Below are 144,179 nucleotides of genomic sequence, written 5' to 3'. Positions count from 1 at the left end.
TGCTCAAATGTAAATACAGGCCCAGTGTTGTCATATATATATATATATATAAATGTTAATATGTAAATATGTTAATATGTGCTAAGGGAGCGTGTAAGAAGCGCTCTACATAACCATTATGTACATGTGGGAAAATGTTTATAATAAATGTAATGTAATGAGCTTGGTTTTATTCTCCATGTTGGCCAGAGGCAGACGCACCACTGTGTTGGGGTTAACCTGGGCGGTCGGTTCTCTCTTTGACACGCCGCAGGTCTGCGTTCGATCCCCGATGGTCCTAGTGGCTGGGCACCGCTTCTTCACTCCCGTCGCAGCTGCTGTCCTAGCCCCTCACATCTCTTACAAGTGCTATATAGTCATTTTGGCTTGGTACTCTCTCTTTAAGGATGTAAACTGAGATATACTGTTTTATCTCAGTTGCAAGATATATACTGATATACTGGTGCAAGGTATACTGGTGCAAGATATACTGTTGCATGATGCAACCATTTGTCAGGTCTCGGTATATTGTGTGACACAATGACTTGTACAGACAACATAATATTAATGTATTTTAGTTGAAAATGAAGAACCAATGGATTTTAGCTGAAATGAAACTTCACACTCAGTTATAGAACAGAATAGACGAAATCATTATATTTTGATCTTTGTTGACTAAACTGTGTCACTACAGAACCTCACAGTTGTACCTCACATCACTCATGAAAATAATGAAGTACTCCTCACTCACTAAATAGTGAGGGGGCCCGAGTTTCATAAAATATGTGAATTTCTGTTTTGTTATAGTATATTTGCTACCACACATGTGACCATTAGTTTATACAATGCTGACCGGGATATGTAACTCCTACTCCGCCCTACACATACAAAGTTAAGGAGAGCTGCTGCAGTACATAGACTTCACATATGAGCCACAACCACACGAGGTGATTAAAGTGCTTGTAGTGGTAAGCAGCATACATATATTTTCGTCTGTCCTATAGAGAGAGAGGAGTTTCAGGTGTGTTCTCGTACATAGTGCGCGTACATAGTGCGCAGTGGTTTACTGCGCACTCGACAATAGACGCATCAAGTGGAAGACAACGAGCCCAACTGTTTCTGTCCAGCGCGGGAAGGTCACCTTGTATCCCTGTTAACGGTGAAACTCTCGCCAAGGTTCATCATGGCTGGACTCTTCCGTCCTCACCAACATCAACAAAGTTGTAAAGTTCAGAACGATTCCATGAACCACAGTTCAGCCCAAACGCGCATTTCCTGGTTTAATTAAAAGTTTTGGTATTATTTTTGTTTTACCTGCTTTAACTAGTCCTTCTTTGCATTTGATTTTAGTCGACCAGTCCGCTAGTCCAGGCCTGGGGCCAGATTCACGAAGCAGTTACGCAAGCACTTACGAACCTGTACATCTTTTCTCAGTCTTTGGCGGCTTTGTTTACAATTATTAAACAGTTAATGAGCGCCGAAGCACCAGGAGGCTGTTTATAACAATAACAATAGTTGATTGGGAAGTTTTCATGCTTGTAAACTGTTTAATAAATGTAACCAAAGCCGTGAGAGATTGAGGAAAGATGAACACGTTCGTAAGTACTTGTGTAACTGCTTCGTGAATCTGGCTCCAGCTCGCCTATACACCCCAACCCGTCCTCGACTCAAGTCCATTACATTCAGCGGTCGACCCCACAGACGCATTCATGAATTTTAATATGCATTCCATTCAAAACAGGAATTTTCTTAAATATAAATTAACATTATATTATATTAGCATATTAAGCATATAGGCATAGGTTAGGTTAGGTGTTTAGGTTCTGTTGGCGATTATTTGTATTTGTAGTACGTGGGTGAAGCATTTACAGCGTTGTGGTTCGAACAAAATTCGTCAGTGAAGCACTTGTTCCGGATATGTTCGAACGTCAGCAGTTGTGAGTCGTGTGTTAACCGCTTTATATTCATAAACAGCTGGGGGGTTTGGTGGGTGGATGGAATCACTTTTGGATCTTTGGAGGACGGGCTGCAGCAGCACCACCACCACACCACCTCCACCACCATCAGTATTGAGCACCACCACCAGTATGGAGCACCATAACGTCTTGAAGCAGCAGCCAATGAGAGAAGGGAGAGAGGACCCAACTACACTACGGTACAAAGGTGTATTCCCATAACGAGGATGATAGTGGGAATCTGGTAATGAGGTGCCACGCTGAGCCACCGACCACTGTGTTACTGTCTCCCAGTACTCCCCGGGGTTGTCACACACACACACACACACACACACACACACACACACACACACACACACACACACACACACACACACACACACACACACACACAGCGTAGCACTGTACATCTGTGAATGTACTCTGTGAATGTTGTGTCCAGGTTGTGTGGAGGTTGTGTGAATATTGTGTAGAGGTTGTGTCGAGGGTGTGTCCAGGTTGTGTGAATGTTGTGTGGAGGTAGTGTCCAGGTTGTGTGAATGTTGTGTGGAGGTAGTGTCCAGGTTGTGTGGAGGTAGTGTCCAGGTTGTGTGAATGTTGTGTGGAGGTTGTGTGAATGTTGTGTCCAGGTTGCGTGAAGGTTATGTGAATGTTGCGTCCAGGTTGTGTGAATGTTGTGTGGAGGTTGTGTGGAGGGTCCCGCCAGCTAACTTTACCACACCTCGGCCGACACTCCGTCCCTTCAACACCTAAGTCTTGTGGTGTTACATTTTGACGTTCATTCTTCTCTTGAACAAACGAGAAGTATTTGCAATGAAAGGCTTCGCCTCCTTCTATATATATATCTTCAACTTTTCTATATATTTTAACTGCTGCGTATTTTTGTTGGTAAATGAAATGGAAACGGAATCCAATTTGCAATTTTCCCCTTTGATAGTTTGTTGCAATGGTCGCATCAAAGCAATCTCGTTTTCATCAGTGACTGCCCACATCCCTTTTTCTTTCGTTATTACTAAGTCGTACATAAACTGCGTTCATTCTCCCTTCTTTCATTTTCATCATTGTTTGCTCCTGTTTGTTTCCATTATTGTTTGATTTGAGTAATTCATTTTATAATTCAGTATATTCTGTCGGTTAGGCAATAACCTCACTTAATCGATTCAAGTTATATTTGTTATCTAGCCTCAATGAATCATCCGGAATTTCAATACGTTATCAGTTTCAAGAGATAAGAGTCATAGTGGGCCTGGCGGAGGCTTCAAGGTACTTCCCAACAGTTGCATAAACATCAACAGTCGTCAAGAGCGGCAACGGTAAAACTATCTGTATGGGCCAACAACGGTCAAAACAGTATAACGCCAGCCAAGGCAACAACGGCAATCCCAAGTATTAAGTATGGACTGGGGTCAGATTCACGAAGCAGTTACGCAAGTACTTACGAACGTGTACATCTTTCCTCAATCTTTGACGGCTTTGGTTACATTTATTAAACAGTTTACAAGCATGAAAACTTCCCAATCAACTGTTTGTTATTGTTATAAACAGCCTCCTGGTGCTTCGGAGTTCATTAACTGTTTAATAATTGTAAACAAAGCCGCCAAAGACTGAGAAAAGATGTACAGGTTCGTAAGTATTCGCGTAACTGCTTCGTGAATCTGGCCCCAGGCATATTACAGCCACCAAATGCTTCCGGCCATAGACCACATCACCGTAATAATACAGATGAGAATACTCCTGTAAAACAGCATCAATTTTTAATCCAGTGAATCTTCACCGAGTGGAAAATATCTACCAATGACAGGTGTTAGATTTGACTTGCGTCGTCCACTCGTAGAGCAGTAAACTACGACTCGAACCAGTCGTTATCTGGCTGTCGGAGTGAGAGGACGCCTGGGACCAGATCTATCATATCCCGTGTTTTCGATCAATAGACCTTGGGGGGGGGGGGGAGGTAGTCTAAGTTCGCACCTGGAGGAAAGAGTGTGGATAGAGGTTAGTGTGTCAGTGCCGTCGAGGCAGTGTCGTCGAGTCAGTGTCGTCGAGTCAGTGCCGTCGAGGCAGTGTCGTCGAGGAGGTGGCTGATCAAAGCAGGAAATTGACACTTTTGGACATGGAAAAGACCAAAATAACAATCGATCATTACGACAAGCGATTCAATGATAGGACGTCCATTTAAACGTTTAACAACGATGGTCAACTAGTGCCCAGTTTAAACCCCCGGATTTACGACGTGTGAACATGGAAATAGTTTCTGACAACATGAAGTATTATTCTCGTGAAAAAATCATCAAATATATTCTTTTAAATTTTAAAGTAATAGTTTATTTTAAAAATTGCTTTGATTATGCTTCTGCGCCACTTTCTCGACCACAAATGTTTATATCTGGGGAAGTGATTTACTGTAGTCATCAAACAGAGATTGATGACTACAGAAGATGTCATTGATGACTACAGAAGATGTCATTGATGACTACAGAAGATGTCATTGATGACTACAGAAGATGTCATTGATGACATCAGAAGATGTCATTGATGACATCAGAAGATGTCAGCCTGAAGCCTGAGACTCTACATAACTTGCCCGAGTGAAGCTTCTAACTACCAGAGTCTCTCGTGCATGTGGAGAGCATCACCACCATGTAAGTATTTGTTAACTAGAGAAGCTTCCAACAGTTTAATTGTTCACCAGCTAACCAACAACATCTTTCCAGGCAACATATCAAAACAAACCCAAACTAATTTTCATAAATAGTTGTATATTTATCATTGATTTAGTTTGCACAAAATTTCAGTGCATTATTTACTGTGTAATACAAGAAGATGATACAGAAGATAGCACCTCACATGTTATCTATTCGGTCAACGAGGCCTCGTGTTCAGTCTTGTGACGTTATCCACGGCGGTCAGTCGAGATAGCAAAAAGAACACTTTGTGAACTTTCAGAAAGTTTAACATCAAGATATCCGCCGCTTGTAGTAACATTTCCCACTGTGTGTGAAGGAAGTTCCGCGCCTTATCAAACTGTTCCAAGCCATTGACGATTCATCCTCTACGATGTCACCCACAACAGTTGACTTACTCCTATGGACGTACCTACCGCTAGATAAAAAGGCATCAGCAGTAGAGAAATGTACATAAACGTCTCACCCTGCTCGGGAACCGAACCTGGGACCAATCAGGCTTTAGCCGGCTAGGTAAACTACTGCGCCACAGGATAATAACAACATTTAATAGTATCTCCTATCTAAGAAACATGTCCTCTCGACTAATACCTCGCATTTTGACGTCAAATCACCCCAACGGGAAAAATATGATGTACTATAAATCATAGCGTTCCTGAGGTGGAGGATACTGATGTACCCTGCACCTCAGGAACACACCAGTAACCCTCCACCTCAGGAACACACACCAGTAACCCCCCACCTCAGGAACACACACCAGTAACCCCCCACCTCAGGAACACACACCAGTAACCCCCCACCTCAGGAACACACACCAGTAACCCCCCACCCCAGGAACACACCAGTAACCCTCCACCTCAGGAACAGTGGAGGCGGGACCCCCACATACCCTCCTACCCTTCACAATAACAATTTAGCCGCTGCTGACGTCTGATTAGTACTGGGGTCGGTGGACGCGCTCAAAGAAAACAGAATGCCGTGTTTAAGTATTTATAGAAACTCACAAACTCGCATTACAGCGCTGAATGGTTATTGTATTGTGGTTTGCTTAAGCTCATCCGTTGATTTGATATTGCATCTATTATACGAGATGGTATGAAAGGCAGTGGTTTGTAAACAACCACGTTTTCTATGTTGATCGGTTGGGTTAACTCAAGAAGAGTGGGTGGTGTTGCTCTTTGATGCCGCCAGCTGTAGACTCTAGAGGGAACCTTGAATTAGTTTAATGTTAACCCATTGAAGTGTATTTTTTTTTGGCATTGAATATAAATGTAAGTATCCTTGATCGGTGACCTGAAACTGGGTTTTGTTGATTTAAAAATTATTGTAGACATCTATTGTTTGCGTCACATTTGTTTACGGAGAGGTCAATGGAGAGAGCGTTCCGGAGTGCCTCCAGGGGTGCTCTTGGGTCCGCCTCTGTCTCGACACCCTGGCGCCCGGCCGACGCCCCTTCCCCCTGACACTACATCACATCCCAACCCTCGTCCCCATCCCGTCCCACAGGCCGGAGAACTTGAATTGGTTCTCATGCATTCACCCGTAACATTCTCCGGTTCTCATTCCGCTAAGCCTCCACTTTGGATTTCATGAGCTGAGATAAGCAGCTGACGCTGACCGTGGTGAAGGCTCTCCCGCTGTGTCCTGCGTCACTAACCGCCTCCAGAATGGTTGGTAACATTATTAACCATGGACAACAATGGCACGCTGTGCTGATATTTAACCGCCAGACAATACTTGGAAACTGAGATACCAGGAGAGCGGAAAGATAATGTCAGGTCGCTTACGGAGTCGGTTTGTGTTCGTGGAAGCGGGGAAACTTGGCCTCGAGTGTGGACGACCTCTCCCCTAGAGTGGACGACCTACCCCTAGAGTGGACGACCTACCCCCTAGTGTGGATGACTCCCCCCTAGTGTGGACGACCTCCATCCCCCTAGTGTGGACGACCTCCATCCCCCTAGTGTGGACGAACCCTCCCCCCCCCAGTGTGGATGACTCCCCCTAGTGTGAACGACCTCCATCCCCCTAGTGCGGACGAACCCTCCCCCACTAATGTGGATGACTCCCCCCATAGTGTGGACGATCTACATCCCCTAGCGTGGACGAACCCTACCCCCTTGTGTGGATGACTCCCCCCTAGTGTGGGCGACGTCCCCCTAGCGTGGGCGACCTCCTCTTAGTGTGGACAACCTCCCTCCCCCCTAGCGTGGACGACCTCCCCCTAGCGTGGACGACCTCCTCTTAGTGTGGACAACCTCCCTCCCCCCTAGCGTGGACGACCTCCCCCCACTAGCGTGGACGACCTCCCCCCACTAGCGTGGACGACCTCCCCCCACTAGCGTGGACGATTTCCCCCCACTAGCGTGGACGACCTCCCCCCACTAGCGTGACCCACCACCTCCAGTACGTGGGCTGCGTCCCTCCCTAGCGTGGACGACCTCCCCCCACTAGCGTGGACGACCTCCCCCCACTAGCGTGGACGACCTCCCCCCACTAGCGTGACCCACCACCTCCAGTACGTGGGCTGCGTCCCCCCCTAGCGTGGACGACCTCCCCCCACTAGCGTGGACGACCTCCCCCCACTAGCGTGACCCACCACCTCCAGTACGTGGGCTGCGTCCCCCCTAGCGTGGGCGGCGTGGCCCTGGGCGTTATAGTTTTAATAAATATGCTAAACAGCTTGTCTGCCGTTAAGGTAGGGTAAGTATCGAACAATCTATCAGGCCGCGCGTGAAGCATTACCACCACGTCCAGGTGAAATCAGTTAGGGAGTCCTGGCGCTCAGGCTGTGGTTCACGCATATGTCTTCATCGTTCTTTTCCTGTGGTGCTGCTTCCTTCACGTCCACAATGATAAAACCTTTTCATTCAGATCTTGCCTGCTTCTGTAACCCTTTCCACCATCATCCATAGGATGGGTATGGGGGTGCCTCTGTAATCCTTCCACTACCATCCATAGGATGGGTATGGGGGGTGCCTCTGTAATCCTTCCACTACCATCCATAGGATGGGTATGGGGGTGCCTCTGTAATCCTTCCACTACCATCCATAGGATGGGTATGGGGTACCTCTGTAATCCTTCCACTACCATCGATAGGATGGGTATGGGGGTGCCTCTGTGACCCTTCCTGTTGTTGGTTCTGGTAATAAGTCTCTGGGCCAGGCCTACTGTATGATGGTGTGGTCAACCAGGCTGTTAGAAGTCACCTGCTCGCAGCCTGATGTATAAATTACAGCCCGTTTGATCAGGTTAAACTTTTAAAACTTCAGGCTTTTTAAGATGTTTATCAGGTTTTCTTTTGAACCTCGTAAGAGGTCGGCCAGTTATGCCCCTTGTGTATAGAGGGAGAGTGTTGAAAAACTTTGGTTCTTTAGTGTTGATAGAGTTCTCTCTCAGCGTACCTGTTGCACCTCCTTGAGGTTACCTTGAGGTGCTTCCGGGGCTCAACGACCCCGCGGCCCGATCCTGACCAGGCCTCCTGGTTGCTGGATTGGTCAACCAGGCTGTTGGACGCGGCTGCTCGCAGCCTGATGTATGAATCACAGCCTGGTTGATCAGGTATCCTTCGGAGGTGCTTATCAAGTTCTCTCTTGAACACTATGAGGGGTCGGCCAGTTATACCCCTTATGTGTAGTGGAAGCGTGTTGAACAGTCTCGGGCCTCTGATGTTGATAGTGTTCTCTCTCGGAGTACCTGTTGCACCTCTGCTCTTCAACAGGGGTATTCTGCACATCCTGCCATGTCTTCTGGTCTCATGTGCTGTTATTTCTGTGTGCAGGTTTGGGACCAGCCCCTCTACTATTTTCCACGTGTAGATTATTATGTATCTCTCCCGCCTGCGCTCAAGAAAATACAGATTTAAGCTCTTTAGTCGGTCCCAGTAGTTTAGATGTTTTACTGAGTGGATTCTAGCAGTAAAGGATCTCTGCACGCTCAATGCAATGCCCTCTGCAATTCAATGGGGCTATTTTGCACTTCCTGCCGTGCCTCCTGAAGTGTTACTTCCATGTGCAGGTTTGTAATGCTCAGTTTATCCTGGATGTCTCGCTGGTTTGAATTTTGCCGAGAATTCCTGTGATCTATGTTACACCATCTGTCACTGTGGCCTCAATGACTGCTTTTCCTCTGATCGTTTCGTTACTTCAAGAAATGTTTTGTCTGGTCTTGACTCATATTTATCAGTCACATTCTTTGCGATTTGTGTCGTCTCTTCCCCGTTGCCGTTCTTGCCTCTTCTGCCTTTGCTTCATCTTCCGCTAATTTAATTATGTCGTGAAGCTAATGTACATTTCTTTCTCTTTTGAGGTTTATTTTCCTCACTTTCCCTACCTCCTTCAAGTAGGAAAACTCCTGTCAGCGCTGTCTGAGGCTTCTGTCCTCACTCCTGTCCACCTGTCCTCTTAGGTCCTCAATGACCTTCTCCAGTCCCTCTATGTTCTTTCTCTCTCTCTCTCTCCCTTTCATGATTCCTATAACTGTGTGTCTAGTGCAGCGCGCGGCTTTGTCCGCAGTATCTCCCCTATTCCTATTCTTCCTCGCCCCTGCGCTATCTCCTTCCTTCCCTCGGCTGTTGCTGACATTAACAATACACTCTAACATATGACTCCACGTGCAGCATGACCCCACGTGCAGCACGCCAGCCACCGTGCACGGCTCCTCAGGCGCTCCGCTCTCACTCTTAATTGCTGGTGGTAAGAGAGGAGTCGCTGGCAGGATGATGGTGGACTGTGCTCCCGTCATGAGCTCCTGTGTCCTGTGTCCTGTGTCCTGTGTCCTGTGCCCTGTGTCCTGTGTTGTGTCCTGTGTCGTCCAATGGTCACTACTGTGTCGCCCAGTAGTTTTTAACCCGCAACTCTTCTTCTCATTTGCCATTGTTAATATAGTGCAATTATTTCAGTCATTTTTTTGGTAAAAATGCACAGATTAGTGTGTTGACAGGGGGGGGGAGGGGCAGGAGGGGGGAGGGGCAGGAGGGGGGAGGGGCAGGGGGGGTGCCTGACAGGGGTGCTGCAATGTAGGTGTGGAAGGGGGTGAGGGGAAGGAGGGAGGGGGGGGGAGGAGGCCGGATAGGTCTCTCATTGCCAAAAAAAATGCTGCAATGTAACTGGCAATTATCTCTTTCTCATTTGTATCTATTGTCGCTTTCTTAGTCACTAACCGCTTAGGTGGTTGGGCAGTCATTACACTACACCTCATCCTGGAGGTGATGAGTGTGTTGACTCGTCATTAGTTACCCCGGTGTGAGGTAAACAACCTCCCCCCCCCCCACCTCATCACACAGCACTTGTTGCCAAAGCTGCTCTACATTTCCGAGTTCCGTTCCCGTGTTATTCTTCTCTTCGATAACCACTCCACTAGATATCCACCGACACCAGCTATCCCAAATTCGTTATCACCGTCTAACGCGACGAAGAATTACGATCAGGTGGGCCTTATCTTCTTGACATCTTCTTGAGATGATTTCGGGGGTTAGTGTCCCCGCGGCCCGGTCCTCGACCAGGCCTCCACACCCAGGAAGCAGCCTGTAACAACTGTCTAACTCCCCCCGGTACCTATTTACTGCTAATTACCAGTTGCATCAGGGTGAAAGAAACATTTTGCCCATTTGTCTCCACCTCCACCGGGGATCGAACCCCAGAACCACAGGCCTACGAATCCGAGGCGCTGTCCACCCAGCTGTCAGGCGCCAAGGTCCAAGCAAACAATGGCCTCCTGTCACCGGAAATTATATAATATGACAATTACAAGTTTAGAGAGTAACCCGACGCGGGCTATTGAGCTGCCTGCCTCTGGGCTCATTAACCGGGATAATTGGCGGCGATTTGGTCGTTAAACTGAAATTTGGGAGTTTTTACGTTCAAAAGTATGAATGATCTGTTCCATTGCTGGTTTCCCGGTGATGGATGTTGACTCCCACAGGTGTACACGTGTGCTGCAGGTGTGCACGTGTGTGTTGCAGGTGTGCACGTGTGTTGCAGGTGTGCACGTGTGTGTTGCAGGTGTGCACGTGTGTGTTGCAGGTGTACACGTGTGTGTTGCAGGTGTACAGGTGTGGCAGTAATAAATGATTTAAATGTGTAGCTGAGGTAGTGGGCAAAAGGAACCACAAGGTAAGGAATCGCCCACAGACACTGGGCAGAGGAGCCGCCGGGGCTCTAAGTGATGACAGAGCACCACGGGGCTCTACTGTTCAACAGAGCACCACGGGGCTCTGCTATTCAACAGAGCACCACGGGGCTCTACTGTTCAACAGAGCACCACGGAGCTCTACTGTTCAACAGAGCACCACGGAGCTCTGCTGTTCAACAGAGCACCACGGGGTTCTACTGTTCAGCAGAGCACCACGGGGTTCTACTGTTCAACAGAGCACCGCGGGGCTCTACTGTTCAACAGAGCACCACGGGGCTCTACTGTTCAACAGAGCACCACGGGGCTCTACTGTTCAACAGAGCACCGCGGGGCTCTACTGTTCAACAGAGCACCGCGGGGCTCTACTGTTCAACAGAGCACCGCGGGGCTCTACGCTCGCCACTCCGTCATGTTGACATGTAATAAAAACTAAATTGACGTTAAATGAAGAACACTAAATTAGTGTAATTATTGCGTTGACGGACCATTATTTATGAAGCCGATTTTGTCCATTAGTTACCCCTAGCAACATTGACCCGACCCATTAGACCCATTACAGGGTCGGGTGGAAGAGATGGGGGGAAGGGGGAGGGGTTAGGCTATTGTTTTGTTTACACTCTGTATCTTACGATTAGTCGCAGGCTGACTCCTCCCTTATGGGGCGAGGGTCCTGGTGGTGGGATCCCACGCCCCTCCTGGCACTCTTGGCACTCCTGGTACTCCTGCAGGTGGCACCTTTGCAGGTGGCACTCCTGGTACTCCTGCAGGTGGCACCTTTGCAGGTGGCACTCCTGGTACTCCTACAGGCGGCACTCCTGCAGGTGGCACTCCTGGCACTGTTACAGAGGTGACTGTTGACGCTGTTTCCTGATTTGAGGCACTAAATTATGTTTGGAAAACACCTGACTACACTCCAAACATTGGACGTAGGGAAACACCTGACTACACCCCCCAACAATGGAGGAAACTCCTGACTACATCCCGAACAACGGAGGAAACACCTGACTACACTCCCCCACAATGGAGGAAACACCTGACTACACCCCCCAACATCGGACGTAGGGAAAACTTCCCCCTTGTTAGGAATTAACTCACTAATATTTTGTATTTATAAATACTCTTATTTATTAACTGAATTTACCTGCAGGCGACCGTCTCTAGTGGCCTCGACGGGGCCACGAAGCCGGCGGCTGGTCAAAGGGGGATCATATTATTCCTTTGAAGTTTCTCCAGCTGAATTTTCAGTTTTAATACTGATTTGTTTATTCGACTTCAACAGACAGGTGATTCCTGGAATTTCTGATTCCCATTGTCTGGGACAGGAAGCCTGCAGTTAGGTCAATGGAGGTTAAAGGCCAACCATTGACCTTCCCCAGGATGCAGCCCACAACAGCTGCCTACCTCCTGAGTACCTAAAACTGCTAGGTACCTAAAATTAAACTGCTAGGTGATCAGGGGTATGAATTGAAAGGAAAAATGCCCAACCATTTCTGTACTGGCCGAGGACTGAACCCGGGGACTTCAATTTTGGGATATTGAACTACTTGAAGCTTATACCCGTTGTGTGAGTTATATCGGACTTAGTAATTTAGTGGTGTCTATTAATTATGTTTGTTTACATAGATGAGTCTAGGAGCAGATAACTTCTCATTCCTGTTAACAGGTTGAGAGGTTTCCCTTCCCATACAACAGGACCCACTAGACGGCTAACAACCAGGTCCCCAATTACTGTTGGGTAAATAGGAGTTAAGTATTGGCACCCAGTCAATCCTCCCTAACCAGGACTAATTTATTCCAAATATTAAAGACGGTGAGATCAGCCGTGTCATGGAAATAGATGTTATTGGGGAATGAGGAGGAGAATAAATCACTCTTCCCTTGCATGGATTGTAACCGCCATGGTGTTTAGTGCAGAGAGAGAGGTCAAGGCTGCGTGCAGTGCCTTGTTTATCACAGCCCTGTGAGTGTTGGCTGGGCTGGCAGCCCTTACCAGCCACGACTCTCTCCATCCTGCCCTCCCTCTCACACCCTACCCATTCCCTGGCCCTTCCCTACTGTCACCCTATTGCCATCTCTTCCAACAACCTCTCATTCTCTCGTGATATGGGTGTTTCATTAGCAGGGACAAAGAGAATACTTAAACAAATATCTAATGAAGATCTCCCCCGACCTAACAAAATCACAAAGACCTGAAAGTTGTAGCATTAAATAGTATGATAAATATCGTGAGGAGACATTCACATATGGGACTAATAGAACAAGAACCCGGCAAAGTGATGTTATAGTGGCCAGAATGCGCCTGGGATATAGACGTATCTGGCAGCTTTCTCAAAAGTCAATTGTCGAGTACACAATGTGTCAACTTTGTGAAAGAGAAAACATGCACTCTCTTGAACATAATATTGTAGGATGTCCCATACTGACTGACTTTCGCCCTCCTGGGCTAAGGTATGCTGAACTCTGTAATTACTATATGAGTACTGGAACACATGATGATATATTGGACTTGTACCCAAGATTGACCATGTAATATATCATTTATTCAATATATATATATATATATGATGTAACTATATAACCTGAGCTTGTAAAAGCACCTTCATCACCTTCAGTGATTAAGTGCTTAATTGCACACTAGTTTCTCTATCAGTTATCTCACCCTGTCAGAGTAAAAGAGACAAATGTATGTGAATACATGCGTGTGTATATGTGTATGTATATATGTACATGTATATGTATGTATATGTTTATGTATATGTATGTGTATTAAGTATATATGGAAGCTGATCAGAATTACATTTCACCTTTGTAAATGTACATTAATGACACTATGTAAAAGACACATCGAACACTTTATGTAGGACATACGTAAATCTGTGTATCTATGTATTTACGTATGTAGGTTAGCTTAGCATTTTAAAAGCACCGAATCACCTTCTGTGGTTGATTATTCAATAAACCTCTGAGCTATATATTTAACACATCTCTTACCCTGTCCATGGAGGACAGAAGAAAATGTATATATGCTGGTTAGCATTATAAATGTCCGGCCACGTCTGTGGTAGAAAATAATAATAATAATAATAATAAAAATCTCTGGTCACGCCCTCACCCCCATCCTACCCACACTCTCTTCCCTCCCTACCCACACACTCGCTCCCTACCCAAGTCCAATTTTCTCTTTTGTTTTCATTCCTAACCTCTTCTCTTACCTCAGTCCCCCCTCCCTTTGGCTACGACAATAGGTAGCCCCATCCCATACAAGTATCCACAATCTTTAATATTGCCATCATCCAAAATGCAAAGGAAAGTTAGAAGTGCAAAAACGTAATCTAGATTTAAAATACAAATTTGCACTAAAGTCAGTATATGTCCTATGTAGGGGTGAGGTGAGGTGTTACCTATTCGAGAGGAATGGGTAATCTTGCCCTGCATTGTAATTGGTCGACTAGAGCAGTGGGTGTGGTGTGTAACTGGCTGTTGATGGATGTGTTTGATATATATTACTTCGGCTATGTTAAATCCCATGGTCGCCAATATGTCGATTATTTCAGCGTTGTTTTGTTCAGAATATATTTGGTGATGGGTCTGGTTGTCACCCACCCATCCTCCTCACCTATCCTGCGCACCCATCATCCTCACCTATCCTGCGAGGAGGATGGGTGCCATCCTCCTCAGCGACCCATTATTGCCGTCAGGGACGCGCGCGGTCGAGGCGGTGGACAGACGCTACTTAAAAGAGTGCCATTACGGGTGATCCCGGGTCATTTATCTTGGTGAGCGGGGTAATCCCGCCTCCGTGGACACAGGTGACGCTGGGGACTAGTGCAGCTGGAACCAATTAGGAGACACAGAGAAGCCACAGACAGGCAGGCAACAGGGGGCACGGAGAATGCAAAGATATTGGGAGGTGAGAGAGTGGGAAGAGTTGCTGTTTTAGATTCAGCTACTCGGAACAAAAGTTCCAAGTAGCACGGTCTATGGTGAGGGAGTGGGGGCAGAGATAACGGAGGGTGAGAGTGGGAAAATTTCCTTCCATGGTTGTACTCCAGTTAGTCTCCTCGATGCATGGGGTAGTCTTCCACTATAGTCCACCTGATCACCACTCTATCACTAAACTGCAACTTTACTATAATAATCTGATTCTCTAGTTTTCAACTGTGTTCTACTGCAGCTCCACAGTTGAACTGCTGAACCTGGCCTTCTCTCCCAGTACCTTGAAGACTGTTTAATAGTCTTGGTGATATATCAGACTATCTCTTTTTCTAGTAATGTGAGGTCAAGCTTCCTCGGACTTTCCTTATATCCCAGTCTTCTCAACTCCGAGACCAGCATGCAGGAGTTGAAAAGACTATCTACCTGACTTGTCTACCTGCATCCTGGGTTATATTTAGTGAGTAACATAGCTTGGATAAGGCCGGGATTAGTGTGAGAGTTGGAACTCAACTGACGACGCTGACTGGTTGATTGACGAAGATTAAGCTGCCCAAGAGGTGGCATGGGTATGTGGTAGATGTTTAGAGTGAATGTGATCTTTGGTAGTGAAAGGATAGTTGCGAAATAAAGGATAGTTGTGCCTGACTGTTGTGCCACTGACGACTGACCGCAAGTGAATCAGGCGGTTTGCCACTTGGTTATTAGGCATCCCGGGGGCCTTTGGTCCTGTTGTGCTGTATAAGAATATAAGAATGAAGGTAACTGCAGAAGGCCTATTGGCCCATACGAAGCAGCTCCTACACTGGGTTGAGCGCACATTTCAACTGTCAGTCTTAACTTTGTGGCTGTTATCGTGGGGGGAGGATACTGGTTGACAGTATTCATGAAGGTGTCCAGCTGCTGGACACCATTTTTAGACCGTAAGAGTGGCAGTGAGGACGACTTTAGGGTAGTTACTGCTAGCTTCATGGACTCTTAAAGCTCTTCAAGGTCGTGGGTTGTTTCACATTCCAGGAGTGAAGTTGTGGTTTTTTCTGCGATTGTTTGGCAGAATACGCATTGGTACTGTCTCGGTTCACTGATTTCCCAGTTGCATCTGTAACCATGACGTAGTCTGTACAACCGAACTGCTACTTCCATGTGGATTCCTTTCGGGATATTTTACCTAGCTTGGTGGCCTGAAGATTCCATGTTGCAGAGGGAGAACCTTCTGCAACGTGGGCTTTGTTCTGTTTCGAACTTTGTTCTAGATGGCTTTGTTGAGGTGCGTGTGAGGTATTTCATGATGATGTTTGTTATGTAGTCAAGGCTGGGTTAGCTTGTTTCGTGGATCACTGGATGATAAGTTGCCAACTTAACAGTTTCATCGGCTTTCTCATTTAATGGAATGCCAACGTGGGATGGGATCCAGTTTAGGGAAATGTCGAGTCCTGTGCCCTTTAGCTACTGCTCCTAGATACAAAATTATGGTGATTATTTCCACATATGACGCAATCACAAACAGCCCATGACGATGCTGCGATTGATTGATTGATGAAGATTAAACCAGCCCAAAGATGGCACGGGCATGAATAGCACATAAACGATGCTGTCTTCAAGCTTGTTATACCTGCGACCACCTGGCCTAGTGTAGGCCCTTGTTAGGCAGGCTCATCATCGTTCACTCTGACAATACGCCAGCTGCTTGTGGCTGTCATAAGTGATTTGTGGAAATCTTTGGGATTTATTACAGATGTCATTAGTGGCTAGTGAATATGACTGAAGGTGTCATTAGTGGCTAGTGAATATGACTGAAGGTGTCCTTAGTGGCTAGTGAATATGACTGAAGGTGTCATTAGTGGCTAGTGGATATGACTGAAGGTGTCATTACGGATTATGGGGATAATTGGGGACTTTTAAATGCTCGGTAAAGCAATTTCTTGGAATGTGGAATAGCTTGGGGATAATTTAAGTGGATACTACATTATCTCTAATGTGCTTGTTTCAGGTGGTATCTGACCGTGGGGACTATACATTGACCATGGAGATTTGAACTCATTATCTTACATTTGCTTGGTTTAAAGTCTAGCAGCCCTGGGGGTGGTGGGTCCACTAGCCGGCCCTGGGGGTGGTGGGTCCACTAGCCGGCCCTGGGGGTGGTGGGTCCACTAGCCGGCCCTGGGGGTGGTGGGTCCACTAGCCAGCCCTGGGGATGGTGGGTCCACTAGCCGGCCCTGAGGGTGGTGGGTCCACTAGCCACCCCTGGGGGTGGTGGGTCCACTAGCCACCCCTGGGGGTGGAGGGTCCACTAGCCACCCCTGGGGGTGGAGGGTCCACTAGCCCATCCTGGGGGTGGTGGGTCCACTAGCCGGCCCTGGGGGTGGTGGGTCCACTAGCCACCCCTGGGGGTGGTGGGTCCACTAGCCCACCCTGGGGGTGGTGGGTCCACTAGCCGGCCCTGGGGGTGGTGGGTCCACTAGCCGGCCCTGGGGGTGGTGGGTCCACTAGCCACCCCTGGGGGTGGTGGGTCCACTAGCCCACCCTGGGGGTGGTGGGTCCACTAGCCGGCCCTGGGGGTGGTGGGTCCACTAGCCAGCCCTGGGGGTGGTGGGTCCACTAGCCGGCCCTGGGGGTGGTGGGTCCACTAGCCGGCCCTGGGGGTGGTGGGTCCACTAGCCGGCCCTGGGGGTGGTGGGTCCACTAGCCACCCCTGGGGGTGGTGGGTCCACTTGCCGGCCCTGGGGGTGGTGGGTCCACTAGCCAGCCTGGGGGTGGTGGGTCCACTAGCCCGCCCTGGGGGTGGTGGGTCCACTAGCCAGCCTGAGGGTGGTGGGTCCACTAGCCAGCCCTGGGGGTGGTGGGTCCACTAGCCAGCCCAGGGTGTGGTGGGTCCACTAGCCGGCCCTGGGGGTGGTGGGTCCACTAGCCGGCCCTGGGGGTGGTGGGTCCACTAGCCGGCCCTGGGGGTGGTGGGTCCACTAGCCGGCCCTGGGGGTGGTGGGTCCACTAGCCGGCCCTGGGGGTGGTGGGTCCACTAGCCGGCCCTGGGGGTGGTGGGTCCACTAGCCGGCCCTGGGGGTGGTGGGTCCACTAGCCACCCCTGGGGGTGGTGGGTCCACTAGCCACCCCTGGGGGTGGTGGGTCCACTAGCCGGCCCTGGGGGTGGTGGGTCCACTAGACGGCCCTGGGGGTGGTGGGTCCACTAGCCACCCCTGGGGGTGGTGGGTCCACTAGCCCACCCTGGGGGTGGTGGGTCCACTAGCCGGCCCTGGGGGTGGTGGGTCCACTAGCCACCCCTGGGGGTGGTGGGTCCACTAGCCGGCCCTGGGGGTGGTGGGTCCACTAGCCCACCCTGGGGGTGGTGGGTCCTAGTGAAGATCCACGACCAATACTGCATCGTCAGGTAATTGACTGCAGGCTCTTAAGAGGATCGGCCGCCTCAGTCGTAGCCTGGATAACTTGGTGAGTGGGCAGGAGGAGGAGGAAGAAGATGGTAATATGGAGAGAGGAAACGAGAATGAGGAGGAATAAATAGGGTGGAGAAGAGAGGAGGAGGAACAAGCTAGGAGGAGGAGGCAAAACAGAAACTGCAAAGTGTCGATTTTTCTTCTCGGAGCAAGAAATACTTATACAATATTTTTACGGAAATGCGAAATTCAGTAAAATGCTCACGTTTTTGCAATAGTATGCAGGGAGGGGGGGTGCTAGTGTGGGGGTGGGAGGAGGAGGGGGGTGCTAGTGTGGGGGTGGGAGGGGGGGTGCTAGTGTGGGGGTGGAAGGAGGGGGAGGGGTGCTTGTGTGGGGGTGGAAGGAGAGGGAGGGGTGCTTGTGTGGGGGTGGAAGGAGGGGGGGTGCTAGTGTCGGGGTGGAAGGAGGGGGGGTGCTAGTGTCGGGGTGGAAGGAGGGGGGGTGCTAGTGTCGGGGTGGAAGGAGGGGGGTGCTAGTGTGGGGGTGGAAAGAGAGCATGTTTAACACGCTGGTTGTTCAGTGTGAGAGGGTAGTTAAGCTTGGGACCACTAACGACTGAGCGCCAGAGACTGTATCAGTCTTCATCAGGGTCGTTAGACCGGCCCCCGGTGACGACGCCTCTTTCATCCTTATGTAAAACTTTCCTCAATGAATGTCTTTAAAATATAATGTCTGTCTGTCCAACACTGGAGCTAGTCTCGCCAAATATTGCACAGTAATTGATATGGGGTATGTGCCAAACATGTGTGTGTCAAGCTCGGCATTACTAAAACGAGTACCACTTGGCACGGTGTCATAGCGACCCCATCATGACTACTGCTCATGCATTCTTGTCTCGACTCCGATTTTTTAATACTATATCGTAAAATATAATGCCCTAATCATACCCAAATTTAAGAAAAATTCCGTCATCATACTTATGACCTGAAGAAATCCTGAAGCCTGAAGAAATTTCGATGACATCACAAGTTTCTTTTCGCCGGAGAATTTCCTCCGTTATTTGTGAGGGAAGTATTTCCCACTTGCTAAATAACTTACTGTACAATTAATTTATATAATAAAGTACTGCTACGAGGATTCGTCCTCTGTTAAGCTTAAAACTATGATTTATTAACCTTTAAAGTGAATAATTATGAGGATTCACCTCAGATTTACCTCATTATGAGGATTTGAGCAGGTCGGCCGAGCGGACAGCACGCTGGACTTGTGATCCTGTGGTCCCGGGTTCGATCCCGGGCGCCGGCGAGAAACAATGGGCAGAATTTCTTTCACCCTATGCCCGTGTTACCTAGCAGTAAAATAGGTACCTGGGTGTTAGTCAGCTGTCACGGGCTGCTTCCTGGGGGTGGAGGCCTGGTCGACGACCGGGCCGCAGGGACACTAAAGCCCCGAAATCATCTCAAGATAACCTCAAGATATCCACCAACTCTAGATAGGCTGCGCCTGTGAGCGCGGTTATGCTGCCAGATTATCAATAATCACAGGGAAGACACGAGGAATTAATATCAAATCTCAATTGTAAAGAAGTGAATTAGTGATATCAAAATTCTGTTGTGTCGAACTAACGACCCAGGGGCCAGATTCACGAAGCAGTTACGCAAGCACTTACGAACGTGTACATCTTTCCTCAATCTTTGACGGCTTTGGTCACATTTATTAAACAGTTTACAAGCATGAAAAAACTTCCCAATCAACTGTTGTCGTTGTTATAAACAGCCTCCTGGTGCTTCGGAACTCATTAACTGTTTAATAATTGTAAACAAAGCCGCCAAAGATTGACAAAAGACGTACAGGTTCTTAAGTGCATAACTGTGCGTAAGTGCATAACTGCTTCGTGAATCTGCCCCCAAAATTGCAGTAAGGAGCTGAGAGTCCGCCATTTTACCCTCGTGGCTCATGATTCTGATCCACCGATAACGCCACTAGACAGGCGCTGGGATACCGATCTATTAAATATCTAATCTGTTATCAATTATTTACTAAAAAAAATTAAATAGATAGATCAGGAAATTACAAAAGTTAATGCAACGAGTACACATCAATATTTAATTAGAAATTACTAATCCCGCTCTATCCCAATTAATACTAACACTATAACCCCCTTCCCCTCTCCCCCTCACTGGGGAATTGTATGACATACATATTATGGTAATACAGTCCGCTGTAAAATACTTTAATATAGTCTATTTATGAAAGAAACTAAACCACCTTAACCACATCATCCCACAGGTTGCTATACGACGACCACCCCCCCCCTCCCCAGGACAGAGACAGTATACAGGACATACAAAGGGAGACAGAGAGAAGATATACAGAGAGACGGGGGTGGTGGGTACTTAGGAGGGAGCGAAAGAGGGACAGAGAGATAGGGACATACAGAGAGAGACAGAGAAGGGTCGTGTTGACATGTTAGGATGTCGTATATAATTCACATTCATTTTCATCATTTCTCATAATTTTATTTGTAATGATGCCGGGTCGACCCGGACACCGCCGGGTATCCCATATATCTTCTTATAAATTGTATATATCTGAAATTGTGTAAATACACACACACACACACACACACACACACTGTTGATTGTGTGTGTGATTGACAGTTGAGAGGCGGGACCAAAGAGCCAGAGCTCAACCCTCGCAAGCACAAATAGGTGAGTACACACACACACACACAAATTCTCGCGGGGCCTCGTTGATGGTGGACAGCGCTCGGGAGTCGTAGTCCAAAGGGCCCCTGGTTCGATTCCCGGCCGAGGCGGAAACAAATGGGTAGAGTTTCTTTCACCCTGATGCATCTGTTCACTTAGCAGTAAATAGTTGGGAGTTAGACAGCTGCTACGGGCTGCTTCCTGGGGATGTGTGTGTGTGTACTCACCTAATTGTACTCACCTAATTGGGCTTGCGGGGGCTGAGCTTTGGCTCTTTGGTCCCACCTCTCGTGTGTGTGTGTGTGTGTGTGTGTGTGTGTGTGTGTGTGTGTGTGTGTGTGTGTGTGTGTGTGTGTGTGTGTGTGTGTGTATGAGAAATATATGTAGTAGACATATTAGAAGAAAAATAAATTGGTTTGAAAGGCGGGGTCCAAGAGCTAATAACTCGACTCTACAGATACAAATAATAAATACACACAAATTAAGCACAGTCCACTCTAGTCAAATTAAGCCCAGTCCACTCCAGTTAAATCAGTCCAGTTAAATAATTAAATAAAACACAGTCCACTCCAGTCCTAATAAAAAGTGTCCACGCCATTCATATTAAATAGTGACCATTCCGCAGCGTGCAGTGAATAACATTTAATTCGTCCCTAAACTCCACACAAGTGCGTCATCGCTGGAAAAGGTCGGTTAAAGTCAAAATAGAAAAACATTCCCGTGTCAGGCATTTATCCCTGGACGAGCCAGTTCGAAACAAAACCAAATCCAGGAGTGACCGGGGTCAAAGGGTCAGAGGTCAAGCTGAAACCCAGAATTTCGGCTAAATTAATCAGGAAATTTTAATTGTTTTTAAACGGCATTTTTTGGTTTAAATCATGTCTAAGATATTTTCCTGCGAGTGACACGAGAGAAGACATGGTAACGAGGCCAGCAGACACGAGAGAAGACATGGTAACGAGGCCAGCAGACACGAGACCAATCAGTCTGCTTTTATCTTACTGCTGAGGAAATATACTGTTGTTTTTCCCTGCTCTTGTTTACAGGTGTTTAGTATATTAACCATCGTGTTGGTGTTTACACGTGTCTAACCACCTCGCAGGTGTTGACAGGATATATCTATACCATAAGGGAGAAGGTCAGGCTGTCCTAAGCTGGAGACCAGACGTCAATGGATAGTCTCACTCGATTGATAAAGATTAAGCCACCCAAGAGGTGGCACGGGCATGAATAGCCCGTAATAGTCTCACTCGCCGGTAACTCTCTAGGGTACTAATGGCTTCGTTATTATGGGTAACACCTCTCCTCCCTCCAGTTGTCCCCTTTCTTACTCTTACTCTTATGTTCTTTATACACACACACATTCTCTTGAATACAAATTATTATTGGTTGGTTGCCCGAAACGCATTGCGTAATAGTGGCTTTAGGCATTGTATGTACTAGCTCTATCTATATATCAATCCATTAATGTAACATCACTTGTATGTATGTACCTTACCTGAATAAACATATTTATTTATTTTATTATTATTTTATTGTTATTTTTATTTTTCTTACTGAAATCTGTAGGGGAAAGTCCGTAGAGTGTTATGTTGACACTCAAAATTTCTTAGTACAGTAATATATTTTCTGAAAGAAGGGGGAGTTGGGAGGTACGGGGAGGGGGGAAAATGGATGGAGTGCGGAAATGGGGATAAGGGACGGGGGTCGAGGGTAATAGAGGGGGGGGGGCAAGGGGGGATGAGACCCATGCAATTGTTTCAGTCCATATAATAATAATTATTATTATTTTTATTCACAAGAAGGGACAATGGGTTGGTGAGTGATATTTTTACATTCTTGCAAAGCTACTAACCCGCGTAGTGTTTCAGGCAGGACCTTAATCTAACATATCAGGTAAGATGAAAAATGTCATTGTCGCAAGGTTTTATAGCAACAATCGACTTGAGAATGGTCCAGGACGGACCGAAACGTCGTCGTCCCTTCACCTTCTAGTGTGTGGTCTGGTCAACTTACTTTACCCACGTTATTGTGACTCATCGCCTGCATATAGCAATGATATAAATTGACAGAGATGATTTCACTGATAAAGATGAAGTACTTAATTAGTCTTAAGTACTAATGATGGGGAAGTACAAGATACAGTGAGAGTTTGAAACACAAGGTAGGAAACTATGAGGATAAAATTAGGTACTTTCTGGTTTTACTTTTGAACAAGGCATAAGTTCGAACATTTTTTAATTCATCAGGGAGTGAGTTCCAAAGACTGGGCTCTTTTATTTGCATGGAGTGTTTGCTCAGATTTAACCTGACTCTGGGAATATCAAAGATATATTTATTTCTGGTGTGGTGCACATGGGTTCTATTACACCTATCAAGGAAAAGTTTCAAATCAAGATTAGCATTTAGGAACAAGGTTTTGTACATGTAGATAGCACATGAGAATGTGTGTAGTGTATATTTAGCATGTTAAGGGACTTAGAGAGGGGGCTGTGCGTTGTCTGAAACCAGAGTTTGTTATAATTCTAATAGCAGATTTTTGCTGAGTGAAGATGGGCTTGAGGTAATTTGCAGTGGGTGAACCCCCCATGTACAGATACCGTATGTAAGATAGGGATAGATTAGCGCGTAGTATAATGAGAAGAGAGCAGAGTGGGGAACATAATATCTGATTTAAGAAAGTATTCCGACTGTTTTTGAGACTTTTTTTTCCGATGTGTTGTATATGGGTGTTGAAGTTCAGTCTCTTGTCTATGTATAGGGCAAGGAACTTTCCCTCATTTATATTGATAATGTTAACATTGTCTATCTGAAGTTGTTTTACTACTAAGTAAAGTGTAGTAGGTCTTTTCTATGTTTAGTCTAAGTTTGCTGGTTGACATTCTTGAGTGGACTTTTTTAATTCATTATTGGCAATAATATTTAGTGTGGGGGGTTGGGGTCAGAATAGACGATGGTAGTATTGTCAGCATAGTATAGTTTTAAGAATGTTAGAAACATTTGGTAAGTCTTTGATGTATATAAGAAGTAGGAGAGGTCCCAAGATGCTGCCCTGTGGCACCCCTTACTATCAGTGGTAGAGTGGGGGAGGCTATGCTATTGATGGTCACATATTGGTGTCTGTCACTGAGATAGGAGCGAATATAGTCCAGAGCAGATTGATTGATTGATAAAGATTAAGCCACCCAAGAGGTGGCACGGGCATGAATAGCCCGTAAGTGGTACAATTTTTAGTTCAGTTAATCTTTTCAGTGTTCTGGGGTCGCATTTAATCGTCAAGCTGTCCAAAGCAGTCCAGAGCCCTTTTTAATTTTCTGAAAAATGGGTGAGGTCGTGGGAGGGGAAAGCGGGGGGGGGGATGGGAGGCGGGGAGGATGGGAGGCGGGGGGGGATGGGAGGCGGGGGGGATGGGAGGCGGGGGGGGGGGAAGAACGGGGAAGGAGGGGGGTGGAGGAGGGGAATAGGGGGGGTGGGGGAAGAGAGACAGAATTTATATAATATCTGGAGGTTCCCCCAAGGTCCATCTACTGATCTTCTCCAGGATGTAACTTTAAAACTTTTGCCAAATTCCTGGGTACCTACCTATTGCTAGGTGAACAGAAACATTAGGTGATAAGAAACATGTCTAACTACTTCTGTCCCGCCCGAGATTCGAACCCGGGATCCCCGACTGTGAGTCGAGAACGAAGGCCACTGTACTATCTTATCATCACAATTGTCATTATTCGTGACCTTGCCAGATGCTCCTGGACTCACCATTATGACTGTCGGGTGGTCGGGGATTACCACATTACGGATTGACCATAAAATACAACTATCTTAACACACAGAAATCACAATAACAGGTTCGAATCCTCGTCACGGCCCTTGTGGATTTGTTTAACAATCTAAATTTTGTTTAGTGTACATAACGAGAATGGAAAACAGACTAATTTTTGTATTTCTGTTCGATCCCTTAAAGATGGCGTGCAGGACGCCTGTGGCACGTTACGTCTGGCATAATGAGAACACATTATCAATTAGGTTTCACTAGTCAAGGACCAATAAGCTGGAGCAATTCAATTACCTGGCCGGCTGTGGGGGGGGGGCGGCCGGGCCTGCTGGCCGCTCGCACGGCGCACTCTCATACTGGTCAACCCAGGTTGGGTCCTCAGCTGATGAGTTCTATGAGATAACAGTTGGAACAAATCCACAAGGGCCGTGACGACGATTCGAACCCTTGTGGACTTGTTCATTTGATGCATCACGATAGTGTGATCTCTGTGTGTAACAGTTGGACTGTGAAAAATGTAAAATATAATGTGTGTGCACTATGGATGTGTGAGCCCCTTGAGGGACCTGAAGAGGAGGACGATAGAAATAACCAAAGCTACTCTATGTTTTTTAAATGTATCTTGACTCAATAAACTTAAACTTGGGTGAAAAATATCCCAACCACTTTAGCTGGAAGGTAGAGCAACGGTCTCGCTTTATGCAGGTCGGCGTTCAATCCCCGATCGTCCAAGTGGTTGGGCACCATTCTCTCCCCCCCCCCCCCCCACCCCTGTCCTATCCTAAATCCTTATCCTGATCCCTTCCAAGTGCTCTATAGTCGTATTGACTTGGTGCTTTATCCTGATAGTTCCCTTGAGTAAAAAATAAAGGTATACCTCCTTACTTGATCTGGATATATGTAAACCACTTCAATGGCAGCTCCACAGGAGCCTTGCTTGCTTGCTTGCTTTAGATTCAGCTACTCAGAACAAAAGTTCCAAGTAGCACGGGCTATGGTGAGCCCGTAGTGGACTTACCTGGCACAGGAGCGGGGCAAGTAGCACGGGCTATGGTGAGCCCGTAGTGGACTTACCTGGCACAGGAGCGGGGGCTGTGGACCACAGGAGCCGCCTTCGTGTTAATTAGTACCTAACACTGCCTCTTCAGCAAGAACCGAACCCGGGACTGTGGAATGCAAGGCGAGTCCAGTGACTGCTCGTACTCGTGTGCTCGTGACCACACGAGACTTGTAATGAAACTCTGTGTAGTAATGTTTATGTTTGTGAAGATATTTCATCTCCGTGTTGTATAAAAGGGTTGGAAACGTGTGATTAAATGCAATTGCAGGAAAAGCTGTTTAATCTGTTTAATAAGCTTATGCATCAGCACAATTAGTGCTCCTTTACAACTATATATATTTCATCTGCATTGATCAAGTGATAAGAAATATCAGTAAATGGAAACAGCATTAAATGGTCAGCATTTTATGGAAGGCAATAATGACATGACGGGCGAGGCGACCAAGGCGACCAGGACGTGAAATATGATAGTTGTTTAGTGCACTGGAAAGATCAGGGTTCCTTGTGAGACTTGCGCACCCTGAAGGATGGGGGTAGTGACCTTCCTCCTCCTGAAGGGTGGGCGTAGGTGTATGTTCAAGAGCCTATTGAACTTTGTCACACGTTAATTTAAAGCTAAATTTAATCTACACTGCTTCAATTCTTAGCGGTTGTTCCAGGGCGCTCTGCTTGTCTGTGGAGGACCACAGTTTGCCTCGACGTATCTCAGGGCGTTATGTTTACTTCAGTTTGCCTTTACACTCTCAGGCACCAATTACATAAAAAGAGACACATAATTCACACCGCAATGACTGCATTTGTAAGCTTCAGTATTAGTTTCGATAATGTGGTTCAGGTGGTGGGTATCGAACCGAGTTATACAACCCAGAAGGTTGTTCAGCTGGGTCTTCCCAGGGACAGCGCGGCTTCAGTAGATTAACCCCTGGAGTGGGGGCCCCCTAGAGTGGGGGCCCCCTAGAGTGGGCTCCCTTGAACGCATCGGGCCAACTGGCTTAGAGTTGGGCGTGGTCAGGGACTGTGGTCGCAACCTGTCCTCTTAAAAAGAACGTCGCTTTTGGCCGTTTGCCCGTATGGCCGAATTTGGACGCAATTTGGAAATAAAAAAATGAAAATAAATTTGGGATTTTTTTTTTCAACAACAGTAAGTTAAGGGTCCTCTGATAGGTTAGGTGGGCAGGAAATTCTCATAAAGTTTCAAAACGGTATGAAAAACGTTAATGGAAAGAATCCTCTTCTAAGCTTGCTGAGTAGGCCGGACGACTCAAACAGAAAACGGAACAGTACGTCACTTTTGTGAGTCGATTTCATTTCAAATAAAGTCCAAATTTGGCCATAGCGCGCATACGAGCGAAAAGTGACGTTGTTTTTAAGAGGACGGGTTGCGCTGTGAGGGGGGGTAGCCTGCCCCGACAACCTGTCCTCTTAAAAAGAACGTCGCTTTTGGTCCGTTTTAGAGGACGGGTTGTTGCGGGGAGGCTTATCGGTGGACGTATCCAATGGCAGAGTTCCCTGAGAAATATTCTGGCTCCTGGTGCTCCTGATTTGTGTGTATTGAGGTGTTTGTTAGGTTAGGTTAGGTTAGGTTAGGTTTGTTTGTTTGTTCCTGTGTGTGTGATTGTGGGGTCAGGGTCGCATGTGTGTGTATGGTTGGGGCGTTTTTTCATGTATAATTCACTCTTTGTATCGTGTATACTTCACTCTTTGTATCGTGTATACTTCACTCTTTGTATCGTGTATACTTCACTCTTTGTATCGTGTATACTTCACTCTTTGTATCGTGTATACTTCACTCTTTGTATCGTGTATACTTCACTCTTTGTATCGTGTATACTTCACTCTTTGTATCGTGTATACTTCACTCTTTGTATCGTGTATACTTCACTCTTTGTATCGTGTATATTTCACTCTTTGTATCGTGTATACTTCACTCTTTGTATCGTGTATACTTCACTCTTTGTATCGTGTATACTTCACTCTTTGTATCGTGTATACTTCACTCTTTGTATCGTGTATACTTCACTCTTTGTATCGTGTATACTTCACTCTTTGTATCGTGTATACTTCACTCTTTGTATCGTGTATACTTCACTCTTTGTATCAAGTATACTTCAATATTTGTATCATGTATACTTCACTCTTTGTATCATGTATACTTCACTCTTTGTATCATGTATACTTCACTCTTTGTATCATGTATACTTCACTCTTTGTATCATGTATACTTCACTCTTTGTATCATGTATACTTCACTCTTTGTATCATGTATACTTCACTCTTTGTATCATGTATACTTCACTCTTTGTATCATGTATACTTCACTCTTGGTTCTTATTAAGTTGTTATCTTGAGGTTATCTTGAAATGATTTCGAGGCTTTAGTGTCCCCGCGGCCCGGTCGTCGACCAGGCCTCCACCCCCAGGAAGCAGCCCGTGACAGCTGACTAACACCCAGGTACCTATTTTACTGCTAGGTAACAGGGGCATAGGGTGAAAGAAACTCTGAAATTACTTTATGTTTCTCTTCTATGTATTCATTTATTGTTTCTTCTGAAGTTGCCTGTTTTTTGTACATTGTGTTTTTCTTTTATAAATAACAAAAAAAGTTTCAATTCTCCCGACGGAATGGAAGCGTTTGGGCCACTTTTCCTTTCACCTGATGCAGCTGTACATCTGGGAGCAAATAGGAACCCGGGAAGTAGGCGTCCCGTGTGTTATAAATAGCATGGGATCACTGAGCCTAGCACCACCTGCCCAAATGTTCAACGTTCAAATGTGATGAACGTGTTCAACACGTTCATCACCTGGTCAATTGGTAATTAAGAAATTGGCCACTTGTCTTCGCCATTTCTCCAGAGAGCAGGAGCGTTGATAATGGGTTTATCTGGTAACTAAATTCAGTTAAGTGCGGAAGATCTAGTCAAGAACAGCAGTCGATACTGAGACAGAATACATGCATATCAGGAGTCGATTAACGGAAATATATCCGCACTCAGCAGGAAGTATGTGTGTGTGTGTGTAACATTTAGCAGCAATCATGATGGACGGATTGTGGGCTCACCATAGCCCGTGCTACAGGGACATTACGGGCTCACCATAGCCCGTGCTACAGGGACATTACGGGCTCACCATAGCCCGTGCTACAGGGACATTACGGGCTCACCATAACCCGTGCTACATGAACATTACGGGCTCACCATAGCCCGTGCTACATGAACATTACGGGTTCACCATAGCCCGTGCTACATGAACATTACGGGTTCACCATAGCCCGTGCTACAGGGACATTACGGGCGGGATCCGAAGGAGCAGACTAAAGGTGCCTTTATGCACAGATTCTGCAGCCGGCTCACGTTTTCTTTTTACTAAGTTTCTATTGTTCCGTGGCGTGGAAGGGAGACCGTGTTAGTCTCGTGGTACAGAGATGTGTTACTGTGCGCCAGAAGGATGTGTCCTGCTGCTTGCCGAGGTAGTCCACACAAGAGGAAGGTAACATATATGTTACATATATGTTACATATATGTTACACCAATATTCTTACACTCTCAAACAACTATATTTCTTAACACTGCTTTTTTCCGAATGAAAGAAAGCTTAAAAAAAAAGTTAAATTCTATGTTTTCTTGTGGAAACTCCGTATCTTGAATAATACTCAAGGCTAGACTGCTTGATCGTGGTTTGAAAATATCCGCCGGATACTGATTCAATCATTTCCTTTCCATCTTTAAAATCCGGCTGATCGTTCTTGCGGTGGTCTGAAGAGAGGAAACTCCCGCCATACGTCTGGCAGCTCCTGCTGATGTCAGCCCCGGGGCGCAGTCTCCAGGGCTTTGCCAGACCAAGGTAATCCCCCCTATTCAGTTCTAACTTTTATAATGCCTGTCAAATATTCCCATCGGGATGGAAAAGACTCGAGGGATGAGACGCAGGGGAGGATAGAGGACAGTGAGGGAAAAGTCTAGCCTCGGCTCCAGGTGTAGGGAGGGGGGGGGGATGGAGCGGTAACCCAAGACGCTAATTAGTTTCTTAGTTTAGTTGACTTGTGATGCACCCCATACCTGCGTCTTGAGCGGTACTTTTTCAGAGGCTGGGCTCAAGAACCCAACACCAAAATTAGTTTAAATCCCGATTTTGGGAAGAGGGAACCTGTACTCGGGGTTATGGAGGCCACACTTGGGACCACTACTGACAAGGATGCCGCCCACAACAGTTGCCTTACTCCCAGGTACCTATTTACCGCTAGATGAACAGCGGCATCATATGAAAAGAAGCGTGCCCAATCGTTTCTGTCCTGCCCAGGGATTGAACCCTGGGTCCCTCGACTGGACGTTGACCATTGTTGAGTTAAGCACTTTACAGCCTTAATGACCGATATGCGTAGTTTGTTGACATTTATATCAACAGCTTATTCATAATTCATCAAATACTCATCATATCATAACATAATAACTACAGTACAGTCGGGTTCGTTCCCGACTCACAACCGAGAATTCCGGGTTCGAATCCCGGCCGAGACAGAAATGGTTGGGCGCATTTCCATTCACCTAATGTACCTGTTCACCTAGCAGTAAGTAGGTACCCCAGGAGTTAGTGAGCTTGTTGTGGGGGTTGAATCCTGGGCGGGGTCGGTATTCCACCTTGCGGGAGAACCTAACGTCTATGAATACACTCTGGCTGCCTGTCCCCCCGACACAATGAAATATTATTATTATTATTTCTGCCATCAGGCTGCTCAAAGGCGATCCAAAAGCTTAATCAACTCCCAATTAAGAGCATATATGCTTTGGTTAACGCTGCAGTTATGTAATGTATTCAGAGTCTAATATGGAATTGTGTGATGTATTCAGAGTCTAATATGGAATTGTGTAATGTATTCAGAGTCTAATATAGAATTGTGTAATGTATTCAGAGTCTAATATGGAATTGTGTAATGTATTCAGAGTCTAATATGGAATTGTATAATGTATTCAGAGTCTAATATGGAATTGTGTAATGTATTCAGAGTCTAATATGGAATTGTATAATGTATTCAGAGTCTAATATGGAATTGTGTAATGTATTCAGAGTCTAATATGGAATTGTATAATGTATTCAGAGTCTAATATGGAATTGTGTAATGTATTCAGAGTCTAATATGGAATTGTATAATGTATTCAGAGTCTAATATGGAATTGTGTAATGTATTCAGAGTCTAATATGGAATTGTATAATGTATTCAGAGTCTAATATGGAATTGTGTAATGTATTCAGAGTCTAATATGGAATTCTGTAATGTATTCAGAGTCTAATACGGAATTGTGTAATGTATTCAGAGTCTAATATGGAATGGCATCCATTAAAGGCAGACTGCTTCCATCATTGATGGTTTTGTTATGTTTCCTCGTTTCAGATATGTACGTCACAGTTATGCGTTGATGAGCTGAGTAGAGTCAAAGGTAACAGTTACGTGCAATTAATATGTTAACGTTGGGGACACAGAGTGGTTCCACTACCAGCTGATCGGCAAAGAAAATCTGTCTGAAGGTTGGAGGCCCAATTATTGACATGTACTCCCCAGTAAACATTACAGCCGTGTATCAGGCCGAGTTGTGATAGTTCCTACCACCGCTAGGCCGAGTTGTGGTAGCTCTTGGCTAGGCCGAGGTGTGGTAGCTCTTGGCTAGGCCGAGCTGTGGTAGCTCTTGGCTAGGCCGAGTTGTGGTAGCTCTTGACTAGGCCGAGCTGTGGTAGCTTTTTGCTAGGCCGAGCTGTGGTAGCTTTTTGCTAGGCCGAGCTGTGGTAGCTTTTTGCTAGGCCGAGCTGTGGTAGCTCTTGGCTAGGCCGAGCTGTGGTAGCTCTTGGCTAGGCCGAGCTGTGGTAGCTCTTGGCTAGGCCGAGCTGTGGTAGCTCTTGGCTAGGCCGAGCTGTGGTAGCTCTTGGCTAGGCCGAGCTGTGGTAGCTCTTGGCTAGGCCGAGCTGTGGTAGCTCTTGGCTAGGCCGAGCTATGATAGCTCTTGGCTAGGCCGAGCTGTGGTAGCTCTTGGCTAGGCCGAGCTATGATAGCTCTTGGCTAGGCCGAGCTATGATAGCTCTTGGCTAGGCCGAGCTGTGGTAGCTCTTGGCTAGGCCGAGCTGTGGTAGCTCTTGGCTAGGCCGAGCTGTGGTAGCTCTTGGCTAGGCCGAGCTATGATAGCTCTTGGCTAGGCCGAGCTATGATAGCTCTTGGCTAGGCCGAGCTGTGGTAGCTCTTGGCTAGGCCGAGCTATGATAGCTCGAGCCTCGGTTCAGTAGGCTGAACCGGCTACAATATCTGGCCAAGGGCGGGTGCGCGCGCTACCACTGCACCGCAGAGACCGTGTGGTGCTCGGGTCATCAACAAGACGACTACGGAACAACGTCCGTAGTCGTAATTATCGTTCTTTTTACCTTTTCCACTAAATTGGGTGGTTCAATAGTCTGTTTTTTCTTATCAGCCTCATCCGTATATCTTGTGCCGGTAAAGACAGAGACCCCGAGAGAGACAAATCACCCCCCGAGAGCCTCTCCAGCTCCTCGAAGCCATCTCCAGATTACATTAGCAAGGTAAGGTAATTACCGAGAGAGGGAGCGCCAAGCCAGTGACTATGTACCACATACAAGAAATATGAGGACAAGGAGTTGCGATGTGAGGACGGGAGTGTAGGAACTCCGCTAAGCAACATCGGGGGATCGAACGTCGATCTCTAAGTACCAAATCAGTCACTATACCGACCAGATGCCTTGCACTAACCGGGAATCAACAGCACCTCACGATCGACTGGTCCGGGGTTCGAATTTGGATTCCATCGTCAGTTACACTTGAAGACACTGTAAAAGAGGTCATCAAATCATATCGGGAAGATATGGGAAGAGTCTTGATAAAGAATTCATGTAGTTTACTGAACTGTAGTAAACTGATCTTGCTTCTCATATCGGCGGCTAACAAGACCTTGCAGAGTTTACGTTTGATAATTGTTTCATCTTTTGAGTCTTGCTTTCCAAATGTAGAAAATGGGTTTTGTGTCTCTGACTCCTGCTTACCACTCGCGGTAGAGACACTCATCTTCACAACTGAAAAGGATTGAAAATGAATTAAGGAGTACCATGGATCAAATCATATTGAACAATTTCACGTTAAATATGTATTGAACATGAACTTCTACGTGTGCAATAGACATTTTCTAATGCCATCAACAAATTTGCTCATTCTCAATCTAGAAAATGTAATTTGTAAACTGTAGTTTTGTTACTTTGACATTATAAATGTATAGCTCCATGTAAGTAATACTATTACTGAAGTGCCAGACACTTTCTTCACGCTATCTGGCTGTATAGATAATGAAAAATAAATTAATTACTTTGCTATGCAAGTAAATATTTTTTATGTGTATGTTACGGTCTCACTTAGCCAGTAACCGAGGGGCCAGATTCACGAAGCAGTTACGCTAGTACTTACGAACGTGTACATCTTTCCTCAATCTTTGATGCCTTTGGTTACTTTATTAAACAGTTTACAAGGGTGAAAACTTGCCATTCTACTGTTGTTATTGTTATAAACAGCCTCCTGGTGCTTCGGAGCTCATTAACTGTTTAATAATTGTAAACAAAGCCGCCAAAGATTGAGAAAAGATGTTCAGGTTCGTAAGTGTTTGCGTAACTGCTTCGTGAATCTAGCCCCGGGTTCTTTCTATGCAAAAAATTCTATGGGTCCTTAATGCCTCTGTTTACCAGATCCATTCCCGAGTAGGAAATGTATATGTTTATCTCTCAGAATGTTTGGTAATGTTAATTGTTTGTGATGTGTGTCTATGTATGTATTAACACGATGTACTGAACGGGGTGAGAATAGCTTGAGCTACCCCATCCTTTTGTGTGTATTATACCTCAATAAACTTATTTCAATTTCAATTTCAATTTATCCCAGAGTCATAGGAAAGTTATTCAGTACTGGAACTGATAATCAATCCAACGAGAATGGGAGGTAAACAAGACTAAACCATACCCTCACCATGTGTACTTCTTATCTATATACATTTGTTACATATGTACATAATATAATACGGCAGGTGTAACTTTCACACAGGACACTACAAACGACCGTCTGGGATCTTCTAACCCGGCGAGTCCACTTCTATCTTCCATCGTCCACCACTCAAGGTTCCGTCCCTAAGTCTGTCTTCTAGGGTCCTCACGGCGGCGAGTTCACCTTTCTCAGTAAATCATGGGTCAGTCCTACACAATATTGTCACGGTGTCAAACCACTTCTACTTTCCACTAACACGCTGGCTGAGGTCTCCACTAACACGCTAGAAGAGGTCTCCATCAACACACTGGCAGGGGTCTCCAGCAACACATTGGCAGGGGTCTCCAGCAACACTCTGGCAGAGGTCTCCAGCAACACACTGGCAGAGGTCTCCAGCAACACATTGGCAGAGGTCTCCAGCAACACATTGGCAGGGGTCTCCAGCAACACATTGGCAGAGGTCTCCAACAACACATTGGCAGGGGTCTCCAGCAACACACTGGCAGGCTTCCACACAGGCTTCACCTATAACAAGCCTTAACAGACGGACATTAAATTCGTCTGTTAACTCAACTGGGCCATTCCGGGATACGTCGATCCAAACCCCAACACCTCACTGGTTATCGCAGACAAATCACAGTCTACACCGACTCGGCCCACTTGTTCCCACTGGAACACGTCTAGAGTTCAGGACTGCCTTGGGTGTGTGTGTGTGTGTCCTGGGTGAACTAACTCTGGTCGACCAAGGTGCCATCCACATCACTTCTGTGGAGTAAAAAATGAAAAGTAAGAAGGAAACTACACAGGTGTCAATAAGATCACCGGGGAACATAAAATGGGGTCGGGTGTAATGGCGTTGACATCGTCACGGTATATTGTCTTCTTCATAAGGATCCGCAATAGCCTAATCCTGCCCTGCTAGTAGTAAATATGTATCTGGGAGTTAGTTAAATTGTCTAGGAGTTAGTCAGCTGTTGGGGTCGCATATGTCAGTGTGTATTGAGCTCGTGAAATCTTGATATGCCCAACAGACTTGCTAGTGTCCCCAACAACAGGAAGCCATCGAGGGTGTGTGTGGTGTGATGGAGACAAATGGGCGGCCCCACGAGCGCGCGGTAAACACAGCCACCAACGGTAATTCACAAGCTCAGATTATGGGATTGTCTGAGCGATTACTCTTGTGACGTCATCACTACAGCACAAAGATATTAATAACAGCGCTTCGGCCTGGGTTCGTATCCCGGGAAGGATTGACCGGGCGCCAATCCTTATCTGTACGCCTCTGTTCACTCGGCAGTGAATGGGTACCTGGTTGTTAAACGATTCGGCGGGTCGTATTCCAGGAACATTTGATTAAGGACCTGCCCGAAACGCTATGAGTGCTAGTGGCTGTACAAGACTGTAATAACTCTTGCATATATAAATAACAAAAATAAAAAAATAGTGTTCTTGTCGGCCATTTTGGGACACGAACATATTACACTGGTTTACAAAATATTTTTAATTTGTTGTCACGGAGTAATGTGTCATTTTAACAGTATTTTTAATATAGAATTCAAATATATTATTAGTTCATTGTATCACGCAAGGTATTTTAGTGATGGACGGGATATTTTTTAATAAATCATATATTTTCATACTAGATGGGGTCCCCTGTGGTGCCCGGGTCTATCTGTTATCTAGGTCTTGCTCACACATGCTCCCCATCTTCCCCTACACACCCCACACTCTGTTTCTTTGAGAGGTGGTACCAACAGCCGAAGCCCAACCTCCTCACATACAATTTGGTTGTAGTAGCCAATTAGGTGAGTACACACCTCGAGACTTGCACACACTATGTGCACCTGCAGACATCACAGGACCTGTTTTTTTGTTTTTGCAGGGATATTCCTGCGCGGGCCTTATGCCTCTGAATACCGACGTAGCCGCCACGAAGGCGCTAAGAAGGAAAACATTCGTAAGTACCTTCGTGAATCTGGCCCCTGGCTGGCCCCCACACAGGACCTACACGCGTCGCAGGACCTGTCTGCATCACGCACCCTGCCTGCATCACGCACCCTGCCTGCATCACGCACCCTGCCTGCATCACGCACCCTGCCTGCATCACGCACCCTGTCTGCATCACGCACCCTTCAGCGCCACGGCCGCTGTGCTGTAGTGTTGACCATGTTGAGTGGTACGGTAGCCGGACGTCTTACAGATTGGACCATGAATATTTGAATTTAATATACAGAAGTTCATGAATATATTATATATATGCAAAACAGCAGAATTACCCCGAATAGTTAGGGCGTTTCACATCATCCTCGGAAAAGAGAGGACCGCCTCGACCACAGAAGACACTCCAGCGCGATTTTTCGAAAGAAAATTCTGAGTGAAAGCCGTGTACTCAGGAGACCCTGATGGTGAGGGAGTTAATACATACATATTCAGGTGATGAATGATGCATGTAATGTATAAACAAGTGTGAACAGGTTGAACCAAACAATGGCTTTGATTAACATTAATTTAAAAAGTAGAATGAAGGTGTAATGTTATACTTTATATGATAATTATGTTAACTCAATTTGCTCATTACATACTCCAATCAATAATTATATTTCTTGTTTAGGATTGACTGTTCCCCTTGCTAGTGGCTATACAGGAATGTAAATTTCAACTTAATTTCTATGTTCTCTGTTAACCCCAATGTACCTTCTTGTACATATATAAATAAATAAATAAATATGAGTTCTTACATTCTTGTACAGCCACTAGCACGCATAGCGTTTCGGGCAGGTCCTTAATCCTAATTTGTCCCCGGAATACGACCCGCCAAATCGTTTAACAACCAGGTACCCATTCACTGTTGGCTGAACAAAAGCTACAGTTAAGGATTGCACCCAGTCAGTCCTCCCCGGTCAGGATACGAACACGGGGCAAACAATCATTTAGCACACAGGTTACAATCATTTAGTTACTACCTACAGTTAACAAACTGGGAATGTTTGGCTAAGATTTCTGGTAGCAAATCATTTTGAATCAAATATTAATATTTACACATCTCTAGAACATTTGTTATAGAATTACAGTATCTGTGAATTCACGTATCTTTTCGCACTCCATCACATAGTGACGGAGGGTGTGCGAATAATTTTGTTGACACAGTTTACATTTGGTCAGGTCTACATCAGCAGATAATGAGAATTCCCAGAGATACTTGTAACCGAGTCTAAGCCGAGCAGTAGTAACATCTAGAAGTGCACAGCAAGTCTGCGGCTTGTCGAAAGTCCCCCTATCTGCCTTGATTGTCCTTTCCAGCTGTACTTTAAAGCTTAACAGAATTTTGCATTAACGGCTTCGGCGGGTAGGCGGTTCCATGGGTTAATAACCATGTGGATGAAAAAGCATCCCCTGTTCTCAGTCCTACATTGTGGCTTGTTGAGCTTGAAACCGTTGCTCCTTGTTTGTGTTACGCCTAAACTTTTAAAGAAATTTTTCCGGATCAGCATCCTCCAATTTGATATATGAGACTAACATGTATAAATACACTCTGGCTTCCTGTCCCCCGATACAATGAATTATTGAAATGAATTAGTTAGTTTAGTTCATTTATTATGCACCCCATACCCATCTTGTGGGCGGTGGTGGAAAGGGTTACAGAGGCACATAAAGGGCTCAGGGACTGAACCCCACAATTCATTTAGCTAAGCAAGTTACAGTCTTGATGAGCTAGTTACAAAATTCAATATAAGTCGTCACATCATCAATGGGTTCGAGATCGACCACAAATACAATTTCTAAATTAAGCAACTGACATAAGTGAAGAGCTAGTGTCACAATTGATATGTTTGTCCTGCACACCGCCCCCCATCCAGTGGGCAGCGGTGGATAGGTTACAATCACTAAGTTACTAACTACAGTTAGCAAACTGGGGATATTTGGCTAAAATTTCTGGTAGCAGATCATTTTGAAAATTATTTACACATCGCTGGAACATTGGTTATAGAATTGTCTCTATCTCCCCAGCATACGATAATTTGCAATCGTTGCAAAACACGTCGTGTGGATTTTGTGAAACCGGCGGATGTATGCAGGAGGATCCGGTGCGTGCTGACGAACGCTGCCAGTGTCAACACCTGCTGCAGGAGGATGGTACCGGGCTGCTCAGTCGAGGTATTGCTTCCCTTTGACGTGTTGAAAGGATTCTGAGTTCAGTCTTGAAGCAAAGCGTGCGTGGCACTTGGTTTGTCTCAAAGTCACCGGAAAACATGATTGGGTTGCGATGTAGCCGGTAGCTATTCCTCTTTAACAGTCCTTAACCACCGCTACTGTTGCCCGTGTCACCTCTTGGGTGGCTTGATCTTCAGCAGTCAACAGTTCGTATTGATACAACGCCCAGCCAAGTGCATTTATCTCCTGGTGTCACAGTGAAGTTGATAGGTTTTTCGGTTTTGTGGTTCAGTCTTGGTGGAGAGAGGGACCTGGTGCTGGCCCAGCTGCCAGGTGTTCTTACTACACATGTTTTCACTGGAAGATGTTGCTGCAGTTTTTGCCTGAATTGCTGATTGGCCATCACTTACATGGAGGCCTTTACCTCACTGTCTTTAGGTTGCCGCTGTTGGATCCTTGGGGGTTTCGGTTGATAGTAAAACACAATCGACTTGAGAATGGTCCAGGACGGACCGAAACGTCGTCGTCCCTTCACCTTCTAGTGTGTGGTCTGGTCAACTTACTTTAGCCACGTTATTGTGACTCATCGCCTGCGTAGATAGTAGTCTTTTAGTTGATTCTCTGTGTGGAGTGAGGAGTTTCGAGTTTACCTCCTAAGGGGGCATCAAAGGTGACAAAGCATATGCCAGACTGTGTTTATATGCTGCAAGGCAATGTTTTTTTTTCTGTCTACTGGTGACCTGTACCCTTCAAAGCTTTGAGCTTTTCTCCAGCATGGAAGCATTGGGGGAAGAGCATACATACAGCACCAGTACCATCATGATTCATGAATTGGCAACTGCTAGAGCCAGTGCATCACCTATACAGATATCGAGATAAATTTTAGATGGTTTTTAGGTAATTTTATGGACTTGGGAGAAGGCCCTCTACACAAGCTGCATGGATTATAAAGGACTGATGTACATAACTATTTGGCAGATGTGTTATTCAACGTGGTTGTCGTAATAAAGTAGGCAAGACAATTGGCTTTGTATTTTGTTATCTATTTTTAATTATGCATTGGAGTTCTGCTTCATTATAAAGGGCTGAGTGCATTTACATTTGTCGTAGAGGACTAAGATATCAATGATTTTGCTCATTTATTAAGCACCCCATACCCATCCTGCAAAGGATTAAAATGTACAGGTAACTTTATTTAAATTATTTGCGAATGGATTCTAAAAATATAACCCAGCCAAACCTGAACCTAGTTATATATACCTTTTTTAAGTTTTGCCATGAATCAGGCTGTCAGTGTCACCCATGCAGTTACTGGCCAGCCACAGGTTTAACCCTTAATGCAGGAAGGCTTAACCCTTCCACTGCACGCTGCATCGAGAGATGTTATCAGTAAATATATCTTTGCCATTAGGTCTTCTGCAGTTTTCTTTATTCCTGTTAACTCCTATGGTATACTTCTTACCTTCTCCCCTATTGCCTCACAATTTTACCTTATATATATTGACTTTCTCTACCACTCTTTATATGACTTGATAATGGTCCAGGATAGACCAAAACGTTGTCACTTCATTTATTTTCAGATGTGTGGGTAGGGTGTCTAATGTTATTTTTTAGTGCTTGGTAAGATTTGCTTCGGTGTATGGCAGTATTAAATGCGTCGGTGATAATTCAGTCTTTTTTTTTTTTTATCTCTCAACTCATTTTATATTTTAATATATAAGTGAAATGTGGTGAATCTGCAGTGAGTGAAATGATTCAGGTGCATCTATATTATAAGAGAAAAGTATTTGACTAATATACAGTATATAAGTAGAGATACAATAGCTTATTATGTAACTTGAATACACACTCGGAACTTAATCAAATGTTTATGCATCTTTCAGTAACAACTGTACAGTATTTAGTATTATAACAAACAAAATCTTCAGCTGCTTGATTCCATTCATCTTGAAAATGGCAGCTAAGCAAAGAAGCTCACGAAAGTCCCTCGGAAGTGTCAAGCAAGCTTCAAAGGCAGAAACCCAGAGCAAGTAGGTCTATAAGCTTTATATACTCTATTTTATTTTTCTTTAAACATTTTACATTGATAGTTGAAATCCCACTCAACCAAACATAGTCACTCAGTGAATATTGGATTTATCCCAGCAGCCTAGCAACAGTTTACAAAATATGTAGGTTATGATTAAGTCACTGGTCTCCAGACACTTAAGAAAGTTATTGATGTAATAAGGTTATAAATCAATGGAACCATCTGTGCATCAAAGCAGTAATGGCTAAGACGTGAAATTACTCCAGTTGGAAAAAGTTTTCAGGAACAATGGGATCCATTGACAAGCCACCAGCTTCCTGTCCCCAGTGAGACCACTAGAGATATGGTGGCCCTCAGGTAAATTCAGTTAAAAATTTTTGTCACAGAAGTTTGATAAACTGATAATAGCCCTAGAGAATGATGCTAGAGAGGTGCTACCCAGTAAGAAGCATTATATTACACTTCACAAGAGTGTATTTTGTTAAGATGTTGGGAGAAATGTTAAGGTCATCTGGCACTGTAATGGTAGGTAAATTTTGTATACAAGATCAATACAATGAATTGATTAAGCATAGTAATGGCTGCGATACTTTGGTAAGATGATCTACTGTGTGATCATTGGATAAGTTTAAAGAAGATATTTGGAAGTATTATGAGTCCTACAAACTTAAAAGACAGGCTGTGAAAATAAAGAGCAGATGTGGCAAGTCATGAGGAGTGTTCTGTGGTGAAGGAGGGTATGTGGGGGAAGGTGTAAACCTCGCTCATTCAATCAACATTAGGAGTGTAGTGAAGAAGCTCTTCACTCTGGTGTGCCTTATTCAAGTTGATGGTATACATGTCATAAAGTAATGGAAAAGCATTGTATTTGAGTGAATAAAGATGGCTCTTTAAGAGCTTTCATTGTTTTCATTTGAAGTAAGTTAATAACAGTTGAACACTGGTATTTACTTTTTTTCAGTTCTGAAAGGGAAAGTACTCATCTTGGCCCTCGCATTGATTGGCGGCGTATTATTACTCGTCTGCTGATGATTGTTGGGATAATGGTTGTTGTATACTTCAGCAAAGCAAATAAGATGGTAAGTACAAATTTGACAGTATTCAGCAACTGATTACATAGTCTACCCTGCTTAGCACCTACTTGTGATAATTACTTACTTTGTTTCTTGGCATTTTAGACCCAAGTGTTATGCCAGTTAGCATCAGTTTTCCTTGAAAGCAGTTCAGTATTATATAGTAAAATCTATTTACAGTCATGATTTTGCTTTTTGCTTTATTCTTGCTACAGCACCATCTGGCTAATCTACTAGGCACTGTAATAGGAATGGAGCATGTCATATCTCTTCTGATATACTGTTTCTTAACCCTGTGTATTAAGGCATGTATTAAGGCACTTGTTTCTCGGGTTCTGCATGGATTGGTTAAGATGAGTCACACTTCGGTGTGCCCTAAGGTGAATGATTTTCACTGGACTGCTAATGTGTGTGGCTCTGGGTAGATTACTTTATGGTGAACTTCATCTCTACTGGCTGCTGTTCTGGAGTTCTCACTTCCTTGTTTACCTGTTCTGGGTGTGTGTGTTCTTAGCCTTTCAGCATCCCTTACAGAACAACTGAGATGTACCTTTCTCAGTAGTAGTATTTGACTCATCATTCCTTGGTGACCTACTTTTTCTTTGCACAAGTTCCCTTCATTGATCATAAATATGGAAAGGCTCAGGTTAGATAACCCAAAGTTGGGTGTAGTGCCGCTTGGGTGGCCTCTTTTTACCAGTTACCTGTGATGCACAGGGAGGGTGTGAGCAAGTGGTCTCTCATGTTCTCACAGCTGACTTGAAGTGGCATATTGCAGAGCAACTGCAAGTGCACCAAGTTGGGAAATCTCCCCTTGTATGCTCACCTTGTATGAAGCAGGTCCACTAAGTCTGTGTCCCTTAGTTCTGGATTAAAACCTAGCTTGTTTGGTATATTTTGAGAGGCTATAATGCTAGCAGCATAATGATGCCACAACCACATTGTGTGTTTTAGCAGTGAAAAGATAGCACGAGCTTAGGATTTCTGTTATTATAAGCAATGCCAGGCATCAGCCATCTTGGAAAGCTACAGTCAGGAACATTCTGCCTTGGGCAATAGAGAAGGATTAGGTCAGATCATCATCACTGGTCGACTCGGTATCAGTGATGTTGCCATGACATCATGACCCATGTCACTTTGAATGGTCATACAGCAACCTACTATACTCATACATTTGGAGTAAAAGTAGTGTTCAGCAAATGTTGTGTGTGAACCGAGAAGTGCCGCTTCAGAGAATCTGCATGTAAAGTGCCTTAAACACTTAAAAGGAAAAACCAAGACTGTAGATGCCACTCAACATTTCTTTGCTTGAACCTTTATATAGCTGCTGTAGCCACCATGTGTGTTAACAGCTGCCAACTGCAACTGTGACCCAGTTCAGGTGCCAGCGACTCCTGTCCACCACATGACACTCGTCAATCTGTACACCTCACTCGGCACTTAGTGCAGTCCCTTAAGTATGTCTGCCAGCTTACTGCCACACATGTGATCTACATTTGATACCATGTGTGGTCATTGTGAAGGGAGCCAGCACTACTTCTGTGACATGGACTGCTGGACTTCAGTCCCTGTAGCACTGTCTGGTTTGTTTTCGACTCACAATCGAGAATTCCAGGTTTGAATCCTGGGCGAAACAGAAATGGTTGGACACATTTCCTATCACCTAATGCGCCTCTTCACTTAGCACTATGTAGGTACTCAGGAGTTAGTCATCTTGTTATGGGGGTTGTATCCTGGAGAGGGTCAGTAATTCGACTTTGGATGTGGTGGGGGGGGGTCGCACCACGATATAAGCCTAACATGTATAAATACACTCTAGCTGCCTGTCCCTAACACAATGAATTATTATAATTATTCATGTCATACCATGAGATGGATGAATGTGCAGACCAAGTGTTCAGACTTTCTGCAAACTGTTTGTACTAGTCATTATTATGAGAGTGTAAGGCTGGTTTGATGTAAACAATAAACTCTACTTTATTGTAACTCTACTTATCTGTCTGCACGTTGATCCCATAATCAGCCAGGTACTCACCTTGCTGATCACCCACAACAGCTGTAGGCCAGAGTTACACAGACCTGACAATGAACCAGGTGATTATCTGTGTTGGCATCGAGTATATCCCACCTGTAAGAGGGAATGTGTATCTTACACATAACATGTTTCGATGTGTGCATGTTTTATTGCCTTGTCAGCTTGACAGGTCATTTGTGTGTTGACTGTGCATGCCATTATTTTGATTGCCCGAGTATCCAGTTTGGAACTTTGTGATTCCCTTGCAAACAGCAGCGTCAAGAAAGTTATGTTAGTGATTGGTTTGTCTAAGAAAGTGTTAAGACAGGATTGTCAGTGAATGGACCACGTGATCAATTTGTTAGAGGCATCCCTGTGTGTCTGATGTGTTAATAGCTTTGACACCTAAAATAATGTAAACACCCTATGCATTAGTGTGCAAGTTTTGTCAATAAACGTTGTGAAATTTGACATTTGTGTTTGTGCAAAATCCCCCTCTAGCACTGCTACTCCCTTAGATGCCTTCTGCACTGTATGCATTTCTCTCGTAGTTGTTTAACTCTGAGTAGCTGTTGTTGAGCCATTATCCATATGTACAGTTGGTATGTTGCACTCAACTGCAACTAGAAAAATAATATTTCACAGAGGGTTTGAAAGAGGATTTTTTAATTTCTATGAATGTCTCTCCCAGGGATTAAGGACTGAATTGAATGTTTTCTAGTGACTCCCTAGCAGCTAAAATTGCCCTGCAGAGACTGCTTGAACACTTCCAGTGGCACTGGTCCTAATACTACAAGTCGACCTGACTATAAGTTCCTGTCCTATATGCACAATGAATATTACCTTAGGGGGCAACCAAATGATTCTGCTTGGAAAAGTTTGTTTACTGTTCACTTAAAGACTTACTTTTCTCCAGGCTAATGCCTCCCACAACCTATTAAAGTTGAAAGAAGGGTAAGGATGATGACAAGGCATATGAACTGTTTATATTTTTGTTATTGATACATTTTGTTATTCTAAATTTAATACATTTAATATTCATTTAAATTTAAAATTTAATTACAGGTTCCATTTGCTACTCAAGAGGAAGAGATTAGTAAACGTTCAGTAGAAATTCAGTGTTCAACGGATTATGCTGAGGAGCTCAGGCATTTTCAAGGTAGGTCCATTGGGTTTCATAATACCAGTACTGTACTGTACTGTACATTTAATAATTTAAAATGAAAATCTGGTGTGTAGTGAAATGAATACAATAAGAATGGAAATATCATTGAAAGATTTGGAGTGTAAGAGTCAATAAATAGTAAGATTGAGAAGAGAATACTGTACAGTACTTAGGTTGTTTGGTCATGTTGAATGATGAATGAAAAGTGAAGAGCATATTGCCGTGAATTTGTGAGTAGTGGCTCCAATGTCCTGTTATTGTTTGGTGTCCTGTTTGGCTAGCTGCCTTTAGGCCTGGTAATTTCCCTGTGGGTCTCGGCATAGTTAGTTATGGATTGGTCCACCAAGCTAGTGCTTGCTTGATGCAAGCTCAAAGGGTGCATATCATCCTTGCTACAAGACGATTATCATACTTTCTGCCTCCACCATGCTGCCTACTGAGTCAATAACACCTATGACCTGGAGTCCTGTGAGGGTTTACTCTCATGTGATCTCTGCCTTAACTGATGTGGTTTCGAGTTTGGAAGCTTATCAGGCAGCTGTCGCTTTACAGGAGAGGTTTGCCTGGGTTAGATATTTGCAGCATTGTGATGGGATGCACTGGACTTGGCCCCCCCTATGGTGTTTAGGGATCTGGAATTAGAGGTGTTAATGACCTCCACTCAAGGATAGCCCAGTGCTAATGATGTGGGCCATTGGCAGCACCATTTGCTGTTTGCCTGTGCTGTTTGGCGCTCTTATCATGGATGACCACTGAGCGCCTGCATCCTTGACAGCAGTCTTTCCTCTTTAGGTCCCCTTGGAGGGGCTTTCTGGGCTACTCTGTGAGGATGTGGCTTTGCTTGGTTCTGCCCCTAGTGTGGAGGCCTTGTTGCCTGCGGTTCCAGTCCTGGCCCCCTTGCCCATGATGCTCACTCTTCTTCTTCAGGAGGGGATAGCGGTGTTTTACTTTGCGTGTAGACAGACCATGTTGTTCTATTTAGTAGATTCGGCTTGGTTCCTTACTACCGCTTCTCTGAACTCTTCTTTCCTGAGGATGCCGTGTTCTGGACTTTGTCAGCTGTGGCCTTTTCTTATCGGCTTATTGACTAAGTATGTTTCTGGCATTCTGCTCTCACTTGTCAGAGGTGATCTCGTAGAGTTGGAGCCTCGACTGTTGTTGGTTGGAGTAGGCCCTCTTGAGGTGTCTGCTTCATGGGTCATTGATCTTCCTGCTGCGAGTTGTTCTGCTCAACATCGTAACTATGCATCATGGAAGGATGGTTCTACGCGTGGCTTCTGCTGACCATTTCACCCTTTGACTCTACTCTGGTTGGGAGTCTGGCCCATATTGCCAGCTCCTAGCATTTGTGAGCTCGTGATGTCTTTTTTAAAGGCAGTGTTCTTGTTAGCCTTTGCCTGTGGCTGCTGTGTATGTGATGTTCATGCACCTCTCCAGAGGTGGGAGATTTGTTCATTTGCAGCCTTCTTTTCTGGCAAAGAATGAGTCGGCTAGCTTCTGGAGGGGTCCTTCGATTATTGCTCAACTGAAGATGCTCCTGATCGTATCTCACAGGAGAGCTTTACCTCTAGGGGCAACCAAATGAATCTGTGCAGAATTTTTTTCTTATTTGGGTGTTATTTTTTTCAGGATGTACCCCCAAAAAATGTGGTCGTGTTGTTTTTGACACATTGGTAACACCCTCTGAAGTAGCAGCTCTTGTGAACATTGGTGAGCGCGGACTGTCACTGGGAGGCTCGGCAGGTGGTGCCTCCATTCTTGACTTGCATTCTGGTGCGCTTTCACATGGCAATGCTTTTGTCAATATCTTCAAATTAGAAGAAGCTAAAAATCTGTTCACTGTTCAAGATTTCAAGATATATAGGTATGTTAACATGTAACAACTTTCAACACACTTGGAATTTACAATTTATTTAAATGAAGTTAATGTATTTGATTCTGCTTAGAGTACCAAACTTAGTATCATAACTGATAACAAGATTTGCATCAGTCATACATAAGTGAAATTTTTCTATTGTTTACTAATTGGACTTTGCTTGTACATGAGCCAAGTCCAACCCTCTATTCTTGAGTCCATTTGGAACCTCTGGTTGTGAGTTTGTCATATTGGTACTGTACTGCCATGTATTTACTCTACATGTCTATTTACTCTCATATCATTTTTCTTAGGAACTCACTTTGTTGCTCTTTCAAATATGTGTCTACTCTAAGTGGGAACTGTAACATTCAGTCAAGTAGGATCATTGGTACTGTACTGGCGAGTACTGGAGAGTACTGGAGAGAGAGAGAGAATTATCAGGGTAAAGTGCCAAGCCATTATGACCATATAGCACTGGGAAGGAGTCAGGATAAGGACTTGGGATGGGACAGGGGGAAGGAATGGTGTCCAACCACTTGGACAGTCGGGTATTAAATGCCGACCTGCATGAAGGAGATCGTCGCTCTACCATCCAACACAAGTGGCTGGACAGTAGAATGTCCATTTTCTCCAGTGGTCCAGCGAGAAGTGGAGAAAACCATTCATGTGAAATGACTACTAGGAGTCCCAATTCATGTAAACTAAATATCCTTTCAAGTACTCTTTGACATGTAAAGAGTCTTCTAGCTAACAGCGAGTTAATCTGCCTCACCAACTATGCTGACTGCCACCAGGCAGTGGCACCCTAAACCACACTTCCTTTCCCACCAAGACACCACCTCGTGTTGTTTGTCATTTTTGTACCTATCATATTCATAGGTAAGGCATGCAAAGAGAGGCCTTTTCATTGTCCCACGTATTACTCCATTTCTCAATTTCTTGGGGTTAGAAAGGCATCATCCTTGAACAAATGGGGAGCTGTATACAAAAAAGGGTTATTTATTATAAAAATTATAGTTGTACTGTACCTTCATATTTTCCACACTGCACAGCATCAGCAAGGACCAGCGCTTCAATCATTAAGGTCCCAAGTTGTAATAAAAATTAACCTTGAAAGGTTATTCGGAGTAAGGATACCAGTTTGCTATTCCAGTCTTCCTTCTCAAACTAGGATAATCAACATGAATTGTGCTCAGACAGATTTGACAGCAATTTCAATTTTTTTCAGTCATGTGAAGAATAAGATTCACGGTGCCATTGCAGACCATTTTGGCATTAACAGAAGTGGACTGTATCTCACACATCCCACATTTTTTTCACGAATTACTCCTGCTCCTCCACAGACAATTCACGATGAGTACTGGCATCCTCATGTTGATAAGGTAATTATTATTTTGTATATATATTCTTTTCCTTAACAGTTCACAGAACACACACGCACACATATATATATATATATATATATATATATAGCACCTTTCCTTAACATATATTTTCATCTTATTAAGAATAATGTGTATTTATGGTTCCATGTACAATTCCCCATTCACATGTCATTGTATTGTACATACACTTCAGTATATCATTAGTAAAGGTAGTCATTCAGAGCTGGAGCACTTGGTAGTTTCTTTAAGCCATGTCCTCCTGCTCTTTCCTGGGCAGGAATAAATACATTTAGGAGCATTTTGCCTTATTCCAACTAAATAGTTTATAAAGTCCCATTAGGGTCATTCTGGAGCAAGGGAGACATTTGCCTGAGGAACCCAGAGGTGTCCTCCAGGAAGGTTTATTTATCTACTGAACACAAAACCTGACTGGCCTTTGATATGTGGTGACTGTCTTCAACAGTCACCACATATCAGCACCTATACATCAACATAACAAGCTGTTTACCTCTCCTGAAATAAAATTAGACTGGTGGAAACCACTTTTAATAAGTTAAGTGACTTGTTCATCCTTGGAAACGTTAGTTTCACTGTGCAGTCGGCTGCATTCTATTTGTGGATGCTTTACTTGTGTGTGATTGCACAATTGTTGCATGTATCTGGACCCTGTGATTTGGGGGTGATGCAGAGTATCTTCTCTTTGGCAGTTCAGTTCCTTAGTAGTGGTGATTCTCTTGAGTTCTAAACATCTGGCCGCCTTCAGAACAGGAAAGTGGGCCTTGTGGGAAGAGAAGAAAATGAGGCCAAGAAACATTGCCTCCTTCAATAGGTCTAAATTCATCAAAAATATCTTGTTCTGGTTCAACACTCTCTTGACTTTTATGAGTTATATAATGATGAATGGTAGTTATGAAAAGAGCATACAGCTCATTATTCTTGATGTAAATCAAATGAGAAGAAACTACACAAAAAATACAGTATAACAAAAAGGGACAGAATAATTTTTTCTTCTGAAATGCATAAAATTCCTTAGTGAGTATGCTTATTACTTGTATTTATGATGATCTGTACTTAAAAGAGATCTTCATGAACTCCACAAATGATCTAAAGACTGGCAAATGCAGTTTAAGATTGAAGACTGCAAGATCTTAAATGTAGGGCATAACATTGCACATTACCACTATCGAATCAACTACACTACCATGTAGCAGATTGAAGTAGAAGAAAAAGACCCAGGAGTCAGAATCCACTATCATTGAAAGTTGCACATCAAGTGGGAACTGCAGCCAACCAAGTCCTAGGAATAATCAAACGAACCTTTGACTTCAAGAATAAGAATGTGGTTATTTAACTGTGCAAATTTTTGGTGAACCCTCGTTTGGATTACTGTATCCAAGCATGGAAATTTCATCTTCAGATGGGGCATATCTGCTTTGAAGAAAGTACAGTGCAGAATGACAAAAATCATCCTAGAACTAAGTCGACTCGCTTACCAGGAACAGTTGAGGGCCACCAAATTAACAACACTGCAAACCAGACATGGCAGGGCAAATCTCATAGGAACTTGTAAAATATTGAACAAATTGAAGGATATTAATCCCGACCACTTCATTAAAAGGTCACGTATAACACATTCAAGGGGCAACAGCTTCAATCTCGAGCCACAATGTAGGAGAGAAAACGTAAGTTTTTTTTCATCTCTCTATATCTATAAGAGAGAATGTGTGTGTGTGTCTGTCCAAGTTTGGAGACTAAATGCTTGGGACTTGCAACACCAAACTTTGCAGGGTGAATGGCTGGGGTATAGAAGACATAGGCTGGTTAGGGTTGGTTTAAAAACACTGGAAAATATATATACAATACCACCAGATATGCAGTTAAATATATTGCTGTATCTTATTAACATAAGATTTGACAACCCTGTTAATAGGACACACCACTTGTCAATAAAGTTAACTGCGGGCTGCCACCACCACCGTTTAACGAGCTGTTAATTATACGTTTCATGAATTACAGTATTCCGAGATCTTTTGATAATTACTTGTCATTGGCTTTCGAGGAGGTCAATCATTTTAAATGAAACTGTTTGACTCAGGTTACCATGGTATTGATATTTGACTGGTAACCTATGCAGATTGTCTCATAATTAATGTGAGAAGGAATTAATAAGATATTCAAAGGAAAATCATTACTAACCACAAGAGATGTTCAGGGGCCTTAGCATACATACCCACTATTATGACAACTAGGGGGGCGAAGGCCACTGATAGTCATGCAACTGAATTATCGAATAAGTTTGTTAGTAATGCAATTCCTCTCCTAACTCAGGTGTTCCCTAATAGAAAATGGAATTGTCAATGTTCTTTGTGGTTTGAACATGGAGACAGGCACTCATATTTGATGTGGCTGATGTAATCCAAGATCATCTGCTGGATTGCATCATTTCATTACATCACATCACCTGTTGGGTTACATCATTACATTACATTATATCACCTGTTGGATTACTGGTGTCTGCACCAGTTGCACCAGTAAAGAACCTACACACTCCCTGCTCAAGACTCGGGAGACTGCTTTTTTACTGCCTAAAACCAGCCCCCTTACCCTTGGCATGAGAGACAACTAGGCCTAAACAGTGACCAATACCTGAGCATGGCTACATCTTTAGGGTAGCATTTCCTTCAGGCCTCTACAATTTGAGGCATGGCCTTTCAGTGATAGACTGTTTTCTAACGAGGAGTTTGTCTTGAATTCTGACTGGAAGAGTGTTGCCTCAAGGTCCCAGCTAACCATTAATCTTATCTGGCTATTTGAGATCACAAGGCCTCCTGAGAGAGCTTGGTTCTCTCTTAGACATGTGAGCCATGTAGGATGATCATTTCACAGTTCATTGACTCTGACCCTGTGGTTGGGGAAACATGTAATTCCAAGAAGTGTTATCCAGCCATGTATCACACTGTCAACTGTATTGCCCTAAACCCCTCACTCAGGAGCTCAAGGGGGTTCTTAACCTTTGGCCACCGAGAGCTTCACAACCTCCAGTATCTAACCCCAGAAATGGACATCCCTCGCAGGAGGTCCACCAAGTAAACAACTGAAAGAAAAGGGAGGATTCGAATGAGGGAAACCTATTCATAAGAACATAAGAATGAAGGTTAATGCAGAAGGCCTATTGGCCCGTATGAGGCAGCTCTTATTTATATCCACCCAATCTCATTCATCTATATGTCTAACCTACTCTTGAAACAATTGAGGGATCCTACTTCTATTATGTTACACGGCAATTGATTCCACAAATCAACAACCCTGTTACCGTACCAGTATTGGTTCAGTAAAAGTAAAATTTAGTAATTAAGTTCAGTAGAAAATACATGACTCACATTATCAGGCAAACCAACTTCAGTTTGATTGTTAACAGTAAATTCTTTTATTTGGTCTTGGTATATTTGCTTCATAGATTTAGACCACAAATATTGTGACAGTATATTCTAGTTGGGGTTGACTCCACAGGTAAGCAAATCAAAATAATTTTTAATAAATTTATTTAAACAATTTTCAGGTGACATATGAGTCATTTCATTACACGTCTTTGCTGTACCTGGCAGACTATGGACACGATTTTGAGGGTGGTCGATTTATCTTCATGGACAAGGACTCAAATAAAACAGTGGAGCCTCGTTCAGGTAGGATGTGGCTCCTCTATTGAGGGGCCCATGTTTTGACCTCTGGTTCCCAGTAGGCTTACAGTAACCGCAAGGCTTGGCATAGATTGAATTATGTGGAGTTATGCTGCTACAGGGATAACTCCATGTAAAGTATTAGATATCAATATAGGCATCTTTACAGCAGTCAGATTATAAACAGTTACCCCTGCCATCAATAGATGGCTCTGAGGCTGAAATGAACTACTGTAAGAATGATGCTAATTTCTCCTGGCTGGAGAAATTTAAAACTAAAATTTGTCTTGCCAATTTCGAATATTCAGCATTTGTAAGATGTCCATATCTCAAAAAGTCAACCCGTCCTCCAGTTTAGATTGTAATTTTTGTAACTACAGTATGTGGACCATCATACATACACAGACATAATTGACAAATAGATAGTAAAATTTTGTACTATTCACTTCATAGAGTTCGAAAAATGAAGGTAAAAAAAAAATTCTAGGCCTTGTATAGAACATATATGTACTGTAGTATATTAGGTATCATGTAGCATGGATTAGGCCTAGGAAGGTTAGGTTAGGTTGGGTTAAGTTTTCTTTATACAAAATACAAAACCTCTTTTGGTTTGTTCAAATTTAGCAGTACAGATTTCTATTTTATAATTGCCTTTTACATCAATATATGTACAATGGTTCTCATCGTTACTGTAATTACTACCTAAACAGGAGGTAGGTAGCTTTTTGCGCTGCAAAAAGCACATCATAAACTGAGAAGTAAGACTGCTAATAAATGGTTCCCAGACCTAAACTTTGAGCTGTTATGAGAGTCTGAAAGGGCTAAACATGCTAAAACTAGCAGGCAGAAGAAAGGTAATATGATCTTCAAATACAAGATTGTGACAGGAATCAAAAAAATTTATAAGCATGTGTTTTTTAATTTGCAACATTGAGAATAAGAGGCTATTACTTTAAGCTAGAAAAACAAAGGTGCCAAAAAACTAGCATTGAATGTAATGAAACGGCATTTTCTGGGTGAGTCCTGGAGGCTCCCCGGAGCTATCCAGGCTGAATGGATATACAGTATATAACTTTCTGGCATCAGTCAATGTGCAAGGAGTTCTTGCCTACCGGGAACCATGAACCAGAACTTGGCCCCCCCCTCAGAGAGACACGAGGAGCAATGGCCTATAGAAACCCCGGTGTGGTTGGGAGCAGTCTATGTCTGCTATCAACCGGATCTGGCACCCAGAAAGGTAGGCACCACGAAACAAACCCCTCTTCTGGTCAAACTATTGCTACTGAAAGCCGAACGAGTGGACAACTCCCCAAAGGAAAATTAGCAAACGAGCATGACTTCTTCATGTTGCCGCACCCCTGTTTGCGCAATCCCCCCTCCCCGGGAGGTGGTTGACAGAGTCCCACACAAGAGGTTCTGGAAACTGGAACATGCTGGAGGTTGACAGGAAAACCTCTGACATGAATGAAAATTTTCTAACTGACAGATTGATGAGTGCAGTAATCAGAATGTGATGTCTCACTTCAGACAAGTGTTACAATCTAGGAAAAAACAAGTGTCACTAAACAGGTTTTTAGTGAGACAAACAAGCAGTGAGCCACAAGCAGGTCCTAATGGTATGCAGACAAGATGTGCCAGAGAGTGTACCCCAGAGAAGTCATCAATGCCTGATGTTATAATGGAAGGGGACTCCCCTTCCAAACACTAACACCTCTTCTCCTCGCCCCTCCTCACTGTCTTCCATATGCCAACAAGAGTCATCAGTAAAGGTAAGTAATAACTTGTACATACTTTAGTACAAGTTTAGTAGATTTGGGTGAATTAGGTATAAAATTTACTTTGAAGTTAATTTTTGGAGGAGTCTGGAATGGATTAATTCAATTTACATTATTTTTTATGGGGAAATTCGCTTCATTTTACGAATATTTGGCTTACAAGCCGTCTGGGAGATTTTAGATCTGAGCATTGACTATCCTTTCATGGATAAAAATATTTTAGATCTGTTCATCATCTCCTACTTGGAGAGGTTCTAAACATTAAGGATACATAGCTCCCAGAGGAAGTATTATATTCAGGATAGAGACATGTAAATTAATATTTAATCTTAAGTCAAATTTTTATCATACAGTTTATACATAGTAACAGTCTGTATATCTCATCAGGACGAGTGTCGGCTTTCACCTCAGGATCAGAGAATTTACACTACGTTGAAAGAGTGACAAGTGGAACAAGGTTTGCAATCACAGTTTCCTTCACCTGTGACCCCAAACATGCCATTAATGATCCGACGTTACACAAGTGATTTGTATATGTACTTACATACTTTCAACATTTAAAAATCTCTAAAGATTACTGGAAAACCACCTTCAGTAGCTTCTCGAGCTAATCACTGGCCCAGTCAAACCTTGGGGAGATGCACCAAGCATCTGAAACTTGCCCTTGCCTTCCAAAAGCCAAGACCAGAATCTAGCTCTACGAGGCAAGAGGAGCTTTGAAATCAGATATCAACCAAAAACTGAGAAAAGTCACCAGAAAGAATACACACAACAAAACAAACCACTGCTAGTAGAAAATTAGATACCTTCAAGTAATAAGGCAAATTATCATTGCCGTGGTGTAAACACCCTAACTGTGATGTGCCTGACTACCACCAGGTGGTAATCTAGGTGGTCCGGAGTACCAGTCAGGGCCCCCAACCACACCTTCACTCATAAACTACTCAAACCAAACCCATTCAACCCACAGACAGGAACAAAACAGGGTGCTACTGAGGAACCCCCCCTTTCCCCCACCCCCCAAAAAATAGGTGTTTGATTACATTCAAGGCTTAATTTCATGTAGGGGTCCCTCAATAGCTCCTTGAGCTAACTCACAACAACAGGACCTCTGCTGCAGAGGTCTGCATTTTTTTAAATAAATGTACCAGTAAACAGAAAAGACAGCAAGGCCAAGGAGCACCCAAGGCAGAGATGGACCACACTGAACAAGCCGAGCCTAAACAGCAGTTAAATGGCCAGGACACAGCAAAGGAGTTCAGACCAACATCTGGCTTAAACTAAAATGCTCAGAGGTATGCCTTGTGACTTAGACAGTGCTGCAGTCTTCCTGGCTTAGGGCCTTCTTTGATAATTACTTACTTGCCCAGAGGAATACTAGAATCCCATACCTCTACCTTCTGGTGGTAGTTTAGCGCATCAAGGTTATGGTGTTACACCATGGCAACGAATGTTTGCCTTGTTACCAGGCTGTACCTGATTTTTTTCAAGCAGTGGCTTGTTTTGTTACACTTTGTTTACCTGTTTTTATCCATCTGGGGTTAATCTTCAATTTTCAAGCTTCCCTTTACCTAATAGAAAGAGTGAGATTCTGGTCGTGGCTCGTAGTAGGCAAGAGTGGGCCTCAGAGGTCAGGTGCATCTCCCTAAAGTTTGGCTGAACCGGCGCTTAGCTCGGGGGCGCTACTGAGGACCCCTGATAGAAATGGGAATTTCATTGCACTGAATGCTTAATTTGTAATACAAAATACTGTATGAAGTGTCCTTTTATATCATATCTTGAATAGGTTGAGATTTGATAGTTTAAAAATATAATATATCCAGCTGCTGATTTTATTCTGCCCATAGCTAGTTTGTCGCTATTATAAAGAATATAATGTTGCTTTATGGCAACACAATTACCTTAGATCTATTTATCTAAGGATATATAGATCTCTCCTTTTTAATTTGTATACATTCCAAACATTAAATTGTAGCTTTTACTTTTACCATTTTTAACTCTTTGATAGTAAGTACAGTAATAGTCATAACCTCGGTTGTTGGATTTCAGTTGATCGGTTCATATAGACTCTAACTACTATGTTAACTCCTGAAGCTAATGTTGAGCAATGCCTAAACTATTATGGTAGATAGAATTCTTTGGTAAACGCTTCAGGTGATCCTTCGGTCCATTTTTGTTTATGCATGAACGACACATATGTGTCCTGGGAGATTTTATATCTGGGCATTGACTATCCTCTCATGGATAGAAAGATTTTAGGTCTGTCCACCATCTCTTGCTTGGAGAGGTTCTAAACATAACCACCCCATTAACGTATGCCAGGATGTTTTATTCATTGTTATTCTTGTATTTGACACTGTCAGTATATATAATGAAAGACTTGAATAATATACAGTACTATACATTATCATCTTGTGAGGTAGTTTTCGCATGTATGATAAAGTGCAGCACGTGTTACTATGTGGTTTTTCCATACTTGGAGATGAGCAGTAAAGTAAACCAAAGTAAAAAGCAGTAAAGTAAACCTTAAAAGTAAACCATTAGGATTATCAAGGCTCCCCTAAGTCAACTAATGACCTTCTCCAGGATGTGACCCACAGAAGTTGTCTAACTTCCAGCTACCTGTTTACTGCTAAATAAACAAAGGCAGCAGGTGAAAGGTAACATGGCCCAAACACTTCTGGCCTACCATAGGAATTAAACCCGGAACCTTTCTGCTGTAAACCGTCCACATTGACCGCTGTGCCAATTCAGTCTCGGCTCTAAACAGATACCTAAGAAGCAATAGCAAAGATTAACACAACTTCAAACAATTTTCCCCAAATCCTTTGCATATACATCTTTTACATGAATTAAGAAATTTACAAGGCCTTGGCTCATATGAGACAGCTCCTGTTTATATCATGGACTTAAATAGGAGCTGCCTTGTGTTGGCCAATAGGCCCATACATGAATGAATTTGGGAGGATATCAATAATTTGCAGCTACTGTTTATATCCTAAATTCATATACTGGATTTGGGCCTATTGGGCCACATATCCTCTTAAACTCATATATAGAATTATTAGTTCATAGAGGGCAGCTTCTATTTATATTTATAATATAAATAGGGGCAGCCTCATATTGGCCAGTTGGCCACTTTCAGTTTCCTTCATTCTTAATGAAGCATCCATTCACTGATACTGTCTTATGTTCATTGGTACATTCATTAATACATACATTGATTCATTCATATCAATAAATTAACACATTCATTTATTCATTGATATATTCATACATTCTGTTTTTTAAACATCAAAGGTTAACACTGAGAGTGGCTGGTTGGGCAGTGTGCATGTGTTGTTAACAGCGTGTACCGACATCAACAGATAGGGTTATGCTGCCACACAATCAGCTTGTACAGTGGACGAAACCAGTTACAACGTAGATATTATGTTATTTAAAATTTTCATTACATTTTGCGTCCAAATGAATAATTTTGAAAGGAAAAATATATTTTTGGATAGGCAGTTATGCGTGTAATTACCTAAGCCGTGTGGTAGGGGATTAGAAATTTCTATAAATATTAAAGTACTGTATAATCAAATTTAATTTAAAAAATAAAAGTAGCCTTGGTAGCATAATGTTTATACAGAACAAATATTAATATTTCTTCTTATTAATGTGTGACATATTACTGCATAGAAATCTTTGTTTCAGATTAAAAGCAGCGGCTCAAATAAAATATACAAAAATTGTTTGCTATTTCTAGTTAGAAATTTAAATGCAATGCACAAATTTATGCACAAATTGCAGTTTATGCAACAATTTGCTATTCACTTAACATAAGAATTTAGGAAACTAGTAAAGGGCTGTTTGACCATCTAACCTTCACTTGAAACAATCAAGCAATCCCATGTCTGTCATATTATGAAGTAAACTGTTTCCTAAATGAACAAATTTGTTTCCAAATTAGCATATTCCCATATCTTGTTTTAGTCTAAATTTATCAAATCTGTATCCTGGATTTACCCATAGTATATATATATCGAGCTCTGTCTCCTAAAACTAAAGGTAGTACAAATAAGTATGATGCTGTATAATCAAATGTTGGCCTTAAAATTACAGTACTGTACTGTACTGTAATTATCAGTAAATTCCATATGACAGTGAAAATACAGTAAATTACTGTCTAAATAGCTACAGTATTTTACTTTATATTTCTTCTTGATTATGTATAAGCTTAATGCAAGCAAAAAGAAAAAAGTTGTCTTTTGGTATTGAGTACTTTAATTCTGGAATCATCTGTTTAATATGAAAGAAGTGTGTAATTTTGTTCATGCGTGTGTGATTTGTGTGGATGACCAGAGAAGTTGATAATAAAACACAGGCTAACAAAAACAGTAGGTAAATTGCCAATATAGTACAAGCTGGAGTGGACATTGGAGTTAACATCCATGGCCAACGACAAAAACATTGATGACCAATGTACATAGTTAGGAGATGATCGAGGCAACAGATGTCCCATGGAGGTTCAAGGTGTTGACAAGCGTTACTGGAGGAAGTTAATCTGGTGGAAGAGCTAATATTTTGATCGTGCTAACCCTATGTATAGTCATTGTGGGAGCGTAGTCCTAACAATGCAGGGTCGTCTTTGAGATTGAGATTGGCTGACTGCAGGGTCAGAGGGTGTACCTCCAGCTCCCCACCTTCAGAAGGTGGGGAGCTGGGAGTACCAGTGTATGTGGCAGAGTATATTCAGCTCTTCCTGTTGTGTGACTAAAGAGTCCAAATTTGTAAGCATTTACAATACCTTTACAGATTTTATCTACTGTATTGGCCACTATCTTTATGCCTGTGGTGGCAATAGAAAGCTCTGATATTGACCTAACTGAAAGGCCTAATCTAAGAGTGAATTGCCTTATTACCAGATCTCTCTCTCTTTCTCTTTGTACTGTATTTTGGGTATTTGCTTTTACCTACATAAATACAGTATTTTATTGTAACTGCATACTGTACTTTATATCAGTGCGTAATGAAATCAAGTTGGCAAAAGTAGTGTATTCAATTTTTAGAAATTTTACCGAGAGTTTAATAAAAGAACATAATGTAAAGACGAGATGATGCTATAAATTTGCTTGGTGATGGTGATAGTTATGTACACTGAAATGCATGGAGCCTGTCTCTGCTTTTATGTGAATAGTAGTTTTGTTTCTTATCAGAAGCAAAGCATCTATTTAACGGGCTGTTAAGGTAGTTAATATTATATTGGGATTTTTTTATATATAATAATTATACTGTACTGCATACAGTACTGTGTATACATTCCATCTTAACATTTACTTTTAAGCTTCTCAGGAGTAAGCAGTAGACTACTGTATTTTCAACACAGTATATATTTAGTATTATTTCAGGCAAAGAATGTTATACGTTCTGTTAACATGTTATCCATATTATATTTCTGAAATTAACATACCTGATTATTTATTAAGCTGAAATAAAACTAGATATATGTCAGGATGTTGCTAGGCGTGTAATGAATACAATACAGTACACTAAAACCTTGCTGAATTGCACTACCTGTAATCTATGGCCTCAGTAAATTTATGGTGATATAGTCATAATGACTTGGTGCTTTCTCCTGATAATTATCTTACGTTACCTCCTTTTATGAAGACAAAGCACTCAGACTAGGGTGAAGCATAGGTATGCCTTCCAAACTCTATGCAAATCAAGTTGCGCTTCTGGTCGAGATAGGTTTTACGCCATCATGGTGCAGTTGGTAGGTTGTGTGCATAATGAGTTCATGAATGCACGTTTGATCCCATCATACGGCTTCAATATTTTCTTCAGAGTTTTCATTTTACAGTCGAAACAGTAAAAGTTACATTCTAGTGGTAGAAAATCTACAGTAGGCTACAGAAACACTTTAGAGGTTTAATGTATTCGGTATTACCTACAAGTTACTGTGAGTGCAATATGTTCTATTTTGTATACATGTTTGTTTATTTGATGTGTTGAGTGATATTTAAGAATAAGTAGGCCCATAGGGGGAAACAAAGCTTGTATTACAACCTGTCTTTGCTGTGATACACAAACCTCTGTACCAATTAGTGAGGTGTAAAGAGGTTTAACTCTATTTTAAGTTTTGTCTAACTTAAATACAACTAATTTTAATTTAACCAGAATTTTAAGAAATTGATTAATTAATATTGAAAATAATCAATATATCTGTTAGCATCTGTTATACTTCTGTCTCGTTAATTAATTGGTTTACTCTAATACTTGATTATCAAAGTACTGTATTACTGTACTCAAATATATAACTAAAACTTAAGTTGTTTGCTGGTTATCTTGAATAATTTAATAAATAAAATTATAACAAAATATAAGACAATTTCTTTACAGATGTTAGTATATTCTGCCAATCTTTTTTTTTTCTCATGTGAAATTAAGCAGTTCATTCGCTCATTCTACCTTTGTATTTTATTTCAGCTTACTAAGTTGAAAGAATAGTCTTCCATAGTACAAATTTAATATTATTACTTTGCAACAGAATATTGATACAGTAGTAAAAAATATATAAAGTTGGCTCTTAGTCTGCACAAGGATTACATTGATGAAGGATGCTATTCAGAGTGAATTTGCTCACTGAAGTTTACTTTAAAAATTAGTTTATTTTTCAGATACAATACCTCCAAAACCACACTTTTGTCATAATGAAACAATTGTTCCCATGTGTGGTGTTAGGATCAGACTGATCCACTGATTTTTCAGTGTCTGTTCATGGTGTCATGTCCAGTGTGTTATCAGTTGACATCAAGCTAGCAGGATTTTTTTTTTTTACTTCACCTTTAATTGAACCATAGAAGTTATGGTGATTACAATTGTGGAGGACAGTTGCTCCATGTCACTAGTATCCTGGAAACTCCATTAAATTAAATTCCCATCAAGCCCATGCATTGTAAGCCTATAAGGGACAAATAAGGCCAAATCTAGACCCATTTATAGAGGTGCAGAGAGCTGAGGATACTAAATCGCTCAAACCGAGAAAGACAACCAAAAAAGGTAGAATGAAACAAAACAAATCGGTAAAAATGATCCACCCAGGAGTTAGGTTGGTTTCTCTCTCTAGTAGCACCTCTTCACTAGCAGGAGGGTATCACCTCCAGCTTCTGGCTCACCTCGAACAACTCGACGGTCATTAAACCTGATGCGGCTGTGTAAATGTCTTATCCACTAGTCCTTTCAGGTCTTAGTTTTTCACACAAGTGAAGGCCATCCTTCAGACTGGCCTGAGAGGGGCCCTATTTTCTTATGTTCTTGTTCCTTCTTTTTGTATTTGCTTCACTTGTGGGTTTGTAAGAGCACTGCTTGTGAGGTACAGAAACTTTCCCTTCATGCTGCATATGTCTAGTTTCCCTTCTCTAGGTGTTCACTGGTGCTGTCCCTTTGTCCCTACCCTGAGGGAGTTACCATCCCAGTTGGGTATGGGTGACCATCCCTAAGAAGCTGTCCTCCTGTGGAAGGAGCCTTGCCTCAAATTCATTAGTACACAGGTCTTCAACTCCTCTGCAAGTCTCATACATTCAGGGTTGTCAGTGTTTTACCTCCTTGAGTAGCACAGGGAGTATTTGTACTTTTTTACAGTGAGCCACTTACCCCTTTTTCAGCCGCCTTTGCAACCCGTCCTCACATAATACACCGCATTTTGACATAAAAATCCCCAACAACCAAATACACGGGTGCTGCAAATTGTAGCGGCTTTCAAACATTAATGTTTTCTATACATGGGTCAGTGGGTTAGGTTAGGTTTGAACATTTTAGTACACCATTTTCTGTCCATTGTAGCAGCTAGAGAGGATGGGTTGGTCTATGCCCCTAGGCTGCATTCAGCCTTTACTGTACTATCCTTGGCAAGCTACCCCTTTGCCCAGTGTTCTTGCTTGGTCTGTATTTTTAAAATCTGACAAGCCCTTAGCATTCTTGGGTAAAGTTTGGCATGGTTCTCTGAGCACACTTGCAGGGATGCAAATTTGAAGGACATTCCTTGGTTTTATTACATCCAATAACCATCTTTGCTGCATGTTGTGGAGGGGGAAGCTTTCCACCCTGAAGCCCACAACATGTGTGGCCATTCACTGTGTTGGCTGTGCCTCAGTCTCTCAACTCTGCCTTTCAGGAGGCTGCTGCTATATGAGAGAAGTTTTTTCCTGTATGTTTGCAGTTTGGTGATGGTGTGTTTGCCCTAGAGTTGGCCCCTTTGTCATTTTATGAACCAGAGTTAGAGCAGTTGGAGGTTTTCCATCAGTTTTCCCAGTTTTCCAGAGTTTGTTAAAAAAAATCACAAACTCTGATTGGCTATTGATGATAGGAAAATCTAGGAAGTGATTGTAGGCCAGAATCTTCAGCTATGAACAGCTGTTTTGCGAGTATTGCTTTGTGGAATAGTGTCAAGAACTATTACCATCCCAGTTGGGTTAAATTGCCCGAAACGCATTGCGTAATAGTGGCTTTAGGCATTGTATGTACTAGCTCTATCTATATATCAATCCATTAATGTAACATCACTTGTATGTATATACCTTACCTGAATAAACATCTGAATCTGAATCTGAATCTGATATACACATACTGTCTATTGATGGGAAATTTTGTTATAAAATTTATTATTATTTTTCAAATGTAAACATGTTTAAAATACTATATACTGGATGAGGCAATGAAAGGCAATTCATTTCATAAACTTCCTATATTTTAAGTGTTCTGTATGAGAAGTTGGGCAGTGCTGATGAACAACTGCTCTTGTATTATCATAAAATTGCTGTAATTATCTAAGTGTAGTTACAGGAGGAGAGCTCTGCTTGTGGTCTCCCATCTTCCCAGTACTCTCTCATATAATGCTCTGAAATTACCTATGATTTTAGCCTCCATTGTCTTCTCACTTGTTCTACCCATCTACCACTCTGTTTGGAAAATAGAACTTTCTAATATTTTTCCACCACCTTTGTTTCCTTTGTTTAAAGCTATGATCTCCTGTTCTTGAAGTTATAGATTTCAATAATTCTTCTTGTCAATTTTTAAAATTCCTGTTGCTATTTTGCATGTAGTGATCATATCACTTCTACTCTAGTTTTGGTATAGTGTGTTTAACACCTGCAGCCTCTCCTTGTAGCTCTTGTTTTACAGTTCCAGAAACCATTTTGTAAAATGTCTTTGCACCTTCTCCAGTTTATTAATGTGCTGCTTCAGATATGGACACCATGCAAGTGCTGCATATTCCAATTTTGGTGTCTCAAAGGTTGTAAGGAATGATGGGTATGGTGTACATGATAAATTAACTGAAAGGTAACTTTGTTTTATTAGTAACCTCGATAATTTTTTGCTAAGACCTTTCTCAGCCCGTCCTCCAAAAATGGGGAGGTAAATGTGACAGTCCCATAAGTGCAATTATATACTATGTATGGCAGACAGTAATTGTACTTATTTTCACTTAGTATTAAACCATACTGTCAAATATATTGTGAATATTTGAGTTTACCTGAAAAGCTGACTAGAAAACCATGACCTAACCTAACCATCTTAGTTTTTGAAGATAAGCATTTTATTGCTTCTTAATTACAATTACTGCTTAACGTATAGCTATATTCATATTACAGTGTTATAAGACATATAAAACAAAACTAAAATATTTCAATAAATTGTAAAGTAATTCTGGACATTTTCAAATTTTTTATAAAATCTATTGTTAAATAAAGCTGAAAAAGAAATTTCTGATACACATGTATTTAAAACTTGTGTATAGCAAACTGAACTTCAAAACTTCATCCTAAAATTCTGAGTGTCTTGACAGAAAATGGGGTGGTAAACGTAACAGTCCCATAAGTGCAATTATGTACTATGTAAGGCAGTCAGGAAATGTACTTATTACACTTAGTATTAATGTACTGTCATTTCGGAGGATGGGTTGCCTTTCTGGTGGAAGCAGCAATAAGCATGGAGGTGTTAAGAATTCCCCTAGATTGGAAATATACAAATGTCGCCTCTATTAAAAGAGAAAACGGCAAGAGCTCTTCAGAAAACAACCGTCCATTTAGCTTGACATCGCACATCCCCAAGCTCATGAAGGGAATCGCTCGCCATCACTCGATGAACGATCTTGTGAAGTCAACACATGGGTTTGTTAAAAATATTTCCTGCCTTAACAAACCTGCTCATATTTTTGAAACTGGTAACCAGCTAAATTCAGACAGAGTTGCATTAGATGTACTTTATTTGGACTTTTCTTTTGATATGGCACCACATTTAAGACTAGCAATGAAATTACAGGCACGTGGAATAAATGGTAGAATACGAGAATGGATAAAATCAGTACTTAAAACAAAAAGCAAAAGGTCATGCTAAATGGAATGAATCTTTAGAGCTGTATTGAGGGGGTATTGCAAGGATTCATTTTAGGGCCAATCCTTTTTTGTCATACTGTACATCAATGACATAGATGAGAATATTACAAACAGATATACATGAACTCCACAAATGGTCAGACGTGGGGCATAACAATCCACATCACAACTACCAAATTAACAATATTACATTGCAGCAGATTGATGAAGAAAAGGACCATGGAGTCGGAATCCATCATTTGCATAACAATTGTGAGCGGCAGTCAAGAAAAGCTAACCAAATCATAGGAATAATCACGTGTACCTTTAACTTTAAGGAAAACAAGGTAATTATTCAACTGTATAAACCTTTGGTGCACCTACTGGTGCACCTGGGCCTCGTAACCTGGTGGATAGCGCGCAGGAATCGTAATTCTGTGGCGCGGGTTCGATTCCCGCACGAGGCAGAAACAAATGGGCAAAGTTTCTTTCACCTGAATGCCCCTGTTACCTAGCAGTAAATAGGTACCTGGGAGTTAGTCAGCTGTCACGGGCTGCTTCCTGGGGGTGGAGGCCTGGTCGAGGACCGGGCCGCGGGGACACTAAAAAGCCCCGAAATCATCTCAAGATAACCCCTACTTGGATTATTTTATCCAAGCATGGATACTTTGCTTTGAAGAATGGTCAACACCGGGCAACAAAAATTATTCCAGAACTAAGTCAACTCTCATGCCAGGAATGGTTGAGGACCACAGGGCTAACAACACTGCAAACTAGACATGGCAGGGCTGATCTCAAAGAACCTTTTAAAATACTAAACAATTTGGAGGATGGTTATCCCGACAACGTCTTCATTGAGATCACTAGATTTGGAGGATCACTATTGAGTCTTCAAAAAGTCAGATGTAACACTAACAAGGAGCAATGGGTTCAAACTCGACAAGCCACACTATTGGACTGAAAACAGATTTTTTTCACCCATAGGGTTATAAACCCAAGGAAACCACCTACCCACCGTAAATGTCAAAATTCTATTGAATTTTAAATCTAGCTTGAGAAGATCATTAGGACAAATAGGGGTACTTTTAACATGCCGCCAGTAGTGTTAGTGGCCCACAGGTAAATTCAGGTAAGTTATTCTATCCATTAAAGTTGCGTTACGTGGCAAGGATCAAGACAATGAGAAAGCAACACCACAGGGATTTCATGTTTTGTATTGGGAATTCATTATAAAGTGCATTGCATTGTGCTAATCTTGAATCAGTGATAAACTCATCAACAGTGCAAATCCTGATGTTGGAAATTTATATCAGTACTTCAGTCTGGGCAAAGAACTCGTGGTAACGTGCCAATGAAAAACGATGCGAGCTAAACTCAATTTTTATTTGGTATGAAAAGAAATCCCTCACAACTAACCTTACCATGATCATCTACAGTATTTGTAGTTAGGTTAGATAAATGAACAAATTGAAACCTTTCATTAAGCGAACTGACGGACTCCAACAAGGTAAATTAAAATTTATGTTTTTATCAATACAATAGATTATTTGCATACTTTATGTATGGAGATCCTTCTCTAATCATGTAAGTTTATGTGTATTGCATGTAGACATAAATTTTGTCCCGAATGAGGTCTTGCATAGCTAACAACCCTTTTTTTCCTTGGGGCTTTGCAGAGGTCCGGTCATGTACGTAAGCTTGATTGGCGTGAGGTGAGTAGCGTCTTTCAGGTGCTTTGGGCTGCTCTCCTTATACGCCGCTTTACGACAGGCTGTTTGCTCTGGTTCTCTCCAAGGATGTGGGCAAGTGGTAGCAGCTGCCTGTGCTTTCTGGAGCCTTTATAGCGGATGAACAGAGGGCTCTTATTCACTTGGTGATGGTTTTGCATTTTTGGACCCTCCACGAGCTGTTTATTCATTGACTCTGAAAGGATGTGGACTCGCTTGGCTTGTTGCCAGACGCTGAGGGCTTGTTGCCCAGTGTCGAATTTTAAGCGGTCTTACCTCCTAAGTCGCACCCGTTCGCATCCGTCCTTCACAAGGCTGTGGTGGCGTTATACTCCGTCTACCTCGGGTGTTGACACGCTGTGCTGGCCCAGTCTCTAGAGTCGGCCTGGTTCTCAACCCTCTTGTCTGTCTCCCCTTTCTGTCCTCTCTTCTTCCGGGATGGGGAGTGCAGTCCAGTTTCTCTCTATGGCTGCTACTTCGTGCTCTTAGTTATATATCTCTCGAAGCTGCCCTGGCCCTTGTTTTCGGAGACAGCCTATAGTAGGACTGGGGATATGCCTGCTGTTGATCGGGGTAGGTCCCGGGTAGTCAGATTCCAGGCCATTGCGCTTCTCTCGGCGGGTTTCTCTTCCGCACGTCGGTGCCGTTCTTATGCGTTGCAGATGTAGCATGTATATTAACTAGTAATATACCTGCTCCAGACTCTCATTAGTTTATGTGCAGATAATGAGATGGGTCTGTTAATTCTACGTTACCTATCTCTAAGTGTGCCACATTCCTATAAGACTTACACTGATTCTTGTGCCAATAATTACAATTCCCAAGTGTACAACTGATTACAATTAATATATCTTCCCAACCTGCTGGATGATGGTCAGTTTGACAAGATGAAGTGTAAGCTTGTAATATAAGCTTCGACAGCACATCGACAAATTTTACCTGCTATTCATCCCCGTGCCACCTTGGCTGGCTTAATCTTCATCAATCAATCGGGAAGTCAGTCAGACTCGGACGCTTGAAAGATACCACGCATCTTCAACATTCACCAGCAAGAATGTAACATTCGACGAGTCTAGTTCCTACCCTCACAAACGTTTTAGCCTTAACACAGACAGCCAGATTCCGGCCGCATCAAGCTTCCAGGCTCTCGTCCCGCATTCGAACTCTTCGACTCTGCCCGCATTCAGAGCGCCACGCTCCAGGCTTCATCTCAACTACTACAACCCTTCCCTACATTGCCAACAAACTGGCGGCTGTAACCACGACTGTACTATAAGACGCAGAAAGATGGCCCCATCCCTTCGTTTGTGCCAGCTTTTTCTCGGTTCACCTCTTTGGCGGGATGAGGGGGTACCTGGTCTGTTTTGCCGACTCCTGGTACCCATGTTTTTTTTCCGGGTCGTTTTCCCTCGGCCTCCGATGAAGTTGGCCTATCGCTTTCCCCTTACATGGGTTCGGAGCTCTCAGGACAGGAGACCCAGACCCTACCCCGAAGGACCTAGCGTTGAAAGCACAAGTACAACGGAATATATCAGCACTCCAGAGGGCAGTCGTAATACCACTCTTTACTACAACGAGGCTTATCGGAGAGGACCACTGACATGCCCATACAGGTATTTATCGACCTAAAGGCTATCAGATTGTTTGATGAAGATTAAGCCACCCAAGAGGTGGCACGGGCATGAATAGCCCGTAAAGGCTATCAGGAGAGAGTTCGACATCAAACTGCTTCATCCAGATCATGTCGGCAAACGTTACTACGAATTTTACCCAGAAAATAAGAGTGATGCTGGAAGCCGCAGGACGACGAGAAGTAAAGCAAAGAAGAAGACGAAATCGTGCCAAGGAATAAGTATGAGGTGAACCGTGCGCCCTTGGAGCCTCCTTGCGTGGGTGAGGCTCGGCGCTCCTGCCGACGGTGCAATCAACCTCGATCAAAAGTCCAGCAGCTGGGTTAAGCCCTGGGACTTTTTCCTGCTACTACAACACTTCCTCTCCAGTCTACACTTCACTTGTCTCCACTTCCCCGCTCATTCAGTGGGTATCTTGTCCAATATCTATTGTTCGTTCGTTCTCAGTCACTCGGGATCAACAATAGAGAGCAAGTGATGTCCCGTCACTTCCTGGGTGCTAAATTTTTATTGAATAATCCTCGAATGCACTTAAAATACCATAGACCTTATATTCCAGGCCTTTTTTTACATTTAAACCTGGGCAAAATTGTTTCAGAAGTTTTCTAAACATACAAAATCGGATCACGTGATCTATAATAGCTGAGGAGTATTATGTTAATGAGGTATGGATACCAGAATTCAATCTCTTCAGATGTGACAGGAAACACAGGCTACAAGGTGGGGGTCATGGCAGGATGTGCAAAACAGCCCTGTTGAAAATCTGAGGTACAAATATGTACGCTGAGAGACAAATCTTTCAACATCGAAGACTCAACACTTTCCCTCTTCACATAAGGGGCATAACTGGCCGACCTCTCGTATTGTTCAAAAAGAGTACGAGATAAACACCTTTTCAAAGGATAACTGATCAGCCAGGCTGTGATTCACAGGTCAGGTTGCGAGCAGCTGTGTCTAGCAGCCTGGTTGACCAGCCCACCAATCAGGAGGCCTGGTCAGAGACCTGGCTGCAGGGACATTGATCCTCTGAATCATCGAAGGCTGACATTAAGGTAAGATACTTTCTTTAGGTTTATCTGATATCCTGAGTAGCTGAATGTAATGCATTTTATGTACCTGATAATCTATGAGATGCCCGGTGGACTGATACTTCATATCTTCTGATATGAGGATACTTCTGATATTTCCAGCTGTTGGAATTAGCTGTTAGACACCTTTTTACTGACTGTCATCTATCCATTTGTTTATGTTTTCTCCTTGGTACGTATTTATGAACATGTTCAGTGACATTATCCCACGATGCTTCAGTGTCGTGGGATATTAACTTCTTCCGGAAGGTATTTTGCAATTCTTCACTCATTCTCCGATAGTCTTCTCGAAGGTAGTCTAAAAAGGCATTCTAGACCATTTAAATGATCTAGAATTGTATGGTATCTCAGGATGGGATAGTCTCATGAAGGGGGCGAGCTCCCACACGTGGATTTGAATGATCATGGCCTTTGGATCTAGAAAGCTGTTTTTACCCCGGGGTGAGCCCTCGTCACATGATGTTTGAGACAGTGAGAAAGGAGCCATGTACTAGGTCAGGAAATTGCTCTCCTGTTTACGCTACAAATTCTGAGTATCCCTTAACTGCTGGCTGCACTAAATGTATAATTTGACACCTGTTATAATAATAATAATTAATAATAATAATAATTTTTATTTAGGCAAAGGTACATACATAAAGAGATTTCGTGTTCAGCCTTGCCTGAGAGGTTGGTGGTACTCTGGGACATTGAATATTCTGCACTTTGAATATTCTGAATATTCATTCGCCAAGCCACGCAAGAGGTGGCACGGGCATGAATAGCCCGTAATTGTACAACTGCTATCTGCCGAGTACAAATTTAAAGGGATTTTATTCCTTCTGCTTATTTAGTATAAATGGCATTCTGCACACTGACGTTCTGCACACTCATTCTGAACACTGTCATTCTGCATGCTGTCATTCTGCACATTGTCATTCAATATACTCATTCTTCACTCTGTTATTCTGTACGGTGTCATTCTACACATTGTCATTCAACACTCATTCTACACGCTGTCATTCCACACACTCATTCTGCACGCTTTCATGCTACACACTCATTCTACACACTGTCATTCTACACACTCATTCTGCACGCTGTCATTCTGCACATTGTCATTTTATACACTCATTCTACACACTGTCACTCAGCAAATTCATTCTGCACGCTCTCATTTTACACGCTGTCATTCTACACATTGTCATTCTGCACGCTGTCATTCTGCACACTGTCATTTTACATACTCATTGTATGTATCATTCTGCACACTCAGTCTGCAATCTGTCATTCTGCACACTGTCATTCTGTGCGCTGTCATTCTGCACACTGCCATTCTGTACGCTGTCATTCTGCACACTGTCATTCTGCACACTGCCATTCTACACGCTGTCATTCTGCACGATGTCATCCCGCACGATGTCATTCTGCACCCTGTCATTCTGCACGATGTCAATCCGCACGCTGTCATTCTGCACGATTCATTCTGCACACTTTCATTCTGCACGCTGTCATTCTGCACGATGTCATTCTGCACGATGTCATTCTGCGCGATGTCATTCCGCACGCTGTCATTTTGCACTCTGTCATTCCGCACGATGTCATTCTGCACCCTGTCATTCTGCACGATGTCATTCTGCACCCTGTCATTCTGCACACTTTCATTCTGCACGCTGTCATTCTGCACGCTGTCATTCTGAACGTTGTCCTTCCACACGATGTCATTCTGAACACTGTCATTCTGCACGATGTCATTCTGCGCGATGTCATTCTGCGCGATGTCATTCTGCACGATGTCATTCTGCACGATGTCATTCTGCACGATGTCATTCTGCACACTGTCATTCTGCACGCTGTCATTCTGAACGTTGTCCTTCCACACGATGTCATTCTGCGCGATGTCATTCTGCGCGATGTCATTCTGCGCGATGTCATTCTGCACGATGTCATTCTGCGCGATGTCATTCTGCACGATGTCATTCTGCACGCTGTCATTCTGCACGCTGTCATTCTGAACGTTGTCCTTCCACACGATGTCATTCTGAACACTGTCATTCTGCACGATGTCATTCTGCGCGATGTCATTCTGCGCGATGTCATTCTGCACGATGTCATTCTGCACGTTGTCCTTCCACACGATGTCATTCTGCACGATGTCATTCTGCGCGATGTCATTCTGCACGCTGTCATTCTGCACACTTTCATTCTGCACGCTGTCATTCTGCACGCTGTCATTCTGCACGCTGTCATTCTGCACGATGTCATTCTGCACGATGTCATTCTGCACGATGTCATTCTGAACGTTGTCCTTCCACACGATGTCATTCTGCACGATGTCATTCTGCGCGATGTCATTCTGCACGCTGTCATTCTGCACACTTTCATTCTGCACGCTGTCATTCTGCACGCTGTCATTCTGCACGACGTCATTCTGCACGACGTCATTCTGCGCGATGTCATTCTGCACGATGTCATTCTGCACGACGTCATTCTGCACGACGTCATTCTGCGCGATGTCATTCTGCACGATGTCATTCTGCACAGTTTCATTCTATATAGTTTCTTTTATTTTGTTCTTGCTTGTTTGTGAAGATAAATCTGATTAGTTTTGGCTCTCCTGCTATCTTGATCACGCGACCTCTCGTTATCTTTAGCTTTGAATGTGTCCTGAGGTAAGTTTCTCAACTCGTTTAGTTGGTCTCTCAAATCTTTTTTTTCGTTTTTACTGTTTTCCTGTGAGGTCTGGAGACATGTAAATGTTTTTATATGCTCATCCACTTGTTTGAGGGAATGTGGCTCATTTGTTTGGAGGACGGGTTGGCCAGGATAGGACACGTTAGTACGTCAGTTTCCTGACGTTGGGAAGCCTTAGCAGGACTTACTAGTTAACCCAGCTTGACTCTCCCCTTTTGATTGCAATAATGCCAGCACGTTCACCTTTTATTAATAGTGGAAAATCCTGAAACTGATTCATCAGTTCTTTTTGTCCCTCTTGTAGTTATTTTATTTTTGTTCCATACTTTTTCCTTCGATATTCTCCATGATAGTGGTGGGTTTGTTGGCCTGTGCTCCACATGTCGAGCAGTGAGAGTGGAATAGGTCTTTGCCTTCGATTTCATCATTGTACTTACCTAGTTATACTCACCTAGTTGTACTCACCTAGTTGTGCTTTGGCTTCTTGGCCCCGCCTCTTAACCGTCAATCTACTACCTCTCAATGCGATCGTTGTTCGCATCGCATGATATATATGTTTGGGCATTTACTGTGGGAGATAACCTGGCAAGACACATATATGGCTTTAGTTTAGGGACGTAGTTTAAAGCCATAAATCAAGAAGAAGTCTAATTGACTTGACCAGGATTCGAACCCATGACGTCCGGGATCAACCCCAAACGTACACAGTACCGTAACTACCGCACCAATGATCGTCCGAGCAATTGATCGGTACTGTGCATATGCAAGAATAATTGCAAAACACACTTGATTCAGTTATGTCTAAGTATCCACACACAGTGAAACGAAATTTCGGAACGTTTTAGTGTTTAAGCAAATTATGAAGGATTACAGACAGAAAAGATTGATTGATGACTGATGAAGATTAAGCCACCCAAGAGATGGCACGGGGATGAATAGCTCGTAAAAACAGAGAAGACATGAGTTTGGGACTATACATATCCTCTACACCTGGATAGATTAAGATCCAAGAAGCAAATGTCGAATAATGGAGGAGAAAGGATTGAGTGGGATATGTTGACCAGACCACACACTAGAAAGTGAAGGGACGACGACGTTTCGGTCCGTCCTAGACCATTCTCAAGTCGATTGAATGGGATAGGCTATTCCCTATTTCTTGGAATGTGATGACTGGGAATGATTATTCCCTACAATCATATACAATTATTCTTCACTTAATTTTATACCTATCATAAATCTTACCAATTATTAAGTTCTCTTTATAGGTTTATCTATATCTACAGAGTTCTACACTCACATACTGTTGAGGACAGAGTTCTACACACACACTCTGTGAGGACAGAGTTCTACACACACACACTGTTGAGGACAGAGTTCTATACACACACACTGTTGTGTGCTGTGTTCTAAACCTAGCCACAAACGTGTTTTTTCCCCCTTAGAAGTTGAGGCGAGTGTGGCTGGAGGCGGGGCGATGGGTGGGGGTGCCGGGGGGGGGGGGGAGGAGGCAGGTAGCGGTGCTGGTCGGGCGCTGGGGCCGCCTGCAGGACAGGTCGTTGACCGCTCTTCTTGCATATTGATAAACACTGGAAGCAGGTAGTGTTGACATGTAACAAGCATCAGGGCGGGGAGGAGGAGGGAAGGGAGAGTGGAGCAGTGAGAGTACTGGTAGCGAGCGAGAGTGAGGGCCCGCTGGGATCTTGGCCAGACCTTCCCTGAGGCTTGTATTAAAGCCTGACCTCAACCTTGTTCTATCCGCGCGGCCAAGGTTAGCGTGGCTTTAACATTACGGTCGCCTCTAACGACCGTCAGCGCTTCGCGATTCAACGTGATCGTTCGGCCGTTGTGATCGCCTCATAGCAGGCGTCTTGCGGGTGTGGTAGTTGGGTGTGTAATTACGGTGTGTGAGAGTGTACAGGTGACCGGAGGATTGGCGGTGTGGGCGTGTTGGTGTCTGGTGTCTGGCGCAGCAGGCGACGGTCTGCTCGGCACTCGACAGTGCTCGTCATGGCGGGAGCGGAGGAGGACGCGCCTCCGTCTCTCTCTTGTGTCTCGTCTCGGTCATTACGACCTTCTGTGCGGTCTGCTGCACGGCTCCAGCACGCCGCAGACGCTGCTGCACTGGACAAGTGTGGCGGTGGTAGTGTTGAGGTGAGGGGGAGGGGCGTGTGGGTGGGGCGAGTGCGCCCCCTGCCCGCCGCCGGGAGTGCAATAGCAAAAGCAGCGGTGTGCAGCACCAGCAGCCCGCTCGCCCCTCGCTTCAGTGCAAGAACTGCAGTCGTGCAACCCGCAGCGTCACCGCAACGTGTCCTAAGAGCAGCACACGGTGTGAGCTCCGCCTTGTGCTACCCCAGCACTCCCTCACAAGCTCCACCACACCAGGCGGAGGTTGCTCCTCCACCACTGGCCCCCCCCGCACCCCCACCCACCTCCCACCCTCAACACACACTCTCCACCAATAGTAATCCATCTCCAACAATGTCCTTCAACAAGTGTCCTCCAACAGTCTCAAATAAAGGTGCACCTCCCACAGTGCAGTGTACTACTACAAATGTGAATACCAGTTTCTTGAAAAGCAGTAATGAAGTACAAAGTGTGATGTCTGGTGTTGTGAAAAGTGTGCTAAAAGAGGGAGGAGGAGGAGTAGTGGAGGAGGAGGAAGAGGGTGAGGATGGGGATGGGGATGGGGAAGAAGACGGGGGGGTGAAGAAGACGACTCAGCGCCGCTCTGCAAGATACGACTCCGCCGACTCCTCTGACAGGTAAGACGCCGCCACGTGATCTTGTTTATTGTGGTGGTGCGGGGGTCACTTGCCTCGTCCCTTGACCCCTCCCGTGCCCACCTAGCCTTCCTCTCCCCTGCCCTGGCCCCCCTCCCTCCCTCATGCCGTCCCCAGCCCACCCCGCCTTCCTGTTCCCGCTTCCCCCCCCCCCCCCCCACCATCATCCCATCCCAAGCCCAGCCTACCCACCCAGCCCATCTTCTTGTCCCTCTATACATCCCTTCCCCCACCCCCTCTCCATATCCCATCCCAGGTCCATTTCCTATCCCCACTCGAGGCCCATCAACCTACCCCCATGCCCTGGTTCATCCACCTAGCCCACCCCCTCAACCTGGGCTCTCTATCCCTAGGCTACGCCATCCCGTTCCCGCCTACGTGCTCACCTCGCCGACACATCCATGATAAATTGAGCACCAGAGAAACTGGCAGCAGCCGTAACACGGGGAACTATAGCAACAGTGACGATGACTTAACAGTGACGATGAGTGTTAGTAACAGTGACGATGACTTAACAACAGTGACGATGAGTGTTAGCAACAGTGACGATGACTGTTAGCAACAGTGACGATGACTGTTAGCAACAGTGTTGTTGTTGCAAAAGTGACAATGACAGTATTAGCAACAATGACGATGACAGTATTAGCAACAATGACGATGACAGTATTAGCAACAATGACGATGACAGTATTAGCAACAATGACGATGACAGTATTAGCAACAATGACAGTGCTAACAACAGTGACAATGACAGTGTTAGCAACAGTGACAATGACAGTGTTATCAACAGTGACAATGACTGTTAGAAACAGTGACAATGACAGTATTAGCAGCATTGACAATGACTGTTAGCAACAGTGACAATGACAGTGTTAGCAACAGTGACAATGACTGTTAGCAACAGTGACAATGACAGTGTTAGCAGCAGGGACAATGACAGTGTTAGCAACAGTGACAGTATTAGCAAAAGTGACAATGACAGTATTAGCAGCAGTGGCAATGACTGTTAGCAACAGTGACAATGACAGTATTAGCAACAGTGACAATGACAGTATTAGCAGCAGTGGCAATGACTGTTAGCAAAAGTGACAATGACAGTATTAGCAACAGTGACAATGACAGTATTAGCAACAGTGACAATGACAGTATTAGCAACAATGACGATGACAGTGTTAACAACAGTGACATTGACAGTATTAGCAACAGTGACAATGACAGTATTAGCAACAGTGACAATGACAGTATTAGCAACAGTGACAATGATAGTATTAACAACAGTGACAATGACAGTATCAGCAACAGTGACAATGACAGTATTAACAGTGCCAATGACAGTATCCGCAACAGTGACAATAACAGTATTAGCAACAGTGACAATGACAGTATCAGCAACAGTGACAATGACAGTATCAACAACAGTGACAATGACAGTATTATCAACAGTGACAATGACAGTATTATCAAGTGACAATGACAGTATTAGCAACAGTAACACTGACAGTATTAGCAACAGTGACAATGGCAGTATTAGCAACAGTGACAATGATAGTATTAGCAACAGTGACAATGACAGTATTATTAACAGTGACAATGACTGTTAGCAACAGTGACAATGACAGTGTTAGCAGCAGGGACAATGACAGTGTCAGCAACAGTGACAATGACAGTGTTAGGAGCAGTGACAATGATTTAGCAACAGTGACAATGACAGTATTAGCAACAGTGACGATGACAGTGTTAGCAACAGTGACAGTATGAGCAAAAGTGACAATGACAGTATTAGCAGCAGTGGCGATGACAGTATTAACAACAGTGACGATGACAGTATTAGCAACAGTGACAATGACAGTGCGAACAACAGTGACAATGACAATGTTAGCAACAGTGACAATGACAGTGTTAGCAACAGAGACAATGACTGTTAGAAACAGTGACAATGACAGTATTAGCAGCAGTGACAATGACAGTATTAGCAGAAGTGACAATGACAGTATTAGCAGCAGTGACAATGGCAGTATTAGCAACAGTGACAATGACAGTATTAGCAACAGTGACAATGACAGTGTTAGCAACAGAGACAATGACTGTTAGAAACAGTGACAATGACAGTATTAGCAGCAGTGACAATGACAGTATTAGCAACAGTGACAATGACAGTATTAGCAGCAGTGACAATGGCAGTATTAGCAACAGTGACAATGACAGTATTAGCAACAGTGACAATGACAGTATTAGCAACAGTGACAATGACAATATTAGCAACAGTGACGATGACAGTATTAACAACAGTGACGATGACAGTATTAACAACAGTGACGATGACAGTATTAACAACAGTGACACTGACAGTATTAGCAACAGTGACAATGACAGTATTAGCAACAGTGACGATGACAGTATTAGCAACAGTGACAATGACAGTATCAGCAACAGTGACAATGATAGTATTAACAACAGTGACAATGACAGTATCAGCAACAGTGACAATGACAGTATTAACAGTGACAATGACAGTATCAGAAACAGTGACAATGACAGTATCCACAACAGTGACAATAACAGTATCAGCAACAGTGACAATGACAGTATCAGCAACAGTGACAATGACAGTATCAACAACAGTGACAATGACAGTATTATCAACAGTGACAATGAAAGTATTATCAAGTGACAATGACAGTATTAGCAACAGTGACAATGGCAGTATTAGCAACAGTGACAATGATAGTATTAGCAACAGTGACAATGACAGTATTAGCAACAGTGACAATGACAGTATTAGCAACAGTGACAATGACAATATTAGCAACAGTGACAATTGACAGTATTATGAACAGTGACAATGACAGTATTAGCAACAGTAACAGTGACAGTATTAGCAACAGTGACAATGACAGTATTAGCAACAGTGACAATGACAGTATCAGCAACAGTAACAATAACAGTAGTAACGCTGTTAACAATAGTAACAGTCTGAGGTTAACAGTATTGCTAGTGACATTAGCATCAACAACGGTAAAAGCACCAACGGTGAAACACAAATTTAACTGTAACAACAGAGACAAACGGAGCAACGGTGTTAACAGTATTAGGGTGATACACAGCCTAGTGATATACCAGGCTAACAACAGTCTGTTACAGAAGGGTTTCAAACATAGTAACAGTAACATAATGAGTGATAATTATCATTACAGTAATATTAGTATATTATTGTAATATAATTACAATAATAACGAGAGATAATGACAGGTGTCACAAGGATTTTAAGACGAGCAACAACAGTAGCTTATGACAGCAGCAACAGTAGCTTATGACAGCAGCAACAGTAGCTTATGACAGCAGCAACAGTAGCTTATGACAGCAGCAACAGTAGCTTATGACAGCAGCAACAGTAGCTTATGACAGCAGCAACAGTAGCTTATGACAGCAGCAACAGTAGCTTATGACAGCAGCAACAGTACCTTATGACAGCAGCAACAGTAGCATATGACAGCAGCAACAGTAGCTTATGACAGCAGCAACAGTAGCTTATGACAGCAGCAACACTAGCCTTGACAGCAACATTAGCCATGACAGCAACAGCAACACTAGCCAAGACAACAGCGGTGCGAATCTGTACTTGCCAGTGACTGAAATATCGCTAAATATTTATTGGTATAAAACAAAAATGATCGTCTTGACTAGTTCGCATCTTTCAAGAACTTTGACATTTTGTTGATATGAAGGAGAAGATATGAAGCTTGTTTTAAAGTATTGTCCCATAATATATATCAGTCACTGCCAATTTTGGATACATACACTTGCCCAAGCAGGTATCAATAGTGCTATTGAGCAAGTGTTATGTATCACGTCCAGATCATCACTGGCTGGCAACCTAACTACAGCTATCAGGTACCACCCGAAACCCGTATTAACATGAGCGTGCCTTTTCGAACCACAATCATTGTCTGGTCCCGATCAAAAGCAGATGTTTTGAACTCTTAATCCGTGATCGCCCATATAGTTGAGAATATTAGTCTGATATATAAATATATATATATATATATATATATATATATATATATATATATATATATATATATATATATATATGTGTGTGTGTATATCACTCGATCTGTAAAATGACCTTCTGAAGATGTATTTAATATACGAAAGTACTTAAGGAAATTTCCTGTTTCATTTTTCCTCCGTGGTCTGACATTGTCATATATATATATATATATATATATATATATATATATATATATATATATATATATATATATATACAGTGTACATTCTTTTCTCAGTTTAGACCGCCTTCCCTGGCTGAAATGCCTCCCTTGGGAGCCTAGTACAGTGCCTCCCGTTTGAGAGTCACTAGGCTAGACTATCTTCAACTCGCTAAACGCTAACTTCCAGTGACAAGATTAACCTTAAAGGTTAACCACCCATGACAAACGTTAATATTAACCTCCAATGACAAAAGCAAAAGCGTTTGCTTAATAACATTGACGGCAATCTAAAACTTTGTGAAAAGTATAATGATTTTATTTTATGAGTTAGCTGGATAGGAATGAACGCCAACATGTACAGTGGAGGACGATAATGATAATGGCAGTGAAGGTAAGAGGCGCCATTAAGAGTGAGAAGAGAGTAAGAGGCAACAGTGAGAAGAGAGTAAGAGGCAACAGTGAGAAGAGAGTAAGAGGCAACAGTGAAAAGAGAGTAAGAGGCAACAGTGAGAAGAGAGTAAGAGGCAACAGTGAGAAGAGAGCAAGAGGCAACGGTGAGAAGAGAGCAAGAGGCAACGGTGAGAAGAGAGCAAGAGGCAACAGTGAGAAGAGAGTAAGAGGCAACAGTGAGAAGAGAGTAAAAAGCAACAGCGAGAAGAGAGTAAAAAGCAACAGTGAGAAGCGAGAAAGAGACAACAAAGTGAGAAGAGAGAGTAAGAAGCAACAAAGAGTGAGAGCAGAACCAAAAGTAAGAGTGACGTGTCTAGTGGGAAGCAAGCAGCAGCCTCACCAACCAGGACATGGCAGCAACATTAGGCTACCACCACCACCACAACATCAGGAGCAACGATGCATTAGCAAGCAACAGTAACAAAAAAAACTACACTAATATTGCCAGCAGCTGTGTGATGACTCCCTCGACAACTACATTAAAAAAACTAAACAAAAAATCAACAACCATTAGCGTGTTTACACAAACAAACATGAACCTGCCGGCAAGAGTGACCCAAGGAACACCTATCAGCATCAGTGCAGAATGCAATCTCATCAGTGGGGATCAGGAGAGCGTTGGACGTGTTCCACATGGAGCAAGGGAGGCTGATGGAGCCCTTAGTTACTCCTGCCGTCATCCGCCAAGACCCTCTGAGACCCCACAAAGGGCCTTGACCTTCCACTGGAATTTCATTCATTTATATATATATATATATAATTTTTTAAGCTCACCCTTTGTGTCATTGTGTATTATTTTATTTATTACGTCCGAACCTGACCTTTGAAAATATAAACATTGTTACGACATACTTGATGGCAGGCTGTTCACAGTTCTGTACGGGATTATCGCTATTTTGTATGTTATAGTTGATATACTGCACAGCTGACGCACATACGCGCGCGCTCACACACACACACACACACACACACACACACACACACACACACACACACACACACACACACACACACACACACACACACACAGAAAGAAAAAGAAAGAGAAAGGATGGGCAGGCTTCATTTTCATGGACTGTCGGAAAGCCTTTGTCACAGGACCCCGTAAGAGGCTGATGAATAAGCTGGAGAAATAGGCAGGAGTAACTGGTAGGGCGCTCCAGTGGATAGGGGAGTACCTAAGCAATAGAAAGCAGCGAGTTATAGTAAGAGGTGAGACCTCGGATTGGCGTGAAGTCACCAGTGGATTCCCACAGGGCTCTGTACTCGGACCTATCATGTTTCTGATATACGTAAATGATCTCCCAGAGGGTATAGACTCATTCCTCTCAATGTTTGCTGACAACGCCAAAATTATGAGAAGGATTAAGACAGAGGACAGCTTGAGGCTTCAAGAAGACCTGGACAAGCTGCAGGAATGGTCGAACAAGTAGTTGTTAGAGTTTAACCCGAGCAAATGTAATGTAATGAAGATAGGTGTAGGGAGCAGGAGACCAGATACAAGGTATCATTTGGGAGATGAAATATTTCAAGAGTCAAAGAGAGAGAAAGACCTGGGGGTTAATATCACGCCAGACCTGTCCCCTGAAGCCCATATCAAGCGGATAACATCAGCGGCATATGCATGGTTGGCAAACATAAGAACAGCCTTTTAGAAACTTGTGTAAGGAATCATTCAGAACTTTGTATACCACATATGTCAGACCAACCCTGGAGTATGCGGCTCCAGCATGGAGTCCATATCTAGTCAAGCATAAGACTAAGCTGGAAAAGGTTCAAAGGTTTGCCACCAGACTAGTACCCGAACTGAGGGGTATAAGCTACGAGGAGAGACTACGGGAATTAAACCTCACGTCACTGGGAGACAGAAGAGTTAGTGGGGACATGATCACCACATACAAGATTCTCAGAAGAATTGATAGGGTAGATAAAGGCAAACTATTTAACACCAGGGGCACACGAACTCTGGGACACAGGTGGAGGCTGAGTACACAAATGAGCTATAGAGACATTAGAAAGAATGTTTTCAGTGTCAGAGTAATTAACAAATGGAATGCATTAGGCAGTGATGTGGTGGAGGTTGACTCCATACACAGTTTCAAATGTAGATATGATAGAGCCCAGTAGGCTCAGGAACCTGTACACCAGTTGACTGACGGTTGAGAGGCGGGACCAAAGAGCCGAAGCTCAACCCCCGCAAGCACGACTAGGCGAGTATAGTGGCAGGTGGGGCACGAACCCCCGGGCGCCGCTGGAAGGAGGCGTCATAGAACAATTAATATTAGTCAGACAAGTCATCCTCTTATAATGAAAAATAATTTTCTTCACATATGAGCGCAGTCAAGCGTTCATATGTACCTGCAGTCAAGCATTGGCCACGTATCCTGCATTGTATCCTGCAGTCAAGCAGGATACAATGACGGTCACGGGTTTTGGAACCATCGAAGCTCTGTGTGTTCACACATTCAACACAGCGCTGGTAAAATACGCCGTGCGTGAGGCTGTAAAGTCTGAAGCCTGAACCAGGAGGAATGCGAGGAGCGACGCCCATCAATAAGTACCGTGAAGAGACACTTTAAGTTCTCCAGGACATTATAGACGACGCAAATGAGACTACTGAAGCAAGAAATGACGCAAGGCAGCTGTATAATTACATGCTTATTTTCAATTTTTTTTACTTGCTAGAACTTTGCAACAAAGTGCTCATTTGCATTGACCACATACAAAAAGGAGCTGTGGGATTCTTGCAACTTTCTTTTCTTTCTTTCTCGATGCTGGATTTGAAAGCCTTCCAAGGTAATTGTAATGATAACAAGAAGTGCTGGTCAGTGAACTATCAAGGGGGAAGCGCCAAGTCGTCACGACTATATAGCACTGGGAAGGGATCAGGATAAGCATTTGGGATGGGACGGGGGGGGGGGAGGAATGGTGCCCAACCACTTGGACGGTCGGGGACTGAACGCCGACCTGCAAGAAGCGAGACCGTCGCTCTACCGTCCAGCCCACGTGGTTGAACTGTGGTCAGTGAGTCACTCGCAGAAGGACTCTGTCTCTGTCAAGAATGGAATATTGAAGTTGAAAAACGTCAGAGACCTACCTTACCTTGAGGTGCTTCCGGGGCTTAGCGTCCCCGCGGCCCGGTCGTCGACCAGGCCTCCTGGTTGCTGGACTGATCAACCAGGCTGTTGAACGCGGCTGCTCGCAGCCTGACGTATGAGACGAAACAAACGAATGAAGGGTGAGAACTCGAGAGAGAGACACTGGGTTACCAGCAATGGAGAAAATGAAAGGACCTCTCGGCCGTCTTCACAGAGAATTGGACCAAAGGTTCGCTCGTTTGTACGACATTGACTCTAAGCTTTAAGTTCCTTCTCAATCTCGAGGAACAGTTTCATGGCGCAGACAGTAACGACCAGAAGTGTGAAAATTTAGGCGAAGTGTAGTAGGGTTCTGATAGTTATGGACATCAGCTATATGAAGAAATTATTGGATTGCAGAATGTTGCTATCAAATCGGGCCAACATGTAAATATTAAGACCTGAAAACTTCTTTAATTGATTGTTCAGTATGGAGATGAAAGCGTCTTCCCCAATCTTTACATTTCTATTCAGATAATCCATCGTAGTTTCCATCACCAGCTGTAAGAGATCATTCGGTAACTTAAAACTAATACTTAGGCATTTGAGAGCTTCCATGGGTCAAGGCAGACTCTGTGATCTTCCTCTGTTGAATATAGAAAGAGAAGATACTGAAAAAAAATGACTTTAGACACATCTTAGACCAATTTGTATGAGTGATAGCAAGGAAGGTGCAGCTGAAATTTTTATGTAGTGTCATAATTTGTTTATTAAAAGATTAGCTAGCTTGATTTGTATTTTTTAGCTGATACTAGAGAAATGTTATCTAACAGATGGGCGTCAGAGGTTCGGACAGGGGGGTACAGTGCTTGCCATAGGCGCTGTTGTCCGTAGCTGCGCTCCTGCACACACGCACTCATGGGAAACATGAGTCAGAGAAAGGACTTTACAATCACGATAGACTACATGAAGTGTCAGGAGGTAGAAGACAAGATTGTTACGGTCCAAAAGGAAAAGAATGAATTGCAAAGGAGAACCCATGATTTAATCAGAGCTGTAAAGATACAAAACAAGTAGAAATACATGAAGAAACTACAGGAATATCAGAACAGCAAGCAGATGAAGATAGCAGAAAGCCAGAAATGAGTACCTGGGGTGTGAAAAGGAGAAGCAGAAACAGTATGAAAACGATTCTTTAAAATTAATTTCCCCTTGACCACCTCTGCTTGCATTATTGCCTGTTGTAATATGGCTGATAGCTCACAGGGGGTTATCCTGTGTCAAAATTTAGAACATCAATACAGAATCCAAATGAGTTCTGCCGGAATATTATTCGTGGCTAACTCGACCAGTATGGCAGGGGAATTAAGAGTATTGGTTCACATCAATATGTGTTTAACGTAGTGGTAGCATGAATAGCATTCCCTGCTGGGGACGACATATTTTATATGCAGGAGAAGGGGTCACAGACACGATCATGTGTAATTAAAGTAACTATTAGTCTCCACGGCGTCTCCCTGAGGGTCGCTAACTCCTACATCAGCCTCGGACCTTTGTTGCCTACGTTACCACCTGAGCCAACTGCAACAGTACGTTGTACACGTTTTGTGTGTGTGTGAGTGTGGGTGAGTGAGTGTGCCTGCGTGTGAGTGAGATACAGCATGAGGCACCACCAGTGAGTCCGTGGTGGGCTAAGGCTGTGAGGTAGATGCAACAGGACTTGTCCTCCAGATCCCCTCGCAGCGCTCCTCGACCTTGACTGTTTGGGCAGTTACGGTGTACTGTGGACTAAGACCGTGTCACCCTCGACAATTACTGGACTGTGACTGTGTCACCCTCCCGTCACATTCAGCTCCCGGAGCTGTGCAACAGTGCGCGCTCTGTTCTGAATATGTACATTTTACATTGGTCGAGTGGTTAAGGTATCATGTACACCAGTTGCATTGTGCTTCTGACTGGGTTCCAGTCACTTCTGGGGTGTGGAGTTTTCAGTCACATATATATATATATATATATATATATATATATATATATATATATATATATATATATATAATCTGGTACGTAAATGTGTGTTCATGTGTGGATTGGAATGAAAGGGCGGTGGGTGGTATCTATACACCCAGCCCGCCCGCCTGCCCACGCCCACACAGCGAGCCCACCCTCGCCCTGCTCTGCCCACCCACACGCAGCCAGCCCGTGCCCCACACCCAACCCTGCCCGCCCACACCCAGCCAGTGCCCCCCACACACACACAGCCTGTGCCCGCCCACACACCCGGCCTGTGCCCCCCACACACACCCGGCCAGTGCCCGCCCACACACCCGGCCTGTGCCCCCCACACACACACAGCCTGTGCCCGCCCACACACACACAGCCTGTGCCCGCCCACACACCCGGCCTGTGCCCCCCCCACACACACAGCCTGTGCCCGCCCACACACACACAGCCTGTGCCCCCCACCACACACCCGACCAGTGCCCCCCACACCTCATACTGCCCACGAGTGAACGACCTGGAGACACCACTGTCCTCCGCATCACTGCCCTTCCTGCCCTTCCTCCCTCACACACTCCCTCCTTCCCCTCCTTCACCGCCATTCCTCCATCTCCCTCACCACCCCCAACTCTCACTTTCTGCCTCGCCGATTCTTCTCACTGTCATCCTCTTCCCTCGGTAGCTTCCCCCCCCCCCCAGGGTCCCCCTTCAGGGTCCCCCCCAGGGCCCCCCCAGGGTCCCCCCCAGGGCCCCCCCTCCCCAGGGTCCCCCCCTCCCTTCCCCGCACCCATTGGTTGTGAGGGTGTCCGCTGTAACAGTCTTATTAGTGCTTCTCATTCTCACTGTTGGTGTCTTCACTTTTGTTTTCACTGTTGGCGTCTTCACTGCTGGTGTCTTCACTGTTGGTGTCTTCACTGTTGGCGTTTTCACTGCTGGTGTCTTCACTGCTTGTGTCTTCACTGTTGGTGTCTTCACTGTTTTGTTTTCACTGTTGGCGTCTTCACTGCTGGTGTCTTCACTGTTCTGTGTCTTCACTGTTGGTGTCTTCACTGCTGGTGTCTTCACTGTTGATGTCTTCACTGTTGGTGTCTTCACTGTTAGTGTCTTCACTGTTAGTATCTTCACGTGGACACGTAGCAGCAACAGTGACCGTGGACACATAGCAGCAACAAACAGTGACCGTGGACACATAGCAACAATCAGTGACCGTGGACACGTAGCAGCAACAGTGACCGTGGACACATAGCAGCAACAAACAGTGACCGTGGACACGTAGCAGCAACAGTGACCGTGGACACGTAGCAGCAACAGTGACCGTGGACACGTAGCAGCAACAGTGACCGTGGAGACGTAGCAGCAACAGTGACCGTGGACACGTAGCAGCAACAGTGACCGTGGACACGTAGCAGCAACAGTGACCGTGGACACGTAGCAGCAACAGTGACCGTGGACACGTAGCAGCAACAGTGACCGTGGACACGTAGCAGCAACAGTGACCGTGGACACATAGCAGCAACAAACAGTGACCGTGGACACGTAGCAGCAACAGTGACCGTGGACACGTAGCAGCAACAGTGACCGTGGACACGTAGCAGCAACAGTGACCGTGGACACGTAGCAGCAACAGTGACCGTGGACACGTAGCAGCAACAGTGACCGTGGACACATAGCAGCAACAAACAGTGACCGTGGACACGTAGCAGCAACAGTGACCGTGGACACGTAGCAGCAGTGACCGTGGACACATAGCAGCAACAAACAGTGACCGTGGACACGTAGCAGCAGTGACCGAGGACACGCAAGGCGTGAGTAGACTAAACACCAGTGATATTGCCAACTGCCCCTTAAACTTCACCTGTAAACAATTGAAGGGGTCGTCCCCCCCCCTGCCACACTGCCCCGCCCCTCTCTGGGGGTCAACGGTGCCGTGACCCTCCACATTCTCGGGGTTCGAGCCCGGTATCCGCGCCAGCAGTATGTCATTTTAGTGAATGTTGTGGCGAGGTTGGCAACGCGTTGGGAGGACGATTCTTGAATGCGCGCGGAGTATTGGTTGCCAGCGGCCGCCAGCAGCCAGTGTAACTGGTCAGTTAGGCGGAGTCTGGCCAGTCTACTTCAAGCCCGGGCAGTTTGCTCCAATTTCGGTCAGTCTGCTTCAAGCCCGGCCAGTCTGCACCAAGCCCGGCCAGTCTGCTCCAAGCCCGCTCAGTCTGCACCAAGCCCGGCCAGTCTGCACCAAGCCTGGCCAGTCTGCTCCAAGCCCGCCCAGTCTGCACCAAGCCCGGCCAGTCTGCTCCAAGCCCGACCAGTCTGCTCCAAGCCCGGCCAGTCTGCTCCAAGCCCGGCTAGTCTGCACCAAGCCCGGCCAGTCTGCTCCAAGCCCGCCCAGTCTGCACCAAGCCCCCCAGTCTGCACCAAGCCTCCAGCCTGGAGTCTCCAACACCGATCAAATATACACAAGACTATGTTTAGCGACGCTAAATAAGGACTTGGTTGACAATATTTGGCCGCCATATTGGAGCACCTCGCTAACACCTGCAGGAGTGTTTAAAACAATACTGTTCCCCATAATAGGTCTACTGCAAGAGGCCTTTTGTCAGCATATATCATATACTATTTAACAAAAGAAATATATATTGGTATATTTTTTATAAGAGTTGAATCAAAATAAGGCCGTATTTCAATTATAGGATGAAATTGTCTTTAAGCTTTAAATGACTATATATAATAAATTAGAAAACTAATAGTGTAAGCCTACAAAAAGATGATTTATGTAAAAAATTTAAGCTTGTAAATAGCTTGCAATTATTATGCAGGAGGGAGAGAGAGAGTACACGATTCAGACGTATAAAATACTTACAGGGATTGGCAGAGGGAATGTTTACAATGAATATCAACAGAACACGGGGGGCATGGATGGAAGCTTGAGACTCAGATGTGCCATAGATACGTTAGAAAGTTTTCTTTTAGCGTGATGATAGTGAGTAAATGGAGTGACCTAAAGGAGCAGGCTGTAGAGACTAAGTCCTTTCATAACTTTAAAAGCAGGTATGATAGGGAAATAGGTCAGGAGTCATTGCATTAGACAACCAGCGGCTAGAAAAGCGGGGTCCAAGAGCTAAAGCTCGATCCTGCAGGCACAAGTAGGTGAGTAAACACAAAACCTTACCACACTGGAAGAGTTAGGGGAGACAGGATCATCACCTATGAAATTGTTAGAGGATTTGGCAGAGTAGATTTTAGAAAACTAAATTACAATTAAATTATTTAATTATAAACTAAATTACAATTAATTTAAATTAAATTAAATTACAAACAATTTAGCACAAGTGGTACGCGAACAAGGGGACACAGGTGGAGACTGAGTACCCAAATTAGTCATAGGGACGTTAGAAAGAACTTTTTCAGTGTCAGAGTAATTAGTAAATGGAATGCATTAGGCAGTGATGTGGTGGAGGCTGACTCCATACACAGTTTCAAATGTAGATATGATAGAGCCCAATAGGCTCAGGAATCTGTACACCAGTTGGTTGACAGTTGAGAGGCGGGACCAAAGAGCCAAAGCTCAACCCCCGCAAGCACAATTAGGTGAGTACACACACACACACACACACACACACACACACCCACACACACACACACACACACTTCCTCATTCCACATTGCTCTCAATGTTTGCTGACGATGCGAAAATTATGAGGAGGAACAAGACAGGATCACCACATGATGACTTGGACAAACTGAAGACATTGTCCCGGTACCTACTAGCGTTTACCTCAAATAAATGTAAAGTTCTCCCTTTCTCCCAAGACTGGAAGAATGGAGGAGAAGGGAGGAAGGGAGAGGGAGAATAATGAGGAAGAACCAGGGAGAATTTCCCTTAACTGTTACAGATCACCCGTTGAGTATGTTATGTGAGAGTACTGTATTGTGCAGGGAGCCAATAAGATATAGTAAGGATGATCTAAGGCAATTGTTTGACAAGAAGCCTTATACTGCCTTATGCACGACTCGGCCTGTAGAGAATCTTGCACTAAGGCTCTTCCCTTCCATAGTCAACCTTCAGGAGGAATTCTACTGGCGATCCCAAAATCAAAATTGATTGACGAGTCTAGTTATAGGTTAGTGGAAATGAGCTCTCAATATTTAAAGTGGAAAGGTTGTGTAAAGTCTAAAGACGTCAGTAAAACAAGTTACTGACACAATTACAGACGAACAAAAGGCAATCACACTACCTTATTTGTCAGTGAAATGCTACAGGTCTCTCACGTGTACATGTTGTGAGGGCAGCGGGTCTGAACTAGGCGAACACCGCACAATTACCTCAAGCAGATCACTTATACACCGGAGCACTAAGCTCAACACTGGACCGGTTCTTACATCGTTGTTGATGCATTCATCCCCACCTGTGACATGCACTAAGGCGGCCGTGTACCTGTGGTCCGTACAGCAGCGTGTGAGGCAGCCACAGTAAGTGTTGATGAGGGAGTGTTGTGGGTGCCAGGCTCAGGTAAGGGCAGCAACAGGGGGCACTACTCTTACCCTGTACGACAAGCACTTGTAGAAGAAGTTGTGGAAGCCTCCACCATCCACAACTTTACAGGCACATTTGACAACGAATTTGAACACGGGGGTAGTTAGGCGGGGCGTAAGGAACTAGATCTCACTTCCTGGTAGTTACTTATAGTTACGTACTTGGTGGGCCCCACACGGACGCCGACACGTACTGTCACGTGGCGCGTCTCCTCTAACTTGGTGCAACTGTCACGACTCCGGATTACTAGTGAAGTAAACGTCTCCAAGACAGAAACTTAACTTGCTCCCTCCACACACGAAGTGGAATATAACTTGATTCAAACAGCTATCTGGACTGAAGGATGCTGTTAATTAATTTGATGTAAGCACAGCTTAGGTCTGGCCAACTGTCTTCTGGCCATGAAATGAGAGGAATCCTACATATTAAATGTCCAGCTTCAGTATGCTTGGGACCGACCTGCGTGTCAGTGACTTAAATTTGTATCAATTTGATGTTGTTGTTTCTTGAGTGCCAATCAGAATTGAGGCATTTCAGGAGGTGTTTTTCTTATTGGTGAGTGAAGGCAATGCTGCGCCTCGATGTCTAGGGGGCTTAGGCCTCTACCTTCAAAATGTACTCAATGGAGAATAGACGTGAGAGAGAGATAATATATATATATGTACATGGAAGGTACTGGAGGGCCAGGTCCCAAATTTGCATAGTAGAATAACAACATACTTGAGCGAAAGATACGGAAGGAAATGCAGAATAGAACCATTGAGGAGTAGAGGTGCCATAGGCACAATCAGAGAGCACTGTCTGAACATCAGAGGTTCATAGCTGTTCAACATCCTCCCAGCAAGCATTAAAAATATTGGTCCAGCCGGACCAATCAGCCTGTAGTGGATATGTGGGCCTGTAGGCCGCTCCAAGCAAAAGCCTGTTGGACCAAGTTAACCCAAGTCGAACCTGGGCCCCCCAGCCCGGGCTCGGGGAGTAGAAGAACTCCCGAAAGCCTCTCAGGATATGCCATATTGGGACCATTTCTCCTCCAACACCTGCCTTCAAAAAGGGAGATTGCTCCAGGAACTCTTCGTGATTAATTCCTGTAGTTAATCAGGGTGCGTCTCCACACACACACACACACACACACACACACACACACACACACACACACACACACACACACACACACACACACACAGAACGAGGCAGAAACAAATGGGCAAAGTTTCTTTCACCCTGAATGCCCCTGTTACCTAGCAGTAAAATAGGTACCTGGGAGTTAGTCAGCTGTCACGGGCTGCTTCCTGGTGTGTGTGTGTGTGTGTGTGGTGTGAGAAAAAAAAAATAGTAGTTAGTAAACAGTTGATTGACAGTTGAGAGGCGGGCCGAAAGAGCAAAGCTCAACCCCCGTAAAAACACAACTAGTAAACACACACACACACACACACACACACACACACACACACACACACACACACACACACACACACACACACACACACACACACACACCGAGGGGCCCTTATTCTGAGTGGCGGTGATGATCTTCGTCTGCTACCCCACCACCACCAGCAGCAGCAGCAGCACCAGCAGCAGCAGCAGCAGCAGCACCAGCAGCAGCAGCAGCAGCAGCAGCAGCAAGGGGAAGACTAGCGCAAGAGGCTGCGCTCGCTGGCCACAACTCTCGCCACGGGTACATATTATGCGCCAAGAGCAGAGAAGAAAAAATAGATTCTTTGTATAGTTGAGAAGTGAAAAAGTGTGAGTGAGGTGACTGTAGGAGCAGCAAGTGGAGTGTGAGGTGCGAGTGAGAGTGAGTGGCGTACGAGTGAGTGTGAGTGGCGTACGAGTGAGTGTGAGTGGCGTACGAGTGAGTGAGAGTGGCGTACGAGTGAGTGAGAGTGGCGTACGAGTGAGTGCGAGTGGCGTACGAGTGAGTGTGAGTGGCGTACGAGTGAGTGTGAGTGGCGTACGAGTGAGTGAGAGTGGCGTACGAGTGAGAGTGAGTGGCGTACGAGTGAGTGTGAGTGGCGTACGAGTGAGTGTGAGTGGCGTACGAGTGAGTGTGAGTGGCGTACGAGTGAGTGAGAGTGGCGTACGAGTGAGTGAGAGTGGCGTACGAGTGAGTGCGAGTGACGTACGAGTGAGTGAGAGGCGTACGAGTGAGAGTGAGTGGCGTACGAGTGAGTGTGAGTGGCGTACGAGTGAGTGTGAGTGGCGTACGAGTGAGTGAGAGTGGCGTACGAGTGAGTGCGAGTGACGTACGAGTGAGTGAGAGGCGTACGAGTGAGAGTGAGTGGCGTACGAGTGAGTGTGAGTGGCGTACGAGTGTGAGTGGCGTACGAGTGAGAGTGAGTGGCGTACGAGTGAGAGTGAGTGGCGTACGAGTGAGTGTGAGTGGCGTACGAGTGAGTGTGAGTGGCGTACGAGTGAGTGTGAGTGGCGTACGAGTGAGTGTGAGTGGCGTACGAGTGTGAGTGGCGTACGAGTGAGTGTGAGTGGCGTACGAGGGAGTGTGAGTGACGTACGAGTGAGTGAGAGTGGCGTACGAGTGAGAGTGAGTGGCGTACGAGTGAGTGTGAGTGACGTACGAGTGAGAGTGAGTGTACAGGCCCCAGGTCTGCCCACAAGACCCGCCTGATCAATAGCACCCAGCAACCCACCAAATAATTCAGCATTTCTCTACCGCCTCATAGATTGTATGTCTAGCACATTACACCAACACGAAGGAATGTACAACCTCCAGGGAGTACAACCGTCCCCCTGGCCGGGGCCTCCTGCCTAACCCCGAGGCCTACAGCCCCGCTCCTGTGCCAGGTAAGTCCACTACGGGCTCACCATAGCCCGTGCTACTTGCCCCGCTCCTGTGCCAGGTAAGTCCACTACGGGCTCACCATAGCCCGTGCTACTTGGAACGTTTGTTCTGAGTAGCTGAATCTAAAACTACTACTACCCGAGGCCTGCTCTACGTTGTGTGGTTGTGTTGAGGTGTGGTTGTGGTGCGTAGTTGTGTCGTGTGGTTGTGTTGAGGTGTGGTTGTGGTGCGTAGTTGTATTGTGTGGTTGTGTTGAGGTGTGGTTGTGGTGCGTAGTTGTGTTGTGTGGCTGTGTTGAGGTGTGGTTGTGGTGCGTAGTTGTATCGTGTGGTTGTGTTGAGGTGTGGTTGTGGTGCGTAGTTGTATTGTGTGGTTGTGTTGAGGTGTGGTTGTGGTGCGTAGTTGTGTCGTGTGGCTGTGTTGAGGTGTGGTTGTGGTGCGTAGTTGTGTCGTGTGGTTGTGTTGAGGTGTGGTTGTGGTGCGTAGTTGTATTGTGTGGTTGTGTTGAGGTGTGGTTGTGGTGCGTAGTTGTGTCGTGTGGTTGTGTTGAGGTGTGGTAGTATTGTGCTAGTGTTGTGTGGTGTTATGGTGCAGTATTGGTGAGCTAAGTAACGGGGCTTAATCCTCAAACCTACTGCCGAGGGGTTCGAACCCGCACCCATATAGATGAAGCCCTCTTGGGTGAGCGCTGTATCACAGGACTACCAGGTCGTACAGGTGAAAGACGAAGGCCTTAAAGTTTCTTTTATTAAAAGTATTATTTAGATATAAACTTAAGAGTATTTCATCATACAATGATAAAGGTATCTATCTCCTCTAACACGTGTCATGTCTAAACATGAACTAGGAAGTGGTCTAGGAAGTCTTTCTAGTATTACACACAGAAATCACAATAGCGTGATGCATCAAATGAACTCGGAGAGGCTGCAGGATCCAGTAAGTTCAGGGGAACTTCGGTTTCAACTCATTTTTTACCATGTCGTAGCTCAGTCGATTAAGGCAGCGTCTGGGATGCTCTCGGACGTAGGTTCGAATCCTCGTCACGGCCCTTGTGGATTTGTTTCTAGTATATTCTAAATCGTCACCCTGGAAGTGTCGTGAGGTAACAACCCATCCTCCTAGTAGCAGGTCGCTAGTTGACTTATACTCTACCTAAGTCCAAAAATTGTCGTACAAGAAAATGATAGGAGCTCGCGACATTGACATATTGTCCCGTTTTCTGTTTTGGGTCCTCTGGTAGGTTAGGATAAAGGGGGGGCACTTTAGTACGACAGTTTCTTGACGTTAGGAAACCTTAGGAGGACGGGCTGAGATAACCGGACTAGACCACAGCAGCACTGACGGGAATATGTCACCTTCACCTTGAGAGAGTGACTGCTCTCACGGCCAACCTCCCCCCCCCCCACATACCTGACCTCTGCCACACTCCCACACCTCACGAGGGCTCAGGTTATCACTCATGGGAGCGAGGAGTCTCTTAGGATCATCGAGGCTCCTGCTAGGTATACCTGCTTGATGGGGTTCTGGCAGTTCTTCTACTTCCCCCCCCCCCCCCTCCCAAGCCCGGCTCGAGGCCAAGCTTGACTTAGGTCACCGACGGACCTTTACCACGATGTTTCCAGCTTCCTACAATGAAAGTACTTGTAGTAACCACGTACTGGAAACTATCAGTATGTGGTGATGGCCCACCAGAAAGTTGACTTGTGTAGTACTGAATTTTGGACAAACCGTAAAAGTTTTTTTTATATTTATGTTGCAAATAGAACCTAACCTAACCATTCTAGGTCTAAATAACGCTATCTGAGGCCTAATAAAGTACATATATGTACTATACTAGGCATAAGAATATTTAAGGTTAGATTTTAGTTTTATTATTTCCACAGGCTCTATTTTTTTATTTTATTTTACAAAACGTGGCTTAGTGGGCTTCATTACGACCACATGGCTGGACGCAATAGGTCAAATAGGAGCCGGATAGTACTGACGGAGTCGACTCTTGGTGCTCGCTGTGTCACGCCTACACATGTGGCGCCCCCTTCCCCCCCCCCCCCCCCCCCACACACATACTACACACGCCCAGGTAAATACATAATGAACCTCTGTCTGGCGGTGAATGACCTTACTGGGTTACAGTGCCTGGCCCAAGGACTAAATCCCAACACAGACATAAAACAATAACAAACTGGTGATGCAGGTGAAGTGAGGAAAGTAGCCAGCAGTGTTGGTGAGGGAAAGTAGCCAGCAGTGTTGGTGAGGGAAAGTAGCCAGCAGTGTTGGTGAGGGAAAGTAGCCAGCAGTGTTGGTGAGGGAAAGTAGCCAGCAGTGTTGGTGAGGGGAAGTAGCTAGCAGTGTTGGTGAGGAAAGTAGCCAGCAGTGTTGGCGAGGGGAAGTAGCCAGCAGTGTTGGCGAGGGAAAGTAGCTAACAGTGTTGGCGAGGGAAAGTAGCTAGCAGTGTTGGTGAGGGAAAGTAGCCAGCAGTGTTGGGGAGGGAAAGTGAGTTGGTATTGATACGGACCACATCGACCGCCAGTACTGATGACAGCATCACCGCAGAAGCACCCAGGAACGCCGGGAAAGAGTTTACATCAGTCCTCCCTGAAGCCGCTCTACACAGCTTCCAGCTTTCTATGGTGCGTCGACAATATGCCTGTTTTCGTTTTCAAACTTAATTCAAAAGTGAAAGGGACGAACGAGTCTTTCCTTGAGAATAACAGTTGGTGAATTGGGTTTGGAGAGGTGTCATACGCCATACATACTTTGGTGAAGATATTATACATAGTGGTATGGTCATGGGTGGCGTGTACATGTTATACAGAGTGGTATGTTTATATCTCCTAGTGGTGTTAGGCTTCACCTGCATCCCCCTAGAGTGCCTCCACTACTGGTAAGAGGCTTCACCTGCACCCCTGAGAGTGCCTCTTCTTCGCTGAGTGCAGGTAGGTGTATATATTCCTTCTCAATGATATGGTGGCGTTTTTGTGGCCGCTAACTGCGGGCAAAAAGTGACCGCTCTGTCTAGCCCCTGACTCGAAGATCTGCCTGGGGGCTCCTGCCTCCTCCTCCCGCCTCCCTCACTCTCACACACCTGGCTCGCCTCCCTCGCTCTCACACCTGACCTGCCTCCCTCACTCACACACCTGGCTCGCCTTCCTCGCTCTCACACCTGACCTGCCTCCCTCAGTTATACCTGACTTGCTTCTCTCATACTCACACCTCCCCCAGTTGAAGAAAAAAGATCTTATTTTCTTAAAATAAGTTTTAAGAAAAACTTATTACGTTTTAAGAAATCCGTTTTGAACAGAAATTTGAACACTTAACAAGCTTCTCTTGACATATTATCTAGTCAGCATCGAATTTTTTTTTTCAGCATTTGTAAGCGGTCACAAATTTTATTCAAGAGCGAAGGCTATTTTTGGGGGGGGCGGTGTGGACAAAATTAGCTGGACTCTAGATGCCCCACACAGGTGGGGTTTCAACCCACACTTAACACAGTATAATCAGAATGTAAACATATATTGTAGCAGTGGAATCGAACCTACTTGTGGGGAGGGGGGAGACGGATTCCAGAAATGCGGGTTCGATCGCATTCCATGGCTTTAATATTTTCTCATAGATCACATTCTCGTGATTTCATTGTACAATCAGAATCCCTTTGTGTGTATTTTACCTCAATAAACTTATTTCAATTCAGTCAGAATGTCTAAAATGTATCAGATTCCTAAGGACGTGTGTGGACCAAGAGTCTCTCTGTCCATGTGAATGTTTCTCACATTCTTACTTTGATCTTAAGAGAATCATAACCCGTAATGCCGTACTGCGCAAGAGTAACATTTAGCGTCCCCTCCATGAATCGATATTGTGGTAGGTTAGGACATGATTACAACCTTAAGTCACATGAGTAGAGTATTAATTTATGATTTCCGTCATTGTATACTTGTGAAAGCAATACTGTGTTAGTTTAAGTAGTATCCCGGTTAGTAAAGTGGTACATTTACATCACAAGATGTAAGTATCTTAATGTGATATTAGATATATAGTGTTGACCAGACCACACACTAGAAATTGAAGGGACGACGACGTTTCGGTCCGTCCTGGACCATTCTCAAGTCGATTGACGGACCGAAACGTCGTCGTCCCTTCAATTTCTAGTGTGTGGTCTGGTCAACATACTTCAGCCACGTTATTGTGACTCATCGCCTGCATATAGATATATAGTAGTGTACTGTATGTTAAGGAATCAGGTGTACTTGATTTTAGTCACTTCAATCCAGGTACCTGCTAGAAAACTAGAGTTAAGTGAACATGGCTAATTCTGTCCTTTCATCTTATGAAAGGACAGAATTTCGTCCTTTCGTCCTTTGATGTTCTTACGTATTTACTCTACTATTCCTAGGCCAAATAAAAGGATAGAGATAACTATATCCCTCTGTTTAAGATTTAGATTTAAGATTTAAGATCCCTTTGTTGTTTAAGATTTAGCTACTAGGAACAAACAGTTCCAAGTAGCACGGGCTATGGTGAGCCCGTAGTGGACTTACCTGGCACAGGAGCGGGGCTGTGCTATATCCCTCGTGGCTTCAAGTATATATTATATATATATATATATATATATATATATATATATATATATATATATATATATATATATATATATATATATATATATATATATATATATATATATATATATATCTAGCGGCGTAACAAGAGGTGCACCTGTGTGTGTAGCGAGTGTCCAGGTGGCTGGGATGGCTGGTTGGCATTCACGGCGCTCACACAGACCTGGATCTGTTTATGGTAACAGGATTCTGGGCTTGGACGAGACGCGTTTTCTATGACTTGACCCTAGGCCTCTAGGACCCCCATCATCATCATCTAGGCCAATAGGCATACGCTCATTACAACATACTTCTAGTTGGCCTACTCGCAGTATTTACTGACCTGTTTTTGCTGATCGGCTTAATATTCTCCACCTTTTGCATTTTAAGCTTGGGTTTGACGTTTATGTCTTCGTGACTAACCTGCTAGTTACTTTTAGATGTGGTCAGGTGGTGTTAGCGTCGCAGTCTCGGTGGGTGCTGGGATGTGTTCACTGTCTCAGTGACTGGTGGGATGTGTTCACCGTCTCAGTGGCTGGTGGAATGTGTTCACCGTCTCAGTGGCTGGGGGGGGGCTTGATAACTGAGCTGTCTAGTAAGTGCCTTCGGCTCTAACTTCTAACCTTACTTCCTGTCGACAACTTAGCTCTGTTTTCTTTCTGTATTATTTATAACGCTTTTAATGACATTCGCATTGTCACCTATCCTGCTTCCCTGCCAGCCTCTTACCCAGCCTCTTACCCTGCCTCTTACCCTGCCTCTTACCCTGCCTCTTACCCTGCCTCTTACCCTGCCTCTTACCCTGCCTCTTACCCTGCCTCTTACCCTGCCTCCTATCTTGCGTCTTCCCCCCCTATTTCCCCACCCTCCCTACCTCCTATCTTGCGCCTCCCTTCCCCCCTCTCTACCGCCCCGCCGGCGGCTTGTCACACCCCTCACCGCAGCACCCAATGTCCTTTGGCGGGTTGAACAACCTGTTCTAGACAGCTGATTAACTGTTGAGTGCCTTTTTTTTGGTGGGGGGGGGGGTGTTGGGGGGGGAGGGGGGGAGGGGGAGTAACAAGGATGGAGAGTGCAGGTGGAGGAAAAGTGAGCCGCTAGGAGAGTGAGATGGGCCGCTAGGGACCCAGTCTTCCCCTGCCAGGGACCAAGTCTTTCCCCTGCCAGGGACCCAGTCTTCCCCTGCCAGGGACCCAGTCTTTCCCCTGCCAGGGACCCAGTCTTCCCCTACCAGGGACCAAGTCTTTCCCCTGCCAGGGACCCAGTCTTCCCCTGCCAGGGACCCAGTCTTTCCCCTGCCAGGGACCCAGTCTTCCCCTACCAGGGACCAAGTCTTTCCCCTGCCAGGGACCCAGTCTTCCCCTGCCAGGGACCCAGTCTTTCCCCTGCCAGGGATCCAGTCTTCTCCTGCCAGGGACCCAGTCTTCCCCTGCCAGGGACCCAGTCTTCCCCTGCCAGGGACCCAGTCTTCCCCTACCAGGGACCCAGTCTTCCCCTACCAGGGACCCGCGTCTTCCCCTACCAGGGACCCAGTCTTCCCCTGCCAGGGACCCTTTCTTCCCCTGCCAGGGACCCTTTCTTCCCCTGCCAGGGACCCTTTCTTCCCCTGCCAGGGACCCTTTCTTCCCCTGCCAGGGACCCGACTGTTCCCTGGATGACCCACTATTGAGACTGGTGGGAGGGGTGTTGGGGGAGAGGGGGGAGGGGGGGAGGTGGTACCGAGGTCGTCGCGTTGACCATAAGGGTTTTCAACGCGACGAGAACTATGCCTCTTCAACGCTGGCGGAGCTAACTGCCATTGTTATGGCGTTAAGATTCCTTGAACGAAACTCTAATGGCGCAGTGATCTGCACTGATTCTAAAGCAGCGTTACAAAGCTTAATTAAAAATCGGGCAGAATATCTTGCGATAGTCGCTGAAATTAAGAGAGCTGTGAGAGTACTACCCAACCAGGGAAGAGTACAACCAGAGAGTACTTGGCTGTGAGAGTACTACCCAACCAGGGAAGAGTCGTCAAGTTTCTGTGGATTCCCTCCCCATGTTGGAATATGTGGGAATGAACGAGTAGATGTGCTGGCTGCTGAAGGCGCTGAAGGAAACTATATTGAATATTAAATACCCAAGACTCCTACAAATTAGAGGCATCATCAGGCAACATCACCGTGACAAGGAGCCCGATTCACGAAGCAGTTACGCAAGTACTTACGAACCTGTGCATCTTTTCTCAATCTTTGGCGGCTTTGTTTACAATTATTAAACAGTTCATGAGCTCCGAAGCACCAGGAGGCTGTTTATAACAATAACAACAGTTGCAGGCGATGAGTCACAATAACGTGGCTGAAGTATGTTGACCAGACCACACACTAGAAATTGAAGGGACGACGACGTTTCGGTCCGTCCTGGACCATTCTCAAGTCGATTGTGATCGACTTGAGAATGGTCCAGGACGGACCGAAACGTCGTCGTCCCTTCAATTTCTAGTGTGTGGTCTGGTCATCAATAACAACAGTTGATTGGCAAGTTTTCATGCTTGTAAACTCTTTAATAAATGTAACAAAAGCCGTCAAAGATTGAGGAAATATGTACACGTTCGTAAGTACTTGCGTAACTGCTTCGTGAATCTGGCCCAAGGTTACTGAGGAAAGGAGTATAGAAGCACAAATCAACGATCAGTACGCTGGCACAACATGGTTGCCGCTGGCAATCCCAATCATCATGGACGAAGAGGAGGTGGCCGAGGGAGAGAATCAGTAATAGCGAGAATCCGTCTTGGATACAAATATCCATGGAGAATGGAAACAACAGTTGAGGAACGGAGTTGCAGAATTTGTGGTGAGAGTGACGGACATCGCCTTGACCACTATCTACGGGAATGCGAACACCTGAGAGACGTTAGAAATGTGTAGAATAATAAACCCCACATTGTTTGAGTTAGGAAAATACCATTTGTCAAATACAGACAAATCACCAGGCACTAGTTATTAAAAGAATGCGCTGGCTGGGACACGTGGTGCGAATGGGGAAGGGCAGGATCCCCAAGGATCTCCTGTACGGAGAGCTGACGCAGGGAAAGCGTCCAACAGGCAAGCCCCAGCTACGGTACAAAGACGTGTGCAAGAGGGACCTGAAAGCCATGGACGTCGATCTTGCCACGTGGGGAAACACTGGCCGCAGATCGTTCAGCCTGGAGGCAGTCTGTTCAGAAAGGTCTCTCCAAGTTCGAGGAGTAACTTGCCAAGCAATCGGAGGGTAAGGGACAGAGAAGGAAAGCCGGTAGCCAGGAAGACAGACCAGAATCAGACTTCGTTTGTGCTCGGTGTGGGATGGACTGCCACTCTCGGATTGGCCTCATCAGTCACACCAGACGCTTGTCCAGGATTGACAACCAGAGCTCAGCTCCATAGTCTCCCGAGACTGAAGGATGCCTACTATTAAAAGATTCCTCCATTTTGCACCCGTAAGATAACATAAGATTTTAAGGGTTAACAAATGTTAATCTTGTTTGAGAACCTGTTCACTTGAGGCAGTTAAGCAAGTCCCAGCTGCGTCTGGGTACATGTGACAGGATGAATAACCCAGCGGGTTTTCTTCCTATTGGGGAGTGATGTACATGCTGCTATGGCGGTGTGTCCATTCACAAGATGAGTGGCGCTGCCCATTAAACTCGCCCCTCGGGGCAAAACTAAATTTAAAACAATTGCAGCTGTGTGAGCGTGGTGATACCATCCTAATTTACGTCATCCAAATAGAGCCGACCCCCCGACTCATTCATGTTGGGCACCTACCCCACCGCAGTCACCGAGCAAAGTTGTGGGGGAGTGTGGTAGTCCGCGACGTCCTCCCTGGAGTTCACACGCAATACAAACAAACTGAAGCTACGTACAGAAGCTTGCTTCTATACATGGATGGTGTCCTGGGAATATTGACACATGTATATATTGGTTCGACTTCATCACTAGTTCGTAGTTATCTCACTCAATCGATAATGACTGTCATTAGACATGCCATTGAGGGTAAGGCTCCATGTTTCTACCATATCCCGGGGTCGGACGGAGGTCAGTGCACGGCTGTGACCTCTCCTGGACCCCGACGTGCCCCCTGGACCCCTCCCACGCCCCCGTATCTCCCACAGCGGTCGCGGACACGGTGGGAGCGGGGCCGCCGCCCAGGCCGGAAGCGCGGCGCTGCCGGCCGGTACACCCGCAAGTCGCCGCGGCAGGAAAGGCTTCACAATGGGATTCTTAGAGGGAGAATTTCAAGGTCACGATCATCATCACTTCGCTTCCGCTCGCGTTGCCTGTTTACCAGTTTGGTATTGCTTTATATGTCTCTTGTTTATTTGATTTGTTTTCTTTAATAGTGTAGAACGTGAGTGGTAGTAGAACCAGACACTAGACCAGGCACTAGACCAGGCACTAGACCAGGCACTAGACCAGGCACTAGACCAGGCACTAGACCAGGCACTAGACCAGACACTAGACCAGGCACTAGACCAGACACTAGACCAGGCACTAGACCAGGCACTAGACCAGACACTAGACCAGACACTAGACCAGGCACTAGACCAGACACTAGACCAGGCACTAGACCAGGCACTAGACCAGGCACTAGACCAGACACTAGACCAGACACTAGACCAGGCACTAGACCAGACACTAGACCAGGCACTAGACCAGACACTAGACCAGGCACTAGACCAGGCACCAGACCAGACACTAGACCAGACACTAGACCAGGCACTAGACCAGGCACTAGACCAGGCACCAGACCAGACACTAGACCAGACACTAGACCAGGCACTAGACCAGGCACTAGACCAGACACTAGACCAGGCACTAGACCAGGCACTAGACCAGGCACTAGACCAGACACTAGACCAGACACTAGACCAGACACTAGACCAGGCACTAGACCAGGCACTAGACCAGGCACTAGACCGGACACTAGACCAGGCACTAGACCAGACACTAGACCAGGCACTAGACCGGACACTAGACCAGACACTAGACCAGGCACTAGACCGGGCAGTGGTCTTGTCACCGGATGTGTCCCCCTGAGACATGGCCGGATGTGTCCTCCCGAGACATGACCAGATGTTTCCTCCCGAGACATGGCCGGATGTGTTCTCCCGAGACATGGCCGGATGTAGCCCTAGGGTCCCTAGGGACCATAGCACCTCCCCTAGGGTCTGGCCGGATGTAGCCCTGGCTCCTGGGCCACCTGGTGAGGAACTTGTCATCCTTAATAATGCTACTTCCTGAGCCCTCACCTGCTCCCCCCCCAGGTGTCTTCTGTCCCCCTGTGTAGCCTGCACCTCCCCCCCCCCGTGTAGCCTGCACCACCCCTCCTGTGTAGCCTGCACCTTCCCCTCTGTGTAGCCTGCACTTTCCCCACCCCTGTGTAGCCTGCACCTCCCCCCTCTGTGTAGCCTGCACCACCCCCTCCCTCTGTGTAGCCTGCACCTCCCTCCCTCTGTGTAGCCTGCACCTCCCCTCCCCCTGTGTAGCCTGCACCTTCCCTCTCAATGCAGGTCAACCGTCGCTGCCTCCATCCGGTGTGCCGTAGCCTGTAAGTGGTTCCACTTGACTGCTTGCTACGGAAGCTGCGTGTTCCTTGTTCTGTCCCTTTCCCACCTGTTCCTTCCCACCTGTTCCTTCACACCTATCCGTTTCCACCTGTCTATTCCCTCTCACTCCTTGTCTCCACTTGCCTATTCCTTCCCTCTCCCTTCCCACCTCTCCCTTCACTCTCACTCCCTACTTTTCCCTCCCTGTTCTTTCCCACCTGATGCGTCTCTCTCTCCCATCTTCTGACACACCACCACACCACAGCCACCACACCACAGCCACCACACCACCACCACACCACCACCACACCACAGCCACCACACCACAGCCACCACACCACCACCACCACACCACAGCCACCACACCACAGCCACCACACCACAGCCACCACACCACAGTCACCTCACCACAGCCACCTCACCACAGCCACCACACCACAGCTACCACACCACAGCCACCACACCACAGCCACCACACCACCACCTCACCACAGCCACCACCACCACACCACCACCAAGTGTGCCATGAGTGCACACTCAGCAATAAGGACACACGAGTGCCCCGAGCGTGCGGTGGACACCCGGGGCCGCCCCAACAACGGCTCCTCCGGTCAATAATGACTGGTGGCAATTACAGTAATTATGTCCTGTTGGTCGTGTCCGTTGTAAAGGGGATAACTATGGCTTAATGGTCGGACTGTTGGTGACCCGATTACTGTGTGGGAGGCCCGTGACCTCCCCCCCCCCCTGTGGCCACGCACACACACGCACATGTACTCACCTAGTTGTGCTTGCGGGGGTTGAGCTCTGGCTCTTTGATCCCGCCTCTCAACTGTCAATCAACTGGAGTACAGGTTCCTGAGCCTACTGGGCTCTATCATATCTACATTTGAAACTGTGTATGGAGTCAGCCTCCACCACATCACTGCCTAATACATTTCACCTGTTAACTATTCTGATACTGAAAAGTTCTTTCTAATGTCTCTGTGCCTCATTTGGGTACTCGGCTTCCACCTGTGTCCCCTTGTTCGTGTACCACCTGTGTTAAATAATCCATCCTTGTCTACCCTGTCAATTCCCCTGAGAATTTTGTATGTGGTGATCATGTCTACCCGGGCTGCTATGTCTTCCAGTTTCGTGAGGTGCATTTCACGCAGCCTTTCCTCGTAACTCATGCCTCTTAGTTCTGGGACTAGCCTAGTAACATACCTTTGAACTTTTCCCAGCTTCCTCTTGTGCTTGACAAGGTACGGGCTCCATGCTGGAGGCTGCATACTCCAGGACTGGTCTTACATATGTGGTGTACAAGGTTCTGGAAGATTCCTTACACAGGTTCCTGAAGGCAGTTCTGGTGTTAGCCAGCCTCGCATACGCCACAGATGTTATTCTTTTTGATGTGGGCTTCAGGAGACAGGTCATCCTATTCATCTATATGTTACCTAACCGCTTCACCACAAGAGGATAAAGCCCGGCACTATGCACGGTAGAGTTTATCTTTGAGAATGTAAGGAGTGACCTTGCGAAACGCATCACTAGGTGTCAGACCCAATAAAAAGTGTAAAAATGAACTTTGGAGAGTTAATTTTTCAACTTCCTCCTTCTGTAAAGAAAAACATGAGAAATATCGAGAAGATTCGTGCCAGAATCATAAATCTAAAAGTTTCTGTCGTTTTCAACGAAATATGTTAAAAAAAAGACTGCTACCAAAATACACTAATTATATACTCATGCCTCTTAGTTCTGGGACTAGCCTAGTAACATACCTCTGAACTTTCCTCAGCTTCCTCTTGTGCTTGACAAGGTACGGGCTCCATGCTGGGGCTGCATACTCCAGGACGGGTCTTACATACGTGGTATAAATATATGCACATATACAAACCTGTAGGTGTATATATTCAATCTCCTACACAACATGTCTCCTGTAGGAGTGGGTTGAGTAGTAGTGGAGATAGTTAATTCCTGTCGAAATTACCTGCTATTAATCTATCGTGCGTCTAATCACGCATATAATCACATAATCCTATTTCACAATAGTGGTCCCGCCTGGCGGCCAGAGGGCGCGCGGGTGTACGACCTTCCAACCAATTAACGTCCAGTTGAACGCTCCGCCTGAACCAGCCGTTTACGTCTCGTCGAAATAAAACAATTTTTTATCAGACTTGGATCTGACGCATAAATCCACCAGGGGGCCGTGATGAGGGTTCGAACCTAGTACGCACGGGATGTTCCCCCCCAGATGCGCCTTTAGTCAACAGTTCCACGACATGGTTCAAAAGGTATTGTAATTTCTGTGTGTATTGAAGTAAGGCTGATGTTAGGTTGGCCTTAATAGCCAGCCTCCGTAATACATAAGGAACAATCCCGCTACATCCTCCTCCCCCTCCCCCCCCCCCCCATGTATCCCGGACTAATCTGCGTCAACGACGCTAAAGTAACGTAGAATCATTGATGATTTAATGCCCATTTTGCGTTATTTTGACGTTGGTTTTGTGTTGACGTTCATCCTGTGTTGATTTTATGTTGATTTATCTCGAGCATATTTAGCCCACTGGTCGCAGCTTCTTCATGTCCCAGTCACCCAGGGGCCCCGACTCGTGGCGTCCTGGGTGGGGGGGGGGGGAGGAGACTCAGTGGGGCCCTGGCCCCAGGTGAGTACATAATCGGGGTGCCTAGTCATGGCATCACATGACTAGGGTGGGTGACTCGGCAGCCTAGCTGTCACACTCTTCAGGTGATGCTGGATAATTCACCTAGGCTTGATAATTGAAGTGGACAGGATAATACATCTAGACAGGATAAGGAACGACTCACATCCTTGCTTGCTTCCACAACACCTCGTAGCGTGATTCGTAGCCTCAGGGATTGTTCCTGTAGATTCCTGTTCCAACAGCAGACTCACAACAGGAGTTTGGTGTTGGGCTCGATGTCTGTTAGCCTCTGGCGGGTTATTAAGGCCACCACCTGGTCGACGACCGGGCCGCGGGGACGCTAAGCCCCGGAAGCACCTCAAGGTAAGGTAGGTAAGGTAACCACCAGAAACCTTACTCACCAACTGTACGCACCGATAACCGGGGTCACATCTCTCGGTGCGTATATATTCCATGACCCCTACCCACAGGTACACGCTTTACAACGACCACTGTTTGCAGTGGCCGTTGTAAAGCATGTCTACAGTGGCCAACACGTTCATGGGACAGTCTGATAGCACGTTCATGGACGGTTTGATAACACGTTCACGGGACGGTTTGATAACACGTTCATGGGACAGTTTGATATCAGACTGTCCCATGAGCCCCACCAGAGAACGTGAACATAATCACCATAACACACTGCCTCTCTAGCGACCTAAAATATATATTATATATATATATATATATATATATATATATATATATATATATATATATATATATATATATATATATATATATATATAATCTCACACACAAGTGCACATATATATGTAGTATATGAACAGTCAAGGTTACATATATAAGTTTAGTACACTGCATCAAGCCACTAACACGCAGAGCGTATATCGATTAACTGGGGGGGAAGGCGTGATGAAACTGTCCATATCAACGGTCCTCCCACCACCCGTCGTCTACTTGTAACTGTCTATCAAATAAGTTCGGAAACAACACATGTTACCCGTCCCAGGGGTACCCGTCCCATGGGTACCCGTCCCAGGGGTACCCGTCACCCACCACCAGAGGTGATGGACGGATCACTCTGTCTACAGTTAACTTTCCCCGTGTTTGTAAGAGATTACAACCAACGCGACATGACCAAAAAGTGCCTATATTTTGTGCCACCAAAATAAACATTCTCTCAACCACAACTTAAAATCAAGTTCATTATGTAATACAAATCTTTATACTCAGCACACATTCCCGCGTTATAAATCAAATATACGATCACACATATAAGTAACTATATGTAAAATTTACCGCAAATAAATAAAGGCAAATGTAGCTGCACTTTTTTGAGGTTAAAAAAAGAGCTAAAAAGTAACTTAACAAACCTCCAACCACTTTTCCCATTAAAACTACATTACTCTTATTTCCTGACAGTAAACAAATACATTTCGAAGTCGTTTACTTTAAAACCCCAAACTAATCTATTCTGGCATTAAGCGCCCCACGTGTCTGACTCTTCCACCCTTCTCTAGTGTCAGTCCTGTTTACAGTCACTGTGCCAGCTGGCAGTATTTCCATATATATATATATATTGTACTACATGTTCAGGTGTTGTAATGAGGGTTTCTGGTGTCAACAGGTGGGTGGTGGTGGTGGTGCGGGCGGGTGGCCATACTTGCAGATAGAAGCTGCCTTTTGTAAGTAGATCTATGCAGGCGATGAGTCACAATAACGTGGCTAAAGTATGATGACCAGACCACACACTAGAATGTGAAGGGACGACGACGTTTCAGTCCGTCCTGGACCATTCACAATCGACTTGAGAATGGTCCAGGACGGACCGAAACGTCGTCGTCCCTTCACATTCTAGTGTGGGGTCTGGTCAAAAGTAGATCTATGGATTTTGTGTCTTTACTGTTATGGCCACTTTGGGCCAGTAACGGGGTTCTTGCTGTTATGACCTCGTCTTCTATATCCAACCCAAAGTAGGTGGTAAGTTTTCTATAAACTGTGTCAAGTAGTAGTGGAGAGAATACAAGGAGGGGTGGGGGGGGGGGAATAAATAATACACAATTACACCTTCACCACTATATATTATATTAAAGTATTTCTATACGTATTTACAAAGTGTCGCTTTCACTCAGGACACAATACATCGGCAGTGTTCATCAAAGCCCGGTGAATCCACTTTCCAGGTATACGTCGTCCACACCTGATGGCAAACACCGGCGAGTTCACCTTCTTCAACACGTGTGGCCAGTCCACACCGTATCGTCACGAGGTGCCAATACCCGACCTCCGCTCTCCAGATACACACTGGCAGAAGGTTTCAGCCATACGCTGACAGGGAGGGGTCTCAAACAATCACATACAGGGGTAGGTAGCACCCTGGCAGAAGTCTCTAGCAGCTCGCTAACAGCACTTCTCAACAGACACACAAATGTTGTCGCGTAACTCTTCCTGGCCAATCCCGGGTACGTCGGCCCATCCAACACTGCATAAACTAGCAACTAACACACTGCTACAACCGACAGCGGCCACTTTGTCCTCTCACAAGACCACGTCAAGAGTTCTTGGACTGCCTAAGGTGAACTGCCCTCGTTGGTGCAATCGCCTCCTTACGGCACCTTTGTGAACATAAAACGTCATTAACTAGACGGACAATACACTGGGTGATCTTAGGATAACACCCATCCACCGGGGAATTGAAATTGTAACTTGTAGCCACAACCTAGATGGCGTTGATATCATTATGCCACCCACCAGAGGTCATCTTCATCGACCTCACATTCTGACTGTGGTAGGAAACTGGAGCCTTTCACCGATACCACGCCACCACCAACAGATGGCGTTGTCTGCGTTGCACCCAATACCGGGGAGTTGGAGTGCAGGTACATAGATGGCGCCGAAATCGCCACTCCATACTCCCGCGCGACGGTGTCGATACCGTAACACTAACTCATCGTTTAGTTTTAAATGATTAGATGTATTTGTTTGATTTTACAGTTTTGATGCTATACTGTGTGTGTGTATGCGCATGTTGTCTACACATGAGTGTAAATATATATGTGTGGGTTAGCCATCTAGGTTGTGGCTGTGTACTGTGCAGTATAATTATCCTTATCCCAGGTATGAGTACTCTGGTGTTGGGTGTCCCTGGACCCTGGATAGCTAATCTTATTTACAATTCAGAGAGCATGAGTGGAGACATACGACGTCTGGTTATATGAGGAGATGATAGAGGCTACGCAGCTCCCTTCTGTGTCGCACAGGAGGAGTTCTGTGTCACACGGGTCAAGTTCAAGCACGTTTATTGAGTCATTAAAATACATCTGAAAGGGATAGAGTAGCTTAGGCTATTTCCACCCCACTGATGGGAGGATCGACGCCATTTTAAGAGCTAGTTGCTGTGGTGCAACGGTGCCAACAGCCCGTTCTCGCCAGCGTTCCCAACGTCAAGAAACTGTCGTACTATAGTGCCTTATCCTAACCTACCAGAGGACCCACAAGCAGAAAACGGGACGTTATGTAAATTTCGCCAGGCTCTACCATTATCTAGTACGACAATTTTTGGCCTTAGACAAAGTGTCAGTCAAAATGGGATGCGCTATTAGGAGGCTGTGTTGGGCAGGCCAGGGTGGAGTCAGGTCGCCGCGACTTGACTCCCAGTGGTCAGAGATCTGCTCTTTGGGTACTCCTGGTGATGTCGTGGGGGACCTGTGATTGACCACTACCAGGTTCCCGCGGTCACGAGGTCATTGCTTATGGATTGTCGAACGTCAAAATATTTCGCTAGGTGCAGCCGGCGGGCAGTGCCGAAAATGATCGTCGTGGGGTGAGACATGTGACGCTGGCACGCTGTTCCTTCTTGAATTATGGCGACCCCGACTAGCCTATGTCCATTCCATACCACACACCGTTCCCCTTGTAAAGTTGGGCGAGGCTAGCTCCAAGCGTCTGGCCTCCAACCTTGGACAAACATTTTCTCTCTAATATAGTTTCTAGTTTTCTCTTTTTTATAGTTTCATTTTCTCTTTTATAGTATATAATTTCATAGTATCTGTAGTTACTATGGAGAGTATCTATGGATGGAAGTACAATATATACTCTTCTATCCGACAGTAGTCCTGGTTTTGTAGCATTAATTTTGGACCTGAGAAAGAGTGCAAAACGTTTCCAGGTTGTGGTATAAATTTGTACTAAATTAGGTCTAATGCGCATGTTAGCCCTATGATTCCTTATTTAGGTCTTAGGCAGGTTAAAATAAGTTCATATTTTAGCAGACTGTTGCGTTACTTAATATTCTATAGATCTTTTTTTTTACAAAGTAAACAATATCATTTCGACAGCAGTAAAAGAGAGTGAGTGAGTGAGTGAGTGGCTGAGGGAGTGAGTGAGTGACTGAGTGACCGAGTGAGTGAGCAAGTAAATGAGTGAAGTGTAGTGCCATACCCAACTCCTGTCCCTCATATCCTCAACCCCATGACACAAGTCCATCACTGTCTGTCACCACAGCCGTCACGCCCCGTCACAGTCAACCTAGTACACCGTATCACAGACCATTGGTCACGTCACCTAACACGCAGTATCTGTTCACGTAATCGATGAATACGTTAACAAAGGCGACGTATTATTCAAACTGGAAGCACCGTGATATGAACGTTTTCTATACGTCGTCTCGATACGTTAAGTGAGAGGCTTGGGCTCGTACGATGCTCGTACGGGGCGCGTACGATGCTGGGTAGGTAAACAGTTCCACTTTTTACGGAGTGGTAAACTGAGAGAAGGGGCGCTGGCTCCCTAGAATCTCTCTCTACCTCCCCCTTCTCCCTCACCCCCCCTTCTGCCTCACCTCCCTCCCTCCCTCCCCCACGGCCATTAATCGCGGCATTAATCCCTCATCAACCCAGAAATTAATCTTCTGGTAAACACATTCCTTGTCTCGTGTCGTGATGTACCGGGGTTACTGGCTTCCCTGCCACCACCAGCACCCCTGCTGCCACCAGCACCCCTGCTGCCACCAGCACCCCTTCTGCCACCACCAACACCCCTGCTGCCACCACCAACACCCCTGCTGCCACCAGCACCCCTGCTGCCACCACCAACACCCCTGCCACCACCAACACCCCTGCCACCACCAACACCCCTGCCACCACCCTCACCCCTGATATAAACCCCGGCCCCGAACATGCTGGTATACACTGGCCCCCAGAGCGCTGCGCCTGAGTTACGCGCCAAGATAAAGGAATTACTCCTCACAAGGAAGCTGGTACAAGACGAAGACGACACTTGAGCATACCAAGTACCCAAATGAACCCCGGACATAACGTATATTTTCTGTGTCGATGAACAAAAGGGAATGTGCTAAGAAGTGAAGCTTAGGAGTTGGGACTCCAAACACAGCTTCAAATGAGTCCCAGAGTCTCTTGGGAAGTGCACGAGGGCGAGCAGACCTTACGTCGGGAGAAGTCAAGGGCATGTGGGGCCCTGGGATACAGGTCACGTGGTCCTTGGGACAGTGTACCCGACCCGTGGGACAGTGTACCCGACCCGTGGGACAGCTCACGTGGTCCCTGGGTCCATGCCAGAGTTGAGGTGGTCTTCACAGGCACCAATAACATGGGTCCAAGCCAAAGATTACATCGGCCGGCCGGCACCACCACTTCAGCTCGACTGCTTTTACTCACCTACGTTTAAATTCTTTACTCACCTCCACTTAATTACTTACTCACCTGCACTTAAATACTTACTCACCTAGACTTACTTGTTTACGCACTCGTGTCTTGAATTACCTTTGCTTAATTGCTTAACTCGCCTGCCTCTTCCATCCACATCTTTAAGGACAGATTCGACATAGAACTTGTTGGTCAGGGTAGTTAGGCTGTAGCCCAGGAGGTACAACAAGACCGTAGGCGGGGCATAGAGAGCTCGACCTCACTCGACCCCCGTAGTCACTGGAAGACAGCTAATGTTGTCCCAATATACAAAAGGGGTGATAGGCAGGAGGCCCTGAACTACAGCCGGTGGCCTAAACTTGTATTCCATGCAAGGTGACGGAGAAGATCATGAGAAAAAAGTCTGGTAGCACATCTGGAGAGAAGAGTCTTCGTAACACATCACCAGCATGGGGTTCAGGGATAGTAAATCGTTCCTCACAGGTTTAGTAAAATTCTATGACCAAGCAACGAGAATTAATCAAGAAAGAGAAGGATGGACACACTGCTTTTACATGGATTAGCTGACAGCTGTTGCATAAGGTGGAGTAACTGGTAAGGTGCTCCAGTGGATAAGGGAGTACCTAAACAACAGGAAGCAGAGAGTTATTGTGAGAGATGAGACCACAGAATGTCGTGATGTCACCAGCGTATTCCCACAAGGTTCTGTACTCAGACATATCTTGTTTCTGATATACGTAAATGATCTTCCAGATGTTATAGACGCATTTCTCTCAATGTTTGCTGATGATGCTAAAATTATGAGAAGGTTTAAGATAGAGGAGGACAGCAAGAGCTACAAGATGACCTGGACAGACAGAGGGAATGGTCCAACAAATGGCTACTAGAGTTTAACTCGAGAAAGTGTAAAGTGATTAAGATAGGCGTAGGGAACAAGAGGCCAAACACAAGGTACCAGCAATGAGATGAAATCCTTCAGGAATCAGAAAGAAAGATTTGGGTTTTGATATCACACCAGACCTGTCCCATGAAGCCCATATCAAAAGGATATCATCAGCGGCGGATGCAAGGCTGGCAAACATAAGAACGACCTTCAGAAACTTGTAAGGAATCATTCAGAATCTTGTTATGCCACAGGACGGCAGGGTGCAGGACGGCAGGGTGCAGGACGGCAGGGTGCAGGACGGCAGGGTGCAGGACGGCAGGGTGCAGGACAGCAGGGTGCAGGACGGCAGGGTGCAGGACGGCAGGGTGCAGGATGGCAGGGTGCACGACAGCAGGGTGCAGGACGGCAGGGTGCAGGACAGCAGGGTGCAGGACGGCAGGGTGCAGGACGGCAGGGTGCAGGACGGCAGGGTGCAGGACGGCAGGGTGCAGGACGGCAGGGTGCAGGACGGCAGGGTGCAGGACGGCAGGGTGCAGGACGGCAGGGTACAGGACGGCAGGGTGCAGGACGGCGGGGTGCAGGACGGCGGGGTGCAGGACGGCGGGGTGCAGGACGGCGGGGTGCAGGACGGCGGGGTGCAGGACGGCAGGGTGCAGGACGGCAGGGTGCAGGACGGCAGGGTACAGGACGGCAGGGTACAGGACGGCAGGGTACATGACGGCAGGGTGCAGGACGGCGGGGTGCAGGACGGCGGGGTGCAGGACGGCGGGGTGCAGGACGGCGGGGTGCAGGACGGCAGGGTGCAGGACGGCAGGGTGCAGGACGGCAGGATGGAGTTACTACCACACAGGAACGTGTTTAAGAAGGCGAGTAAACACCAGTGGAGACTGAGACCAGCCCAAGTTTACCGGGGTGAGTCAGCGGCTTGGCTGGCCTGCACCACCCGTGCTACAGGCTGGCCTGCACCACCCGTGCTACAGGCTGGCCTGCACCACCCGTGCTACAGGCTGGCCTGCACCACCCGTGCTACAGGCTGGCCTGCACCACCCGTGCTACAGGCTGGCCTGCACCACCCGTGCTACAGGCTGGCCTGCACCACCCGTGCTACAGGCTGGCCTGCACCACCCGTGCTACAGGCTGGCCTGCACCACCCGTGCTACAGGCTGGCCTGCACCACCCGTGCTACAGGCTGGCCTGCACCACCCGTGCTACAGGCTGGCCTGCACCACCCGTGCTACAGGCTGGCCTGCACCACCCGTGCTACAGGCTGGCCTGCACCACCCGTGCTACAGGCTGGCCTGCACCACCCGTGCTACAGGCTGGCCTGCACCACCCGTGCTACAGGCTGGCCTGCACCACCCGTGCTACAGGCTGGCCTGCACCACCCGTGCTACAGGCTGGCCTGCACCACCCGTGCTACAGGCTGGCCTGCACCACCCGTGCTACAGGCTGGCCTGCACCACCCGTGCTACAGGCTGGCCTGCACCACCCGTGCTACAGGCTGGCCTGCACCACCCGTGCTACAGGCTGGCCTGCACCACCCGTGCTACAGGCTGGCCTGCACCACCCGTGCTACAGGCTGGCCTGCACCACCCGTGCTACAGGCTGGCCTGCACCACCCGTGCTACAGGCTGGCCTGCACCACCCGTGCTACAGGCTGGCCTGCACCACCCGTGCTACAGGCTGGCCTGCACCACCCGTGCTACAGGCTGGCCTGCACCACCCGTGCTACAGGGCTGACCTGCACCACCCGTGCTACAGGGCGGGCCTGCACCACCCGTGCTACAGGCGGGCCTGCACCACCCGTGCTACAGGCGGGCCTGCACCACCCGTGCTACAGGGCTGGCCTGCACCACCCGTGCTACAGGCTGGCCTGCACCACCCGTGCTACAGGGCTGACCTGCACCACCCGTGCTACAGGCTGGCCTGCACCACCCGTGCTACAGGGCTGACCTGCACCACCCGTGCTACAGGCTGGCCTGCACCACCCGTGCTACAGGCTGGCCTGCACCACCCGTGCTACAGGCTGGCCTGCACCCAACAGGATTTAAGGACCTTAAATGGTCCTTATTTTAGTATTAACATCTTTATTGACAAAATTAATTACAATTTTGCCTAATCTGAGGATTTCAATTCATATTAAAGTGAGGATAATGCTGGTATTCACTGTCACGCAGGACAGAAAGTCATACGCAAGACAGTAGGTCTAAACTGTAGGCTGAAGCACATGTATATCATAGTTACAATGTTTTAATATATGAATATGTAAAAACTTCCTATTGTGCACTGCCACACAAGGGCAGGGATGGGTTCATAAATACAGCTTTGAAGTAATATAAATAAAAATTGTTCTTCATTCTTTAAAATGGACAAGCAAATTTTTGGATAAATTGTTAGGATGTCGTCCAGAACACCTGAGTCAATGAAATAGTTACACAGTTGGTGGTACCAGAGGCCAGGAGGTCTAAAGTCCTTTACGGTTTCACATTCAACAATATAGTGTTCTAGTGAGTGCATTAAAGGTTTGTCACTGAATTAAAATCTTCAACGGGGGAGATGTGGAATGTGGGATGTGTGAGGCTGCCCGGATGGAATGTGGGATGTATGAGGATGCCCCGGATGGAATGTGGGATGTATGAGGATGCCCCGGATGGAATGTGGGATGTGTGAGGATGCCCCGGATGGAATGTGGGATGTATGAGGATGCCCCGGATGGAATGTGGGATGTGTGAGGATGCCCCGGGTGGAATGTGGGATGTGTGAGGATGCCCCGGATGGAATGTGGGAGGTGTGAGGATGCCCCGGGTGGAATGTGGGATGTGTGAGGAGGTCATACAGAGAGGGTGGAATGTGAGGTCAGGCACAGAGGTCTCTCAGCACCACGACCAGTCCTTCATACATTTCCGGATTCTTGTCCTGAACCTCTCCCACCCCGCAGGTGTTGGGTTGGCCTGAACCTCTCCCACCCCGCAGGTGTTGGGTTGTCCTGAACCTCTCCCACCCCGCAGGTGTTGGGTTGGCCTGAACCTCTCCCTCCCCGCAGGTGTTGGGTTGGCCTGAACCTCTCCCTCCCCGCAGGTGTTGACTCTGTATGAGGCTATGTTTAACACATCAATAAACATGAAAGTTAATACCCAGATAACTTCTTTATGAACGACATCCAAGCAGCAGATAATATGACAGATATTAACACGAACTCAGAAGACACTGAACGAGAAATTGACAACATGCCAATGCCCAGTCGGGTCCTCTGGGAGTAGAAGAACTCCCGAAACTCTCCAGGTATGCTCAGCGCCTAGTTTTGACTCATAGAATTCACTATTCATAAAGAAATGTAAAGTACCAGTAGCGCGAGCGCTCAGCGTAATATGGAGACAGAGCCTGGATACAGGGGAGATACCAGCTGCACTTAAATCTGCAGATATAGCTCCGCTGCACAAGGAGAGTAGTAAAGCTCTGGCAAAAAATTATAGACCAGTTGCACTAACATCACACATAATAAAAGTCGTTGAAAGAGTGATTAGGATTCAAATTTCTATGGAAAATAATGAGCTACACAACCCAATACAACATGGATTTAGAGCGGGAAGATCCTGTCTGTCACGGTTACTCAACCACTATGACAAAATCGCAGAAGCCTTAGAGGAAAAGCAAAATGCAGATGTTGTATACACAGACTTAGCAAAGGCATTCGATGAATGTGACCATGGGTGATAGCACACAAAAGGAGGTCAATGGGAATAACTGGTAAAGTAGGACGCTGGATGAGTACTCGGTTTTCTATCGAACAGAGCACAAAGAGTAACAGTCAATCAAATCGACTTGATAAGGGTCCAGGACGGACCGAAGCGTCGTTGTCTCTTTACTTTCTAATGTGTGGTTTGGTCAACAGGCAGTCAAATAAAATCGAGTCCAAGCACAGTTAAAAGCTGTGTACCTCAAGATACAGTCCTTGCACCACTGCTTTTCCTCATATCAGATATAGACAAAAATACAAGTCACAAATAACTTCGTGTCATCCTTTGCTGATGACAAAAATTAGCATGAAAATTACCTCTGCTGAAGACATTGAAAAATTACAAGCAGATATTAATAAAGTTTTCGACTGGGCAGCAGAAAATAACAATGTTTAACAGTGATAAATTCCAGGTACTCAGATACGGTAAAAATGAGAACCTTAAACATAATACAGGGTACAAAACACAATCAAATCTGCCCATAGTAGAAAAGCAACATGTCAAGGATCTGGGAATAATGATGTCTGACGTCCAAACTTTTAGGGAGCATAACCAAGCAAATATTGCGTCAGCCAGAAAAATGATAGGATGGATTGCGAGAACTTATAAATCCAGGGATCCCATCACAATGGTTGTACTCTTCCAATCACTTGTGTTGTCCCGTCTTGAGTACTGCTCAATACTCACTTGCCCCTTCAGAGCAGGAGAGATTGATGAAATAGAGGGAATACAGAGAACATATACGGCACGCATAGACGAGATAAAACACCTAACTTACTGGGATCGTCTCACAGCTCTCCGAATATACTCGCAGAAAGACGACGGGAGAGATATAAAATAATATACACGTGTAAAATACTGGAGGGCCAGGTACCAAATCTACACAGTGAAATAACAACATACTGTAATGAACGATATGGAAGAAAATGCAGAATAGAACCAGTAAAGAGCAGAGGTGCCATAGGCACAATCAGAGAACACTGTATAAACATCAGAGGTCCGCGGGTGTTCAACATCCTCCCAGCGAGTATAAGAAATATTGCCGGAACAACCGTGGACATCTTCAAGGGGAAACTAGATTGTTTTTTCCCCAAGGAGTACCAGACCAACCGGGCTGTGGTGGGTATGTGAGCCTGCGGGCCGCTCCAAGCAACAGTCTAGTGGACCAACTTACCACCACCACAAGTCCAGTCTGGCCCTAGGCCGGGCTCGGGGAGTAGATGACCTCCCAGAACCTTCTCCAGATATGCTCCAGGTAAGCCAATTCGTAATTCTGATTCTGCAGTGAAAATTACCAAGAGTCGTCCTCAACACTGACGCCGAGGGCTGTGCCTGTCTGTGTATCTCCGAAAGAGAGGTGAAAGATGTTCCCAGGCCTGGTCGACGACCGGGCCGCGGGGACGCTGGGCCCCGGAAGCACCTCAAGGTAACCTCAAGGCTGCGGGGTTGTTTATATCAATAATAGCCCGTTTCGTACCTCGTATACTGTCGAATGAATGCACTCCCAGCTGTCACGACGGAGGACAGGTGTGTAAGTTTCGTAACCGTACAGGTGAATGCTTGATGAATCCTGATCATGGACTCCCTCGGGCTAAATTAACATCTGGGCTCGCTGGTACACACCTGCTGCCCTCGCTGGGACACACCTGCTGCCCTCGTTGGGACACACCTGCTGCAGAACAGTTGTGTACTCAGGTGCCGGGCCCCTTCAGATGGACCTTGGTTCCCACGAGTTCCAGTGACGTCAGTGCTGTGTAGCGTGCGTGGGACTGGAGCGAGGGGCGGGCAGGGAGCCTTGAGTGTGCGCTGAGGGCGGCCCGGAGCCCTCGCCGTTCCGGGAGACCAACATGAAAGGCCCTAACATGGAACTTGTCGGGGAGGAGCTGCCGGATATGCCGCTCACGCCTCAAGCCAGACTCCCACGTTCCTCCCACAGTGCCAGAGGGAACCTTCTCCCACAGTGCTGGGGTCGCCTCCCACAGTGGTTTCCTAACAGGGCGCTCTTGCCTATCTCAGTAGCTCTTGCTGGACCACTATGACATGGCACTAGATGCCATGGAAGACAAACAAAACGCTGATGTAATTTACACAGATTTTGCAAAAGCCTTTGACAAATCTGACCATGGTGTTATTGCACACAAAATGCGTTCCAAAGGAATTACCGGAAAAAAATAGGTAGATGAATCTACACTTTCCTGACTAACAGACCCCAATGTGTAATAGTCAACAAAATAAATTCCGGACTATCAACCGTGAAGAGCTCAGTCCCCCAGGGTACTGTGCTTGCTCCAGTACAGTCCCCCAGGGTACTGTGCTTGCTCCAGTACAGTCCCCCATGGTACTGTGCTTGCTCCAGTACTTTTTCTCATTATCATAACGGACATACACAAGGACACAAACTTTAGGTTGCTAGTAGAAAAATACTAGTCTGCTTCGAGTCTTCGATAAGATACTTCGATAAGTTCTTGCAAGAAGTGGCGTACCAACCAGGCTGTAGTGGGTATGTGGGCCGCTCCAAGCAACAGCCTGGTGGACCAAGTTATCACAAGTCGAGCCTGACCCCCGGGCCAGGCTCAGGGACTATACCTGGAGAGGGTTCTGGGAGTTCTATTCCCTGAGCCCGACCCGAGGCCAGTCTCAACTTGTGATGACTTGGTCCAACAGGCTGTTGCTTGTTGCTGGCCGTTACAAAAAGGCTTCATTGAAAAGCAGAGGTGCCATAGGTACACTGAGACCCCTCAGTCAACACCAAGGACTCAAGACTTGTCAACACTCTCCCTCAACACCTAAGAGGCATAACTGGCCGAACTTTAACGGTGTTTAAGAGAGAACTTGATAAACACCTTCAAAGCATATACCGATCAACCAGGCTGTGATTAGCAGCTGTGTGCAACAGCCTGGTTGACCAAGCCACCAACCAGGAGGTTGTGCAGAAGAACCTCAGAACCAAACAGCAGATCAACAACAGCTTGGTAGACCCGAGACTACGTCAACAGACCGGGAGCAGTAGTGGGAGTAGGCAGATATCATACAGTATAACCATGCCATTCACCACGCTACAGTTATTAGTACAAAGGAGAGTGATTAGACACGTCGTTAACAGTGTTCAAGTGAGGGGCACGCGGCGGCGGGGTGTCCCACCGGAGCCGGAGATGACCAACAGTGCACGCTGGTACAAGGCAATTACACCATATACAGTTCTGGTCTGTTGTACAACTGGTACTGTCTGTCCTCCACCTTTTAACAAACCTCTAGGCATCTGCGCCCCCCACACACACCTGTGTTAGTGGCATGCCCCCCCCCCCACACCTGTACACCAGTGTAGGCGTCACGCCCCCCCCCCCCCGTACACGGTTCATAGCCTTAACCTCAACTCGGGGCGTTATGTTATCACAGATATCTTGTTATTCCTGGGTTACATTACCCCAGAGTCTGGGTGTACACCCCGAGGTCACCCTTCACCTGCAGTGTGGGTAGGGGGGGTTGTGTGGGGGGGTGGGGGTTGTGTGGGTGTGGTGTAGGGGTTGTGTGGGTGTGGAGGTTGTGTGGGTGGGGGGGTTGTGTGGGTGTGGTGTGAGTGTGGGGGTTGTGTGGGTGGTGTGGGGGTTGTGTACTCACCTATTTGTGCTTGCGGGGGTTGAGCTTTGGCTCTTTGCTTGTGGGTTGGGGGTTGTGGGTTCTGTGGGTGGCAGCGTGGGTAGGCCATTCTACCTCGTCTCCAGCAACATACAGACCCAAGCATCCAACCCTAAACTAACGAGTCTGATGCATAGAAAACGTAGATATTTGTTATCGGTGCTTTCCGATAACAAATGCATAGATAACGGTGCTTTCCGTTATAAATGCAGCCTAATAGGCTGCATTTATAACGTTGGTTACAAACGCTGAGGAGCACAACTGGTGTAACTACATTGTTCCCTATCCTCGTCCACACGAGGATACTTTACCTTGAGGTTAGCGCGAGGTAGTTCCGAGGATCAATGTCCCAGCGACTCTGTCTCTTGCCTGACCTCCGAGCTGGACAACCAGGCTGTTAAACTTGAGTACAGAACTCTTACTTGGAGGGGGATCATAAATTAGCAGACTCCATTATATATTATAACGAGCCTGAGTCCGGTACGTGGCTCTGTTGGTCTTGTGGCCGGGTCAAGACGTCTCCGTCCGGGTCAAGACGTCTCCGGCCGGGTCAAGACGTCTCCGGCCGGCCATCATCCACATCCAACTTAGAACTTAATATAGTGAGCACATCGTCCTTGTCTTCACCCACACGTGGCCCACCTCAAGTGATCCTTCTCTCGCGATGATTTCGTGGTTCAACGTCCCCGCGGCCCGGTCCTCGACCAGACCTCCTGGTTGCTCATGACCTCATGACCCACAGCATCGCTGGCCAAGTATCAATATGTGTCTAGAGGTAAAGTGGAAAAAGGCTAGTTAAAACAACGCCAGTTTACCGTGACATAAAACAGGTCACCGTAAAACAGTAAGAAACTAGTCTCTACAACTGATACTCTAAGAACAACCCGCCAAACACACACCGAAACTACGACGTTGGTACAACGTTCGGACAAGTTTTAACACCACCTAACCAGTTATAACATCCAATATAGCAAGTTGTAACAACGTTCCAATACGTCATAAACACGTTAAGCCAAGATGTAACAACTTTATTACAAGTTGTAACAAGCGGAAAATAGAGACAGTTACGGTTTGTGTTTCCAGGGAAGGAGCTTCAACACAGCTCTCGTAATCACATCAACATAACTATTTAAATCAGTTAACAGGCATTTAACTACACACACACACTCGGGGACTAGCAGACACCAGGCTCCAACCCGGCGCAGTTGGAGTAACTAACCCAAGTAAGAGGCTGGTGGTGTCGTACATTAATAAGTAGTGGGTGAGGAATCAGTAACTAACTACACAATAACAATCACCTACGATCCTCAGATACTCATCTCAACACATCACCATCTGGCATAACTTATGTACCTAGGTAGCCTGATCCATTATAACAACACCATTACTCTCATATATACATTAGTAAACAAACAACCAGGAGTCACAATAACGTGGCTGAAATATGTTGACCAAACCACACACACTAGAAAATGAAGGGACGACGACGTTTCGGTCCGTCCTTAGACCATTCTCAAGTCGATCGTGAGAATGGTCCGGAACGGACCGAAACGTCGTCGTCCCTTCACTTTCTAGTGTGTGTGGTCTGGTCAACAATAAACTTAACAAAATACACCACAACTCAAGAGCTGGACGGCCCACGTCCGCCTACCTGGGACATCAGGAAGGCAGTGACTGGCCGAGGGCCGAGCCGGCCGAGCACGACTGTGTTACCAACATAACACGTCACCCAAACTCTCCTCCTTCACATATCAGAAGCTCGAAACCCAAATATTAATTCTAATTCATACAGTACCTAAGTATATAAAATATACAATATTCTCCGCAGGAGAGCACCAATCAAAACTCAAGGTATACAGGAATATATCACGATATATGCTAAAATACATAAGGAAGTCATTTGTATTACACATGGTAATACGGACTGGAGACGGTTCACCAAGGATTGCCAGCAGTTACTGGTCGACTGTTATACCTACGTTGTTTAAGACATAGATCACAGTATATCCACTAATCATACCTCAAGTATATATATATATAAATCTACATAATAATATATACACTATATCACAATACCTCTAGCCAATCTTATATAACATTCCAATACTTAAGACATGTAATAATAGTTGTATGAAACACGACCTTAACCTTCTGCTATGATCCAGCGTATTTCCAAAAAAAGAGATTACAGAGACAAGAGTAATGGTAATATTAGGCTAATAAAACTAATATTTTACTATACAGTTTGACTGCATCATACACCAGCCATAATATAAATCATACTGGTGTATGTGTGTGGTCATAACACTGCTGGACTGGTCAACCAGGCTGTTGGACGCAGCTGCTCGCAGCCCTTCATCCACCCACACTGTTAGTTCATGGGATAATAAGGCGCAATATATATATATATATATAGAATTTGTCAAGAATTTGGGAATAATGATGTCCGACGACCTAACGTTTAGGGAGCATAACCAAGCAAATATTGCGTCAGCCAGAAAAATGATCGGATGGATTACGAGAACTTTCAAATCCAGGGATCCCATCACAATGGTTGTACTCTTCAAGTCACTTGTGTTGTCCCGTCTCGAGTACTGCTCAGTACTCACTTCCCTCCTTCAGAGCAGGAGAGATTGATGAAATAGAGATAACTTCAAGAGACTCGTCAGTGCTCACCAAGTCATCCACATGAACTCACAGCCGGATGTTTAACACGGACCAAATATCTGACAACTTGCACTTCACATATTGTTGTGATAATTTCACACCCGCCTTAAGTACCTTGAAGTGTCTCCGGGGCTTAGCGTCCCCGCGGCCCGGTCGTCGACCAGGCCTCCTGGTTGCTGGACTGGTCAATCAGGCTGTTGGACGCGGCTGCTCGCAGCCTGACGTATGAGTCACAGCCTGTAGCCTCTATTTCATGTATCCCCCCCCCCCACTCGTCTTCAGCCTCTACACTATTTGAAAGCCACCTGTCTTCCCACACCCCACCTGTCTGTCCTCCCTATAACCTGCCCCAGAATACCAAGCCACCTGACTTCCACAATAAGCCCATCCCCCCCCCCCCCGGGGCTTTCCCCATCCACCGCACAGGTATGTCACCACACTTCATGTGTGTGTGCACAAAACACACACACACGTGAGCAGAGTTACCGGGGAAGCTCTGGACTGTGCACAGGCAACATACATCAACATGACACCTTCTTAGAACCACAACACTGAACGCTCAACACTGAACGCCCAGATCTAGAAACACTGATGATTGGGAAGGGGTTGTGGTGGCTGTGGTGTAGTGGGGGGGGGGAGGGAGAGGGAGAAGGATGTGTTAGGTCGTGTTGGAGGAGGTTGTGGTGGATCGTGAGAAGGGGGAAAGTTGTGGTAGGTCTTGTGGATGAGGGAGGGGGGGGGGGTTGTGGTGGTGTTGGCAGGGGGGGGGGGTTGTGGTGGCTGTGGTGGTGTTGGGAGGGAGAAGGTTGTGGTGTGAGGCGAGGGGGGGGGGGGGGTTGTGGTGGGTCGTGTAGGGGGGGAGAGGGTATGGTCAGAGGGGTCGAGGGGGGGGAGGGAGGGTGTTGCAGACCAATTATCTAGCCGCCAGCCTCAGGTCACCGGAAGTGCAGGAATGCAACCCCGCGACAATTTTTGCAACAATGCCACATCCTGGGTCGACACCCCATCATTGAACAGTCATGAACAGCCGTTAATTCTAACTGTTCTCCTTTGGGTTGAAGAACATAAAATAGAGTTGAGATTAATTTTTTTTTTATCATTTACTAATTCCTCACCGGCAAGCCACCACAAATTCACAAAGTGGTGAACAAGATATTTCGAACACAACCACTGCAACACTGTTGGCGGGGGATGGTCAGTGTTGGCGGGGGGATGGTCAGTGTTGGCGGGGGAATGGTCAGTGTTGGCGGGGGGATGGTCAGTGTTGGTGGGGGATGGTCAGTGTTGGCGGGGGATGGTCAGTGTTGGCGGGGGATGGTCAGTGTTGGCGGGGGGATGGTCAGTGTTGGCGGGGGATGGTCAGTGTTGGCGGGGGGATGGTCAGTGTTGGCGGGGGATGGTCAGTGTTGGCGGGGGATGGTCAGTGTTGGCGGGGGGATGGTCAGTGTTGGCGGGGGGATGGTCAGTGTTGGTGGGGGATGGTCAGTGTTGGCGGGGGATGGTCAGTGTTGGTGGGGGATGGTCAGTGTTGGCGGGGGATGGTCAGTGTTGGCGGGGGGATGGTCAGTGTTGGTGGGGGATGGTCAGTGTTGGCGGGGGATGGTCAGTGTTGGCGGGGGATGGTCAGTGTTGGCGGGGGATGGTCAGTGTTGGTGGGGGATGGTCAGTGTTGGCGGGGGATGGTCAGTGTTGGTGGGGGATGGTCAGTGTTGGCGGGGGATGGTCAGTGTTGGTGGGGGATGGTCAGTGTTGGCGGGGGATGGTCAGTGTTGGTGGGGGATGGTCAGTGTTGGCGGGGGATGGTCAGTGTTGGCGGGGGGATGGTCAGTGTTGGCGGGGGATGGTCAGTGTTGGCGGGGGATGGTCAGTGTTGGTGGGGGATGGTCAGTGTTGGCGGGGGATGGTCAGTGTTGGTGGGGGATGGTCAGTGTTGGTGGGGGATGGTCAGTGTTGGCGGGGGATGGTCAGTGTTGGCGGGGGATGGTCAGTGTTGGCGGGGGATGGTCAGTGTTGGTGGGGGATGGTCAGTGTTGGCGGGGGATGGTCAGTGTTGGTGGGGGATGGTCAGTGTTGGCGGGGGATGGTCAGTGTTGGTGGGGGATGGTCAGTGTTGGCGGGGGATGGTCAGTGTTGGTGGGGGATGGTCAGTGTTGGCGGGGGATGGTCAGTGTTGGCGGGGGGATGGTCAGTGTTGGCGGGGGATGGTCAGTGTTGGCGGGGGATGGTCAGTGTTGGTGGGGGATGGTCAGTGTTGGCGGGGGATGGTCAGTGTTGGTGGGGGATGGTCAGTGTTGGCGGGGGATGGTCAGTGTTGGCGGGGGGATGGTCAGTGTTGGCGGGGGATGGTCAGTGTTGGCGGGGGATGGTCAGTGTTGGTGGGGGATGGTCAGTGTTGGCGGGGGATGGTCAGTGTTGGTGGGGGATGGTCAGTGTTGGCGGGGGGATGGTCAGTGTTGGCGGGGGATGGTCAGTGTTGGCGGGGGGATGGTCAGTGTTGGCGGGGGATGGTCAGTGTTGGCGGGGGATGGTCAGTGTTGGCGGGGGATGGTCAGTGTTGGCGGGGGGATGGTCAGTGTTGGCGGGGGATGGTCAGTGTTGGCGGGGGGATGGTCAGTGTTGGCGGGGGATGGTCAGTGTTGGCGGGGGGATGGTCAGTGTTGGCGGGGGATGGTCAGTGTTGGCGGGGGATGGTCAGTGTTGGCGGGGGATGGTCAGTGTTGGCGGGGGATGGTCAGTGTTGGCGGGGGATGGTCAGTGTTGGTGGGGGATGGTCAGTGTTGGCGGGGGGATGGTCAGTGTTGGCGGGGGGATGGTCAGTGTTGGCGGGGGATGGTCAGTGTTGGCGGGGGGATGGTCAGTGTTGGCGGGGGATGGTCAGTGTTGGCGGGGGGATGGTCAGTGTTGGTGGGGGATGGTCAGTGTTGGCGGGGGGATGGTCAGTGTTGGCGGGGGGATGGTCAGTGTTGGCGGGGGAATGGTCAGTGTTGGCGGGGGATGGTCAGTGTTGGCGGGGGATGGTCAGTGTTGGCGGGGGGATGGTCAGTGTTGGTGGGGGATGGTCAGTGTTGGCGGGGGGATGGTCAGTGTTGGCGGGGAATGGACAATGTGTACTTGTAGTCAAAATCATACACTAGAAGTCTTGACAATTCACGTTTTCTGATTGTCAAAAAACCTCATATAAGACTAGGCTAGACGAGAATAGACTAAGTTGTGGTGGGCTAGGTTAGGCGCGGCCTGTGGCTAGGCTATGCTAGCCTCGCTTTGGCTAGGTTCAGGTTAGGATTAGTTAATGTTAAGTCTTACAATCCGTTGGTGAAACGTCCTGTGTTTAACACATGTATCTGAGGTTTTTGCCTCGCCAAAATAAGGATTAGTTTGTTTTTATTTTAACCCTCAATTATTTTACTTTGAAAGAGATGTTTCTCGTGTCAACGTGGAATTAGATAGTGTAAAAAAATACAAAATAAAAGAGTATTGAATAATTGTGGTCGTGTGTATTTGTCAGGTTAAAGCTGTGGCTTTTTGAGAAAGTTTTCCAGACTTTGTTGGGTGGCGGGTGTTGGCGTGACCAGCGCGGGTGTTGGCGTGACCAGCGCGGGTGTTGGCGTGACCTGCGCGGGTGTTAGCGTGACCAGCGCGGGTGTTGGCGTGACCAGCGCGGGTGTTGGCGTGACCAGCGCGGGTGTTGGCGTGACCTGCGCGGGTGTTAGCGTGACCAGCGCGGGTGTTGGCGTGACCAGCGCGGGTGTTGGCGTGACCAGCGCGGGTGTTAGGGTGACCAGCGCGGGTGTTAGGGTGACCTGCGCGGGTGTTGGCGTGACCTGCGCGAGTGTTGGCGTGACCTGCGCGGGTGTTGGCGTGACCTGCGCGGGTGTTGGCGTGACCTGCCCGGGTGTTGGCGTGACCAGCGCGGGTGTTAGCGTGACCAGCGCGGGTGTTAGGGTGACCAGCGCGGGTATTGGCGTGACCAGCGCGGGTGTTAGGGTGACCAGCGCGGGTGTTGGCGTGACCAGCGCGGGTGTTAGCGTGACCAGCGCGGGTATTGGCGTGACCAGTGCGGGTGTTGGCGTGACCTGCGCGGGTGTTGGCGTGACCAGCGCGGGTGTTGGCGTGACCAGCGCGGGTGTTGGCGTGACCAGCGCGGGTGTTGGCGTGACCAGCGCGGGTGTTGGCGTGACCAGCGCGGGTGTTGGCGTGACCAGCGCGGGTGTTGGCGTGACCAGCGCGGGTGTTGGCGTGACCAGCGCGGGTGTTGGCGTGACCAGCGCGGGTGTTCTAGAGGACGCAGGCTGGGAGTCGTTTCAAGGCCAAGGGTGTACCAGCCGGTGAGGGTCGATGGTGGTGGTGCTAGTGGTGGTGCTGCTAGTGGTGGTGCTGCTAGTGGTGGTGGTGTCATCAACCCGCCGCTGCCTGCTAGCCAGCATGATGGCTGGGGGGATGATCAGTATGATAGCCAGCCCTCTGCAACCTCTCAAGTGTGTCCGCCATATTTTCCTCCTTTTCTGCACGGCAATGCTGCAGGAGCGTAGTTAGTGGTCCTTGCAATATTACCGGCAGAGAGGCTCCGGGAAGCCGGTCCAACCACAGGTATTGTTAGTGGTGGGAAGCTGTGTTGATTGTGACCCGAGGCTCGTGGGTAGTGTAGTCGTGGTGTAGGGGGTCGTCACTACACCTGCCTGGGGTAGTGTGGCAGTGGTCGTGGTGTAGGGGTCGTCACTACACCAGCCTGGGGTAGTGTAGTAGTGGTCGTGGTGTAGGGGTCGTCACTACACCAGCCTGGGGTAGTGTAGTCGTGGTGTAGGGGTCGTCACTACACCAGTCTGGGGTAGTGTAGTCGTGGTCGTGGTGTAGGGGTCGTCACTACACCAGCCTGGGGTAGTGTGGCAGTGGTCGTGGTGTAGGGGTCGTCACTACACCAGCCTGGGGTAGTATGGTCGTGGTGTATGGTCGTCACTACACCAGCCTGGGGTAGTGTAGTAGTGGCTGTGTTGTAGGGGTCGTCACTACACCAGCCTGGGGTTGTGTGGCAGTGGTCGTGGTGTAGGGGTCGTCACTACACCAGCCTGGGGTAGTGTAGTAGTGGTCGTGGTGTAGGGGTCGTCACTACACCAGCCTGGGGTAGTGTAGTCGTGGTCGTGGTGTAGGGGTCGTCACTACACCAGTCTGGGGTGTAGTGACTGTCTCTCAACTGTCAATCAACTGGTGTACAGGTTCCTGAGCCTACTGGGCTCTATCATATCTACACTTGAAACTGTGTATGGAGTCAGCCTCCACCACATCACTGAGCCTATCACCGTCATCACCTTCAGTGATTAAGTGCTTAATTGCACACTAGTTTCTTTATCAGCTATCTCACTCTGTCAGAGTAAATGAGACAAATGTATGTGAATGCATGTGTGTGCATATATGTATGTATATGTGTGTGTGTATGTATATGTATGGGTATAAAGTATATATGGAAGCTGATCAGAATTACATTTCACCTTTGTAAATGCACATTAACGACACTATGTAAAAGACACATCAAACACTTTATGTAGGGCATACGTAAATCTGTGTATCTATGTATTTACGTATGTAGCTTAGCCTAGCATTTTAAAAGCACCGAATCACCTTCTGTGGTTGAGTGTTCAATAAACCCTTGAACTATATGTTTAACATTTCTCTAACCCTGTCCATGGAGGACAGAAGAAAATGTATATATGCTGGTTAGCACTGTAAATATGTGGCCACGTTTGTGGTAGAAAATAATAATTAAAAAAAAAAAACTGCGTGCGTGCGAGCCCGTATGAACAAGCTTATTGTGGGGAGTTGTACCCGCTGCTATTGGAGTGTGTCCACTCGCAGGATGAGTGACTGTGCTCTCACACGTCGAGACAAAACAATGAATTACACGAGTGTGAAGGCGGAGTCACAGCCCTCACTGTTCTCCCTGTGTCACTGTTAGTGTCCTCCCTGTGTCTCCTGTGTCACTGTTAGTGTCCTCCTGTGTCACTGTTAGTGTCCTCCCTGTGTCACTGTCAGTGTCCTTCCTGTGTCACTGTCAGTGTCCTCCATGTGTCTCCTGCGTCACTGCTGCTGTGGGAGTCAGTGCCTCACGAGCGACAGAGCAGACTAGAAGCCGAGGTTAATTATCGTGTTTGTCCAACCACCTGTCTGTCTGTCTGTCTATCTGTCTGTCTCTTAGCGACGCTAATAGTGATCTCTTTATTTCAGGTGAGGGATGGGTCTCCACGCGCCGGGTGTGGGAGAGACGCCCCCCCCCCCTTCTTCCACTTGTGTGGGATGGGGGGGACAGGTAAGCCTTGAGGGGGCCCCCAACTACCCCTCAAACTTCTGCTGTCGAGGAGTACACTGGGATTGGCTAGTCCAGGCTAAGTTAGACTTTGATTGGAGGAGGCTGAAAAGTGGTTTTGGGGTGTTTTTCACTTAAAAGGGTAGCCTGTAGAGGATCCCTGCTTGATGGGGTTCTGGGAGTTCTACTCTCCAAGCCCGTGGGGGAGCTCGGTCCAACAGGCTGTTGTTGCTTCTAGCGGCCCGCAGGCCCACATATCATCGGAGAGAATGAGTATTGCATTGTCCTCATTTGGCAAAAAGAATGGGTAAAAAATGGGGGGATTGTACACTTTGAATTAACGGGGAATTCGGTGCCGAATTTGTACTGGGTAAAGAATGATGGAACTGTGGAATTTATATGTAATAAATATTAGATAAATATATTTATCTAATAAATATATTAGATAAATATTAGCCCCGTATTACGGTTTATTTATATCTAATAAATGATTTACCATTCAGTGAGAGAGAGACTCTGGCTGGCACGGCGGACCTCGCCTCGTTATTTTATGGTAAATGAATTCGCTTATTTGACACCCAAAAACTTAATACTTTTTTAAAAAACTTAATTCAGAAACTCAACTTTTTGTAATTCTTTCTGTCAGCTGTGTTAAGGGAGTTGTAGTAATGTTGTCTATGTCCCGGGATATATTGATGGTTTACCGTCCTGGTCTACTTGGTGTACTAAGCTGGGATGAGCGGTCAGGCGTGTTTAACGATATTATTAACGACTCACGGATCGCTTAACGAACTACTTGATGGAACCTCTGGAAGTTCACCAACGGTATATGTAACTCAGCGGCCCGTAAGGTGAGTAAATCATGAGTGAAGTGTCCTCGGTGTGTGAGTTAGCGACTCGAGGAAGGTGTGTGGAGAGAACCTTCTGCTATACTGTCCTGAGCGGTATTCAGACAACTTTAGAGAGTAAAAGTAGTAGGTGGTTGCTTCTGTAGCAGATGACTGAGCCGCGGAACGATACGTCTTGCTGTGTCTTGGCCACGTGTCTTGGCCTTGTGTCTTGGCCATGTGTCTTGGCCATATATCTTGGCCATGTGTCTTGGCCTTGTGTCTTGGCCATGTGTCTTGGCCATATATCTTGGCCATGTGTCTTGGCCTTGTGTTTTGACCATGTGTCTTAGCCATGTGTCTTGGCCATGTGTCTTGGCCATGTGTCTTGGCCATGTGTCTTGGCCAATGTGTCTTAGCCATGTGTCTTGGCCTTGTGTCTTGGCCTTGTGTCTTGTCTATGTATCCTTCTCTATCTCTCTCTCAGTGGGTCTAAATCCTGTACCAGCGCGGACCTTATCACGTCCTAGTCATGTCATAAACCAAATACAGAAAGCAGCATTTGATCTCTTTATTTTCCTTAGAATAGCTTAGGGTGGGTTAGGCTAGTTTAGGTTGAGTTAGGCTAGCTTAGGGTGAGTTAGGCTGGCTTAGGGAGAGTTAGGCTGGCTTAGAGTGGGTTAGGCTAGCTTAGGTTAAGTTAGGCTAGCTTAGGTTAAGTTAGGCTAGCTTAGGTTAAGTTAGGCTAGCTTAGGTTAAGTTAGGCTAGCTTAGGTTAAGTTAGGCTAGCTTAGGTTAAGTTAGGCTAGCTTAGGTTAAGTTAGGCTAGCTTAGGCTTAGCTTAGGGTGGGTTAGGTTTGTTTACTAAGTAGCGATGACGTTGGGATGTACACACTTCCATCATGGGTTAGACACTTCACCTTCCTCTTTCACGTTGAGCGTGTGTGTGAGTGTGTGTGTGTGTGGGGGGGGGGGGGGGAGGGATGTGTCCTGTGGCAGGCTGCCCTTTCATCAGGAGGCGTGGGAGCCCCCTCTATCCCTCCCCCCCTCCCCCCTAGCCCCTCGCTCCTGTAATTGTTGGTCTCATTATAACCACAACCCCCTCTCTCCTCGTCCCTTCCACTCCCCTTTTATCTCCCTCTTCTCTTTACCCATCTCTCTCTGTCTCTCTCTCTCTCTTTCTCTCTCTGTCTCTGTCTCTCTCTGTCTGTCTCTCTCTCTCTCTCTCTCTCTCTCTCTCTCTCTCTCTCTCTCTCTCTCTCTCTCTCTCTCTCTCTCTCTCTCTCTCCCTCTCTCTCTCTCTCTCTCTCTCTCTCTCTCTCTCTCTCTCTCTCTCTCTCTCTCTCTCTCTCTCTTTCTCTCTTTCTCTCTCTCTCTCTCTCTCTCTCTCTCTCTCTCTCTCTCTCTCTCTCTCTCTCTCTCTCTCTCTCTCCCCCATTTCCTCTATTTCCCCTCCTCGCTCTGTCTCAGTCGGTGTCTGTTTTTCTGTCTCTGTCGTCATTTTGGGGGTATTGTGCATGTGTTTGCAATCGCCTGTTTGTCTGTACTGTGTTTGTCGTCTCACTAAGAGTGTGTGTCTGTGTTGTGTTTGTCACCGCCATGAGTGTGTCTTTGTTCTGTCCTTGTTGTGCTTCAGTGCTTGTTTCTGTTATCACATGTGATATCGGCGGCGTAGGAACAGTGACGTCGCACGAGCCTACGTATAGTGACCACAGTTACGGTGATATCAACCAGGAATGTGGATATACTGTTCTTAAATGATTTCCCCTACTTTCATTTCCCCTCTGTTTCCCCTTTTCCATCTCCAAGATAACGTAACTCTAGGGGGGTTTGACAAGCGTTAATGTTTTTGTTTGAGGAGCTGTTCACTTGAGACAGTTAAGCAAGTCCCAGCTATGTCTGAGTACAAGTGACAGGATGAACAACCCAGCGGGTTTTCTTCCTATTGGGGAGTGTTGTACATGCTGCTATGGTACAGTGACCTACTTTTTCTCAATCTACGGCTTTTATCTAACACACACACACACACTCAGACACACACACACACATACACACACACACACACACACACACACACACACACACACACACACACACACACACACACACACACACACACACACACACACGTCGCTCTTGCGACGTTACTGTTCCTGAATTGACAAGGTAGATAAAGATAAACTATTCAACACTGGTGGGACGCGAACAAGGGGACACAGGTGGAAAACTGAGTACCCACATGAGCCACAGAGACATTAGAAAGAACTTTTTCTGTGTCAGAGTAGTTAACAGATGGAATGCATTAGACAGTGATGTAGCGGAGGCTGACTCCATACACAGTTTCAAATGTAGAATTGATAAGAGCCCAGTAGGCTCAGGAACCCAGTAGGCTCAGTTGATTGACAGGTGAGGGGCGGGCTGTAAGTGCCAGAGCTCAATCCCGTAAGCACAACTAGGTGAATACACCCAGATGAGGGTGACGTGTGAGGTGTGAGGTGTAAGGCGTGAGGGATGAGGCGTGAGCCGTGAGGCATGAGGTGTGAGGCATGAGGCGTGAGGTGTGAGGTGTGAGGCGTGAGCCGTGAGGCATGAGGTGTGAGGCATGAGGCATGAGGCGTGAGGTGTGAGGTGTGAGGCATGAGGCGTGAGGGATGAGGCGTGAGGTGTGAGGGGTGAGGTGTGAGGCATGAGGCATGAGGCGTGAGGTGTGAGGCGTGAGGGATGAGGCGTGAGGTGTGAGGCGTGAGGCGTGAGGTGTGAGACGTGAGGCGTAAGGGGTGACGGGGTAGAGAACTTGTGGCTACAGTGCTGGTGAGGGAGCGTCGACCAGCGAGGGAGGTTGGTCTCAAGGTCACACCGCTCCTGAGGGACTCACCGGGGCGGGCCCCGGGGGCTGGGGCCCAGGAGCTAGGGGGGGGATCACCCCGCAACTAACGGGAGGAGGAGGAGTGCTTTAACTGTTGAATTACCTGTTACACGAGCAGCGGAGAAGCGCCCAACGGGGGACAACAGCCCTAAGCCCACCCACCATACAGATAAACAGAAGATAATGAGGGGATATAATCGCAATATACAAGATACTGAGTTCACCGAGTACGGGCCGTCTCGCGGCACGGGTCTTCTGGCCTGCACTCGCGCACTCAGGGACATTGTCCTCCAGGATTCGTGAGTGCATGGAGCAACTAATAGAGGAATTATAGTCTGGAATTATTGGTAAGTGTTGGAGTGTGTGTCTTGCTGGAGAGTGTGTGTCCGGCTGGAGAGTGTGTGTCCGGCTGGAGAGTGTGTGTCTTGCTGGAGAGTGTGTGTCCGGCTGGAGAGTGTGTGTCCGGCTGGAGAGTGTGTGTCCGGCTGGAGAGTGTGTGTCCGGCTGGAGAGTGTGTGTCCGGCTGGAGAGTGTGTGTCCGGCTGGATATACTTAACTACATTTACGATCTCGTATTTTGATTATCAACTCCCGATAACGGGAATTATTATTATTATGGTGCAAGATGCATAGATTGCACGCTCTGAGGGTATATAATGTTGCACACAGCCCTGCCTGGTCATCGACACCTGGTGTGGGAGGCGGAGACAGCCGTGCACGTGTGTGTGCAAGAAGGTGGAGCAGAGAGTGGAGAATAGGGCAGGTGGATCACGGAGTGCATTGGAGAGGAGAGAGACAGACACCTGCAGTGGCAGCCTGCACGGTGCAGGGTGCAGCAGGTGGTCAAAGGGACAGGTAATATGGACAGGGTAAGGGGAAGACAGATATATAGACGCAGGCAGCGCTCTCACAAGTCAAGCCAGGCCTCGAGCCGGGCTTGGCTTGGGGGAGGAGGAGTAGAAGAACTCCCAGAACCCCATCAACCAGGGCATACAATGCCCCTGTGAGCACATATGTGCGCAGCTGCACGACTACTGGCAGCCAGCGACCGTCACGTCTTGGACTGGCCGAGGGAGGCACTGACAGGTACGTCACGTAACACCTGTTACAGCCTCTGTCACGGACACCTGGGGGGGGGGGGGGGACTACACCTTCGCGTTCTCTCCCCCATGCACTTCCCTCACTTTCACTGCTTGCTGGCTCTAAGCCAGTGATAAGGCTGGCGGCGTCCGTCTTACGGGAGAGGGTGTTCCTGGCGGCTTGCTGATGGGAGGGGGGGGGGGGGGAGGGGGACAAGAGTGGGGTGTTCCTGGAGGTTTGCTGATGGGGGGGGGGACGGGAGAGGGGGCTTTCCCATGCGATGACCGCTGTCGGAAGGTAATGTCAGCGCTCTCCTGAAAGCCGGTCGCTGACCTTGAAGAGCTGGGGATGGCAGCTCAACCCTGCCCAGGGGCCAGCCGCTGATGATTGAAGTGGATGACGGGACTCACCCAGAGGATGGGTGAAGGGGGGATGGAGGGGGGGCGCCTCCCCTGGAATAAAGACTAGGGGGGGGAGGGGGGAGAGAGAGTCTGGCGCGAAATCTCTTGAAAAACGCGTTAGCAGAGCGAGACGAGGCCTGTACATGGTGTGGTCAGGCGGTTAGTGTGGCTGCCACACTGTGTAACACCTCTTCTGCCACACCGTGTGACGCGCTGCCTATACCACGCCGACACCGGTAATCATGAATAAAGGATGCTCCAGCCACACCACTACAGTCTGGCTGTCCACAGACCCGGCAAACCACAGGTAATGGTCTGGATATCCGTGACGATTTTGCTGTGAGAGAGGGTACCTGGGACGTGGGAGTGGGGGGGGGGGGTTTCTCCCATGTTACAGGGGGAATGTGGTGGGAGAGGTGGGGCTGTTGGAACCTGGGAGTGAGGTATACCTAGAACATACCTGGAGAAGGTTTCGGGAGTTCTTCTACTCCCCGAGCCCGGTGCGGGGCCAGACTTGACTGGTGATAACTTGGTCCAACAGGCTGTTGCTTGGAGCGGCCCGCAGGCCTACATGTTCACTACAACCTGGTTGGTCCGGCACTCCTTGCACAAAATCTGAATGCTTCTTGAAGGCTTCCATCTTTCAACTAGGCTGTGATTCGTACGTCAGGCTGCGAGCAGCCACGGCAAACAGCCTTGTTGATCAGACCAGCAACCAGGAGGCCTGATCAGAGACCGGGCCGTGGAGGCATTGATCCTCGGAATCAACAGACAAACTTCTATTCCGGCAATATTTCTAATGTTTGCTGGATGTTGAACAGCCTCGGACCTCTGATGTTCAGACAGTGTTCTCTGTGTCTATGGAACCTCTACTCCTCACTGGTTCTATTCTGCATTTCCTTCCGTATCTTTCGCTCCAGTATGTTGTTATTCTCTGTGCAAATATGGGACCTGGAACTCCAGCATCTTACATGTATATATTATTACCTGGTTGATACCTGGTTGATGGGGTTCTGGGAGTTCTTCTACTCCCCAAGCCCGGCCCGAGGCCTGGCTTGACTTGTGAGAGTTTGGTCCACCAGGCTGTTGCTTGGAGCGGCCCGCAGGCCAGGCTTGACTTGTGAGAGTTTGGTTCACCAGGCTGTTGCTTGGAGCGGCCCGCAGGCCAGGCTTGACTTGTGAGAGTTTGGTTCACCAGGCTGTTGCTTGGGGCGGCCCGCAGGCCCACATACCCACCACAGCCATTGATACCTTTCTCGTCTCCTTTCTAGAGAGTACATCTTAAGAGCTTTGAGACGGTGCCAATAGTTTAGGTGGTTTAACGTGTCTATGCGAGCCGTATATGTTCTCTGTACTTCCTAATTCAGAGATCTCTCCTGCTCTGAAAGGGGAAGTGAGTACTGAGCAGTATTCAAGACTGGACAACACCGGCGATTTAAATAGTATTAGCATTGCTGGGGGGTCTCTGGATTTGAACGTTCTCATAATCCATCCTATCATTATCCTGGCCGCCGCTATATTTACTCGGTTATGTTCACTAAATGTCAGGTCGTCAGATATCATAATTCCCAGATCTGTTACATGTTGCTTTCCTTCTATAACTCGTGTGTACCGAATGTTCTCTTGTTTGTGTAAACTTTGGTAACAATCTGGAAAATTATCATTCTCCTTCCCTTTCTTTCTTTGGATTATCTAATGTAATTATTAGAAACATACGGATTCAGGAAATTATTTCAGGTTTAAAGAACAAAGAAATAACAAGAGGCCTGACAGCTGCGGTATTAAAAGTTATGACAAGTTTTGTAATAAAGTTACTTTAGACGCTAAAAGTTATGACAAGTTTTGTAATAAAGTTACTTTAGACGCTAAAAGTTATGACAAGTTTTGTAATAAAGTTACTTTAGACGCTAAAAGTTATGACAAGTTTTGTAATAAAGTTACTTTAGACGCTAAGCCTAAAATTCAAAAATTTTCTGCCTCTGTTGACACTGGTGACCTTTGACCCTTAGTCCTACCCTTGCAGGGTCGGGGAATGTTATCACGTTCTAAAAGGTTCTGAAGCTCACTTTCAACGCCAGGAATCACCAAGCATTTACTTACGAAACCTTTACATCCCTCCCTAATCACGGCGGGTTTATTTACACATATTAATCAGCTTGCGAACTTGGAAACGTCACCAAGGCAGATTATTATTCTTTTAAACTAACCTCGTATTGGTGCTTCCGAGCTCGTAAACTGTTTAATAAATGCCGACAATGCCGCCATGATTGAGCAGAGGCGTACAGACTGCGTAAGTGATTGCGTAAGTGATTGCGTAAGAGGATGCGTAAGAGGTTGATGTATCCTGCGTCAGGCTGGGAGCGTCCCCAGGGCGGCGTCTGGCACGCGGGGTTGACTGATATTGACAGGAATAACGCTTGACGGAGGGTGGGGGGGGGGGGGGAGCTGGTCGGGCGCCAGGCGGCTGCTGGACGACCTTGAGTTAAGTGTTTACATAACTCACCTGACCCACTCTCCCACTACCAGCCCCCCCCCCCCCTGCCCTCGTGGCACTCAGGGCCTCCCTCCCTCCCTCCCAGGTGACACCAGCACATCCCTCCCAGGTGACACACCAGCACATCCCTCCCAGGTGACACCACCAACACATCCCTCCCAGGTGACACCACCAACACATCCCTCCCAGGTGACACCACCAGCACATCCCTCCCAGGTGACACACCAGCACATCCCTCCCAGGTGACACCACCAACACATCCCTCCCAGGTGACACACCAGCACATCCCTCCCAGGTGACACCACCAGCACATCCTTCCCGGGTGACACCACCAACACATCCCTCCCAGGTGACACACCAGCACATCCCTCCCAGGTGACACCACCAGCACATCCCTCCCAGGTGACACACCAGCACATCCTTCCCGGGTGACACCACCAACACATCCCTCCCAGGTGACACCACCAACACATCCCTCCCAGGTGACACACCAGCACATCCCTCCCAGGTGACACACCAGCACATCCCTCCCAGGTGACACACCAGCACATCCCTCCCAGGTGACACACCAGCACATCCCTCCCAGGTAACACACCAGCACATCCCTCCCAGGTGACACACCAGCACATCCCTCCCAGGTGACACACCAGCACATCCCTCCCAGGTGACACCACCAGCACATCCCTCCCAGGTGACACACCAACACATCCTTCCCAGGTGACACACCAGCACATCCCTCCCAGGTGACACACCAGCACATCCCTCCCAGGTGACACACCAGCACATCCCTCCCAGGTGACACACCAGCACATCCCTCCCAGGTGACACACCAGCACATCCCTGCCAGGTGACACCACCAGCACATCCCTCCCAGGTGACACCAACACATCCCTCCCAGGTGACACCACCAGCACATCCCTCCCAGGTGACACCACCAGCACATCCCTCCCAGGTGACACCACCAGCACATCCCTTCCAGGTGACACACCAACACATCCCTTCCAGGTGACACACCAGCACATCCCTCCCAGGTGACACACCAGCACATCCCTCCCAGGTGACACACCAGCACATCCCTCCCAGGTGACACCACCAGCACATCCCTTCCAGGTGACACCACCAGCACATCCCTCCCAGGTGACACCACCACATCCCTCTCAGGTGACACCACCAACACATCCCTCCCAGGTGACACCACCAGCACATCCCTCCCAGGTGACACCAGCACATCCCTCGCAAGTGACACACCAACACATCCCTCCCAGGTGACACCAGCAACACATCCCTTCCAGGTGACACCAGCAGCACATCCCTCCCAGGTGACACACCAGCACATCCCTCCCAGGTGACACCACCAGCACATCCCTCCCAGGTGACACCACCAGCACATCCCTCCCAGGTGACACCACCAGCACATCCCTCCCAGGTGACACCACCAGCACATCCCTCTCAGGTGACACCAGCACATCCCTGCCAGGAGACTCGCTCCTCTCAATGTTTGCTGACGATGCTAAAATCATGAGAAGGATTAATATAGAGTAGGACAGGAAGGGTCTACCAGATGACCTGGACAGTCTGCAGGAATGATCCAACAAATGGCTACTAGAGTTTAACTCAAGCAAGTGTAAGGTAATGAAGATAAGTGTAGGGAGCCGGTGGCCAAACACAAGGTACCAGTTAGGCGATGAAATCCTTAAGGAAAGTGGAGAGAAAAATCTGGAGGTTGATAACACGCCAGACCTGTCCTCTGAAGCCAACATCAAAAGGATATCATCAGCGGCATATGCAAGGCTGGCAAACATAAGAAATGCGTATAGAAACTTGTGTAAGGAATCATTCAGAGCCTTAATTGTATACCTCATATATACAATTCAAACCAATATTGGAATATGTGGCTCTAGCGTCCAGAGTACATATATATGTAGTCAAACACAAAAGGTTAGAAAACAGTTCAGAAGTATGCCATTAGGCTAGTCCCAGAACTGAGAGGTAAAAGCTACAAGGAAAGTCTACTGGAATAGACTTTCTATTCTACTACTCCCCACGACACTGAAAGACAAAAAGAATTAGGGGGAGACATGATTACCACTTATAAAATTCTCAGAGGAATTGACAAAGCAGATAAAAAATTATTTACCACGGGTGGTACGCGAACAAGTGCACACAGGAGCAACAAGAGAACGCAAATGAGCCACAGAGACAATAGAAGGAACTTTGTCAGGGGTAGTTAGCAGATGGAATACATCAGGCAGTGATGTCGTGGAGGCTGACTACATACACAGTTTCAAATGTAGATATGATAGAGCCCAGTAGGCTCAGGAATCTGTACACCAGTTGATTGACGGTTGAGAGGCGGGACCAAAGAGCCAGAGCTCAACCCCCGCAAGCACAACTAGGCGAGTTGATGGGCTCCATACACTTTCCATAACACACCTGCTTTCTTTCAAATTTTGCTACTCACACACACACACACACACACACACACACACACACACACACACACACACACACACACACACACACACACACACACACACACACACACACACCTGCCTTCATTCAACCTTTCGTCATTCGCACCTGCTTTCATTCACCTCCCTGTCCTACCGTACCCACCGTCCGTCTCTTAACCCTAAACCAGGCAACGACAACCCCCCATCCCCCCCCCCTCCCTCCCCGCCTTGCCCACCCATCCCCACTCCGTGTGACGTGTATATCCGCCCATCTCTGAGCACTTCCTCGCCACCGTTCCCAACGTCAAGAAACTGTCCTGCTAAAGTGCCTTATCCTAACCCTCCAGAGGATCCACGAACAGAAAACGGGACATTATGTCAGTTTCGCGAGTCGTTCTTCCATTTCCTGTACGATCGTGTTTGGCCTTAGTATATACGTTAAAATGCGACGTGGTATTAGGACGACGGGCTGAGAGTCCCTTGGTCGCTGGGTGGAGGTGTGGGCAGGGTGGGTGGAGGTGTGGGCAGGGTGGGTGGAGGTGTGTGCAGGGTGGGTGGAGGTGTGGGCAGGGTGGGTGGAGGTGTGGGCAGGGTGGGTGGAGAGGGTGGAGGCAACATATCCGGCATGTGGCAGAGGGAGAGGTAAACGGTCGGGGAGGCAGCTGGCTGATCCTCTCTACCACCTACCTCCATCGCTTTGTGTAGGACGCCCCGCCTCCCTCACCTCCGCTCGCGAAATTGACATACTGTCCCGTTTTCTGTTTTGGGTCCTCTGGTAGGTTAAGAAAAGGGGGGGAACTTTAGTACGACATTTTCTTGACCTTAGGAAAACCTTAGGAGGACGGGGCAGCACCAGCACCCTCACTCATCTATCTTAATAAACACCACATGTACCAGCACCTAATCTTACACTGGCCGGAGAGGATTGATTGGGGGCCAATCTTAAGCTGTTGACCCCTGTTCACCTGCATTAAATTACCTTGGTCGTGTTCCAGGGAAGCACAAGTAAAAGAACAATGTCAGGCTGGATAACAAGAACCTTTCCAACAAGAGATATCAAATAAATAACAGTACTTTCTAAGGCATTAGCGGTCCCTTATAATAAAATTGGATTACACTATGTACCCGAACTCATTGAGTAAAACATCTAAATAATTAAGATCTGTAACCTCTTAGAGTGCAGGCGAGAGTGCTACATAAGAATTTAAACTTGGAGAATATTATAGGGTCTGGTTTCAGATCGAAATAACTCCTCATGAGACCAAGAGACATGGCAGGATGTGCAGAATTGCCCAAGACTTTTCAACCCTCGCTCTAAACATAGGGGGCATAACTAGTCGACCTCTCAAGGTGTTCAAGAGACAACTTGATAAACACTTCACAGGATATCTGATCAACAGAGCTGTGACTCGTATTTCAGACTGCGAGCAGCTGCGTGTAACAGCCTGGTTGACCGGATCACCAACGAGGAGGTCTGCAACCCATTCTCCTGTTTAGATAGTAGTTTTTGTAACTATTTGCACCATAGTACAAAGGTTGCCGTTCTAAGCATTAGAAAGTAGAACTTTGTACTATTCACTTTAGAGTTGGAAAAAATTAAGCTAAAAAAGCAAATTTAAAAATTCCTAGACCTAGTATAGTACACATATGTACTATATTAGGCCTCAGATATAGTGTATTAGGCCTAGGAAGGTTAGGTTAGGTTAGTTTAGTTTGTCTTTGCAACATAAGTCGAAAATAGTTTGTCCAACTCAATAGTGCAGATTTCTACTTTCTGTTTTCGTTGTATGTCGGTATATGTACTATGGTGCTCATCGTTAATATAAGTACTACCTTAACAGGAGGATGGTCTGAGGTCTGACGTCCTTGTGGTTACCTGGCGGTGATTCCGAGGGTCAACATCCCTGCGGCCCGGTCTCTGACTAGGCCTCCTGGTTGCTGGACTGGTCAACCAGGCTGTTGGATACGGCTGCTCGCAGCCTGACGTATGAATCACTGCCTGGTTGATCTGTAATAACCGCCAATCTCCACTACCTGTTCCCCTCTACTTCCATTGTACTAACTGATGTTCTACCGATCTTGTAACAGGTTAACACTCGGGCCATCACACAACAATTAATCAATATAGACTTATGTTCCACCCTAGAGAGCACTAGTATCTTGAAAAGTGTCATTATTACTATGGCGTCCCTTTTTGGGAAGGTTCTTGTTATCCAACCTGTCATTGTTCTTGCAGTTGTGACGGCTACTTTATTGTGTTCTTTTAAGGTATAAGGTCTTCCCACTTGAGTACTCCCAGATCCTTTACATTGCCTTATCGTTCTATAGTGTGAGTTGACAGCGTTCTATGTGACGTTTCCGTTTTTATATTTTGTGTTTCTAAGATAGCGCAGGAGCTGGAGCTTATCTTCATTAAGCATCATATTATCATCATCATTGACAGACCTGATTTACATCAGTTTGGAGGTTTGTCGTGTCCTCTATGTTGTCTACTCTCATACGGTTCCTTGTGGCACCTGCCAAGGATGATACGGGTCGCTGGGTTACATCAGCCAAGACTTACAGCAGGCAAGACTTACAGCAGGCAAGACTTACAGCAGACAAGACTTACAGCAGGCAAGACTTACAGCAGGCAAGACTTACAGCAGACAAGACTTACAGCTGGCAAGACTTACAGCAGGCAAGACTTACAGCAGGCAAGACTTACAGCAGGCAAGACTTACAGCAGGCAAGACTTACAGCAGGCAAGTTGTATATCACATAGGTATATCACATAGGTATATCACATAGGTATATCACATAGGTATATCACATAGGTATATCACATAGGTATATCACATAGGTATATCACATAGGTATATCACATAGGTGACTACACACACGCGCGCCTCTAACACACTTCCTTTGTCTGCAGTTGGTCCTTCCTGCTGCTTCCTGTCTGCTGCTCCCACGTGCTTCCTCCCTCCCTCCTGTCCCATCCTCTCCCCCATCCCTCCCACCCTCCTCTACCTCCTCCTGCTCCTCCTTCCACACCTGTCGTTGGTGTGGAAGGAGGAACAGGTACTAGTACTGCTGCTGCTACTACTACTGTTCTTACTGTTCTTTTCAGGTCTCGGTGATGTCGAATAACGAACTTTTTGCTGCAGTTCCTGCCGTGTCTGCTTCCTGCCCTGATGCCCGCATCTTCCATGCAGGAAAGAGTCACTATTATATACACAGTTATGCAACACATGACCTATCATGCCCTGCATGACTCCAGGGTAATCATGCATTCACAATTACCGCATTGTAGATGCTCACATGTTATGTTTGAGACTTAGCCTCGTATGAACGGCTCCTCATTGGCTATATCTTGAGGTTATCTTGAGATGATTTCGGGGCTTAGCGTCCCCCGCGGCCCGGTCCTCGCCCCCTCGTTGCTGGACTGGTCAACCAGGCTAATTGGACGCGGCTGCTGGTAGCCTGACGTATGAATCACAGTCTGGTTGATCAGGTATCCGAGGTAATGCTAGGTTAGGTTATTATACACATACAGTGACCAGCGGGAGATACAGTGACCGGCGGGAGATACAGTGACTGACGGGAGATACAGTGACCGACGGGAGATACAGTGACTGACGGGAGATACAGTAACCAACGGGAGATACAGTGACTGACGGGAGATACAGTGACTGACGGGAGATACAGTGACCGACGGGAGATACAGTGACCAACGGGAGATACAGTGACTGGCTGACAGACTCTTTCTCACTCGCAATAAATTCCATCTCCTACAAATTATACATAGATAAAAAAATAGATAAGATAGCTAAAAATTATAGGTAGATAACATTTAATATTTGTTACAACCAATAAGTCGCTGCTGCCAGATTGCTTTAGAGTTAACATAACCGAGTTGTAATACCAATTATAACCTATAATATCATATTGAGTTAATCACCAAATAATGAATTAGTGAATATGGAGGCACGAAGTTCCTTACGATGAATAACAGTGAAGAAGCGACGACGTTTCGGTCCGTCTCGGGCCATTGGTCCAGGACCGAAACGTTGCCGTTTCACCAGTTTCTGACACGTGGATTGGTCGTCTTGAGCCCCCGTTATGGCGACTCGCCGTCTAAATTAATGATCGATTCCAGTCAGATTTAATTGATTGATCAGATTAATTGACTGAATTCCATTAATGATTTCAGTCTCCCGCTGACTGACAGTTTTGCGTGGTTGACCCCGTTAAGGCAAGACGGACCGCTCGTTAAGGAGAGTAAGATCGTTTCCGCCCGCGGGGGGGGGGGGGGGGGGGGATTCCTTAATGATTCAACAGCTCGTCCTGCCTCTACTGCCTGTACATCTTCCTGCTGCTATCTTGGTCCACTGGTCTCTGCTATCTCTGCCCAACCTCCCTTTGCTAGCTAATGTCTGCTAACTAATGTCTGCTTTGCTAACTATTGTTGCCTGCTGTTCTCTGCTAACTACTATTTGCTTCCCGCTAACTACCTCGAATCACCAAATGCATGGGTGGCGTGTGTGGGAGGGGGGGGGGGGGGAGGGAAGGATAGCAGCTGACGGGTGGAGGCATGGGTGGAGGCGTGGTGGGGGGAGGCAGGATAGCACCTGGCGTGGTGCTTCTTGCGATCGGCCCAAGTGATATCTTGCACCAGTCATCACCACCTTGTATGTTATTGGTCACTCTGCGCCCGCTCCTCCTCCTCCTCCTGATATCATACCTCTTCTCTTCCTCCTCTTCCTCCTCCTCTTCCTCCTTCTCTTCCTCCTTCTCTTCCTCTTCCTCTTCCTCCTCTTCTTCCTCCTCTTCTTCTTCCTCCTCTTCCTCCTCCTCTTCCTCCTCCTCTTCCTCCTCCTCTTCCTCCTTTTCCTCCTCCTCTTCCTCCTTCTCTTCCTCTTCCTCGTCCTCCTCTTCTTCCTCCTCTTCTTCCTTCGTTTGCTGGAGACTGTCTAATTGTTAAATGTTAAGCTCCTCAGACCAAGAGTAAGACTCTTAGACCAAGAGTAAGACTCTTAGACCAAGAGTAAGACTCTCAGACCAAGAGTAAGACTCAGACCAAGAGTAAGACTCTTAGACCAAGAGTAAGACTCTCAGACCAAGAGTAAGACTCTTAGACCAAGAGTAAGACTCTCAGACCAAGAGTAAGACTCTCAGACAAAGAGTAAGACTCTCAGACCAAGAGTAAGACTCTTAGACCAAGAGTAAGACTCTCAGGCCAAGAGTAAAGACTCTCAGACCAAGAGTAAAGACTTAAGGAAGCCTCACTAAGAGAGCAGGCAACGACCGTCTATTGCCAAAGCTTCCAGCCCTTAAGGGAGTGCTTGTTGTAGGGCGGCCCTGAGCTGGGGAACTAGGGCGGCCCTCATAGCTGAGATATGGAAGCTCTGGGAGTGGCTGTAGTGACGCCCTGAGGGAGAGGGCTATAGGTAGAGCTAGGGCCCCTGAGGGAAAGGACTATAGGTAGAGGGCCCCTGAGGGAGAGGACTATAGGTAGAGGGCCCCCTGAGGGAGAGGACTATAGGTCGAGGGCCCCTGAGGGAGAGGACTATAGGTAGAGGGCCCCCTGAGGGAGAGGACTATAGGTAGAGGGCCCCCTGAGGGAGAGGACTATAGGTAGAGGGCCCCCTGAGGGAGAGGACTATAGGTAGAGGGCCCCCTGAGGGAGAGGACTATAGGTAGAGGGCCCCTGAGGGAGAGGACTATAGGTAGAGGGCCCTCTGAGGGAGAGGACTATAGGTAGAGGGCCCCTGAGGGAGAGGACTATAGGTAGAGGGGCCCTGAGGGAAAGGACTATAGGTAGAGGGCCCCCTGAGGGAGAGGACTATAGGTAGAGGGCCCCCTGAGGGAGAGGACTATAGGTAGAGGGGCCCTGAGGGAGAGGACTATAGGTAGAGGGCCCCCTGAGGGAGAGGACTATAGGTAGAGGGCCCCTGAGGGAGAGGGCTATAGGTAGAGGGCCCCTTGAGGGAGAGGACTATAGGTAGAGGACCCCTGAGAGAATGGAGGAAGCAGGGAGATCCTGAGGAAGTTTGGGGCGTTGGGAGGACGCTGAGAGAGAGAGTGGCCGTTAGTAAAGGAGAGAATAACAGCTTAAGAGACGCCTTAAGACGTGTCCCCCCCCCCTCCCCAGGGGTAAGACCCTTCCCCTCCCCAGGAGTAAGATCCTTCCCCCCTACCCAGGGGTAAGAGCCTCCCCCACCCCAGGGGTAAGAGCCTCCTTCCCCTCCCCAGGAGTAAGACCCTTCCCCCCTCCCCAGGGGTAAGAGCCTCCCCCACCCCAGGAGTAAGACCCTTCCCCCACCCCAGGGGTAAGAGCCTTCCCCACCCCAGGAGTAAGACCCTTCCCCCACCCCAGGGGTAAGAGCCTCCTTCCCCTCCCCAGGAGTAAGACCTTTCCCCCACCCCAGGGGTAAGAGCCTCCTTCCCCTCCCCAGGAGTAAGACCCTTCCCCCCTACCCAGGGGTAAGAGCCTCCCCCACCCCAGGAGTAAGACCCTTCCCCCACCCCAGGGGTAAGAGCCTTCCCCACCCCAGGAGTAAGACCCTTCCCCCACCCCAGGGGTAAGAGCCTCCTTCCCCTCCCCAGGAGTAAGACCCTTCCCCCACCCCAGGGGTAAGAGCCTCCTTCCCCTCCCCAGGAGTAAGACCCTTCCCCCACCCCAGGGGTAAGACCCTTCCCCCCTACCCAGGGGTAAGACCCTTCCCCCCTACCCAGGGGTAAGAGCCTCCTTCCCCCCTACCCAGGGGTAAGAGCCTCCCCCACCCCAGGGGTAAGAGCCTCCTTCCCCTCCCCAGGAGTAAGACCCTTCCCCCACCCCAGGGGTAAGAGCCTCCTTCCCCACCCCAGGAGTAAGACCCTTCCCCCACCCCAGGGGTAAGAGCCTCCTTCCCCACCCCAGGAGTAAGACCCTTCCCCCACCCCAGGGGTAAGAGCCTTCCCCACCCCAGGAGTAAGACCCTTCCCCCACCCCAGGGGTAAGAGCCTCCTTCCCCTCCCCAGGAGTAAGACCCTTCCCCCACCCCAGGGGTAAGAGCCTCCTTCCCCTCCCCAGGAGTAAGACCCTTCCCCCCTACCCAGGAGTAAGACCCTTCCCCCACCCCAGGGGTAAGAGCCTCCTTCCCCTCCCCAGGAGTAAGACCCTTCCCCCACCCCAGGGGTAAGAGCCTCCTTCCCCTCCCCAGGAGTAAGACCCTTCCCCCCTACCCAGGGGTAAGAGCCTCCTTCCCCTCCCCAGGAGTAAGACCCTTCCCCCACCCCAGGGGTAAGAGCCTCCCCCACCCCAGGGGTAAGAGCCTTCCCCGCTCCTCTTAAAGTTCTTGGGTACGAAGTTTACATCTCTCGTGTTCCAGTTGGTCGTCCTGGTGGGCGCCCTTTAAGTTGGGTTTACTGTACTTGGTTGTAAGTGTCGAGTGTGTTGTAAGTGTCGTGTGTGTTGTAAGTGTCGAGTGTGTAAGTGTTTATGATGTCTAGTTCTTGTCGGGCGTGTGTTTGTGCGCCTGCTGTGTTCGGCTCTTGTGCTTGTGCGTCCCCTGCGTTTGTGTCTGTGTTCGCGCCTGACTGTGTGTGTGTTTGATTCCTTGGCCCAGACTTCGTTCTTGCGTTTAGTTTGTGGTTGTTTGTGTCCGTCTGTGTTCGTGTGAGTCTGTGTTCGTGTGAGTCTGTGTGAGTGTGAGTCTGTGTGAGTGTGAGTCTGTGTGAGTGTGAGTGTGTGAGTGTGAGTCTGTGTTCGTGGGGAGTGTTTCCAGCAACTGTGGATCCTTAAGAGTGATCAATATTGAAGCCGTGGCTGGTACAGTCAGCTGGTGGAGGGTACAGTCAGCTGGTGGCTGGTACAGTCAGCTGGTGGCTGGTACAGTCAGCTGGTGGCTGGTACAGTCAGCTGGCGGCTGGTACAGTCAGCTGGTGGCTGGTACAGTCAGCTGGTGAGGTGTTACAGGTTGTCTCACCTATCGTGACCAGTTTGGCTCATGATGACTGGGATAGAGGCGTTATCAGCGCCAGGGCCCTGGGGCCAGCCCGCTCTGGTGGCCACGTTGTCTGTCTAAGCTGGTCCTCTCTGCCTGTCTATATACAAGTAAGCTGTAATGGGCCACCTAGCCATTACAGTTTGGTTGATCCGCTAGCTCAAGGAGCGCTTGTTGTCACCGCGTGTTGCCTAATCGTTCTTAAACCGATTAAGGGGGTAAACAGTCCCAGTGAGACTGTCTTCTCATTGGAGCTATTTTGCACTTCCTACCATGCCTCTTTCTTAAGTATGGTTTTAAATTTG

The 144,179-nt window shown here is 46.7% G+C and overlaps 7 protein-coding genes across 11 annotated transcripts; 6 read left to right on the top strand and 1 right to left on the bottom strand.

The window, feature by feature from the left end:
• Positions 1-37,642: 37,642 nt before the first annotated feature.
• On the top strand, positions 37,643-62,082 carry LOC123762264 (2-oxoglutarate and iron-dependent oxygenase domain-containing protein 3). Of its 5 annotated transcripts, none has more exons than XM_045748711.2 (8): positions 37,643-37,778; positions 39,659-39,805; positions 40,766-40,883; positions 43,957-44,050; positions 45,686-45,920; positions 47,143-47,296; positions 50,859-50,982; positions 53,139-62,082. In XM_045748711.2, the coding sequence occupies exons 2-8, from the start codon at positions 39,729-39,731 to the stop codon at positions 53,276-53,278; spliced, it is 942 nt and encodes a 313-aa protein (XP_045604667.1). In that variant the 5' UTR covers positions 37,643-37,778; positions 39,659-39,728; the 3' UTR covers positions 53,279-62,082. The 5 variants fall into 5 exon arrangements, with proteins under 5 accessions (XP_045604667.1, XP_045604753.1, XP_069180564.1 ...); XM_045748797.2 differs by having other exon boundaries at positions 37,729-37,834; XM_069324463.1 differs by lacking the exon at positions 37,643-37,778 and adding an exon at positions 37,795-37,848.
• A 644-nt stretch (positions 62,083-62,726) lies between these two features.
• On the top strand, positions 62,727-63,134 carry LOC123754301 (uncharacterized). Its single transcript, XM_045736560.1, has one exon. The coding sequence runs from the start codon at positions 62,727-62,729 to the stop codon at positions 63,132-63,134; it is 408 nt and encodes a 135-aa protein (XP_045592516.1).
• Positions 63,135-67,698: 4,564 nt separating this feature from the next.
• LOC138362882 (ribosome-binding protein 1-like) lies at positions 67,699-72,240 on the bottom strand. Its single transcript, XM_069321460.1, has 4 exons — positions 72,148-72,240; positions 69,030-70,073; positions 68,194-68,344; positions 67,699-67,856 (listed from the first exon to the last, which is right to left on the bottom strand). Exons 1-4 carry the CDS (start codon positions 72,238-72,240, stop codon positions 67,699-67,701), a joined length of 1,446 nt encoding a protein of 481 aa, XP_069177561.1.
• Positions 72,241-74,056: 1,816 nt separating this feature from the next.
• Positions 74,057-74,936, top strand: LOC138362873 (clumping factor A-like). The gene is made up of 2 exons (XM_069321451.1): positions 74,057-74,475; positions 74,723-74,936. Exons 1-2 carry the CDS (start codon positions 74,057-74,059, stop codon positions 74,934-74,936), a joined length of 633 nt encoding a protein of 210 aa, XP_069177552.1.
• Positions 74,937-74,947: 11 nt separating this feature from the next.
• LOC138362864 (clumping factor A-like) lies at positions 74,948-75,682 on the top strand. Its single transcript, XM_069321441.1, has one exon. It carries the CDS (start codon positions 74,948-74,950, stop codon positions 75,680-75,682), a length of 735 nt encoding a protein of 244 aa, XP_069177542.1.
• A 122-nt stretch (positions 75,683-75,804) lies between these two features.
• On the top strand, positions 75,805-99,742 carry LOC138362859 (A-kinase anchor protein 5-like). Its single transcript, XM_069321433.1, has 4 exons — positions 75,805-76,026; positions 77,557-77,973; positions 97,645-97,878; positions 99,068-99,742. The coding sequence occupies exons 1-4, from the start codon at positions 75,805-75,807 to the stop codon at positions 99,740-99,742; spliced, it is 1,548 nt and encodes a 515-aa protein (XP_069177534.1).
• A 5,363-nt stretch (positions 99,743-105,105) lies between these two features.
• LOC138362850 (uncharacterized PPE family protein PPE62-like) lies at positions 105,106-123,820 on the top strand. Its single transcript, XM_069321423.1, has 3 exons — positions 105,106-105,216; positions 109,703-110,317; positions 123,023-123,820. Exons 1-3 carry the CDS (start codon positions 105,106-105,108, stop codon positions 123,818-123,820), a joined length of 1,524 nt encoding a protein of 507 aa, XP_069177524.1.
• Positions 123,821-144,179: the final 20,359 nt, after the last annotated feature.

This window comes from Procambarus clarkii, chromosome 1 (assembly GCF_040958095.1).
Source record: "Procambarus clarkii isolate CNS0578487 chromosome 1, FALCON_Pclarkii_2.0, whole genome shotgun sequence".
Classification (NCBI taxonomy): domain Eukaryota; kingdom Metazoa; phylum Arthropoda; class Malacostraca; order Decapoda; family Cambaridae; genus Procambarus; species Procambarus clarkii.
The sequence above is the reverse complement of the archived record's forward strand: the minus strand, read 5'-3'. Positions and strand labels throughout refer to the sequence as shown.

What these genes read in the sequence shown, in the direction of transcription:
- LOC123762264 (XM_069324313.1), top strand. Translation starts at nt 37,874, where the DNA reads ATGATTGGGTTGCGATGTAGCCG. An exon ending in GGAGCTCAGGCATTTTCAAG is followed by an intron (nt 44,051 to 45,685) that starts GTAGGTCCATTG and finishes TATTTTTTTCAG; the next exon opens with GATGTACCCCCAAAAAATGT. An exon ending in AACAGTGGAGCCTCGTTCAG is followed by an intron (nt 50,983 to 53,138) that starts GTAGGATGTGGC and finishes ATATCTCATCAG; the next exon opens with GACGAGTGTCGGCTTTCACC.
- LOC123754301 (XM_045736560.1), top strand. Translation starts at nt 62,727, where the DNA reads ATGGAGGTGTTAAGAATTCCCCTAGATTGGAAATATACAAATGTCGCC.
- LOC138362882 (XM_069321460.1), bottom strand. Translation starts at nt 72,240, where the DNA reads ATGACGAGCACTGTCGAGTGCCGAGCAGACCGTCGCCTGCTGCGCCAG. An exon ending in CGCCAATCCTCCGGTCACCT is followed by an intron (nt 70,074 to 72,147) that starts GTACACTCTCAC and finishes GAAACTGTGCAG; the next exon opens with AATGACATCGTGCAGAATGA. An exon ending in ACAGCGTGCAGAATGAAAGT is followed by an intron (nt 68,345 to 69,029) that starts GTGCAGAATGAA and finishes TGTACTCGGCAG; the next exon opens with ATAGCAGTTGTACAATTACG.
- LOC138362873 (XM_069321451.1), top strand. Translation starts at nt 74,057, where the DNA reads ATGACAGTATTAGCAGCAGTGGCAATGACTGTTAGCAAAAGTGACAAT. An exon ending in GACAATGACAGTATTATCAA is followed by an intron (nt 74,476 to 74,722) that starts GTGACAATGACA and finishes TGACAATGACAG; the next exon opens with TATTAGCAACAGTGACGATG.
- LOC138362864 (XM_069321441.1), top strand. Translation starts at nt 74,948, where the DNA reads ATGACAGTATTAGCAGCAGTGACAATGACAGTATTAGCAGAAGTGACA.
- LOC138362859 (XM_069321433.1), top strand. Translation starts at nt 75,805, where the DNA reads ATGACAATATTAGCAACAGTGACAATTGACAGTATTATGAACAGTGAC. An exon ending in TGACATTAGCATCAACAACG is followed by an intron (nt 76,027 to 77,556) that starts GTAAAAGCACCA and finishes TTTATGAGTTAG; the next exon opens with CTGGATAGGAATGAACGCCA. An exon ending in GATCGTTCAGCCTGGAGGCA is followed by an intron (nt 97,879 to 99,067) that starts GTCTGTTCAGAA and finishes GAGTGGTAGTAG; the next exon opens with AACCAGACACTAGACCAGGC.
- LOC138362850 (XM_069321423.1), top strand. Translation starts at nt 105,106, where the DNA reads ATGGCAAACACCGGCGAGTTCACCTTCTTCAACACGTGTGGCCAGTCC. An exon ending in CAGATACACACTGGCAGAAG is followed by an intron (nt 105,217 to 109,702) that starts GTTTCAGCCATA and finishes GTTATGCCACAG; the next exon opens with GACGGCAGGGTGCAGGACGG. An exon ending in ACAGGAACGTGTTTAAGAAG is followed by an intron (nt 110,318 to 123,022) that starts GCGAGTAAACAC and finishes TTTTTGAGAAAG; the next exon opens with TTTTCCAGACTTTGTTGGGT.